This window comes from Strongylocentrotus purpuratus, unplaced genomic scaffold, assembly GCF_000002235.5.
Source record: "Strongylocentrotus purpuratus isolate Spur 01 unplaced genomic scaffold, Spur_5.0 spur5_scaffold_5, whole genome shotgun sequence".
Classification (NCBI taxonomy): Eukaryota; Metazoa; Echinodermata; class Echinoidea; order Camarodonta; family Strongylocentrotidae; genus Strongylocentrotus; species Strongylocentrotus purpuratus.
In genome coordinates this window covers 30,500,141-30,626,012 of record NW_022145611.1, presented here as the reverse complement: position 1 = coordinate 30,626,012, position 125,872 = coordinate 30,500,141, and the positions used below count along the sequence as shown (strand labels likewise).

The 125,872-nt window shown below is 35.7% G+C and overlaps 7 protein-coding genes across 8 annotated transcripts; 3 read left to right on the top strand and 4 right to left on the bottom strand.

Moving 5' to 3' along the window:
• Positions 1-6,588: 6,588 nt before the first annotated feature.
• Positions 6,589-14,611, bottom strand: LOC763847 (E3 ubiquitin-protein ligase BRE1). The gene is made up of 12 exons (XM_030999166.1): positions 14,541-14,611; positions 13,121-13,286; positions 12,116-12,815; positions 11,544-11,692; positions 10,998-11,274; positions 10,475-10,601; positions 9,743-9,999; positions 9,215-9,349; positions 8,762-8,919; positions 7,941-8,129; positions 7,174-7,430; positions 6,589-6,720 (listed from the first exon to the last, which is right to left on the bottom strand). The coding sequence occupies exons 2-12, from the start codon at positions 13,257-13,259 to the stop codon at positions 6,589-6,591; spliced, it is 2,520 nt and encodes an 839-aa protein (XP_030855026.1). The 5' UTR covers positions 13,260-13,286; positions 14,541-14,611.
• A 199-nt stretch (positions 14,612-14,810) lies between these two features.
• Positions 14,811-29,291, top strand: LOC593200 (DNA helicase MCM8). Its single transcript, XM_030999596.1, has 23 exons — positions 14,811-14,903; positions 15,991-16,298; positions 16,823-16,951; positions 17,400-17,482; positions 17,904-18,053; positions 18,608-18,726; positions 19,332-19,387; positions 19,592-19,692; positions 20,213-20,254; positions 20,767-20,935; positions 21,217-21,285; positions 21,667-21,865; positions 22,336-22,429; positions 22,865-22,933; positions 23,585-23,735; positions 24,160-24,224; positions 24,643-24,773; positions 25,285-25,404; positions 26,076-26,307; positions 26,981-27,150; positions 27,638-27,722; positions 28,239-28,328; positions 28,958-29,291. Exons 2-23 carry the CDS (start codon positions 16,031-16,033, stop codon positions 29,069-29,071), a joined length of 2,706 nt encoding a protein of 901 aa, XP_030855456.1. The 5' UTR covers positions 14,811-14,903; positions 15,991-16,030; the 3' UTR covers positions 29,072-29,291.
• Positions 29,292-32,925: 3,634 nt separating this feature from the next.
• LOC100891747 (cyclin-A3-1) lies at positions 32,926-40,481 on the bottom strand. Its single transcript, XM_030999680.1, has 8 exons — positions 40,184-40,481; positions 39,426-39,851; positions 38,597-38,736; positions 37,849-37,947; positions 37,092-37,247; positions 36,404-36,565; positions 35,549-35,845; positions 32,926-34,280 (listed from the first exon to the last, which is right to left on the bottom strand). Exons 2-8 carry the CDS (start codon positions 39,787-39,789, stop codon positions 34,149-34,151), a joined length of 1,350 nt encoding a protein of 449 aa, XP_030855540.1. The 5' UTR covers positions 39,790-39,851; positions 40,184-40,481; the 3' UTR covers positions 32,926-34,148.
• Positions 40,482-44,579: 4,098 nt separating this feature from the next.
• Positions 44,580-84,196, top strand: LOC582026 (adenylosuccinate synthetase isozyme 1 A). Its single transcript, XM_011683328.2, has 12 exons — positions 44,580-44,876; positions 57,174-57,276; positions 57,802-57,915; positions 58,788-58,851; positions 75,870-75,977; positions 76,315-76,396; positions 76,753-76,879; positions 78,088-78,242; positions 79,228-79,352; positions 79,858-79,955; positions 80,557-80,706; positions 81,251-84,196. Exons 1-12 carry the CDS (start codon positions 44,694-44,696, stop codon positions 81,301-81,303), a joined length of 1,362 nt encoding a protein of 453 aa, XP_011681630.2. The 5' UTR covers positions 44,580-44,693; the 3' UTR covers positions 81,304-84,196.
• A 2,523-nt stretch (positions 84,197-86,719) lies between these two features.
• LOC586399 (nuclear RNA export factor 1) lies at positions 86,720-106,754 on the bottom strand. Its single transcript, XM_786183.5, has 19 exons — positions 106,633-106,754; positions 105,356-105,854; positions 103,926-104,088; positions 102,036-102,119; positions 101,453-101,557; positions 100,905-101,049; positions 100,096-100,181; positions 98,955-99,062; positions 98,491-98,600; positions 95,517-95,553; positions 94,929-95,053; positions 94,460-94,520; positions 93,942-94,056; positions 93,429-93,544; positions 92,826-92,868; positions 92,423-92,553; positions 91,783-91,946; positions 90,506-90,566; positions 86,720-89,937 (listed from the first exon to the last, which is right to left on the bottom strand). Exons 1-19 carry the CDS (start codon positions 106,703-106,705, stop codon positions 89,896-89,898), a joined length of 2,268 nt encoding a protein of 755 aa, XP_791276.4. The 5' UTR covers positions 106,706-106,754; the 3' UTR covers positions 86,720-89,895.
• An 857-nt stretch (positions 106,755-107,611) lies between these two features.
• LOC586375 (histone H3.3) lies at positions 107,612-114,082 on the bottom strand. The gene is made up of 4 exons (XM_786159.5): positions 113,955-114,082; positions 113,193-113,350; positions 112,011-112,159; positions 107,612-109,655 (listed from the first exon to the last, which is right to left on the bottom strand). The coding sequence occupies exons 2-4, from the start codon at positions 113,323-113,325 to the stop codon at positions 109,527-109,529; spliced, it is 411 nt and encodes a 136-aa protein (XP_791252.1). The 5' UTR covers positions 113,326-113,350; positions 113,955-114,082; the 3' UTR covers positions 107,612-109,526.
• A 2,055-nt stretch (positions 114,083-116,137) lies between these two features.
• On the top strand, positions 116,138-121,070 carry LOC584259 (multiple coagulation factor deficiency protein 2 homolog). 2 transcript variants are annotated; one of them, XM_030999484.1, is made up of 3 exons: positions 116,138-116,230; positions 117,493-117,666; positions 120,715-121,070. In XM_030999484.1, exons 2-3 carry the CDS (start codon positions 117,503-117,505, stop codon positions 121,013-121,015), a joined length of 465 nt encoding a protein of 154 aa, XP_030855344.1. In that variant the 5' UTR covers positions 116,138-116,230; positions 117,493-117,502; the 3' UTR covers positions 121,016-121,070. The 2 variants fall into 2 exon arrangements, with proteins under 2 accessions (XP_030855344.1, XP_030855342.1); XM_030999482.1 differs by lacking the exon at positions 120,715-121,070 and adding an exon at positions 119,302-120,708.
• The last annotated feature ends 4,802 nt before the right edge of the window (positions 121,071-125,872 follow it).

Sequence of the window (125,872 nt, the reverse complement as noted above, 5' to 3'; positions counted from 1 at the left end):
TATTATACATAGATTTAGTGTTGCTATTTAACCTTATTTATTGTGTACTTTATCTGTAAAGTGGATATTATTATTTGATATGTACGTTGAAGCCATTGTTAACCTTCATGAGTCTTGTATGTGTGTCATGTACTGTTCAATTATTGTATATTCAATATCAGTATTTGAATCTATTCGAATGCTGTGGCATTTTATTCCATATTATATCATGTACATGTACTATTATTTGATCCCTTCTACTGTGTCTTGGGATACCGTATGTACTACCAAATATTTGATCTATCAGTACGATTATGTCGCCTTACATTCTCACTAGCTTTACTTGTTAATCTGATATTTTTTCTTCTATTTCAGAGTTATGATATGTCATCGATCATGCTCACTATATTTTGTTCAATTGTCAGTAGTGAAGACTGTTTGATTATTACAATTGAAGGATAAGTTGTTTCTTATATGTATGTATACCAACACTCGTTTTAAAATCAATCTATGCACCGCACTTTTGTTTACCTGCATCTATCATGTTTCTTTTTCTGTCTTTTTCTGTCTTTTTCCTAAATGCCATACACTTAAATATATCTTAATCACAAGTCATACTTAAATATTTCTGTCAATATAATCAAGGAGTTGAATCGTATATGTTGGTACATTTTGATTGCGTTTTTGTATATAAATGAACTGTAATTATGTGCTGCTGATTGTATTCTAATCATTCTGTATTCTGTGTGCTTGCATAGCCGTTATACTGTACTCATATTCTGCTTCACGGCGCAGTCTGTCTGTGGTACTTCATTCATTGTATTCTCTAGTATCTTGTATTCTATTTGCTCTCATCAAAGTACTGTTGCCAAGCCAAACTACTTCAAGCTGTTTTGAAAGTTCAATAGCACCCCTGTGTTCCTTCACCAAAGTATTCACAATTAAAATAAATAATATATCAAGGTGGTATTTAACATACCGATATTCCCAGCACAATAAATTGCTGTTTTTGTGTCAGTGTATCCCAGTATTCATGACTAAAATGATCAATGAAATTCAGCTAACTTTATTAAATAGTTTTGTAACGAATATTCAGTATAACAGAGAAATACTTTTCATATTGTTTGTTGATAGGACTGTATGAATACATCTCACTGCATTTCAAACAGGCTAAAGTTGTGCAAATCCCTGTGGAATAAATTTTTTAATAGCACAAGTTCTGAATTGAATTTGAGCTATTGTTCCAAAATGTTCTGAAAATTTCAATCAAATATCTTACTTAATGATCCCGCGTGAAGATACAGTGACATGCTTGCCTTATGTAATCTACTGTATTCAGTTAAAGGAAATTGTATATTTTATGTCATTGTTCATGTAATTCCTATCCAGAAGTAGCTGATAAATGGTCATTGATGAAAATTACCAAGAGGGGATATTTTCTTGGCTTGTTTTTAAAATGTTCATGGATATACCAGGTAATCATTTTTAAAGGGGAAAAATAGAATGGTCCAGTGTGTTGGATGTTTTCAGTGCATACAGAAATGAAGCATGAAGAGAAAAGTGTTTTCCAAATGAATTTTCATGCATTTTTGCTGTAAGTTGTTTCTATGCAAACAAAAATAAATCTAGTTCAGTTTAAGGTTTTGTAATGGACTTCTAATATTATTAATACAAAATTGTGATCCTGGTATAATTCAAATTTAATATTAGTACAAGAATATATGTACTGGTTCATCAATGAATTATATAGCAAGAGAGTATTTTGAGGTAATATCTCCTTCCGCTCTCAGCCCTACCCATAATTTTCAATGCATCAGCTGGATACAGAGTAATTATGACTAATTAAGTTATTTCAAATGAACTAAATCTCTGTTTTCTACTATTTGTATACAAAGACACCAGGTATCCCCTAATGAGTTATACAACATAAAAATCTGTATTTTGACATGTTAATGTACATAGACTTTCTGTACTAACTAAATCCTAGCTCTTTGAGATGGGCAGTGTTTAAATTGTTTTTTATACTCTAATGAATTCTACGCGTTATGAAAGATGAGTCGTGGCACAATACGTATACAGATAATATTTAGAATTATCCATTTGGCATGAAGACTTGCAGAGCAGAAGGGTAAACAGGGAACAATCTTTGTTTGAAGTCTACTGAAGTGGATATTGGATATTGTAGTGTTTCTCATCCATCTAATATGATATGCTGTTCAGTTATCCTGCCAGATAAGCTCAGAATTCAATGTGTATTCTAATATGATATTCATCCCAGTTTTTTTATTAGTAAATTTATCACAATTTAGAGCTATTAAAAGATTTTTAAAAAGCATCTTTTCTGTGTCGAGTAATTATTTGCGGTACTTCTAGAATATTTCATGCGACAGTGAAGATATTGATAGCAAGTTTGAGTGAATGAAAGATTGTGTAAAGTCGGAGAAATGATACATGTAAGAAAATTGTGGAGTAATATAAAACATGGCATTGTGCTCGAGATTAAGATTGGTCTCGATCAGATGCAACTCAATTTTACGGCAGCCCTTCACTACACCACCTCCATTTGAAATTTCACCATGAGTATTTTGATGGATCACCTACAAAGTGCCAAGTAATGTCGATTTTCTAGCTTATTTCAGTAATATAACCGAATTATGGTTTTGCTTCTTTTCACATTTTATTTTTTTCAAAGCATATATTCCTTCTTTATTTTTTCTTTCACTCTTTCAAATAAACTTATAAGTTATTAAGGTATCATTTTTTAATCTTACATACCAGTATGCAAAGTTTGCCTGATTTTTCAACACTGTACTAGGTGTTTGAATTCTTTGATTTCATATCATACATTATCCCTGATCACTAATCTGACCAGTGGCGTACCTGGGGTACTCCGTCAGGGGGGGCAAGCGACCGAAACAAACAAAAAAGGCGATGCTAATTTTCACTTCTGGCGAGCGAGCGAGCGAGCAAAAAAAAATCTTTAAGTAACGTTTGGTATATAAACTGGTATTGTTGCAAGTTGGGGGTGGGAACATTCACTTGTTAGCGACGTTAATTTCATTTTTTTGCAAACTAGTGTAGCGAGCAAGAAAAAAATCACTTCTTTTTTAATAATTGCCACTTAAACTTGGTTCAATTGTCCCATGCAGGGCGCGGGAACAATATTGTGTTTAGGGTGATTTTATACCCATTTTAGCTAGCGAGCGAAAATACATCTTTCTCTCAATGAATTGCTATATAAAATTTGTTTCATTGTTGCAGGTAGGGGGCGGGCACAATCGTGTTTAAGGCAATGTCAATCCCATTTTGGCGGGCAGGCAACCCCCTACATTTCTCTTGTTAATGATATTGTAGCAGGTTAGTGGTGGGCACATAATTCCACGAGCTAGCGAGCGTAGCGAGCGAAAAAAAAAAATCACTTTTCTTTTATAGGGAAAATATGGTACATAAAACTTGGGTTCATTGTTCCATGTCAGGGACGTGATTATTAAAAGCGGTGTTAATTCTATTTTGGCGAGCGAGCAAAAAAAAATCACTTCTCTTTATAGGGAAAATATGGTATATAAACTTGGTTTAATTGTTCCATGTCAGGGACGTGATTATTAAAAGCGGTGTTATTTCTATTTTGGCGAGCGAGCGAGCAAAATTTTTGTAATGATAATTGGTTCATAAATTTCAGATTTTTTTGTTGCAGGGCAGGGCTTACACAATCATGTCTAAGGTGATGTTAATTCCGTTTTGGCGAGCACGAGCACACCAAAACTTCTTTGAATAACGTTTCGTACATAATTATTAACTGGTTGTTGCAGGTTGGGGCGGGCACGTTAGCGGTGTCAATTCCATTTTGGCGAGCGAGCATAGCGAGCAAGCAAAAAAAAAATTCTCTTTTAATAGAAATTAATAAATAAACTTGTTTTTATTGGTGCAGGTCAGGATGGATGCAATCGCGTTTAACGCGATTCAATTCCTTTTTGGCGAGAGGGCGAAAAAACTCTTCCATTTTTAATGATATTGTTGCAGGTCAAGGGTGGGCACAATTGTTTCCAAAGCAATGTCTATTCATTTTATTCGCGAGCGAGTGTAGCGAGCGAGAAAAATGAATTAGTCTCTTTTAGTAACATTTGGTACATATATTGTGTGTTATTGTTGCCATGGTTGCAGGTCGGGGCCCGTCGGGGCAGGCACAATATTGTATTCTAGGCAATACTAATCCTTTTCTTTTTTCAGGGGGACGAGGAAGTGAAAACATTTAATACAAAATAGGCTAGCAAGCAGTTCGCGCCAGCGAAGAGTTTCAAATTTGTTATATCACTTATATTTTCCTATTTTCATTTGTTTTAATTTTTCAGGGCCGTATGCAGAATATTTTTCTGATGGGGGAAGGGGGAAAGATGCGTTAAAAGTTTTCGAAGAATCTCAAAAGCAAAAGGAGTGAAGGGAGTTCGAGTGACCGAACTGGTCATGAGGGTACTTTTGCATTTTCAAAAGTAGAATTGAAGGATTTGGTATAGGCCTACACTACATTTTCAGGAAAAAAACTGTACGATTTCAAAATATCTGGGGTCAACTGCCCCCCCCCCCCCCCTCTGGTGCTTACGGCCATGTTCTTTATTTTTTTCCCCCATTTTTATTCCTTTCCTTTTCTTTTCCCTTTTTCTTCCTTTTCTCTTCTTCTTCCTTTTTTCTTTCCTTTTTTCCCTTTTTTCTCTTTCTTTCCTTTTTTCTTTCCTTTTCCTTTTTTCTTTTTCTTTCCTTTCCCTTTCTTTTCTTTTCTTTCCCCTTTTTCTTTTTTTTTCCCCTGGAGCCCGTCAGGGGGGGCACTCTGCCCCCCTGCCCCCCCCATAGGTACGCCCGTGAATCTGACTCTATAATACAGATTTATTAGGCAATTCTAACTTGTATATAATACACTGAAACAACACACCATAACAATCTCACAATTTTTCATTATATTCTTTTATTACATTTGATAACCTTTGGGATCTATTCAATCAGTATTTCATATGGCAAAAGAGGACAAATAGGAGAAGGATGAGGACAGGATAACAGATGGAAATTAAATAATGTAACCACGCATATAAAATGAATCTCATTCTACAAGTTTGTTAAACTAAGAATTAAGTCTTGCCCTTAAATATAAAAGACAAGGCAAGAATTCAAAATAAACTAGATGCAAAGTTGCAAACTGCCATACTTTTATCCTGCCAAAAGATTGTCTGCTGAGAGCAAATATGATTGTATTTGAAACGTACACAAAAACATTGTTTCTGATTTGCTAATAGACAAAGTTCGTCAAAAGTTCAAAGCGATTTGCTGCAATGTCAAGAGTAGGATGAATAATTGTTTCCTATCACATTGAAAAAGAAGACAGACTTCAAATAATGTCAGTTTTAATGTAACTGTCATTGTGTGTTTGCACTCAGCTATGTAAGACAAAGATACTTTAATATGATTTGGACTGTAATTTAAGTAGCACATCAAATTTTTAGCACTGAGATGTTTCACTGCAAGGGTATAGGGCTGCAAAATACCTGCTACCTTGAAACTAGAGAATTTAATTGGGATTATTTTTGTATTGAGCTCTTATGTATAAATAGCCAAATATAGAAAAATTATCGACCAGCTGACCATTAATGAGCCATATGTTTCCCTGATTTACTCTTCTGGGTATTTAGTATACTATGTCTTGCAAATCAATATAATCCAAGTGCATAGGAAGTGAAAACAAGACAACCAAACATGAATCAACAGTTTTTACTCCCTCTCAATTGAAGAAAAACAAAAGATATGTCTCCCTGTGTATACCTGCATCGCATACATAAACATAACATTCCTGACTGATTTATAGTCTGGGAATGTTCTTTATAACAATTAAATTGCACCATAACATTGCACATCAAACTTATCTGGGACACAGGGTATTGCTTTGTCATATTTTTCACTACATCACACTTTGTTGACACAAAAGGGGTCCGGAGTTGATATTTTCATTCCAGGCTTCCTCAGAAGATTTTTCCGCTGTCATCTTGCATCCGTTTCCTGATTTTGAAGACTTTCGATCCTCTCCTGTATATGCTGTGATAACTCTAGTCAAGGATGAAGACAAGAATATGTTCTGACAGTACTAGAGAAGAAGAGGAATATAGCAAGGGTATCAATTTTTTTCTTTTTCTTTTTAATTTTCATGTACTTCACACAGTAAATCCAGAAAACTCTGTGAAGGAGCTAAAATATGTTGTTTATGAAGAAGCTCAACTGCTTGTAATATTATTACCTAATACTAATGCCGGTATGCACATTCTAATACTAGTATCAATGGAAGTAGAAGTTAAAATGGGAGTAGTAGCAGTAGCAGCAGAAGCAATAATTTTTCATTGAAAAAAGAAAGTAATGGTAATATTAGTAGGAGACAAATCAGCAGAATTAGAAGATATGTCAGCAAATTTGAAATGAGTTGATCAGTAGAAGAAAGTGCTGTGGCTTCAATACCACCAACAAAAAAGCAGTAATACTATTAGTTTAAACAATAGCCGTGGTAGTTAAAGTCAGTAATAATGGTAATTATTACACAGAAATAGTGTAAAAGTATAGAGAACAACGAAACTATCATCACACATGAATGCAAAGGATATCTGCTGCATCAAAATCTTCAGCCTCTATTGCCTTCTGAAGGTTCTCTTCTAATTCCTGTAGTTCTCTCTGGACTTCACAGCTTTTGTCATCCATTGCATTTGTTGGTGTCTGTAAAAAAACGTCCAGAGCAATAGAAGTTAGTACAGCTGATTGATGTGACTTAAGTGCATTGACAAAGTGCTTTTATGACTAAAAACTTTCACCAAGGCAGCAAAAATACTTTAAAAAACTTTCTTGATATATTTACAGGTGATTCAAAGTGTTGTGTAAGATGCATTTTTATTAATCAAGAATAAATACAATGTTGCAGCATGTTTCATGCAGTGTAAGAATATCCTTATCTGATTATACATGTTCATCATCAAGGTCATGATAGCTTCCTAACCTTTTATTCCATTTTATATTGGAGTAGTATCATCCCAAAATCAGGATTTCTTTATATTTACTCTCCTCTTGGACAACTTCAACATCACATCATCATTTGAATGTGAACTTTAATATCATCTAACATCAATACAGTTTATATCGATGGTACATGTAATTAATGGTAAAATTTATTACCTTTGACTGATGACCATCTTCCACATCATCTCCTAAGCCCATCCCTTCATGATCCTTAAACTCCTCTAACATGGCCGCAACCTCAGGCAGCATCTGCAGCCCATGACGTCCACACAACCAACCCACCAGCAGGGCACAGGCTTGCTTCTCTATCTCCAGCTTGCGGGCGGACAGGGTAGAATTCATGGACTCTTTGTCTTCAAGTCTGGTGGTGATCACAGCCATCGTTGTTTTGGCCCTCTCACAAAGTTGAAGCTCTGCAGAATAGATAAGAATTGAATAAACTTGCTTCAGGAATTATACAATCCACAGGAAGTACATTATAAGGAGTCCACAAGCAAATGACTGTCTGAATTAAAAATGACCCTCAAAATTAAAGAAATTATATATGAAGAGATTAAATACACCCCTCATTTTCACAAATTGACAGAAAATGCAAGAGATGAAAGTTACAATATTTGTTTATTACAAAAATAATACTACATGAAGACCAATAGCTAGTCAATGCAGTTCATAAAATCAAGATTTTGCCCTATATAGTTCAAAATTTAATAAAGGTTTTAAAATGAAGACATTTCCTAAATTGAGCTTTAAAAAAATGACAAACATGAGCTCTGTAAATAACTAGCAGCTCTCTGAAAACCTGTGACATATATTTTCATCAGGATGTTAAGATCAACATGCAAATGAATTGAAAACTCATTCCTTATGGCTAGAGGAAAAATTAAATCTTTAATTACTCCACAATGCAAGGTTAATATACTCACCCCACTTCTTTTCTTCCTTAGCAAGTTCTATCTTCAATTTGACCACTTGTTCCTGCTGACCGTTCAGTGTTGTTTGTTGCTTCTTGAGTTCCTCAGAGACAGCTTCAACCTCTGCCTGGTGCGACTGACCCTCTCCCATCTTGCTCTTGATCTCTTCGGTCAAACGTTTGGCCTCACCAAATTTCCTCACTGAGAATGTAACATTAAATGGAATAGTTGTTTTTCATTATACTATGCACAATGAAAGCAATACTCAGATTTCTTGTTTTCAAGAAAAGTATAGTTTTAAAGAGAGTAACATTTCTCAGGTTTATTATCAGGAGATTGATGAATGATATGCAAATAAAGCACTTCAATTTGTTCTTATATCCATAATGAGTCTTCTGTTGCATGTAATACTGTATGATTTTATTATCTTGCTCATTTCAATTGCTTTGCTTCATTTCTTTATTTATTTTAATTGAAATATATTTAATCAGGATAACAAGAATCAGATAAATATTTTAGATACATAACCTGTTTTACATTCTGGTCCTGAACAGAATACAAATTGAATACACAGAAATATAAATAATAATATAAATAATTTCTTAGTAAAAGAAACATAGATTTGAGCATTCCTCACATTGCCACTTCTTCATATTTTTGGTGGTGCCTTCCATGATTGTTAAGTTGTTCAAAAACACATAATGGAAGAGGAATAAATTAAGTCTTCAAAGGGGAATGTATTTTGTAGGTTGTATTGCATCAAATCACCTAGCATACATGTATATATATATATATATATACTGCATTATTCTACACAGTCATGAAATACCTACTTGATACAGCAAATTGCTTTGCTTCCTGTAGCGTCACAATGTGATCTTCAGTATCAGTGACCTTCTTCTTCAAGGTCGCTAGCCTGGCTTTGTTGGATATAATCTGGGTGCTCGTAAACTGCATCTCCTCTGTAGTACTTAGTACTTTCTCTCGTAAACTGTGGATCATAAACATGAGATAAATGATTCTTTTTTAACTTTAATATGCTATCATACTATCTGACTGCTTTTTTATAGTGAAAACTATACATTCAAAAGTGATAGAACAAAATAAAATCATCATATTGCATTTTTCCTTTAATACATACATGTATTTATACATCGCAGTAGGCATACTATTTAGTAAGTTTTTATATGCACAAGTAGTATCTACAAATCCTAGTATAAAATTTACAGAGTCTACTTCTGTCCTCCAAAAAAATATTAATTTAAAAAGAGGATAACTTTACTAACCCTGTGATGTCAGAGCTGGGTTCAAGATCTATAGACCACTCGGCTTTGCAGTCATCGTCTCCTTCCTCCTGATCTGGGTTCAATGAACTAATGGTGTCTTGAGATGATGAAATTCTTGACATCAGATCTTCTTCCCTGAAAGAACAATATTATGGCAAATCATTAAAAAACAGGTAACGTAAACATTACATATATCATGAAATTATTTCAAATAGACAGAGGTAAGTTTGTATGAATTCTAAAATGTGGTATGGCAATTTGCATTTTAGACAGAGAGGGCACAATGCACACTAAAATAATCAACTGATAAAGACCTACTGACATTTGCAAGGAATTCCACACATGAGGAGAACTGACAGAGCATGTTGAATATGAGTTAGAATTTGGCATCGAATCTCAAATATCACACTTGACAATGGTAACAAGACCATGACAAAAATGATAAAAAAGGTGACTCCAACAAAAGGGGGAAAGAGAGCAAATCCAAATAGAGGGGGGTCAAAAAGAAGGGAAAAAGATTTTTCGTACCTGGCTAGAGCTTCTTCAAATGCTAGCACCTCAGCAGTCAGAGCCTTCTCATCCTCATCTAGCATCAACTTATCTTTGGTCAGTCTATCCTCACGTTCCTTCACATTGCTCTCCTCCTCTTCTATGATTGAGATTTCTTCTGAGAATTCAGCCTTGACTTCATCTATGGCGTTCTCTTGTTCACCAATCTCACTGCTCAGTCTCTCTTCTTCCGATCTCAACCTCCGTAATTGTTCTTCTAGTGCAGCTATTTCATCCTGTAAAAAATATCACAGCCTGGATAATCCTTCATTCAACATTTGTAGAAAATAGACAGAGGAAAATTCTATGATGAAAACTGAAAACATAAATTGTCTCTAGAATGAATTTCTAAACTGAAAAACATACAACAATACCTTTCAAAAAAGTAAAATGGATCAAAATTTTCAAGGGTCAACTGGTCATCATAAGACCTGCCTTTTAAATAAAATATCATATCATAATTTTAAATCAATAAAATAGCTTTGTTTAAATTTATTTCTGTAGAGCAAGAGATACCCACTAGAAATTCTTGTCTTTTATTCTGTCGTAAAAATTAAAATCAAATAGACCAAACTAACCCAAGTCCCAGAATTTACTCTCATTTAAAGAATAATGTCATTAGAAACTGTGCTTCTGACCTCTCTATTAGCTCATTGCCCAGTTAAACAAGATAAGAATTACATTGTATGATAATTATGGAAAACTCCCTACCTGCACTTTGCCTTTCTGGACAGCCAGTTTGTCCCTGCTTTCCCTAAGATCAGCTGTCTTTTCATCAATCCTGGCCCAGAGTTGTGCCTCTCTCTTTTCAACATGGTTCTTATCCAACAAAACATGGCTGCATAAAAACGATATGCACCATACAAAGTTAGTATGTTCCAAACTTACAGTGGAATGTGCAGTCAGGCACTAAATTTTTATGATCATCTTCTGTTTCAGGGATACAGATTGACTTCTTATTTCATAACAAAATTTCATACAAAAGCACTGGTATATATATTCAATAGTGGTATAGACCTAATTTTATCAATCCCTCCCTTGAAATAAACACAAACATACATTCCAACTTCTGATTAAGAAACACAATACACTTTAACCAATGTATCTTTCAACATTTTCTTCTTTAACTTTGAACCTCTAAAATCAACAAAGTTGCAGTAATTTCATTACTACTGAAAGCTTCTGAAATATTTTACACGTCTACAACTAACTTAATTCCTGCCGTCCATCTTACCCCATTGCACGGTCCAGTTCTGTCTTCTGCGTGTCCAGTTTCAGTTTCTGTCCCTCAGGGTCTCCACTCCGTCCCTCCCTCATCTTGCTGATGACATCCTCTTGTTGATTCTGCAGATCTTGGAGGGCCAGGATCCACTCTGATCTCTGTCTCTTCCTCTTCTCGTGGATGATGGTCCTGGAGCTGAAGATATCACCCACACCATCGTCCAAGGTCACTCGAGGTATGCATTGGAGGTCTTCCTCCAGAGAGTTGCATTCTGTGGTCAGAATTTCAGCTGTAAAATAACAAGAATTGTTGATAATATAGTGTATGATTCTATTTTGATGACAAATAAATAATATATACCTTCACTCAGAATATTTAGACAGGGCATTACACTTCAAAAACAATCATTACATTGAAACATACAATTCAGTTCAATTTTACAATCAAGATAATTTATCTCATGTTTCATAATTACATCAATAATTTCAGCAGTGATGAGCTATCAACCAGACAATGTATCTGTTATATATTTCACTATCTTCCACAAGTACCACTTACCCTGTTCATAATTCTCTTCATTAATAGCCTGAGACTGTGCAGTTTGCAATTCATCCAGTTTTTTCTGTTTTCTGATCATGCTGTACATTAATTTTAGTCTCTCCTTTCCCAGAGATTCCAGCTCTTCACTTAATGCTTCTTCAGCAAGCCTGTGGAAGAGGTAATAATTTAAAGTAGATTAGTCAATGCCATTCTATTTCAATCTAAATTCAAATATACATCCAAGGATTTATTTACAAAATCTCCACACATTGATAACAAAAATACATATTGACAACAAATTATCCCTTCTCTCTCCCGCTATCAGAATTCTTATTCAATATTCAGAAAGACTACGCTCTCTCATTCTACAGCACTTGTCTACAGTTATTTGTATCAGGCTGGTCTTCTTTGTAAAGAGGTACATGTTAAGAAAAATTATTTTCATTTTCTGGAATCATATTGTAATACTCTATGACACTTGCATGAGGTATAGATTAGTACATTACAGCTTATCATTAAACATTTCTAATTGTATTTTCCATGTGTAACAAATGAGTCAATCTATTCTTTATCTTTCTTCCTATTTTCACCTGAGCTGGTGTTCACTTGCTGCATGGGATTCCAAAAGAACATCCAATGTATCCTGGACATCCAATTCAATATCATAAAGCGAGCTTGCTCCATCATCTGGATTCTTTGTCCTTAATGAAATGGAAGAAACATCATCTATAGTCCTGGACGAGCACTCCGTTGGTATCTGGTTATCGTCTCCATCACTGTCACTGATGAATCCAAACTTGCTTTCACTTGAAACAGCGGTATGTCCTTTGTGTTCATCATCAATATTTAATTCCTTCTCTTCCTTTCCTTTAGGTTCACTAGATGACATTTCCATATCAAGGTTATCTCTGCCCTTTTGATCACGTTCTCTCTCCAACTCTGCTCTAGCATCTTCAAACTTATCTTCCTTGTTTGCAGGAGCATCAGTCTTCACATTGATGTTACACTCTTCTAACAGAGCATCAAGGTCTACATCTTTGGAGAAATCAATTCCTTCAAGATCTGTTCCTTGTGTCACTTGCCCCGTATCCTGTTTTAGACCTGGTCTAAGTGGATCAAGCTCAAAGTCCAGGTCCAGATCTATATCAAAATTGACACCAGGAGTGGTGCGTTTAGAACGAGTCTGTGGGCAAGGAGCAGGATCATCTACTTGAGTCTGAGATGGTGCTCTTGTCTCTATTGTTGCAGATGAGCTGGCTAAAGTTGGGTCTCCTGCTGTTGATGAGCTCTCTGAATAAATATACAAAAGTGATTTCTTACATTTGCTGTACTTCTTGATGAATTTCAAAGATAAGAGAAGATAAGTGTCCAAAGATATAATATGGTTTACAAAGCTTAAATGAAGAAAAAAATGTTGCAAACAATACTTGTAGTTCTTTTATTTGGTACAGATGATAGCAATTTCTATTTTTATATTTGTTAACATTTCTTCATATTGACCTAGGACTGCTAAGAGGCCTATATCTGTAAACAATTTCCATATTCAATAGCATTAAACCCCTCATCCATTGTTGCATTTTTTTCAAGATACTTACTTGGTGTATCTCTGATAAATCCAAAGGCAGAGACTGCAGGTTTCTCAGTGCTGTCTTCCTGCCCCGTTCTTGATGCTGAATCATCTTTACTCTTCTCTCCTTTCCCTCCGCTGATCTTCATACCACTAAAGAGTGACATGATAATTTCCAATCTCACTGGATATACCTAGGATAATGAAATCAAATTGAATAGCTGTAAAAAAAAAATCACAGTTCTGACTTAAAATAGATTTAACAATAGTAACAGTCATTGACTGACAGCTAGATATGATTCTCACTGAATGAATAATAAAAAAAAAAAAATTTAACCTTAAATATGCACAAATTTTGACAAAAAATTAGTGCCTCCCGTAAAAGCCTAGCCCTTGGCCATTCCAATCTCAATTAGGACTTCATGGGAATTAAACCTCACCCCAAAGAATAAGTTTAGGCATGCTGAAAGATGAGATGTATTCCTGCCTTTTGATGTACAATAATCCTTATGAAAGTGTACAAGAGATACAAAACATAAGATATTCTTGGCATGATGAAATGCCTTTTTATTTTGCATGACAGGGCGCAGCCGTTTTCTTGATAATGTGACGTACAAATGTACCAGGCAAACTTGTACATGTATCATGCACCAAGCTTTAGTTGAAGATTTGTTAATCAAATAATAAAACCTCTACTTTTCAAAGAGGGAAAATAATAGCTGAGATGGTAATAATTATATTTGGTGAAAAATATATAACAGGGGAACAATTTTAACCTCTTTATTCAAAACTACTAAAATATAGCAGTTGATGAATCTATTCAATTATGCACACCCCAGGCAGAAGAGCAAAAACTTATTTTTCTGACAATTTACATTCTGACAAGTGTAGTACAATTAGGGTTAAATGGCAGGTTAATGAAATACTTCATCACCACAAATACCTGGGAAGGAAGCATCCACAAAATTGAAACCATTTATTTGAACATAAACGACTTACGGTATACTTTCTAGTAAAGTACGTCATGTTATCACGAAAATGGTGATGCCCTTGCCATGTCGTGCTGAGCTGAGAAACTGTACATTATGCTAAGAATATTTTGCTTACTAATACTATACCTCTCTCGACTCTCATGCTCATACTAGTACGTAGATCTAATCTGTATCCGTATTGTTAGGTCAGCAAAATGTCTGTTCAGGACACATACACGCTAACTAATAGTTACACTTTGTACACTCTTGTAGATTAATTGGCAACAATACAGGAAATCTCTCAGAAAAACTACAGTTATTTCTTGGGGTGAGGTTTCCATCAAGTTTAAATGGAGAATCAAAGACATTGATTATGATCATGTCAATTGTCACGATGTCACTTAATCGATTCACTACACTGTTGGTCACTAATTTGAATTATAATTGGAGTCCATGCTATTTTTTCTAGAAACATACCTAATAACCATTGGGGATGACGGACTAGCAAGGAGTATAGGAACAAGATTTCCTCAAAATCAAGCAAACATGTCACTGCACTTGCAGCATAATAACATCAACATTTGTGTTGCATTGGTTAGTCTTATCCCAAATGTCCAGCTAATTTATTTTTCTCTTTTTTATATTCTAAATATATGAATTAAGCTGCACTATACTGAATTATAATATCTCATCAAATCGCATTTTTACTCAATGATTATTTAGGTATTGACAAACTTTGTAAGGAAGAGGATAGTCATGGTTTTGTTCATTCCCACCACGGTTCATCTTGCGTGCCTTTACCGAGACTAGTTTAGAGATCAATGGAGCTCAGTCGGAGTGGTAAGAATCTTTTTGCGCGATTTTTGAAACGTTAATTTTACCTTGAAATTGCAAACAAATACATCAGTACTTTTCCAGTTACTATGTCCATGTCATTGGCACATTGCTAACCTTTTGTCTGCAGTCACTTCTCTACCAGACAACTAACTCAGCCGGGCTGGAAATATAATTAAACTGTTATTTGTTATGGAATCGGAGCTCTGCCTCGGCCGCGGCTTGGGCGGGGTATCTGTGCATGCAGTGCCTGGCCTGGATGCAGCTGATGTGTGATGGACTCCCTGGCATGCCTGATCCTAATGATGATATTGATGAGCCACCATCACGCTCGTGGAGTAAAAATTAATTGCATATTTGCAATTTGCAAAATAAGCAATCTTGTTAACAATTTGTGAATGTTTCTTCATGTACATTACATTAATTGGCGCTAGTAGTGTAGTTCCGTATCCATTTTTTTAGCAGTTTCATATCCATTCTTAGCAAAGGAATTTTAGCCCAATTTTTTACTAATTTTAATCATAATCATATATTGCATTTTCCACCTGAATTTGGATCACATCCGACATCGGGAATCCTCCGTTTAGAGCTTCGATGTTGACGTCGTCGCTCAGTACCGTCTCCGCGCTATAGCTTTGCAACTCAAACTGAAGCTATCAGTCTTAAATTATGCAAGCTTCTCGTATAGTTTATGGTATCGTGCATGTGCGTAATACCATAAAGCATACGCTAAGTTTGCATAATTTTAGACTGATAGCTTCACTTTGAGGTGCAGAGCTATAGCATGGAGACGGTACTGAGCGACGACGTCGACATCGAAGCCCTAAACGGAGGCTTCCCGATGTCAGATGTAATCGAAATTCAGGTGGAAAATGCAATTGACCCTAGATGTCTATATGATTATGATTAAAATTAGTAAAAAATTGGGCTAAAATTCCTTTGCTAAGAATTGATATTAAACTGTTAAAAAAAACTGCTTAAAAAAATGGATACGGAACTACACTAGCGCCCATCAATTTAGTGCATGCTCATGCTGAGCCTGTCTTTTTTTATTGCTAAAAACAATATATTATTTTCTTTTTACTTGTACTAGAAACCAATGCAGAAGATGTGATATCTTAAGTCATATAAGCATGAGTCAAAGTCAGGGATCCTCATCAACCTGGAGGGGAGGAGGAGGAGGAGGAGGAGGAGGAGGAGCAAGGGGAAGAGGAGCAGGAAGAGGCACAGGATGGAGGGGACGGGGCAACAATAGAGGAAACTATTTCAGCACATACCAGAGTAATGGAAGAGGTGGAGGAGGAGGAGGGTGGAGAGGCCAAGAAGGAGGTAACAGAGGTAGAGGTGGATGGAGAGGAAGAGGAGGAGGAGGCAGGGGCTCATGGAATAACAGAGGAAGAGGTAACTTGTTTGAAATATATATTTAAATATTCTAACTAACCATTTTCAAATTTATGGTTAAGGTAGGCCTATGTGACCTTGAAGTTGATATACATTCAAATGTAAAATAATTTTTTCCATAAAAGGTTAGTGTGACCCTGGGTCAATTTCTTATTTAGTTTCCCAAATGTTATGGCTAGATTAATTAGACCACTTGGTCTACTTTAAGGTTTCATCAGACCAATTGGACATCAGTTATACCTTTGAATATGTACAGCCATTATTATCTTAATCTCTGGTTGTAGTATGTTCTTACCAAAGATGTTTTTTTAATTGATTTTACCAAAACTGCAAGTATAAAATTAAGGAAAGATGATTACTTTGCTTCCAAAACTATAACCTTTTTACCTTTGTGTTTCATATTTGGACCAACTATTTTCCATTTGAATTACCACAAGTATTACTTCTCAGTGACTTTGATGCCATGCAGGTAAACCACATATATGATGTGATTAGTTGAGTTTGTATTTTTATCTGATTTGTAGGTGGTGGCTTTGGGAATAATGTCTCAAGTAATGCTACTACTGTTTCCAGCACTCGTCATATTGAGATGGAAAACATTGCCAATAGCCTTATCCCTTATAAAGGATGGAGACTCTACTTTACAGACGAGAGTAAGAAATTATCCATTTATCCATTTTGTTTCTTGTTCTGTTCTTTTGTTCTTCTTTGTTTTTTTCCTGAATGTGTATGTTTTACAGGTAGGCTTTCATATAAGGAATCCCTCCTTTCTGCCTATCCCAAATGCTCTCATAAATTGCCATTGTTATTTGTTATCACTATCTTGTTTTTTATCATACCATTCTGTATTTGTATGTTTTAAATTTTTTTTATGAAGAGTGTTGAATAAACTTTGAATTTAAATTTCAATTTATTTGAATCATTGATGAGTTGGAGTAAATTTCAGTTTTTGTTATTGTTTGATTGTTGTGAAATTTGATAATTCACAGTACCGGTATAACAGAATATTAATTGTACAAATAAAATGATCTCACTTTCCATTTTTTCTTAATACACAAGAAGCAAATTTTAAATATTTGCTTTTTTTCTCTTGTGACCTAGCATACAGCTCAGATTCCCCTACAGTGACCAAGATTGAAACCTTTGAGATGTTGTTCAGACCAAGGCTACCAAAATATGATAAGGTAACTGTTGACATCAGTGGATCAGTATGTTAAAGCAGAAGTATCAAGTATAGATAAACAAAAATTTAAAAACTTACATTAAAATAAACCCTTACATTTTATTTATGGATTTTGACCCATTGGAGGGTCAAATATTTCTGATTGGGATTATGAAGGAGTGCCCAAAATTTGTGTTAACAAGTGATATTATTCTAATACACTTTACATGGATGTTCGCCCAAACTGAAAAAATAATTAACTGAAAACTAGAAACCCTCTGAGTCCTGGGCCGTTTTACTACAAATGTATTATGATCTTAGTAATTTTATGATCTATTTGTACCACTGTCTATTTTAATTATGAAATAAATACTTATTTATATATATGAATTCAGAAACAATATACTATACATCATATATGATGTTTTTGTTGTTGATTCCAGACTGAGATTGATCAACGAGGAAGCATTTTGGTGGACTGTAAGGAACTCCTGGAGGATGAGACGGTAAAGAGTGTTCTACCAACACTCAAAGCTGACATCAGGGATATGCCTCAGAGAATCATCAATTGTCTAGGAGTAGCTTTCCATCAGGTAAATTGATTTTGGCTCAACTGGGACCCGTTTTACAAAGCCTTTTTTCAATGACAAATTACAAAAATCAGTGACAAATCTGTTGTTAACCAATCAGAAGCAAGGATTTCAGTAGCTTATAACACAAACCGTCATTTGTCACTGATGACAATTTTTGTGAAATGCCCCCCCCCCCCCCCTGGTCTTTTTAGGTGACTTATTTATAAAAGGACGCAGACATATGGAGCAAGCACTTTGTATTAAACTGCAAAGAAATGGTGTAGTATGAAATACCCTTGATTTTGTTTAGCCTGGATGGACGGCACAGAGCTCTTCATATCAAAAGAAACCCTTACAAAGGGATAGCCTTGAGTAGCATTATTTCTCAAGAATATTTTCAGTAGAAACATTTCATAAAATATATATATTAGACTAATGAATGTGTTTTCTGGATAGAATTGTGTCAACAATTTTATATGAAAGAATGTCCCTTTCTTCAATTAATTTCAGATTTTGAAGTTCAATGCAAAATTCAGGAGAAATCACTTCCAAATCTAAACCTCTTTCTTTGTCAGGTTTGGACCAAAGATCTCGAACAGCAGGCAGCAGTTCTACAAGAGCAGGAAAACTCTGAGTCTCAAGGGTCTGTTGAAATCCCTCCGATGTTAGTTCAGGTTCCTCTGATTCATGCAAGGTAAATAAATATATATTTTGTAATGGTTTTTTTTCTTAAATTTGTTCTATATATCCCTCTTGCATTCGTCTAGTTCCTTTTAACATCATGCCTCATCAATATAACAGAAACTCCTGGGAGATGGTGAGGTAACAAACAAAAAAGGCTGTCTCAATATGGAAATTGTTCTCTCTTTAAGCAAAATTCCAGTGTCAATATTTAGATGAAAATATGTAGATGTCCAAAGAACTTTTGTCATCTAATATGCCATGATCTATTTTAAGGAGTTTTAAAATAAATCTAAGTGGCACTAAGTGAAAGAAGATGTTTATTTTCTTTTAGATGTAAAGCATGTTCTATTAAGTATACATGTACATATCAAGTGATGTTCTGCAGTTGATCATGTCTATATTCTATGCAATGTCTCGGTTCAACAATACAAATGAGCTGATAAGATGGCTTTATAAGAAAAGAAGAACAATGTTTAGTCTACTGTATCACAATTTTCTTCTCAGCTTGTATCTAACTCAAACTGATGTCTGAAATCCCCCTAATTGTTGATCATCATCAAGGTAAGGTATTCAGGTGTTAAATATGTTGTTCTTTCATTTTTTACTTTTCTCTAGAATACTCAACTATGAACCAACCACAGCCTTCAAAAATTTGAAAGCCAATTGCTATGGTGAGTGTAAACAGACTTAGTGTGTGCATTAAGTGCACTTCAGTTCATTGACCATATTTTATATATAATTATGACACCTAGACACCAGCAGACTTAACAAAATGTTTCAGTGTATTTCATTGAATTAAATATGCTCTGAGGAATTTATGGAAGAAAACTTTATAATTAATAAATACAGTAATACTTGTTTTCATTGTATTTCAGGCAAGTTTGTATCTGTGAAGGGTACTGTAGTAAGAGTTAGCAACATTAGGCCTCTGTGCACCAAGATGGCCTTCCAGTGCAATACCTGTGGAGATATCCAGGTAAATTATTCTATATCTAATGAATAGTATTGATGAGGGCCCCAAGTAACAAATAGTTGTGATTGACTCAGATTGATCGCAAGTTGATATCAATCACAACTCTGTACTAAAAATATATATGAGTTTACAAGTTTGTGATTGATTACAGATCTTGCAATCAATCTAGAACAATAGTATGTAAGACAAGTCCGGGATCTGCTATTGGAGGAGTAAAGTTAAATCAAAATTTAGATATTTGCATAGTTCTCTTTCAAAAGAAAGAAACATCAATCCCTTTCCTTATGTGAATAATATTGAAAATAAAGGGTTCAAGGTTAAATCTATTTCTTATTTTAGTGTTAATACCAGAAAGCACATTCAAAATGCAAACAAGCTGCAAAATAGAATAGCAATGCAAACATATGTATTTGACATGTACTGACAAATTAATTAATGCTGTAAATCTGTTTGAATATTGTGTACTTGCTGTTTTGCCAAAAATAAATGACTGTCTTTCAAATTTTCTTTTCTCTCTATACAGATTGTTCATCTTCCTAATGGGAAATACATTCTACCTACCAAGGTTTGAAACTGAACTTGTTGGATTTTTGTTTGTTTGGCTTGTTCATAGCACCATTTTTATTGGTTGTACCTTAGAAGAAAAGATCTGTCCAAACATCTCCTCTCATAATATAATATAATATTTATGTATTTTAATTTCACATAGTACTAGAAGATTTTTTGTACCTCAGGAATAAGATAGACTTCAGAATTATGTGAATTATCAACCTCAGTTTAGTGGCTTTTAGAAATCCAATTCACCTAAAACATAGCATAGGATAAGATGAAAGTTTTATTTTGTGATACCTCTATAATTGACAGCAAAATATTTTAATTGTATAGATAATATTTTTTTAAAGGAATGCCCTTTTCATGGATGACTTTGTGTAAAAATTGTTATATATACCCATACGTATATCCATGGGTATATATAACAATTTTTACTTGACAAGTATAAAGGATAAATCTTGTTGATATAGACGTTGTACTATTGATTGAAAGTATGATTTTCATATTTTGTTGTTTTCTTCATAGTGTCTTGCACCAGAGTGCAGAGGGCGCTCTTTTGTACCCAAACAAAAATCTCCTCTTACGGAGACGGCTGATTGGCAAACTATCAAGCTTCAAGAGATAGTCATGGATGAGCAGAGAGAGGCAGGACGTATACCAAGAACAGTAGAGTGTGAACTCATGCATGACCTGGGTGAGTTACCATGGTAACACCTTTTTTGCTATCAGTATGTATCCTAGGGTTCTGGAGGGGTATATACTCTTGATAGATTTTTTTCTATTTTTATGAATAATATTTTCTGTTTGTAATCCAGTGCTCAATGATTTATTACCTCTTAATTTCAGTAGTTGAAAGTATATCAATATTCACATGGTTTTTTACATAGTTTGTTGAAACTCTTTGCTTTTATAGCCAAGTAGTGGCAAGTTTGAAACATTACTGATATTAGTTTCTTCTCTTTTTTTTCTTCTCAGTGGACAATTGCGTACCAGGAGATACAGTTACAGTGAGTGGCATTGTCAAGGTCTCTAATGTTGATGAAGGTAAGAAAAAAATGTTCAGTTCTATGCCTTAGTTTTTAACCGCTGAGTTTTTAAAAGTGGAAATCGTTTTAGGCTATGAAATCAATGGATACTAAAACATCTATAAATAAATCAGTATTGTTATTCATGAAAAAAATGCTTTGTTTCTGTCCTTTGAAGTGAACTTATAAAACCTCCAAAGAGTGGCACTCTGTCACAAGTCTGTCTATTTGCTTTGTTTACAACATCTCCTGTTTTTCTTTTAATTTTTAATGTTTGGTGCTAATATCTTTATTGGGATCTTTGTCAGATAATTTTGAAAATGAAAGCCTACATGATTTCAAACAATTTTTTTCCCTCTTCAAACAAATTGTGGCTACCATTATAATTCTTTGAACGTAGGGAAAGGGCGAAACAAGGATAAATGCATGTTCCTGCTGTACATCCATGCCAACTCACTGTCCAACCTGAAGAAGAGTAAGAAGGGTAGTGATGTCAGCGGTGGGATAGGTGCAGGTGCTGCAGTGGACTTCAGTATCAAGGAACTCTATGCCATCCAGGAGATACAGAGCCAAGAAAACCTGTTCAAACTCATTATAGGGTGAGCATTGTAGCTAGTTTATTCTGTTGAAACAACTGTAGTAATTGCTGTCACAGATCTGACATACATGCACTGCACATATAATTTATATTCAAATTACTAGATTGGTAAACTGAAAAGTCTATGAAGTCACTAATATTTTATGGTTCGTTACCTGGTTTCTATGCTTTCAAGACTGTAAGTCCAGGATATAATTGATTGCCAAGCTAATTGAAGAAGAAAAAGACAGATATCACTGTTCTTCTGTCACCCTTTAACTCTCTAATTTTCCTTGATGCTAGAAGGTCTCAGATGCACAAGTAGCTCAAGCACTTTGGTGTCATGTATGGTTCATAGTTAGCTCAAGCACTTTGGTGTCATGTATGGTTCATAGTTAGCTCAAGCACTTTGGTGTCATGTATGGTGCATAGTTATGATGATGTATCTGTTATACATTCACCATTTGCATACATTGTGATATTTCTTATCAGATCGCTGTGTCCTACCATCTATGGTCATGAGTTAGTCAAAGCAGGACTCATTCTGGGACTGTTAGGAGGCACACACAAGTACACCAATGATAAGGTGAGTTCACATCCGACTGTTAAACCCTGTTCATACACCATTCTAAAAAAAAAATTCTTTGTTTCTTTAAAGAATATTTTCTGTAAAATTGTAATCATCATGACCATGTATTTTAGATAGTTAGAAGCAGATTTGTAATCATTCAATGGCATTTCAATTTCCTATTGTCTCATTTTTATTTTTTACATTGGAACAAATTTCAGTTTATGTGATCTCTAGCTGTAATATACTTGTACATCAATATGTTAGATGTAAATTTAGTAGTTGAAAAATTGGGCGATTAACAAAAATTCAAACTCTTTTAATGAAGAGAAAAATCATGTGATTTTTAAAACGTTATTGTTTGTAAAATTGTTGGACACTATATGGAGTGTAATATTGTATTTCACAATAAAGCTGTACATTCTTGATGCATATTTTTTTATTTTTCCTCAGAATCGAATCCCAGTACGAGGGGATCCACATATCCTTGTTGTTGGTGATCCTGGTTTGGGGAAAAGTCAGGTATTTCATTCTAAGTTCATTTGATTGTATGGTGATAATAAAGACAAATATGTAGTCAGATTATTCCCATTAACTACAAATGCTCATTGATAAGAATATAGTTTACAAATTCTGTGGTGGGTGTGAACCCTCTTTCTGCCAACATACGTCAACATACATTTATGATGGGAGCACATTTGGAAACCTGATGTATTAATTTTATCTTTAAACAATATCTTGGCTAATCAAGTGATGAATACTTATTTACCCATTTCACCATTATTCATTGTATTTTTTCATTGTAAACTCTAGAACATAATATTTTACAGAATTATATGGTGGTCATGTCAATGCTAAAATCTTGCCTCAAAGTACCTTACTAGTCTGAGTAAAGGGTTCTTCAGGGCCCTGTCTTACAAAGAGTTGCGATTGATCCAAATCAATCACAACTTTGCAGTCTCCTATCTCTTATAGTTTTGATTGATATCAATCACAAATAAGCTGCGATTGATATCAACTCTTTGTAAGAGAGGTCCCAGAACTACCATGTCATGTGTAATGACAGAAGAACAGCAGTGACGAAGCACAGTCCCGTCAGTCTAGCAAAGTTATAGGACTTATTCTTTTGATAATTAACAATTTGAGTAGTAAACCTTTTCTACTTATTTGCAGATGTTGCAGGCTGCTTCTAATGTGGCTCCTAGAGGTGTGTACGTGTGTGGCAACACAACGACTACCTCAGGGTTGACCGTGACTCTGACCAAGGATGGATCTTCAGGAGATTACTCCTTAGAGGCAGGAGCACTGGTTCTAGGTGACCAAGGTGAGTGGTGACCTCTGACCCTCAGCATCAACATCCTAATGATATATATGCATTTATTAGTTAGTGACTGTGACTGTCGTGATACATATATTAGTACATATTTAATGATATGTTTGCCTGTAATAATTATGACGGCTACATTTCCATTGCAGACATAGTCATTCGAGGGGATGCACAAAGCACATACAAACCACTAATATTACCCTGGCTTTAGCCAAGCTTCCCAAAGGCACTGTAAATTTGAAAATTTAATTTATGTCAAGCATCTCAAAAATTTAATCAGTAAAAATTAGATAATGTTTACCTCAATTATAGACATAAAATAATATATTTCTTGATTTTCTGATTTGCTGCTTTCACAACTCAAATAGAGTGGCTTTACATTGATATGTACTTGTCAACTTCTCTGCTTCATTTATTTCAGGTTGTTGCTGTATAGATGAGTTTGACAAGATGGGTTCACAGCATCAAGCTCTCCTGGAGGCCATGGTAAGCCTGACTTCATTGTTTCAACTATTTCTCTTCATTATCAGTAATAAAAGCTTTGAGTGCTATATTCAGGTTAACAAACATTCTCATCAGAATACTACAACGTTGATATATTGTTTTACTGATCCGTATTTGTGATTTCCTTCCTCAATTAGGGAAACTACCCAAAATTCATTAGTCAGTTGTTGATTGATATTACCCCTACTATTTGTGATAGTTCTCCAGATGGTAATTGTGTTAAGGGCTGCAACCTGTCTGCAGGCTAGTTGTTGGGAGAGGTAGTTGTCTTAGTACGAGTGTACATTTTTATGCATGGTTTTCTTTACATCAAATTAACTTTAACCAGAAATCTACTTTACATGACACTCAAATGAGTGTGTCCCTTTTATGTAATTTCCAATATGTTTGCCACATATAGGAGCAGCAAAGCATAAGTATTGCCAAGGCTGGTGTGGTGTGTAGTCTTCCAGCCAGGACCTCTATCCTGGCAGCTGCTAACCCTGTAGGAGGTCACTATAATAAAGCTAAGACTGTCTCAGAAAATCTCAAGTAAGTACTGATATTAACATCTAATAACAGTTAGGATTTAAACATTGGTTTATAAAGCTAAGACTGTCTCTGACAATCTCAAGTAAGTACTGATGTTAACATCTAATAAAGGTTAGAATTGGTACATTGGTATATTAAAGTAATTTGTCACAAATATCTTATCAGGAACAAGGTTTAGGTGTTCTTTTTATTAAAAATGTCAATCTGAAATCAGCACTTTGCAGTTTTCATGGTGCGATCTTTTGATCAGCGACAGGCTTAATGTGGTCCACGAGTTTTATATTGGACATGATGATTTTACTATGCATGCAACATTGGTTGAGAAATGTGAGATCAAGTTCAACATAAACATGATGTATTGAAAGGTAACATTTATTTCCTCATTTAATAATTTGATGTGCCCGAGATTAGGGGATTACTGCACATGTATTTGTAGTTCTTCATCTGAGTAGATAAACCTGACTACAGACTGATGTAGTAGTATATTGATTCTTTATTAATCTTTTCACAGAATGAGTGGCCCTCTGTTGTCTAGGTTTGATCTAGTCTTCATCTTACTAGACAAGCCTGATGAGGAAATGGATTCTTTGCTCTCTGAACATGTGATGGCTCTACATGCTGGCAAGCAAAAGTAGGAAATTAATATTATTGTATAATAGTTAAACATTTATTAAAGATACAAGTATTGAAGATTCCACTTTTTTGCGGCAATGTTATAGTTTCTTGTAAGTACCGGTAGTTAACAAAATGTTGAAAATCAATATGCACACAATGGAGTACTTATAACTTTCTGTGAAAGGATACTAGTGATACAAATTTGGACACAAGGTCTGCTAGATATATGAAGACATTCTAACAACAGACTGCAACTTAAACACAGGCTTGAATTGCCGATTTCTGGTTGTGAACATGTCCATGATTCCAAGAAAGTGTAACTATACACTTTGATATCCTATTGTATCACTTCATGTATCATTAAAATAAAGCAGTAAAGTAAAGCGTCCTACTGCACCAGCCGAAAATATGCCTTACAACTAAACATTAACATACTTAAAGCCTATCTGCACTAGTTTGGCCAGGAGGAATTAGACCTCCCTGCGTGGTCACTGAAAGGTGGTTATCTCATCAAATCGGCTCTCAATTAACATAAGAAAGAGGGGACCATGGGGGACCAACAGGTACCGATTAGGCATTGTTTGCTGTAAAGAGGGCGCGAGTAGCTACAAGTAGTGCAGTCCTGCTTTAACAACTTTGAAAACACACAAGAAATTATGTAACTTGTAATAACTGTTTTTGCTGCAGAGCTATGAGTGGTGTTCGAGTGACGAGGCATCCCTCGGGGTCCATCACCACATCAGAGGACGAGGATGCTAGACGTCTCTGGGAATCCGAACGACCCCTTTCTGAGAGACTCAAGGTAGGGCGGGGTGAAGCCTTTGACCCCATCCCATCCCAGCTGCTGAGGAAGTACATCGCTTATGCCAGGAAGTATGTCTACCCCAAACTCATGCCAGAGGCTGCAACTGTGTTACAGGTAAGGGATCTATCCATGCACTGCAATGTGAGGAAACAAAAAATGCCATTATATTTTTTGTCTACATCTTCAATATATCCAACATACTTTGCGAATAGTGCATTTTATGTACTCTTGTGAAAAATAGTAGCTCTGCACTTATCGGTTCAGTATTTTATGCACAACATATTTCATTCCATTACAAGATGCTAAAAACTAGATTTTAGACACATTGTACTTGTTTTGTGTAGGGGGCCTGTTGTCTGTACATGTTTCAGCGCTAATCTGGCTCTCAGTAGATGACTTTAAAGAAGGTCTAGATCAAGCTCATTTTTAGTTAGGAGTAGTAAATTAGATTGACTTTTGCAATCTGCACCTCATCCCCTGAAGCATAATTCTACCTGGAGCTCCTCCATCAGCACAAGGGTCAAGGTAGCACCTCATATACATTAAGTGGGGCAAGGAACAGGTGTAGTAGAGTGTAGGAACATGAAGTTATCAGGAACTCCTCTTTCTGTCCCTCTTGCTGAACAGAAGTTCTACGGAGAGCTCTGTCGGCAGTACCGGGATCCAGATAGCACCCCTATCACTACCAGGCAGCTAGAATTGATAAGATTGTAAAAAGCAAGGGATGAATGTCAAAAACATCAAATATCATGTTGTTTTTGCTTTTTCTCTTCTTCTTGACGAGCAGAATTTCTACTTGGAGCTGCGTCGTCAGCACCAGGGTATGGACAGCACCCCGATCACCACCAGGCAGCTAGAATCCTTGATGCGATTGACCGAAGCAAGGGCCAGGTTAGAGCTCAGGGAACAGGCTACACTAGCAGATGCTGAAGATGTGGTGGAGCTTATGAAGTTCAGGTAAGAGACTAGGTTAATAGTTATAAAACATTACTATTGTGGGTATGGCCTAAGTCCATATATGCTTTATTATATACTAAGTTGACAAAGATCCCTAGCAGATTGTTTTGAATGTACACCAGTGATGATGCTGTTGTTTGTGTATATGGTACATCCATGTTATTTCAACTACAATACAATTCAATCCACATATGCTTGTTAAAAATGCAGACCAAACTGGCTTTCTATCATAATCTCCTTCCAAATGTGAGGAAGGTAAGGGTAAGGGATGGTTTATGTATTTAGCCAGGAAGAGGGTTTGAGAGAAGTCAGTAGACAATGAGTTGAGACATGTTTCTCCTTGTGTAATGGATGTGAAATTTGATTTCCTTTCAGCCACCTAAAGAAATCTTTGTTTTTGTTGTTGATGGCATGGGATAGATTTCGAAGCATTATGGATCCGTATTCTTGGATTTACAATTCATATCTTGTCTTCTCTTTTTGACAGCATGATAGATACCTACTCAGATCAGTTTGGCTTTCTAGATTTCCAGAGGTCTCAACACGGATCCGGCATGAGCAGTAAATCTTTAGTAAGTCATTGTGATATCATCACTGAGCTTTCTTTTACAAGTTGTGCATGAGCTAGTATCAAATTAATGCCTGGAAGTATTCAGATTGAAGATTGTAATCATTTCACTACTGTATTGCAAATGGGACGATATTGGATTATAGAAGATATGAGCTGGTTATAAGATTAAAACAAATAATCATATCCTTTTCCATTGCTGAAAGCTATGAGATAAGGATTGAACATTTGATGAGGCCTTTGTCCTTGTCCTTTGGAATCAAAGTCATTTACCATTGTTACAAAGGAGTTGAATCACTTACCTGACATAAATGTGATTATTATTCGCATAATATGAAGCATTAGCCCTCAAATGTTTGTTTATCAGGATAACTAACAATGCTCTTCAATATTGCATAGTGATGGTTGGTGTAGATAATGACATTTTAAAGACTATTTCATTATCACCAGGAAAAAGACAAAATTTTGATGGATTGCTTTATGAAGTATACCCTCAGTCATTATTACTCTCATTATTCAGGCAAAGAGGTTTGTTGCTGTTCTAAATAAAGTTGCTGAGAGGACATATAACAACATCTTCACGATGCAGCATCTAAGAGAACTTGCACAGGTACAATATTTTTAACCAGTCTTCCTAACAGAATATTTTTTTTAACTGGGATGTAAAAAGCTGAACTATGTGATATTTTCAGCTGGAAATACATGTCATTATGTATTTCTTTGATGAGTCTTGTGTTCTTACATCAAAAATCACAGTTTTTTTGCTTAGAATTTGAATTTCAGAGATGACATTAAGGAAAAATTAAATGACAATTAGGAGCAATTCATTTATATAGATTTTTTTATTTCATTAATATTTTATATGTGTGTTAATTTAGTTACATATAGTAATTTACATGGGTTCAATATAATTCCTTACATGCTTAAGTCAGGAAGCTGTGTTTGTAAGGCAGGATATAATTACAGATTTCTTACTACAGCGAACACAAGGATACATCATGGATGCTCTGTGTGTGTGCGTGTTCTGTTAAGGCTATTATACTGATCATATTTTTGAGATATCTATTACCAATATATCAGATGTTAATGAAGGCAAACACAAAATTTTACGGATTTATCTCCAGGAAAAACCCTATATCTCCATCCCATCGTGTATTCAAAGTTTCATTATTAGATCTCTACAGAATATACCATTTTAAGGTGAAGTATATTTTCTATTCCCACTACATTTACTGACAGGAAGCGAACATCCAAGTTCCTGACTTTGATGGTTTCATAGCATCCCTAAACAATCAGAACTATCTGCTCAAGAAAGGACCAAGAGTCTTCCAACTCCAAACAGCATCCTTCTGAGTACCGATGAACTATCTGCTCAAGAAAGGACCAAGAGACTTCCAACTCCAAACAGCATCCTTCTGAGTACCAATCAATTGTCTGCTATAAAGTATTAGGGAGTGGAATGTACTCTGTCATCAAGAGTAGACTTCCAGTCTTTAGTACTGTTTCATTGAGAGTATTAGAGAGTGGTCTTTACTATTCCCTCAAGATTGGAGCAGGTGTCTTCCTGAAAATTCATTTTATTATGCCTCCGTTACGAAGTAGCCGGAGGCATTATGTTTTCGGGTTGTCCGTCCGTACGTACGTACGTACGTCTGTACGTCTGTACGTACGTACGTCCCGTTCTTGTGATCGCGTTATCTGAAGAACCGATTGATGGATTCCTGCCAAACTTTGGTCATGTATGTATCTTGCAGAGCCGATGAACTGATTAGATTTTGGGGTCGCGAGGTCAAAGGTCAAAGGTCACAGGGCTCATTAGGTATGTAAAAACAGATCGTGATCGCGTTATCTAAAGAACCGATTGATGGATTCCTGCCAACCTTTGGTTATGTATGTATATTGCAGAGCCAATGAACTGATTAGATTTTGGGGTCACGAGGTTAAAGGTCAAAGGTCACAGGGCTCATTATGTATGCAAAAACAGCTCGTGATCGCATTATCTCAAGAACTGATTGATGGATTGCTGCCAAACGTAGGTCATGTATGTTACTTGCAGAGCCAATGAACTGATTAGATTTTGGGGTCACGAGGTCAACGGCCACAGTGCACATTATGTATGCAAAAACAGCTTGTGATCGCGTTATCTCAAGAACCGATTGATGGATTCCCACCAAACTTAGGTCACGTATGTTACTTGCAGAGCCAATGAACTGATTAGATTTAGGAGTCATGAGGTCAAAGGTCAAAGGCCACAGCGCACATTATGTATGCAAAAACAGCTCGTGATCCCGTTATCTCAAGAACTGATTGATGGAATCCTGCCAAAATTAGGTCATGTATGTTACATGCAGAGCCAATGAACTGAGTAGATTCTTGGTTCATAAGGTCAAAGGTCAAGGGCTTATTCTGTATATGAGAAATTGCTTGTTATCACGATATTCTGAGAACCTGTCAATGGATTACAATTGAAATTGAATTCGAAAAATTTCTTCTGTTTTGGTTTGTAAAATTGCTCTATGACGGAGGCATCATTTTCGACTGCGCGCAGTCGAATTCCATCTAGTATTTTTCTGAATCTGTTTAAGGTATTTATTACAGAGCATTAGGAGGACTGGCTATTGTATCAAGAGAGGATGAATGGTCTTCTAGCTCCGAATAGCTTTCTGAGAAGTGAATACCTATAAACTGTCTGGTATATGAGAGCACTGAGAGGTACTGTCCTCTTCCGAAGGTTTTGGACCAAGACACTTGTGAACACCTATGAACTTTCTCTTGTTTAGTGAGTTGACTGTACTCTCCTCAAGAAAATATCTCTAGTGTTCTAGCTCCAAACACTCTCTTTCTGGGTACCCATTAAATGTTATCTATTTGAAAGCATAAGGAATACTGTACCATCTCCTCATAAAATCACCTGCAAGTCTTTAAGTTCCAAATATTATTTTCTGAATATGTATGGACTGTCTCTTATGATAGAGTATTGAGAGGACTGTACTAGACTTGACTATAGTCTTCTCAAGAAAGACCCGAGACTCTTTGTTCTAGACAAGCATACTTTTGAGTATCTAAAGACAAAATCACACTGTAATTCTATTTGATGATTATACATTGTAATTTGATGCAATATTTATACATGCAATGTGTGCACAAAGTTTAGATTTGTATTTTGTACTTGGAATGGAATGGCATGGAGGGTAAAGTTTGAAATGCCAGATTTACATGAAGATAAATATGATCGTGACAGAACTACATTACTTTGGAACTACAGAGAAACGTGTACAGGATGTCCAATGATAAGCATTGTACAAGAGAATATTTTTTTTATTTTCATAGGTGATCTCTCTATATAACTTGTAAATCAAGTTACACTGTACATGTACTATTAAGCTTCAGCTGAACGGTTAATGGAATTTAATAGCAAACAACAATTGTTTTCCCATAACTATATTGGCAACCATTTTATATATGGTGCATGTCACAATACAGCCTAGTTCATCAGGGTATGCATTTTGGAGAGTATATCTTTGACCCATACTGTACAGGTTTAACTTTAGTTCATCCTAAGACTTTATCTTTTGTTAAACTCAACTTTAGACCGAGCATAAACCCAATATCAGGTTCAAATTTAGTAGAATATGGGTAATTGTGTTTGCCCCCGACCTTGAGCAATTGTTTTATATTTAGCCTTTCTTTTCAAAGGTGTATTTCTACTTGTACATAAGATGTAAGTTATTTATATAAATTGTGCCGCTTGTACAAAGCTACTAATAAATGTAACATTTCTATCAATTCATAAATTTCTGTATTGTATTGCTGTCAGTCATTTGAAAATGCTGCTAAAATTTGCCATTTGATAGGGATTTTGCAATCTTTTTTTCTTCAGTTGGGCATTGAAAATACTTGGTATTCTGAAGAATTCATAAAAAACAAAATATATCAAACAGTGTCAGTCAGGTGACCAAGAAAACAACATTAAGTGAAATATTTCTCATGAATATTCAGTGTGTGGTGTAGATGTTTATAGGCTTTGAAGAAGAGCAGAACAAATCAGAGAAGCAGATGATGGGAATATACCTTTTTTAAATTTGAGATCACAGTATATATGTTAATTGTCAAAGTCATTGAGATATGTCATCAAAACTCCGCCAGTTGCTCCTACCCAATATTAACCTTGATATCCTTTCTTACAACTTCCTTCACATATTGTCAGTAGCATATGACATCCATAATCGGTGTCGAGTGCAGTATTGACAGAAAGCATTTTACTTGGTTAATGCATTTTCTATTATCAGATTTACATTAAGTGTATATTGTTCTCATGTTTCATCAACAACTTTATTTGTCCGGCATCAAACCGTCACCAACTCGTTTCTCTGATTATCTTTTTATGTGTGAGAAAGGTAGTACTACCCTCTGTTCCCCAGATGAAAAGTGCATTTCAATGTAAAGAAAATTCTAGTAGGTTTGAAATTTTCCTGTTTACTCTTTCAAAATGAAGCACAAAAAAAAAGACAAATCAAATGATAGTTCCAGCTACCAGAAGAAAATGTGCCAGAAAATTTTGATCTACCTTTTTTTTCTTTTATTATTATCTCCCTCCCCTCCAAATAACTTGATTACTACATTGTTTTATTAAAGAATTGGGAATTCATGGTCATAAGAGTCAAAATCCAAAAACTATACAAATAGACGATATATTTCTTGTACAAGAATATTTATTGCAGCTACGTATACTATTCTACCAAAAACAAAACGTGAACAAAACAAATTGTGAGTGATTTCTTAAATGAATGATGCCATCACCAAATGAAAAAAATAAAGAATAGTGAACAGTAGAAAGGCAACATTAACAACACGTGCAGTAAACAAACAATTTTTCATTTTACATGAAAGAATATACATGATGTAACCTTATACAATTGTTGATAGAATCATCAAACAATAACAGATTGAAAAGAATATTTTACAAACAAAACAAAATATGAATATAACATGAAATTCCTTAAACTTATTTTGCTACAACGGAATGTCATTGATGTACATGTATCTTGATGACTCAACAAACTCTTTAAGTGACCAAGAAACAAAATCATTAAAGGAAATATGTACAGAAAACAAAACTAGAAAAAATATAAAATGGAAGACAAGAGATATAACATCTAAAATTAATAATTTGTGGCTAATTACAATATGTTCATATATATATATATAGTTTAAATAGAGATTTTTAAAAATGTGCCCTAACTTTCTAGATTGTATTCTTAAAACAAATGGGAAGGAAAAAAATCACTCTGCTAGGGTTTAGTAAAAACGTTTAATCTGGGCATTCGTTTTCCAAAAACACTCGTTTTCCAAAGGGAAATATGCAGAAAAAACATGAAATGTAGATATAACAATGGCTGGACAATGGTCTATTTCTTTCTTATATTGGCAGAATTTTTTTTTTTGGAAGGGGGGCTTCAAGGAGCTGAATTAAGAAGGTCAGCAAAGGTTAGAATCATTAGGACCTTAATACATTAGTTTTGTGCTAGACCATTATCTTGCTTTGTGAGGTTATCTGTAGACGGAACACTCTAAAACTTCTAATTTTTGAAAAATTATAATAGACTGCTTATTTGATTGCCGAAACTAGTCTTAGCAAGACCCATCAAAATATTGGAAAACATATTTGACATTATTAATACCTTTCAGGGTCAGTGTATACGGTCTAGCATTACCCCATAAAACACTTTTCAACTAGAACACATATTTTTCACGTTGTTTACTTGTTAAAGTTGTTTTTACATTAAAATTAGATCAGATTCACCCTGATGATATTCAGCCGAAACACTTTGTTTTCATTCTACACTTGTACTTCTAATATTGCATTTAACAATTCACATCATTACCATGAAAATACCATGACATAAGTAGCAGAAATCACATTACAATGAACATAGACAATACATTAAATTTCATAGAATAAATATAAATATAGATATAAATATAGTAAATATATACATCACTTTTAAATATAATCTTTGCTCTGGCAAGACGCTTCAGTTTTCAAACATTTTTTATTTTATTTTCTCAAATTTTTAGCTGTCATAGGGCAGTGAGATGGGTGGAGAGGGCTAACATGTTTGAAGCTGATGTCAATTTCATTTAACTTTCATCTCCCTGCATTCACAGTTATAACCCTGTTTCCACCCAATTATAGAGACCTAGAAATGCACGCCATTTTAAGGAGGCCCTACTTAATATGTTGGTGATTGCAGAAGGCCTTTCTCGCGCATTCAAGGAGCACTATTATCCGTTCAGCAGAGGCCGTGTACAGAGTCTGTAGCTCACGCGTTCAAGGGGTACTAGTCTCCGTTCATTAGAGACAGAGCACGTAATGTTGGTGATCCATGTCCATCTCACGCGGTCAAGGAATACGAGTGCCAGTATCCGTTCAGTAGAGCTCAGCTATTTGACCAAGAGGCACGAGGTCGTGGGCGGCTAAGTGTACGGGGGCAGAGCACCATTTGGCTAGCTCTTCACTGATGAACTGGAAACCCTCGATGTTGTATTTCCGATACGGTGCCTGTGATGTCGGGTTTGAAAGGTAAACCGAAATGAGAAGAATAGATTTTTTCCCCCTGTGATTAGTCCTAACCAATTGAATCATGAGCTAATCAAAACATTTCGAAAAGCGGATACATAAATAAGTTTACATCTACTGAAGATGCTGATGTGAACTGATTAAATCTCCTTGGTTATTTATATACAGTGCGTCCCAGATAAAACGAAACCGATAATTTTTTATGTTTTATCATATCAACTTAATCACAATTATAATTGATAAATAACACATATTTGGAAAGCTTAGATCCTCCTCTTTCATTTGATGCCACTCATAATAATGCATATTTCACGCATGAGTGATTAAAATCAATTTGAAGAGAGGAAAATAAAAAGTCATTTGGCGGACGATATCTGAATTTCTAACAGAAAGTCACATTTCTAAAAAGTTGAGTTTCTGCCCTCTCATATGACACCTCAATCAGGAAAAATGAGCTAGGAATAACAACGTTCTGTTTGTTTAAAGTGGTGCTTGCATTTCCATAATTTGATTAAACGAATTCGTTTTCACTGGCTGCCTGCCGTATCAACAAACGAAAATAACAAAAAACTTAACTCCGTTTCGTTGACAATCAGCCGTAGACGAAAGACTTCATGCATGGCTAATATTGTCAACGAAACGGAGTTAAGTCTTTTGTCAATTCTGCTTTTTGCTACGGCAGGCAGTCAGTGAAAACGAATTTGTTTGCTAAAATTATGAAAATGTAAGGGCTACTTTAAACAAACAGAACTTTGTCATTCCTTGCTCATTTTTTCCTGATTGAGGTGTCATATGAAAGGGCAAAAACCCAACTTTCTTTGAAATTCAGATACCGCCCGCCAACCGACTTTTCGGTTTCCTCTCTTCAAATTGATTTTAATCAATCATGCGTGAACTATGCATCATAATGAGTTGCATCAAAATAATGAAAGAGGATCTAAGCTTTCCAAATATTCGTCGCTGTTTTCACGAAGTGACGGTAGTGAAAAAAATTATGTGTCATTTATTAGTTATAGACTATAGTTTTTAGTGGAGATATTAATAATCATGCATTATATTCTCAGGAGTTGCGCCAAAAAGGAATTCTTAGGTTTTTGTTTCCTTAATAGAGTGTTGTTTGCTCTGAAAATTGCTAAGAATGAAAGAGGGCACAGGGACTGATAAAAGGCAATCGCCCTCTGCCTCCCTATACGGTCTCTCTTAACATTAACTTTATAAAACTACACTATTGTGAAGAAAATACACTTTACCTTATACTTGGCAACTTTAGTTGCATGCACTTTCTCCACCAGCGCTTTGGCCAGCTCAGTCAGGTAGAACTCACTGTACCCTGTCATCGTCTGTAGTTTTAAACCCCACACCGTGTCATCGGGATCGTCCACTCGATCCTTTAGGAGATCGCTGTTGTCAGATTTGTGACGGGTTTCCGATTTTCGGATTGTAAGAGCCAAGAAAATCGCGGCAGCCGCCCAAATCGACGGGCAGGAGTTCTCGGAATGGGAAATCGATAAGGTGAGATCAACCAGATAGTTGCACATGAAAACCAGCTATAATTTGAGAAGAAAATAAGAGATTTTATATTATTCAATGTAAAGCTTTCATTTCATCTACATCAACTTGAAACTATGTTCAATGATATTCGACTAATATTGTGTTTCATTTTATCTGAACAAACAAATGAAACTATTATTGTTTATCATGCTTTCAAAGAAAGTAACAGCACTTTTCAAGCTTAGTTTCCATTCAGTAATGTTGTGTGTGTCAACTTAGAGTCTGTGTTATACATCTTTCCCTCGTGAACTGACAATTTGGGTCGATGCTTCATAGATTTAAGACAAAACAAAATCCTATTGCGTATTAGGAAAGAAATAGTTACCAAAATTTGTCAAATAAGCAAAAAGAGATCGCTGTTGTGACCCTACTTTTTAAGCAACTACGTCGCAATAAGATTGTTTTAATATGTTAACATATGGAATTGAAGCGGGAAAATAATAAGTACGCGAAAACTAAAAGTAAAGAAGAATTAACCGTCAAGCGGCTGGCCAAATTAAATCAAGAGAGGTGAAGGTAAAATCTTGATGCAAAAGTTTAAAATAAATTATTACCCGTTCATCGTCAACTTCAGATGGGGCAAGAAACAGAGTCAAAAAATCGACAGTTGTTGGGAAAAACAGATTGAAATCCAAGGCACGAAGGATCCGTCGTTCCATTATCAAAAATTCTTCCTCTTTGTAGCATTCGGCACACAGCATAGAAAGAATATCCAACTATGAAAACGAAATACATAGAAATGATATCAAATAGAATTAACAGATCGCAAAGACTTTCGGGAAAAATCAACCAAGGCAATTTCCCGGGGCAATTTCAATACCTTTGTCTATCACCCATTGAAACATGCGAACATGAAAATTAAGTAATCCGAACATGATGTCATGAGATAAACAAGATGATTTTGAAATTCTCGAAATCTGTGCAATCATCGATCTGCATATTTTTGCTTCTATATTAAAAAAAAAATCGTGTATGATCGGAATAATATAAGCAAATATAACTTCAATTTACCCTTCTGTTCAAAGACCAAGAGACAGCCTTCCAGGATTGCTATATCCCAGAACCATTTTGTTGTTGTTGCTCCCTTATCGGCAAATTAAAGTAAATACCTCTATTTCTGTGTTGAAAATTTTGAGGGAAAACTTGTCAGCAATTTCCGTCCTGCACGCCGTCCCGTCAACCTCCTCCCCCCTCCCCCCCCAAAAAAAAAATAGTTTGACGCCCCTAGATAGGAATACTAACATTTGGAACGTAGACCTCCTCATACTTTGAGGCGATAAAGAGACAGGTAAGTCCTAAAAGCTGAAGATAGTGCAAGGAGATAGACCGCTTCAGCAGGTAGGCATCAACCATGGCGACGGCTAAATGCAAAGTTGCGTTCTCAAGGGTGAGATGAACCTGAAATTGAAATAAAGATTACAAATTAAATGGTATTTAGAACTCCGGTTAGATCTCTATCACAACTCTATGCATCTGCCAAACTGACATAAATACTGCAAATTAATGTTTCTATATAGAAATATGCTGTTTTTGCATTTAGTTCATAGTTCATATGCCATTTCTCGTTCCCCTCAAATTAAAGTAAATGCAATGTGCAACAATCTTTTTTTTAATGACTTACTTTAATTAAATGCTTTAATATTCAATGCAAAAATATGTTGATATGTTTCTATTTCTCGTTATCTTCGATCTTATTCGATAATTGAGCAAGTTCAAGCTATTTTGTCCCGACTCTTCCGACCTGCACATATAACATTTAATATTCATTATATCTGATTATTGTATGAAGTTAATAGCAACACTGGAGCTTAGATCAGACAAATATTATTATAATGCTTATAAAGTTAATATTATGAACTTTGGTATTCTCGAACATGAACTCCAACTGACAAAAATCCTGGACTTGCCAACATGGCGAGATCTTCTAATAAAAACCTGAACATAACTTTTTTTAAATAGCAACTATGAACCAGTTAAATGACATTCGCAATATGCTTACTTGTACATCTATAAGCCAGTCGACCAGTATTTCACGATGTAATGGATCCACAGTAGGTGGGATCGATGCACTCCTCGAAGCAACAACACTTTCTCTTTCCTGGAATATTTGGTTCAGACGAAAAATAGAGAAAAAAAATTCAATTTCACAAAGTAACAATTTTCCTCTTTGAAATTCAGATACCGTCCGCCAAATGACTTTTTGGTTTTCAAATTCATTTTCGTCACTCATGCGTGAAATATGCATTATTATGAGTTGCATCAAAATAATGAAAGAGGATCTAAACTTTCCGAATAATTATGTGTCATTCATCAATCATAATTGTGATTAAGTTTTGATAAAACATCGATAATTCTCGGTTTCGTTTTTTCTGGGACGCACTGTATACATCAATGGATAATTACGGATGTCACGCGATTGGTCAAATGTATTTTTCAACAGGACCTAGAACATTGTGTAGCAATAATTATGATCACAATTTATAATCATCATCTGTAAATAATCATTCCATTATAATAATCTTGCATTCTTTAATCATGAAAGTGTTTGAACATCATTCTCATGTATCACTTTTTATACGCTTTTCGAAATTGCAATCTTTTAATTTTAAGTGACCCCCCCCCCTTCCACCGTTGATATTTTTACTTTGAAGAACAAAAATTTGGTTATCGAGGGCACTGGATATTTGTGGGGGCACCTGCCTCATCGCACCCGCCCTTGACTACGACCCTTGCTTCTTGCTTCTAACCTTCAGATAAGACAGAATATCACCCTTGTATCCATCATGGGAGATCAAAGATGACTCAGTTTCCATGGATACGTCAAAGAAATCGTTGAAGGTGACCTTTCGCATCAGGAATATCATGTCGTCCTCTGAGATTTGACATGCTTAAAAAGTGTAAATTAAAAATCTTATGGATATTATTTGTGTTACTTTAAAAAAAATACAGAATAAGAAGTGCTTGGCCATTGCAATTCATACAAAATGTAGATTGATATTTGTGTTTTCTTTATATAGCTTTGATTATGTTATGTAACTATAATAATAAGTCTCGTCCCATCCCCCTCCTTTGATGCCAGAAGTTCTTAATTTCATTTATGTCTTCGGGGGACGGAAAATATTTCTCAAATGACTCGAATTACTTTTGCCCTAGGGCTAGCCTCAAGGGCAACCAAATTTGTTGTCCATTTTTTTTCTCTTAATCTCCAGAATCTGTTATGATACGGGCTTCCTCGCCATGGGCAATGTTTTTACATCCTTTTTTTTTTAACTCTTCGCTAATTAAAATACAAATTCATGGAAGCCATTTCTTGAACTTTACCTCCCAGATTAGATAAATGTGAAGACTTTACATTTTACAGAGTTAAAATACAGAATCATTCAATGGTTTCTACTATTATACTGACTTACAAAATAAGTGGGTCACTTGTCTGTAATCCCTCCACATAAGCGTTATTTTTCATGGTGATTATAAAGAGAAGTTGATTCCCGTATTATGGCATTGAACACATATGAAAACATCACAATAGAAGTGTATTCTTGTTAGAAAGTATTGTAATTGGATATCATGCCATACCTGACGGTGCTCCCTCCTCTGTGGGCGTATTGGTGGGTACCTTCAGGGGAAGTTCATCCTCTGATGGAGATGCAGCCAAATTCTGTATCTTCACAACATTCTTGCATTTTCCGACTATAGCCAGCCGTCGACCTCTTGACCTAGTCTTGAAGATAGGAATCTTCGACCCATCTCTTCTGCCGATGTGCCCACGAGGACCCTCATCGACAGAGTGTCTGCGATGTAAGGTAGACAGTGTTCTTGTACTGCAGGATTTGTTGGTCACCACGCCTTTCCTCAAAGCTACCCGTCTTCCTCGGTTCTCCTTGTCCTGCTCACTCCTACCAAGTCCACGTGACCGCCTCACAGCTCTTGTGGCATCCATTATGTTAAGCCAACCTCTCTCTCTCTCTCTTGTTCTCTTAACGTTCGAAGTTCACTGGTGATCTGGCAAACAGTACAATCATTAAATAATTATGTTTTGTAGCAACATTGTAGCAATTAAAGAAAACTCTATGTAGATTATACACATGAATCATTAAGAAATGAATTCCAACATCATCCTGCAGCCGGTCAACGTTGGATACTCAGGAAATAATTGATCTTTTAGCTGCAGGCTTACCGTTAACATGAAAGGGGGGTAGAAATAACATTAAAAGACTTGAAGTATTTCCTCAAAATTTGAGTACAAATATGAACAAAACATCTACTCTTTATTATACGCTTGACATTTTATTTGGAGACCGATCCTTAAAGCGGTACATGTTCCTGAAACTCACCGAATAGAAGTCTTGAAGATCATCAAGAGCGCCAACAATCTAAGCCGCGTTGAATCTCTAGAATGAATATGGGTTGCAAAAGACACACCCGCTGGTGTCAGCCACAGGTGACATTGAACGCACGGTGATTGGCTAACGAGGTGGTACCACGTGACGTCATCTTTATGTGCGTATCGCGGAGTGTTTGCATAATTCATTCACGTACAAAAAAGAATGCTTGGAACCCGGTGCTTAACTGAGGATGACCCAGCAAAGCAGTATCGTTATTACATTACTCAAGCTGCATTTTTTGGTAGAATAACTAGAATGCGAAAGAATAATGCCAGTTTATAAATCTATTTACAATAACAGGAGCTACTTTCAACGTGCTGATGATTAATGGTATTCACCTGTTATGTCCTTTTCTATTCAATAGTTAGAATGCGGGTTACATAGAAATTGTTATGTAGGGCTAGCGGCGAAAAAGCTTTTATATCCATTGGTGAAGTGATTATTGTAGACATTTAATTAGTGAATACATCGTGGTCGATTGGAATCTTGATATCAATCAGAGTAGACAAATCTAGTAAGTTATTCAACTTGCATGCATTTTATCACGCTGACCCGCACGCTTGTCGGAGGTTTGCCCGATTCATCAACAACTTGTGTTTGTAAAGTGGATTCCTTCCAATATAGAAATCTTATCCGACAATAGAGGGGGAATGTAAATAGTAATTTGTGTGTGTCCGAAGGTCATTTATTTGGTAAAAAATGTGATTATTTTGTATGTCTAGAAAACTCTAGGGCCCGAATTCACTATGGAGGTAAGTAGACAATCCTAGGTTTGAAACACGTCAAAACGCGTCATTAAAGGGATCCGGTAACTTTGTCTCAGATTATGAAACAAAATTCTGGATTTAGCTCATGATGCAATGATAATCATAAAACTTTAGGTCAGTCAGGATCCCCATGACTTTTACAAGCCGATCGCCTGTCTGATTATCAAGATATTTATGATTGGAATTACAAATTTTGAAAACCGTTCGCCTGACGGTTTTCATAACACTACAGTCTATTGGGGAAAACGAATATGGTAACACCGGTCACTCAAAGAGTTTTACTTTGTTGAGGCACTTCTTGATCATTTTGAAGCGCAATTTTTTTAGGGCTTCAATAGTACACCATATCACAGACACTGATAACACGTAGGGCGGTGTATCTCAGATTTATTATTGTTAAACGATCCCTTTAAGACGCACATAACCCTAGATTATTTTGTCTACAAACCCCCTTTGTGAATTCGGGCCCTATGTTCGAAAAACGAATCTTCTTCAGAATTCGTCATATTTAGTTTAAATCATGTAGAATTTAAAAGGATGACATTAATCGTAGATATCTGTCCAGTTGTTCTTTCCTATTAAACTGATATTCTATAGAAGCATATGAATTCTGAACTTACCGGAGATGAAAAGAGGCACTTATAAGAATAAAAAGGGGGCACATGCAGTACAATAGAAAAGAGGCACTTGTCAAATTATAAGGGTCACCTCTCAGATTTTAAAAGAGGCATTAATTTTATCAGAGGTGTGAGAAGGGGGAAGGGGGAATTTATTAATCTTTACTTTCTTCAATTGCTACTGAAATAAATCCCAAGTTGCCTTATGAAATTACATACATGTAGTTAAATATTTATAAACTGTTTTTCATGAAGATTATGTTACACAGGTGCATTATTTATTTAAACATATTTGTGGCTTACACCCAGTAAATAAGATCGATTGATCGATCTGTATTGAAAAACAAGTCAGAAAAAATCTTGGAACTAGCGGGACTTAAACCTAAAAGGTGTATTATTATTACAAATCAACATAAAACATATTTCTGTTTAAATAGAAAATACCAGGTACATAGTGTACAACACAATAATCTTTAGTTAAGTTGAATTAAATTATTTGGTTTGAATGTTTACATGTCGAATATGTTTGATCGTGAGTGGGTAGATTCCACCGACGCAATGTACAATGGCGAATTACGAACTTTCTTAGTAGACTATAGACGGCAGAGATCGCAGTTGGAAGCCGATGGAGCTTGGAGAAGACGAGTGTTGGGATAAATCTCCATCGAAAAAAGGCTAAAATAAGTAAAATTTACAACAAAGAATGTTGTGAAATTTATTTCAATAAGGCCAACAAAAAAAATCATTTGGTTGTCCTCGATTGCTTTTCTGGATTAGGGGCGGGCGGGCGGATTTTTTTTTTTTTTTTTTTTTTTTTTTATAAATATTTTTCCATGAAAAAAATAAAAAATAATTGGGATGTCAAGCATTTAAAATGGTAATGGTAAAAGACTAGTTTAATGTACAATGAATATCAAGACCAACACAGAAAGCATTTTTGGCTTTGAAATACAGCACCTTTTAAATCCACACTGTAGGCCTACTACTTAAAGCTACGTGTGCCCTCTATAAAGCAAACAATGCCTAATCGATAACCATTGGTCCCCCATGATCCTCTTTATCATTTGTTAACTGAGAGCTGATTTGATGAGATAACCACCTGTCCAGTGACCTTGCAGGATGGTCTAATCCCTCCTGTAAACTAGTACAGATGGGCTTTAAAATGAGTTTAAGAATGCTCAGAACCTGATTTGAATGAACGGCATTTTGACATAGAAAAATAAAAATGGCAAGTTTAATTAATACAGATTGCGTACTGAAAAGACCAAACTGGTAACGGGATGCATTTTGATCCTTGCATAAAATGGTATGCTTGGCATTTAAGATTGCTCCCCCCCCCCCCCCCAAAAAAAAAAAAAAAAAAAAAACGAGCGGCCCGAAAATGACGAGCGGGCGGTCGAGGAAAAACAAATGTATTTGTTGGGGGGTTGGGGGGGGGGGGGGGGGTGGGCCTAAGCCTCGACTAACCAATATACCATATACGAAACAAACATTGAGAGATGTTTGATTTGATGTGATTTTGTTGGTCAGTGCGATTTGAGCATGAATGATGACCGGCAATAGCGATCGCAATATTACTTACATAATTGTGTTAATTTATATTGATTCTTTCATCTCTTCATTTCGTCAGTTTTATGTTATAAGCAACATTACCCTTTTCTTCTGTTTTAGTTTATCTAATTCAAAGAACATAATCGGCATGGAATTCAAAACATGCAACAAACTATACCAAAAGCCATAGACTCCATGTAGTGGTAATATTTTTTGTATGTTAAGGGGACATGCTACTATCGCCTAAGTCACATTGTTTTGGGCGTTTCATTGGGTTTTTGGGGGGAGAAAATGAATGATGAAATATATATATATTTTTTTTTTAACGATTTAAAAAAATCTAATATAATGTTTTCCAAATTCCTGAGGTCAAAAGATTTCCATTGACATAATTATAGTAATATAATTTTTAGAATGTCTGCTTTAACGACCCAGGTGTTTCTAACGGCGCTATTCCCTCTAAAAATATGATGGATACAGCCTGGAAGATTGACCCTTCCATAAAAAAAGGTGGTAGAGAGAAAGGGCTGATGGAAATTGAAACGTCGCGGTCGTTCACAAGATACAGACCTCGGAAACTTCTACCACATTTGACAATCTTAGAATAGTTGTTCATAGTACATAGGCCTAATGTGCATTGCTATAATCTGCATTGCAGTGGTTAAGGTTATTTGTTATGTTCTTATTGTCATTTTTATTAAATTGTAGAAAGTTTATACTTCCACTGACCGGTACCACTAAATCTGACCCAACCTCATTGGGAGTATATGCAAATTCGTTTTCGGGCAATGTATATAATAGGCATTCAAATTGGAATCGTGACAACCGGGTATAAACTGAGTTTTTTTTTTCATCAGCCACGTCGATCAGGAGAAAAAAAAGGAAAATTCAAGTGAAGTTCGCGTTGTCCTGGTTGTGGGGTTAGGATGCGCTACCTATCATGATTTGAAATTATTACAATAATAAAAATTATAAAAAAGTAATTAAATCTTGCTGAAAGTCACATGCACTTCATGTGGCGCTTGTGTTATGATGAATGTGTGGTACAAACCTCGTGTTTTAAAATTATGATACTGCAGTATCATAATTTTTTAGGCCTACTATTTCGAAGTGAGGGCATGCAGTGAAGAGCAATCCTATATTCAGAGGATTTTCTGCTCTGATATTCTTCCAAATGAACAGGTCTTAAAGCGAGTTAAAAATCACATATTTGTGATTTGTTTTGACATAATGTAGACTACATCATTTTCGACAAAATAGGTGATGAAATGAATCGTGTACGTAAATTATTTACGACCACACCTCCAGAATACACCAATCACTGATGTTGTCTCAGGACTGCGCGCGCTGCTTGATCGTACCCGCGCAAAACACATGTAACGTAGAGGACTCAGTACCCTGTCTGATCTCGAAATCGCGCGCGATCTCTCTTTATTTACGTTGCATTCAGTACAGTGAATCGACGTGCATGCTCTCGCTTTCCTGAGTGTTTTTAGACATAGCAGGAAAACCCCAACTCTCGACATGAACAGCCACGAAAACAGCCACGAAAATAACTCGAATTCTATAAGTACAAATTCAAAGAAGATGCGACTAGAGCCAGTCAATAAAGTCAATGTGGTCTTGGGAGCACAGTGGGGCGATGAAGGAAAAGGGAAACTGGTCGACTTGCTGGCGACAGAGGCCGATGTTGTATGTAGATGTGCGGTAAGTCCAAACAAAAAAGATTTTATTTGTAACTGTAGGCCAGCCCTTGATCTAGTGTCAGTGTTGGTAGACTAGTAGGCCTAGACCTCTACTAGTCTATTTTTGTTAAATGTGGTTAGACCCTCTATAGTTCTTTTGTTTAGTAAGCTAGATAATAATGATGTAATGGTAATCTGTCAACTTTGGGGAACTGTAACCGTATGCAATTTTTGTTGGCCCAACCATTAACCAGGGGGGGGGGGGGGGGTAGTGAGCACTCAACACCCCCCCCCCCCCCGTGGCAGGAGTCTCCTGCTACGAGCTGGTGGCGTGAGACTCCCTCCAAATTAGACAGAAATAACCGTCTGATATGGGTCATTTCTTTAATAAAACTGACATTTGTTGACATTCCCCATATGCCGAAACGAACCATTTATTCCACTAGGTACGACATAGGCCGTACTTCAGTCTATGTATAGTCTAGAGGCGGTCAGTGGAGCCAGATGTAATCTCAGCGGAACCACCGTCGATATCAGAGACTGAAGCTTTCGGTCTACCTCCAAATGCGAGAGGGTTGGCTGCGCTGTGTTAATATACTAAGCCCAAATAAAAAAAAAAAAACATGTTTAGGTCTAGCGTCCTGTTTTTCGAAAAATAGGTCTAGGAAGGAGGAGGCCCTTTTTTTCTTTTTTTTTTCTTTCTAAATGGCCGCTCAAAATGGCAATATCTACATTTCTGATCATGAAGCTTGTTTTAATAAGATTGCAATTGACACAATTCAGTAACAAAACCTGTAATATAATTAATGCAAATCATATATTATGTCACAGTTTTGTCTTTCTTCCTCGAGAGATAGCTATGATCAAGAAATCAAACTTCAACTGTAAGGCAATACTAACAGACCAATGGAGGATCTAAATATGAACAACAAATTACACTCATACTGCTTTCTAACTGGCTTCTATCGGAGTCACACCGATGAAAATACCGATTGAATTTTCCTTAGGCCAAATAAAAAAACAAACATGTTTAGCGTCCTGTTTTTTCAATTTTTTTTTTCTTTTCAAAATGGCCGCTCAAAATGGACGCTTGGTATATTTTCCCTGACATTCGGGCTATTTTTTAAGATGGCGGCCGACAATTTAAAAAAAAAAAAAAAAAATCATAAATAGATCCATTTTAGCAGTGTTTTTCATGTTTTTTTTCTTCAAAAAAAAAAAAAATCAAAAAAAAATTCAAAAAAGCCACTCAAAAGCTATTTGGGCTTTTTTAGCTTGTTGGCTCTCATTTCAGTGTTCAAAAATACTTTCATTTTATTACGAGGCACAGTTGAAGTGCTTGTGAACTAAGTTAGACCTAGTAACAATGTTGTTTTTAAAACTAAAGATGACAGGGGGGGGGGGGGGGGGGTAAGAGGACACTTTTTTTTTTTTGGTCTCGAAATTTGAAAATTTGACATTATGTTTCGTTGGGGGGGGGTAAGGTTTCACAAAAAACACCAAAAAAAAAACTCAAGGGGGGGGTTTAACCCCCAACCCCCCCCCCCCCCCCCCCCCTGCGTACGCGCCTGGAGCTGCATGATACAGGTGAGTGAGCTGAAGACACGGGAGAGCTTGGGCCGGCAAAAAAAAAATCTCTTCCCTTCAAATTAGGAACGTAGTTAAACTGCAAATAGTAGATCCTATACTTTATTTCCATTATGTGATTCATGAGACACAGAGATTTTCGAAAACCACTAAAAAGTAGCATTTTGAGGACTGAAAATATTCTGTACCTGTGTATAAGACGCAACCCCGACTTATGATTTTTGCCGACGGAAAAAAAGTGCGCCTTATACACAGAGATTTACGGTAGTTACAAACTGTCTAAGACTGGAAAGGGAGGGATGTAGTATCCCTACTGTCATGCTGCCAACTAGTGGCAAGACGAGGATCTTGGCATTATTCCATGTATGGAATGCTACACTACAAATAAAAATGATGTATCCAGCAATTCCAATCCATCTCTTATCTTGTGTACTCAAGGCTACACTACAGTTCCCTATCTTTCATGTACATATTTGCGATTGATATCAACTCTTTAATTTTAAGACGGGTCCCAGGTCTATCTTGTCACATGGTACATTAGGGTCGCAAACTTCACGCACCTGTGCGGCTGCCCATCAACACGCGACTGTATAACGAGATATGCACTTGTATTGTGCAGTGATTTGCAGTGAAACCTGTGAGAAATTGTATATTATAATATCTTTGTTTTTAGAAAAATTCTCCCCCCCCCCAAAAAAAAAAAGAAGAAAAAAGATAAGAAAATTGACACAAAACAGGTTAGAAAGATAATGATTTTGAAATAATTACCAATATTTGAACAATCATTGAAGATTTAGTTGATATTTGGTATGTCATAGTAGGGTACTACTCTCCACGCGCAAGTCACAGGTCCAATGTATGGGCACACTTGTGAACTAGAGCCCAAAGTTGTCTGCAAGGTTATCCTGGATCTACTAGTAGATTTACTGTCCCGCCATGACTGCTGCATCTCCTACAATGTCCTACAAAATACAAACAAGCATTTAAAATAGATGGTCTGTCATCTACGCAAGTGTGTTTGTGAGTTTCTTTTAAAACTCCTGTTTTAAAGGCATGTTTAACAATGTTAAATCTGAGTTACACGGCACTACGTGTTATCAGTGTCTGTGATTATTGGGGTAATATTGAAGCCTTAACAAAAATTGCACTTCAAAATGATCAAGAAGTGCCTCAAAAAAGTAACAATCTTTGAGTGACCGGTTTTACCACTCGTTTTCCCCAATAGACTGTAGTGTTATGAAAACCGTTTGGCAAAGCAAAATTTAGTTTAGATTTCCAATCATAAATATCTTAATAATCAGATAGGCGATCGGCTTGTAACATTCATGGGGTTCCTGACTGACTGACTGACCTAAAGGTTTATAATTATCATTGCAGCATGAGCTAAATCAAGGATTTTATTTCAGAATCTGAGACAAAGTTACCGGATCCCTTTAAAGTTTTAGGAGAGCAAAATTGCTAACTACATGTACATGTACCATTGTACAGAAACAGCATGTAAATGCAAAATTGTTCCACCTAATTAAGTTCCAATTGCTGGAAGAATATTGAACTTAAAGTTATTGCCCAGCATTGATTGTAAAAGGCACGTTTGTTGCTGTGGAGTTTTTTATATTATTTTGGCATAATTACATTTGCTACTTAAAGAGAAGGTTGAGTTCTGGGAAGAGGTGAAAAATAATTTGTGAGCATTACTCATTCTTATTATGCAAGTGTGGAAGAACATCAGATAAGAGATGTTCCCTGAAAAGTATGGCTCTTCAAATGCCTTCATATTCTAAATATGCATGTAACATCGTAAAAATCGGGGGCCGGCTTTTTACGCCACGTGTTCGTGTAGTCCCATATACATCTTTCTATGTACGGTGTTTGTAACTTTACCAAGACTTGGCCAAATTTCTTATCATTTTGATGATTCCAGAACCTTGCAATACACACAAATTCTTATATGCTAGATGATCAACCTTTTCTGGTCGGTTCCACACCGTTATTTTCACAATGCAATCGCATGACCAGAACTCAACTTCATCTTTAAGGAATAAGATTTTGTATCAATCTACGTTGTAAAAGGCAAATTATTTTTTATCTGAAATTTGCTGATTTTACATTTTGCCTTTCTGGTACAGTCGGCTCTGCAAGTGAGAAGTAGAATGCTACCTGTCGTCATTTGCACAATCTTCTACATAGATGGTTGCATGAGTGGATTATATTAAAGGTAATACAAAGTTTTGAAAATTGGCTGGATATTGATTCCTTACAATTTTGATATATTTGGATGCCCCTGCAGATGTATTATAAGCACTAAAAAAATTAGCCCGTAAAACACTTCTGATTTTGAGATATAACGAATATCAAAATTTACCGGTGCTCCCGGTAAATTTTGATAAATTTCAAACAGCGCCTATGGCCGTACAATGATAGCTGCGACCATGATAATCTCAGAATTTCAGTTGATAATTTCCAAACGGGGATAGTAAAATCGGACGATTTTAGTCAAGAAACATTGTTTTATAACTATATCAATATCTTGACCTTGAGAGGGAGCTATACAACATAAAGAGCTTATTATTTAAATTTTCATCACTTTAGACTCGATTTCAACCGCGACAACGATCACTGAATATTGTAGGATCACATATGCTTTCAATATGTTAATTTGAACCAAATTCATGACCCTATACCAAAACTTTGTATTACCTTTAATCTGTCATTGTTAATTTTTATTTTTATGTATAATATTAAACATTGACATGAGTTGAGTCCTTTAAAAATAATAATGAGGATCATATAAACTGTAATTAAATTTTGATACACAAAACCTGTAGTAGCCAATTCTAATGCACTGAAGGCTACATGCCCTGGAAGTCCGTTATAAGTTTATATATCACTGTGATGCTGATATTTACTTTCATGGGTGAATGAATTTGAGGCCACTTCAAGGACACTTTTAGAGGGTCTAGTTGAATGTCTGAAATAAATGTGTTGAAAATACACCTGCTCATACTCCACCAAATTCAAATCAATATTGCAAGATCCACATGCACCACTGGAATTATGGTTTTAGTCAAGCAATTCTCATTGTATGTTACTTGGACTTACAGCATGATTGTGTGCAAGGAGTCAAGGACCTGCACGTCATATTCTTTCTTGTGTGGAATACATGCAAAAAGCCAAATTAAAATACATGTTTTGAAAATTGTATACATCAATTTTGGTCATCATCTACTGTTTCTCAGGGTGAAACAGAGTTTTATTTTGTACATTAATGAAGTAGGCCTACATGTACATGTAGATGTGAAGCCTTTGTAGAAACACAAACACTGTAGACTTTGAGAGAAAATAAAGTATTGATTATGCTCAAAGACCTGGATGACCATGTAAATAACACTTTAATCATCTTTGAATAGTATGTATGGTGAAACATTATCACATGAAGCCCCCCACCAAGGACCACACAAAAACATTGTCCATGAATGCTTAATTAAATGTAGGTCATTTGAACAATATGATATTGATTTTGTTGCCTTTTTGCACACTATTAGTCCCTTGGAGGTAAGCTACAGTAGAGAGTGAAGGAGATCTGTTGTGTACTCTTGGGAGCATTGTGCATTCATTCTTGCCTTGTTGTGTCAATGTGTGAATAGAGATTAGTGAGGAACCTACCACACTGACTTGAAAAGATCGAGGGCCAGAGTGAAGAACTCCAGAGATGTATATGTGTACAGTACACTGCTCTATACATGCATAGTACCATGCCAAATTTGTAATATATTACCAATACCATTGCATTTTATATTGTCCTTTCACTTTTGTTTTGCCCAGGAAAGATGAAAAATGGCTTCCTCTAGTTTCTTATAAAAGGAATTGTGTGAGGTACCAGTAGGGCAGCCATCCCGGCCATCCCCCCTTATTTCCTAGAGAACTTTGAAATGCCAACATTCAGACAGTGAGGTGCCCAAAAAGGCCTGAAAATAGTAGTTCAGTTCAGTTCAGTTCAGTTCATTTTATTCAAAACCATACAAAGCATGATATAATCTGTTACATAAAAAAGAGACTGGTAATAGTACATCAATCAACATATTCTAACTTGATTACATATTTGGATGTCAGAATAATTATTTTTGGTGGTAATGTGTCTTTCTCACCCGATATGTCCCCTCACCCCCCCCCCCCCCCCCCACGGCAAAAATATGCAACTATGGGTGCGTTCAATCGAATTTTCGAAGCTAGAATCACAAACATGAATCACAATTCAAAACGCCGTTACAAAAAGCAAGGTCACTGCGGTTTGCGTTCAAGCGATTTTTCATCAACGCTGATTCTAGCTCATTGCGAGCCAAACCACTGCGCATCACACTGCGCAGTATGGCCCAGGAACTTCGGCGCGCGCTTTCTGGAATTGTTTACGGCCGACTGTCGACTGCTGTTTTGAGCATAGATCGCAATAATAAGACAAAGAATGAGAAGGTGATAGAAGGAAGAAACAAAGAATAACATAAGGAAAGACAGAAAGATAAAGTCGATAGAATAATTAAAACAAAGAATAACATAAGAGAAGGTGAAAGAAGGAAGAATCGAAGAATAACATAAGGAAAGACAGAAAGACAGAAAGAGAGAGTGATAGAATATGCTTAAAACAAAGAATTACATAAAAGGTGATAGAAGGAAAAAACAAAGCATAACATAAGAATAGAAGGAAGAAACAAAAAATAACAAAAAAGAAGGTAATAGAAGGAAAAAACAAAGAATAACATAAAAATAGAAGGAAGAAACAAAGAATAACATAAGGAAAGACAGAAAGAGAATGTGAAAAAGGAAGGAACAAAGAATGACATAAGGAAGAACAGAAAGAGAAAGTGATAGAATGATTAAAACAAAGAATAACATAAGGGAAGGTGAAAGAAGGAAGAATCAAAGAATAACATAAGGAAAAATAGAAAGAGAAAGTAACAGAATGATTAAAACAAAGAATAACATAAGAGAAAGTGATAGAATTATAAAAACAAAGAATAACATAAGAGAAGATGATAGAAGGAAGAAACAAAGAATAACATAAGGAAAGACAGAAAGAGAAATTGATAGAATGCTTAAAACAAAGAATTACATAAGAAAAGGTGATAGAAGGAAAAAACAAAGAATAACATAAGGAAAGACAGAAAGAGAAAATGATAGAATGATAAAAACAAAGAATTACATAAGTATAGAAGGAAGAAACAAAGAATAACATAAGGAAAGACAGAAAGAGCAAATGATAGAATGATAAAAACAAAGAATTACATAAGAAAAGGTGATAGAAGGAAAAAACAAAGAATAACATAAGTATAGAAGGAAGAAACAAAGAATAACATAAGGAAAGACAGAAAGAGCAAATGATAGAATGATAAAAACAAAGAATTACATAAGAAAAGGTGATAGAAGGAAAAAACAAAGAATAACATAAGTATAGAAGGAAGAAACAAAGAATAACATAAGGAAAGACAGAAAGAGCAAATGATAGAATGATAAAAACAAAGAATAACATAAGAAAAGGGGATAGAAGGAAAAAAAACAAAGAATAACATAAGAATGGAAGGAAGAAACAAAGAATAACATAAGGAAAGAAAGAAAGAGAAAATGATAGAAGGAAAAACAATGAATAACATAACGGAACAGGCCACGATGGTATAGTGAACGCAAATTGCATGCAAAGCGGGCGCGCGGTTTTTCCCAAACCGGAAGAGGATTCGTGTTACAATCATGATTGAGAACTCCGTCCGTTCAATCGAATTTTAGCGACCGTGATTCTTTTGAATCATGATACAAAACGCATCTTTTTCAGCGTTTCATGTTTGTGTTTTCAAACACGTTTATTTTTACGACCGACGAAAAAATCGCTTGAACGCATTGCGTTTTAAACTAAACGTCTTTAGAAACCGTGATTCTAGGGTGAAAAAGTGTCGATTAAACGCACCCTATGTCTGCATGTGTACATGTTTATTAATCCATAGAATGTTTCTAATAACCCAATTAAAGCCAATGAAAACTGGAGAACAATACACATTTACCTGTTCAACACAGATGTAATAAATCAAAAGTTTTGTATCAAATAACTCTTCTCTGAAAGATTTTTCATCATGTTTTTTTTAATGCAAATATTAACTGAGGGAAGACTTTAGGTACTGGAATACAGTGGAACAAGATGATCAAGATAAGAAGAGCATTAGAGAAAAGATGATCTTTGTCAGCACTAAGAAGCCTCTTATCACTGCAATCAAACTTACTCTGTTGAAATCCAGTAGCATTCAATCTGTGATTGCTGGAGTTGCTTAAATGTCAGCTGTCAGTCATACTCAATGTACATTATACATTGCCCTTTTACCGCAGGAGGTCTTATGATAGGGACTGAGAGAAGCGTGTTGTTCATATTTAGATCCTCTGTTGGTCTGTTATTATTGCCTTACAGTTGAAGTTTGATTTCTTGATAGAAGCTATAGAGGAAGAAAGACAAAGCAAGATATCATTTGCAATAATTATATTATTGGTTTTATTACTGAATTGTGTCTTATAAAAACAGATTTAATTTAATAATTTCATGATCAGATATATGTAGATATTGTCACATTACCTGTATTTTTATGCCTCCACTACAAAGTAGCCGGAGGCATTATGTTTTCTGGTTGTCCGTCCGTCCGTATGTACGTACATCAGTACGTCCGTCCGTCCCGTTCTCGTGATCGCGTTATCTCAAGAACCAATTGATGTATTCCCTCCAAACTTGGATCAAGTATGTATCTCATACATATAACATCTATATCTACGAGCGAGCGTAGCGAGCGAGCTTTGGGGGAAATTGCTTTTAGTCGCTTGAAATTAGGGGCACGTTTAATGATGTGAGGAACAGGGGACACTTATCGAAAGGGTTAAGACACTTATTAGAAAAGAAAAGGAGCACGGGACAAAGTACAAAGGCTAATTATCAGAGGTTAAAATGGGGCACTTCTTACACCTAAAAAAAAAGAGGCATGCACCAGGGATGAAAAGGAAATGGGCATTTGTCGACAGAAAAGAGGCACCCATCAGATTTTGATGGGGCATTTATGAAAAGAGGGATAGGTTCTTTATTAGAAAGTAAATTGGGCACATATCATTGTTCAAAGGGTAATGAGAAGGGGAAGTGACTCTTATTAAAAAGAAAAAGAAACAGGGCACTTATCAAACACGAAAAGTGGTAATTATGAGAAGGGGAAAGGGCACTTATAAGGAAAAAGGGTATTATTAGGAAGGAAAAGGGGCAGTGTTAAAATAACGGGCATTTATAAAAGATGAAAAGAGCAATTATATAAGAATATAACTAAGCTGTAAGCGTTTTCAGATCCAGTGTTGAATTGTCGTCAAGCTGAGGCGTATTGAGGTGGTGGGGGCTTCATCAGATCTGATTAAAAAAGGGTAATGAATTATAAAAAAAAACTTACTTGGTGAAGTCCGGGGAGATAAAGACGTGCCTGTCATGATCTTACTCCAATGGCAATGCAAAGCAAGGCTGGTGTGCAGTACGTGTGTTGAGACAATACTGGTTGTTGACAAAGGAGCCCCCCTCAATCAATCTTCCAAAATTCATAAACTCTTGAGCAGTTTTAATAATAATTTGAATAATAAGTCGATCAGTAGATTATAGAAACGCATGAAGCTTCCAGCCCAGAACATAAGTGTGCAAATATATTTGGGGAGGGCGGGGTCAATGATAGCCTATCCGAGCCTGAACAAAATATTAGGGGGGGGGGGGGGCTCATGATAACCGAGCCCAGCCAAAATATTGGTGGGGGGGGGGGCTCAATGATATCTGAGCCCCTCACAAATATCGGGGGCTCCGTGACATTATCCTAGCCTTACCAAATATAATTGGGGGTCTGATGATATCTGAGCCCCATCAAAATATGGGGGGGGGGGGGGCGGTGCTCAATGATATCAGAGTCCCGCCAAAATATTTGGGGGTCTCAATGATATCTGAGATCCACGAAATATATTTTTTTGGTCAATGATATGCGAGTTCCGATGTCTGAGCCCCCCCCCCCTACCTCCCCAAATAAATATTTATAAAATGTTTACATGTATATTTGAATTGTCAAAGGCCACAGGGCTCATGTATGCACAAATAGCTTGTGATCGCATTATCATGAGAACCAATAGACAGATTAATATCAAACTCAAGACATGTATAGATGTATCTTGCAGAGCCAATGAACTGATTAATTTTAGGGTCATCAGGTCAAAGGCCATGGGGCTCATTATGTACATGTATGCCTATAAATAGCTTGTGAGTGCATTATCATTAAAACCGACAGATGGATTACAATCAAACTTGAATTTTTAAAATTGCTTTATGGCGGAGGCATCATTTTCGACTGCACGCAGTCAAAATTCCATCTAGTTTAAACTCCGAACTAGACTTAAATTTAAAGGTGTCTTTGACATTTGGGGGAATGATGGTTTAAAGAAAATGTTATAAGTCAAAATTGCAAACACAAATATCTAGCAAAAAGTGAAATAATTTTCTGACAATGTCACAGTGAAACTGTAGGTACTGGTAATTGTCGCAAAGGCATTCTATTCACAATTTAAAGGGGCAAGCAGGTAACATAATTCTTTATAATGTATATAATTTTTTCAAACTACCAGTACTTTCATAGTTGCATCTAATGAACACCTGAAGTAGTGAATGTTTATACTATCAAGAAATGATAATGGAGGAGATACCTTTTGGATTTCAGCAGATGATAACAATTTAGGAATAAGATTTCCATCCTTACTCACTATTTTTTCAGTAAATTACTTACTATTAGAACAAATTAGGAAAAAAAAAGTTATTGTATTGTAAAAAGCTTATAGCTCGTACATACAGTATATGTAACTTGATGGTTCACACTTAAACCACCCACAGTATGTACATGACCCTTTTTCCTCAGCCCTGTGGCATTGTATTATCCTTAATGTTATACTGAATAAATAAACCATTTTCACAAGTTCAAGTTCTGCATGGTTGAAGATGAATATCAGCCTTTTGTTATGATTTCAATCTGGGCGTTCCCACCACCCTTTGTCATATGAATACTTCATTTTTTTTCTTCCTGATGTCCCATTCCTATAACAACAAAGATTCTTTCAGGATTTTGTTGATAATAAAATGGGGGACGGTTTTGTAGGATATATTGGGCATTCAGACTTGGTCAGTCCTGGCAGTGTTACTCAAGAGTAGGCTGCATCCTTGTACTAGATTACCTAACCTTCCATGCCATTCTCTCTCGGACGGACGGACGTCATACAATGAATCTGTAAACAGGCATTTTTTATTGATGCTAACGAGAACGTACCAATGGCTAATTGGAGATGCCCACCCAACTTTGCAGTGATTTCACCTAGATCCGAGAACCCATCCCCCGCACTCCCCCGACATCCAACGACACCCACGTGCGCCTGACAGATCAAACAACGTCTTCATTCATTGAGTGATGTTTAATGATTCCCCCTCCTCGTGTGAGATGCGCTTTCAGCAGCGCATCCATTTGGGATTAATGAGGAGTGCATTTGGCTAAAGTCACCGGAAATTGGCTGCCAGTGGATCTGAGATAAGTGGTAGGAGAGGAGAGGGCCTGAATTACGTCTCATTAATCTGTTGATGGGTAGAAGGGGTGGGATGACAAACACTGATTGCGTGGTCCACGTCATTCTTTAGTCTTTGATTGAGTATACCGGTAATGTTGGTCATTCTGAATTTTCACTGGGAAGCAGAGACCCAAAATAGATAAATATCTCATAACATTTCACTTCCTCTCTACCTGTCCTGCTACTGTGCGCTTTTCTGTCAAATGCATGTAATTATCCAACTATTAAATTTTCACAATATTAAATCCAGCTATCAATATGTATTGTGATGGCTGTGATACCAGAACCAGATTGTAGACAGATATATCTATGACATGTATGCTCAGCCTTATCCCCAGAAGAGAGCTTTTTGATGCTGCATACACTTTGTATGTATTTTGAAAGATAATAATGTAAAGGGGAAATGGTTGAGAACATATTGTATATAACTTATTCCTGTTGCAACAAGTGCATTTTCATACAAAAAGCAAGTGCATTTTCATTCAAAAAGCAAGTACATGAAAAATATCTGTTACATGCATACAAGTAGAATATGATTGTCCTACTGGCAAAGACCCTGCTGTATAACTGCTCTTGAAAAGTGAAAATGATAAGGGGTTTTTTTTTAGGGGGGAGGGGATAAATCGCATGCTCACTGCATAAATAGACTCTAATGCCATGTACTGTCAACCATTAACTGTAACACCATTTAAAGCTTATCTGCCGTAGTTTACAGGAGGGATTAGAGCGCCCTGCAAGGTGACTGGACAGGTGGTTATCTCATCAACTCAGCTCTCAGTTAACATAAGAAAAAGAGGATCATGGGGGACCAACGGTCACCGATTAGGCATTGTTTGGTATATAGAGGGCGCAAGTAGCTACAAGTAGTGCAGTGGGCCTTTAAGCAGTGAGGCAACAAAACATGATCCATGTAAATTACCTTGATTTGTGTTGTTGCATTTCTCTCTTTCCAATTCTCTACATATCTTCTTGTTTGGTGTTATCTATTCAAATCAATCCTGTTATCTCTTGATTCTATGTCTCGTGCAAATTCATCCATGATTACATTATCTTTTCTTTCTTTCTTCTCTTTGCATCATCTTATCTTGTGCAGGGAGGAAACAATGCCGGGCACACGGTTGTCGTGGGTGACAAGGAATATGACTTCCATCTTCTACCAAGCGGTATCATCCACCAAGGCTGTACATCAGTCATAGGTAAGTGACTATTATCACATTTCTATACTTTCAATTTAATTGAAGAAAAACATTTTTAAAGAGATAATAGTTTATTGCGATCACATGGATTTTGTTATACTGTAGACATTTCATGAACAGAGGTCCATTATTTGTTAAATATAATGATATTTTTTCCACCATATTAAAAAAAAAAATTGACTTTAACTTGCAAGAATTTTAAGGAATGATAGGAAAATTAATTTCTATCACACAGTAGATGGTTGAACTGATCAATAATAAACTCACAAAAATATAAAAAAATGGATGAGTGACTTCACTTATCTGTGAATATGTAAATTTCTTAGTACACTAAATAAATATCTAGAGCACTTAGTAGTTTGTTGTAGGTTTCTCCTTAGTCTTCTCCCCCCTCTTTCTCCCCCCCCCCCCTTCCCCCGTCTCTCTCTCTCTCTCTCTCTCTCTCTCTCTATCTCTATCTATGAAGTATTTTCCATTCATGTATTTCATCATCCAACTTACTTGATTTACATGGGAATCTTGCAGGTAATGGTCTGGTGGTTCACATACCAGGGCTCTTTGAGGAAGCGGAGAAGGCCAAATCAAAAGGACTAGAGGACTGGAGCGAGAGGCTACGCATCTCAGATAGAGCACATTTAGGTGTGTAGACACATCTTTTATCTTTTATGAGTATAATAATCCATAAAAATGTACAAATTTGCATGTTATAATAACTTGCACATGGTATTGTATTTGATGTTGAATAGTAGGACAAGCAATTAAACAGTTTCAATAAAAACATTTAAAACAAAAGATTTTTGCTGAAACAGGTATTATCTTTTATTTCTTACATCTGTATTGTCATACATTCACATTTACACAAAGTTATGGACTGTTAAAAATTTTGATTCCAGAATGTTAATTATTCTGTGGAACACTGCTCCCAAGGTACCAGTAATATATTTAATAAAACCATAAAACAATCCAACCACAAACCAAATATCAGTTACACGAATATCTGAATGCTGCATACATTAAGTGGACTTAAAGGTACTATGTCCTGTTTGCAGGCCAAAAAATGAAATGGTTAAATTCCAAGGGCATTTGAAAGATAACAACCATTATTTGTTGGATCAAATTTAGCTTTCACGGGTATTAATGAAATAGTCTGATTTTCAGACCCTTGTACCAAATGGTTGTACGCTTTGTGCTGCACAAAGATTCAATCAGTTTAATTTTGGCCTTTACAAGAAGTGGGTTATTGATGTAGACAAATGCTCATGTACCTTTACAGTCATTTTATGTATGTTATACCAAAGAAAAAAAAGAAGTCAGTCAGTCACTCAATAGTGTCTGACAGTGAAGTCTAGAAAGTAAACAGGTTTCCTTGTATAATTTGAATAGTATGACACTGCTAACTTTAAATTTCACAGATAGGACATGCGTGACATATTCATTATTCCTACAAAGTTCTACATAATTTGATGTTAGCTGCAAAAGGGATAAACTACCTTTAATATTTCCTTTTGCAGTTTTTGACTTGCATCAACAAGTCGATGGCTTACAAGAGTTGGAAAAGTCCAAGAACAAGTCGAGGTGAGTTCCTTTTTTCTTTTTGGGGGTTAACTAATAAGATAATCTTGAATGTGAATAAAGTGGTTCTTCTTCTTCTCCAGTAACCTTTGGTTGGTATGGACTTTTTTTACTGAACTACTGGTATGACTTTGTGGCAATTCTTAGTACTGAAAATGAGCATACAAACAATTACCGGTATATCAATGTTTACTGCTTTTAGTCCGGCAGCCACATGCAGATTATTGGCCTAACCTTGTTTTAGGGTCTATAGTTTTTTTTTCAATGGATTTTGATTGCCTAGACCTTCTATTTCAAGAATCCGATTGCTGACACCAACCAAAAAATTACTTTTTTTTTTACGAGGGCTCTTTTCAGATTTTCCCTTAAAAAAATAGCCCCCCTTAATTATTTTGCGGTGGCTATTTTGGAGCTCAGGGGGGCTTTTTTTTTTTAAGGTTGTATTTTTTTTAAACACGGTTTTACCTAATTAAATTCCAAGCAAAGGCAAATATAGATACAATTGTAGCGTACATATGTCATGTAGAGTATTGCAGACATTCAGATACCCAGGATTTATTCACTTTGTGTTAAACGTGTGGCTTTATGATTTACATATACATGTAACTAAAACTTGTCAAAAGGAGTGTTTTGTTTAACTGTTCGTTTTTCATATCCTAAGAAAATATTATCACTGACACGCGGGCTAGGAATTAATTTTTTTATGGGGGCTACTTTTCCCCATTGCCTAAAAAAAACCAAGGGGCTACTTCCTTAAGTTAAAGCCATATTGTAAGCTGTAACAATAAGTTGTGTTTTTCCTTAGCCATCATACTACTAGCAACCAAATTGGTAGGTAATATGTTATTTAGTCTTTTTTTCTGTCCCAAATTTAGTTGTTATCATGGACAATGCAATCCCATCCCATTAAAAAAAAATGTAGACTAACTCCCTTTAAAATTGTGTTATTTATAACATTTATAACCATTAAATGTGAGTAAATATTTTTACTGTTGTCCCACATACCGATGTATTTGTTATGCCGAAACATGCAAAATCATGGCCTTATTTTTTTTTTATAGACTCTAATTCTAAAGGCCAAGCCAAAGCTAGCTTCTTTTCGTAGACAGAAATTGATGTCATCACTCATGACAATTGGCCTGGCATCGATCGTATATAAATAATTTAATTTAATTAAACAGTTGTAAGAAAAATTCTGAGGAGTAGGAACATCCTTTATATATTTATTTACGGTTTTTTTATAACAAAATTCAATTTCTGTGTACGAAACTTGCTTTATACCGATTTTACAGGAAAAAATCCGGCATTGATTTTGCACGTTTCGTGATAACAAAAATATCAGTATGTGGGACAACAGTAAAAATATACTCGCATTTAATGGTTTTAACTTATAAATAACACAATTTTAGACGGAATAACATTTTTTTTAATGGGATTGCATTGTCCATGATACAAATTAGGGCCAGAAAAAAGACTAAATAAACATATTACGTACCAATTTGGTCGCTAGCAGTTCAGCTCTCGTCACTCGCAAATACTGATTTGCTTCATACTAGGAGCGTGCGGGCGCGCGCTGGAGCTGAGCTAGTACGTTTTCTGTGTATTGTGAATGTGTGCGAACTGCGTATGCATTCATGCTGTGCACGAAACTACATCGGGGCCGGTGGCCTGTCCGGCCGCCGGGAGCTTAGGCGCAGGCAGGCGGATACCGCCGTAGATCTAGCTACAGTAGGTACGACCGCCGATCCGCTGCAACTCACAAAACTTTTAAAATGTCGATGGAAGTTTCTAGTTTTGGAGTTGGTAGTTGGAACGGAGATTTCACTCAGACACATCAATAAATTGATTTATTAATTCCTAGGGAATATCAATTTATGGCGGGGGCGATTTTTCAAGATATATTGATTTTTTTTCGCCCTCGTCTTGATTTTTACCGTGGCGATTTCAGAGGTTTAGGGGGCGAATCGCCCGTCGCCACCGTGTATTTTTTTTAGGCCTGAGTCATGTCGGGATTTTCATAAACCGGGTCCCGACGGCCTTGCACCGGTCGGGACCCGGTGTCCCGAAATCAGCTCGCAGGATTTGTCACTTGCCTCTATAAAAAGCGCATATCATCAGTATGTCCCTTAAAAGTGACATTTTTATCAGTCAAATAAATCAACACACGCATACCTCGGCACAGATTGGTATATTCTTCCATTTGACATTATATTCATCCATGATTGGCGATGTTTAGTGCCATTATCGTGCCTCTAAAAGTAAAAAAACTCGAGCAAAAATATAAAGACTACAATCGAGCCGCCATTTTGATTTATGCAGGTTGAATAAATCTGGTCAAAAAATATGAATGTTAGAATAATAAAACGGCTTTCTAAAAATTCTTCTGTACAATATACCGATCATATAATATTTTAAAGACAAAAATAAATATTTATCTCTTATTTTAAACATCGCATGCTTTTTTTTTAAAAGCTGAAAATTACTTGGTAATCACAAGAAGTTTCGATACGAATAGCTGTTGCAAGGCAAGTTCAGACTAGTCTCGGAAAAATGCGCAGTGCTCCTCGTTATCTGTAATGCGTGCCAGAACGAACCCAAACAAAGACGTAATCGTAACGAGAAAAAACACATTAAAAACTACGAGAGCACAATTGGAAAGATATATACTGCTCAAAATTACCATAATCAGATACTTAACTTGGACAAAGAATTCAATAATCGCCCAAGAAATGCCACAGAAATTGTGATAATCGAGGAGTTACTGGGTACATTTTTATCGCAAGGGGCCTGCTAGCTGCAAATACTCGAATCCTTTGTTATACTGCTTTTTACCGTAGAGGGCGGTATTTGCCTCGTGTTCAATTTAAACACGTTTAGATATATTGCAGCATGCAGGCCCTTCCGATAATGATTGTACCTATAGTAACTCATTAAATATCACTATTTATGTGGCTTTTCTTGGACAACTATTGTATTCTTCCTCCAAGTTATGTATCTGCTTACGATAATTTTGAGTAGTTGTCTTTCCAATTGTGCTCTCGTAGTTTTTAATGATTTTTTTCTCGTTACGATCACGTCTTTGTTTGGGTTCGTTCTGGCACGCATTATAGCTAACAAGGAGCACTGCGCATTTTCCGAGACTAGTCTCAACTTGCATTGCAACAGCTATCCGTATCGAAACTTCTTGTGATTACCAAGTCATTTTCAGCTTTTAAAAGAAGCATGCGGTGTTCAAAATCAAAGAAAAAATATATATTTTGTCTTTTAAAAATTATTCGATCGGTATGTTGTAAAGAAGTACTTTTTAGAAAGTCGTTTTATTATTCAAACATTAATGTTTCTTTCAACCTGATTTATTAATACTGCCGAGAGACCCGGCCAGTACAGTAGCTAGCTAGCAGCTGGCAACAACAACCCAATGGGGCGAACTGCTTTGCAACCCATATTTATATCAGCAGTTCGGATTGATTCTGGATGAGCTAGAATACGATTGGTAACAATTAAATACTTAAGTTTTAGGGTGGATTGATTTTAGTGGTGTGCAAAACTGCAATTTCTTACATATTTCATTATTTTTTTCGGAGCGCCGGTTCTCAAAAAACGAAACCGGGACCCGACGGCAACGGTCGGGTCCCGGTGTGATCGACCGTACCGACTCAATTTTTTTTCGTTGGCTGACACTCTGTCAGCCTTGAGCAATTTAAGATATATGACGTCATACAAAATAGCCGCCAAAGTACATGATTTTCCTTTAAAAATGAATAATAAATATATAATAAGGATTTTTTCTAAAATTTTTGGCTGCCAAATGTCTGTATCTCTCTAGGACCATCACTAACAAAATGTTTTGTGATGTTGCTTGGCCATAGATGACCAGCTTATTTGCATATTTTGAAATAGCGCCCTCTATAAACATATTAATTTGAATAAAATATATGTGCCAGCCAAATGCCAATTTCTTAAATCTATGTCACGTTGAAATCATATTAAATGCTTTTTGGGGGCAACAATTGCAGTTGTGCTGCATAATCTTTCATCGTGTTTGGTACAAATTTAGATAGGGTAGGTGTGGGGAATGGAAGACCCTTAAGCACATTTGCATAATTTACATAAACATGAACAATGTTACACATACAGACATTTTTGTATTCCCTTTAGTATTTTTTCTCTTTATTTTGTAACAAAATTGTGGTCATGATGTAACTGATTAATAAGATAACAATGATTAATGACGTCATCACCAAAGGTCTCTCATTACCTACATGTGTAGGTAATAAGGGACAGTTACAAATCAAGACATTTTAAATACAATTTGAATGAAAATGGGATTGTTATAGTTAGTTCAAACATTTTTTGAAAGAGATATATGGAGCCAATGAACTTACTGAAATTTGGAAACGATTTTAAAACAATGTGGCCCAAAATATTTCTGTAGTTTTTGTTTACAGTAATAAAGGTGTTCTCAATTATGTTAAAATACTTTCAGAATAATGTTCTGGCAATATGACTTTTACATTGATCAAACTCACAGCATAGAAACAACTTCTTAAAATTGAATGCATTCAAATTAGAATGGTGACACGTACGATCAAATATGTTTCATGATAGTGCCTTTCAACATGAAATGGACAACTGGGGAGAATTAGGCCCCCATCTTGGACCTGGTGTCCCCAATTACCTACACACATTTCTGATCAGACACCATTCATAATGTGAATTGCAACACCCATTCACAACATACAATGGCCATAAGCTTTCTGTGATGGTTGGCACATTTCATAAACTTCCTTTTAAAACTTATTTTTAAGAGCCACCCCTAAATATCTGCCTATACATTTGTTTGTAATTGATTAATATTATATAATGTATCTGAAATAATGATACCGCATTTTGCATTTAATTACATCACTTATAATTGTTTAATAGGCCCTAATTACTTTTCAACTTTGAAGGTAACCCAAGGCTAAACTTCTTATTTCTGTTTTATGTAAATCATCCATTGGAATTGGGACAGGAGGCTTTATGCCACAGTAATTTAGTTAACTTTTTCTGTCCCTGGCGTTCCAATGGTTGATAACTATGTCTTATTTTGTATTGTGTACACTGATATGTAATGTTTTCCTTTGCCGAATAAATAATAATAATAATAATAATACACCACAACATTCAGTGAAAATTGTGTTTTTATATCAGAGCAAATTTTTACGATCAAAATTGCTAATATCTTGGTCAATTTTGCCAATTTTCTCGGAGAGAGAACGCATTGTAGTCTTCGAAATGAATTGGATATATGCAGAAGTGTTGTTTAAGACCACATATGTCGCTATATCAATATTGGAGCCAACACGGACAGACAGTGATGGGTTCAAGCTTGGTGGTCTCCAATTCCCTACACCTACCCTACATATGTCAAGAAAAAAAAATGGCTATGAAAGAATTCATTTTCATCAAATCGGTGAGAAGTGGTTTTACGGCACACATTATTATTCAATTGATAGGCTTTATTTAGACCAGCATTGCTCCAACGTCAGTGAATGTGGATAAAGCAGTTGACATCTATACTAGACAGATGCATGAATTTCAAAAGATATTACCTGGTGGATTCTATGACACAATTTCCAAGAAAGTTCAAACCATGGCTGCCATGAAGAAGTCAATGTTGGGATACGAAAATCTATGAAAAGTTGATCTACTTCAGAGTAATAGGACTGCAGACAAGTTCAAGAGAGGTCAATATCAAGGACATTTTGTCATAAGAGCTTTCACCAGTCCAACAGCACTTTTTGATGATTCTGGAAACGAGCACTCCCATGTCAAAGACGGACTTATAGAATTTGACAAAAGTTGAGATGTCAGCCAGGCATGAGACACTGGAACAACCTTGTACAGTCATTGATGGTTGTGCTCTGCTGTGGATGAAAATCTGATGATTTTTGCTTGGTGTTTGACAGATCCGAGAGTATCTAGAGGTCATAACGGGCCGAGGGTCTTCCAACTGAGTCCCGCGTCACTGCTGCCCTCCAAGAAACTATCTCTTACTATTCGTCGTCGTCGTCGTTGTCATATAGATCATGGCTCACCATTGTGACCCGTTTGATGAGACCTTTTGATCGGCATCTGTCTCCTGCAATCCGGTAGAGTGTCTTTAGTATTTAGAGGGTGGCTAGTGATTTCCCGAAGGTCGTCAGTCCATCTGAGCTTGAGTCTTCCTTTGTTACGTGTTCCTTCAAAGGTACCTTGAATGATAATTTGTCAAGGTTGTCTCCTGATCTTCTGCTAACGTGACCAAACTATTGTAGCTTGTACCGTCAATCCTGGTAGCAAGTGGCGGTTGATCTCCGATGATGGACATTAATTGTGTCCATTGGTGTTGTAATCTCTTCATGATATCCCAAGTAGCTTCCTCCAACACCACATTTCAAAGGCAGATATTGCCGAGCTTCCACCCTCCTTGACAATCATTGACCCAAGAACATTATATAAACTTGTCCACTTGATCAACTTCTTCTCCATCAACCACCATGCTCTGTTGCATGTAGTTAATTTCCACCAATCATGATCTAGGTCTTTTTCCCATTGAGGTAGGGTCCAAATTATTCACTTGCATCCTTCACTCTTTTTTAAAGAGTTCTAGTAGTTCTTCTGATGTTCTTGTTATAAGTGTTGTCAGTGGCATACTGAGCAAAAACACTTAGAGGGGCAGAAAAACAATCTGCATCACCACCACTCATACATGTTACATGCAGGCCCCGCAGAACTTTTTTAAAATCGGGGTGGGGGGGGGGGGGTGAAGTATTTACGATCAGGAAGAGAGGAGCGCAAATTGGCGTGGTGTTCAAGGGGCACAGCCCCTGGAAGCTCAAGGGTTTCAGGCATTTATTAACTGTAAGATGAACATATTTTGATACCTCATTTCACCTCGGGTCACTTTCTTTCTTTCTTTCTAGTTCTCTTCAACATACTTTATACAAAAAGTGAGGGGGCTCGAGTCCCCTGAGCCCCGCTGTTCTGCGGACCCTGACATGTAGGCTTTTAAATAAGCATATTTTTTGCTTGACTGTGAATTTAGGATTTGTCATTTTCCAACATACGCTTAACAAATAATAATTTACTAAAAAGTGAGAAAAAAACCCAGGAAAATCATGTCATTTCAGCAACATTTGTAAATCACTGGTATCGAATATATAGAAAAAACAGTTTGAATTTTGTTTGGGGGTTTAACTGTCCCCAACCCCCCCCCCCCCCAACCCTTCCCGATCAATACGCCAGAGAGTGTTGTATTGTCGGCGTATCTTAGGTTGGTGATCGTTCGTCCACCAACAGAAACTTGACCATAAAATGCCTTTCTCATAATGAATACAGCATAGATGGCGATAGGATGCAGCCTTGACGGACAACTTGACCAATAGTGAACCTTTCGGTGTAGCCATTCTCTGTTCTTACTGTTGCTTCTAGGTATTGGTAGAGCGACTGGATGAGTTGAATTATATATGCTGGAAAGCCCATCCAGCTCATAATCTTCCATAGGCGTTTATGTTGTACGCAGTCAAAAGCTTTGGAAAGATCAATAAAGCTAGGGAGAGAAGTTGTTGAAACGTGTCTCTAGTGTTGCTAACTTCACTATCTTTTCATGACAACAAACTACAGTTGATCGACATCGTAATTATATGCGCGAGTCTGCAGGATGATTGGGTGCTCAGAAATAGGCAAAAGCACAAGCAGGCCTTTACCGTCAAGATGAGGTTCCTGTTGAAGTGATTCCAGGCAGTGATGTCATGGCAAGGAAAGGTCTGTCCACAACATAGTTATGATGAAGCAGGCAACATCGAAGTACAGCAAGCGATTTGAATTGATGCTAATGAGAAGATGTATGTTAGGGTCCTAGTGGATGACACAGACGTCTACGTACTACTTTTGCATCGATCATTATATACATGACGGACTTATAAAACGCCAATGACCATGGAGACGCCCCTTCACAAATTGAACTGTTATTGATGTTCCTGCTAATGTAGACAAGTTAGGAGATATCATTCCATCGATGTTGGCAGGACATGCGTTGACGGGATGCGACACTCTTGGGGCATACTTTGGCATTGGATAGGGTACAATGCTGAAAGTGATGAAGCAGAAGATTCGACTCCCTTAGGACTCAGTTGGCAATGTTGATGCAGCATGGTCATAATGTCATCACTCAACCTACTCAATGCTTTGCTTCATGTTATGGACAGTCAACAACCAACTGAATGTCAGAGGCTCGTATCAACGTGTGGCTATCAAGGGTCCGAAGACTAGGAGCTCCAAATACCCCCAAACCTTGCCTCACTACCTCAAACTACCTCAAGCGTTTGTAGAAAATGTTATTAAAAGAGAGCTCATTTGCGAACATGCGTGTGGAAGCACGCATTACAGTCACGACCTCACTTTGCAGAATTAAGTGTTAAATGACACCCTCTTCCGCATGGAATATTTTAGGGCTCCCAACACTTTAGAGGGCTTTTAAACAAATTTCAAGATTTTGAAGCAAACTTACAAACGGATATAGTCCTGTATCGTATCGGTAGTTCGTAATTTGTAGGTTAATTTAAAAGAATCTAGTACCTTAGAATACAAATCTAGTTTCTTAACGCTGTCACTGAAAATGGGCATTTATCACCATATGCCACCTCATATCTATGGGACAGAGAGCATAAAATTCAACCATGTTTTCTTCGAGTATAAAATTACAAAATAAAAATAAATGTGCAGCACAATTTTTACTCACTGTATCCAGTGCATCTGACTCATGACATATGATAATCTCATGTTAGAAATTGGTATTTGGCCATCAATTATGCAAATTTGCATATCATTTGTGATCATACAGCATCGCAATTTTTATTTAGTGATGATTCTAGAAAAAAATTAAGATATTTGACTGCCATTTAATGTAGTAAAATGCTGTTAAAACTTTTTATATCATTAATTTTGGTTAAAAAGGGGATTTTGGCGGCCATTTTGTATGACGTCACATATCTCAAATTGCTCAATGCTGACAGAGTGTCAGCAATCGAATTCTTCAAATTGATGGTCTAAGGAACTATAATCTGAAGAAAAAAAAACTATAGACCCTAAAACAAGGTATATCGAGATGGCTGCCGGACTATTTGTAGAAGAAAAAGAAAAAAAAAAAATTGAATACACTATTCCTTACATATCTTCCGCAGTTCTAGTTAGCTCGGACATATACATGTATGATAACAGGGGAAATGTAAACACAATTATGGTGACTTGAGATTACAAATAGATTGCTGATTGACTCACATTTTGGCAGTTAGCTGTTTGAAAACAAATTTCCAATACCACATCACTGTATGTTGTTTTTAATCATTTGGTAAAAATGTCTGTGAATGATTAATAAAAAACCTAGGTGGAGAGGAAGTGTGATTGATTTAATTTAAAAAAAAACAAGAATTATGTACTTACCAAATCTACCACATTTACCACATCCATTCCAAGCATAGCAACATGCATACATCATAGAGTCAACTGGTGCAATCTAGGCTTTCAAAATGAATAGGAGGCTGCATGCCATATGTACATGAATGAAGACAGTGCCCCAGAGAATGCTTGCTTTTAACATTGTAACACTAATTTAACATTCTTGAGGGATGGAAAAATTTCCAGACACTTGTACATGTCACAACTTGTCTTATTCTTTTTCTTCCATTGATCTGTGTATGAACTCTTTTCTTGATTAATGATTGATAAAGATTATTTACACAAATAATAAAATGAATGTACAGATGTGTAAATATTAATCACGTGCAGGACTTGACACTGACACACAGATGGCCAGAACCCCTAGAAGGGGAAGAGGAGGAGGGGGGGGGGGGGGGGTTATAGCCTATAGTGTACTCTGACCCCAATAATGTTTGTGACTTGTTTTTTGAAAAGTTGACTTGATTAGGGCTCAATCCCCCACACTTTCTCTATTTTTTCCTTTTTTTTTTCATGTGTGATAAAGGTAGAATTGCAAATACCATGTACTTATAGGAAAAAATGATATTTTACACATTACACGTTACACATTAAGATTTCTTGTTAAAGGTACTCAGGTATGAAACTTACCACCAGCAAACAAACAAAAAGTAATTATAAAAATGTCACAAACCTCAATCATTTAAAGAAAACTATTCATCGGACAGTGCCCATACATGTATGCCCATAAATATATGTTGTGTACATTCAGAAGTGCATTGTAAACATTGCAGTGGTAGTAGGAAGGTGAGATCAAAACATGATCAAGTTTCTGGGATAGTGAAAGGTCACTCTTCATAGAGCTCATTTACCCAATCAATCAGGACCCATACAAACACATGGTGAAGGTGATCGGCCATGTTTATCATCATAAGCGATGTGTTAACTACACGGTACAGGCTTGGTTTACCAGCCTCGGCTGTTTTAAAGAGAAGGTTCAGACGTCAGGGTTGGTAAAAGTGAAAATGAATTTGTGAGCTTTCTCATCCATGTTAAGCCCATGGGGAAGAATATCATTGCAGAAATGTCCCTTTAAAAAGGATAGTGTTTGATGTACTCTCACATTTCAATTTCATATAGAACTGAGACAAATTAAGTCACAACTTTTGAGCAAACTCTGATGCTACATGTATGTGAATGCAAGGTCCCTTGTACCCATATCTGTGTCCATACCTGTGTCCATATCTTATAGTGCTTTTCAGCAAGATTGAGTAAATGTGTTATAAATTTGATAATTCTGAAATCTCATAATACCCAACTTATTTTCAAATTCTGTCACACTTTTATCAACCATATTGAATGAATGTCCAGACATATTTATTCTCGATGCAAGCTTACAGCCACACTCTACACCTCTTTAAGTGCCATTTAGTGCATGCGCCTGCCTGACTTCACTTGCTTAGTGATTCCTGAGTAGGAATATGACGTCAAGCAGTTATTTAGATATTAATGCTTATCTCCTTTATGGAATCTGCCTTGATAATAATTGAAGTGGTAAACATGGTTAAGCATAAAACCAGGCTGATCAAACTTGCTAAGAAATACAGTGTAGTGACTAGTGAGTATTTACTTTAAAAATAGGGGGAGGAAGGAAGGAACGAAAGTGAAGAAATATTTAGGAGAGATAAGATAGATATGATGGTGAGTGAGTGAGTGAGAGAGAGAGAAGGAAGGAGGGAGAGAGAATGCAGAGGGTGAGGGTTGTAACAGAGATACATGTACATGTAAAGGGAAAGGATACTTTTTTAAATCTTACATTTATCTTGTCTTGAATATAAAATTCTTCACATTTCTCTGTATTAATTTTCTTTGAAAGTGCACATGTTGTTACTTATTATAACCGCAATATTTGTAGACACATCCCATCTACTTATGTTGATATTTAGATGTTTTGTCTTCTGCACAATCAATCGTACTGCTTATAAATTTATAAAGCTTATAATACAAAATTACAAATGAATCCTTATCTCTGGTATTAAGCTGTCCACCCTTTACCCTTAAATGTTTGATACTGTAATTTCATTATATTACACATTGAGGTAACAACAACAACCACAGGTAATTCTGTTTAGCCAATAATGAAATTCAACTCTTGTTATGGTACACTGGACTATCCTATCCAGTTCAATGGCGTATAATTAGGAGCTCTGATGTGTTCTGCAGATGGCTTTCCAATAGTTGCGTGGCCATCTTTGTTGAAGGTTGAATACATGTCTGGTGCCTGGTACGAAAGGAACTTATGCAACCAGCTCAAACTGATTTTAAAAAAGAAAACGATATTGTGTTTGCTTGGAAACCAAAATTAAAACACACAAGTCGTTGATCTTGTTTTCGTCAGAGATGTAATAAGAGAAATGTGATATTTTGAGTGCTATTGATTACAGTGCATTTAATTACACCTGTGATGGCTGGCCTCATTTCTAATAATAAAAGCAGGTGCGTTCTAGTATGAAATCAATAGCCTACAGAATTGTATACGGCGGCAACATGTCATAAACCCGAGTTACGATGTAGTACTGAAGAAGGCTAATGGATGAGGAACCATTTATTACTTTTACCGCTTTAGATATTAAATATTATATTGTAGATATTAGGAACTTGCAGCTGTGAATTGGGCCATATAATTGCTAGTTGGTTGCCATTGCCTATTTTCCTATTGGCTGCATTGTTCGTTCAACTCAGAGGTTACAATTTTTCGTTTAAGCCTTTATTAGCAAAGTGAAATAAAATATTGAAGACTATATCAGACCTTTTATCTTTTATAAAAGAAATAAAAATAAAAAAGATAATTCTAAAATTTGCTCCATGTTCAAATTTTATATTACCTCAAACTATCTCATAATTTGCATGTGGTTTTGGTATTGACTAGCATTGCTTATTTGAATGATTATATATATTATAAGTATTGAACCTTGTCTGACCTTTCACTTTGCTAGGCACCAAACCTGTCTGAAGGAGATAAACAAGTCATAGGCTATGTTCATACTGAGACTTACATAGCAAGGAAATATTTGTTTCTCTTCCTTTTTTATTTTGGATAAACATATTTGCTGTGTATATATGTTGCAGATCCACTGATCAATATTACAAATATAAAGTTTTCATTCTAAGAGTGTTGATGCAGGGTTGTAAGCCTTTCACAACCCAACTTTTTTTTTGTATAGTTTTTTTTCATTGGATGTTTTTTTGCCCCAATTTAAATGACACTTTGTTGTCCATACTACAATGTATGTGACATGTTATTTAGACATCTTGACGAGCTATAAAATGAGACCTCCCATTGTGAGGCAACTAAATGGGATTAACATGAGAATTAGCCTAATGAGAATTAGAATAATTCTTGACTCAATGTTATAAAAGGCTGTAAAAATTCCCTAAAACTAAATAACTTCACTACTGGTATGTGGAAAGAGGCCTACTCCTCCACAGTACATGTTCAATATATTTTTTACCTTGTGGAGACAAAGGCTTGTATTTTACTAATTCATTTAAACCTGACCCTAGATCTATGGTTAGTTTTTACAAAGGAAAACTTGACCTCAGACTAATTTCCTTATACCTGAAGAAGAAAAAAAAACTTAAACCTAGCATCAGGTCGAAATCATAGTAGAATTTGATTTTTGTATGATACACATTTTAAATTGGATTTCTCCTATTAGGGCTAAAGTATCTCACGCTTCTGTTCCCTTTCAACAGGGTAATTCATGTGTGACAAACAAGATCAAAACAAAAGTCACGACCTCAATTCGTAGACACTGATATAACCCACATCCTTAGTTTGGGAGATGTTTGTCCTGTATTGGACACATTACATGTAGAGCTATCATCATTTGCTGAACTAGATCAGTAAATCCAAGGTGGATATAGGTTTCCCCAGGTCTCTTTTTATTGATCTGACTCAGACCACACTTGTTTAAATGATATCATCTCACCTTGCTTCGTATTGAAGCTCAGTTTACAGCCACGTTCTCTATATTCCTTGCAAGGGATGATTCTGTCTTCCCCCCCCCCCCCCTCCTTCCTCTTTCAGAGAAAAGTATACTGGTCCAAAATTTTCAAAAGATAAAATATTGTTAAAGTGAGTCTAGAAATAGAAAAGTGCTAAAAGTCCAAGTGCTAATCTTGATAGTTGCAGGCTCAAACCAATGCATTTTGAAAAGTGAGAAAAAACCATATCTTGTCTTTGTTACAGACCGAATTCAACACTTTTTTGTTGGGGGGGGGGGTAGAGTCGCCTTAGCATCAACACCATGATACAGTACATTGATAGGCAAAGACTTTCTGTGTGGATGGGTTATTACAATATGATATATGATTATATAATGAACATCCAGTCACCAATCAACATAAAAGTGAGTAGACCTATGAAATAAATCAGTTTGATTCAACCATAGAGTGTGTTGCATCAACTATTTAGATTTAATCTAAATGCACTGTTATTTTGAACAATCCAAAGACAGATATACGTCATGAGTGACAAATGGGACTTTCATTTCCTTACAAATTTGTACTGCTGTGAATTGAGAGTAGGTTTTTATTGATAATTTGTGTCATTCACATAGCTGTCACATGGTACATGTATGTTCTTAATTAGTCTTTTTCTTGTGGTTTTGATACTATGATAGTACTGGTACAGTACATGAAGTCTGAAGTCAGCAAGTTATATTCATCATAAAGTGGTGACAATGTTGTTTCCATCAAGGCTTCTCTCTCTCTCTCTCTCCCCCCTCCCCTTTCCCCCTTTAAAAAGGGCATACTGGTCCACAATGTTCAAAAGATAAAATATTATTAAAGTGAATCTAGAAATAGAAAAGAGCTAATCTTGATAGTTCCAGGCTCAAACCAATACATATCACAAATAGAAGGAGGAAAAGTGAGGAAAAAACCAACATATTTTGTCTTTGTTACAGACTGAATTCAACATTCTTTTGGAGGGGGGGGGGGGTAGAGTCGCCTTAGCATCAAGACCACCACCTAAGGGCAGAGGCTTTGAAACACCATACAGTACATTGATAGGCAAAGACTATTTAGATTTAATCTAAATGCACTGTTTTTTAAACGATCCAAAGACAGATACACGTCATGAGTGACAAATGGGACTTTCACTTCCTTACAAATTTGTACTGCTGTGAATTGAAAGTAGCTTTTTATTGTTAATTTGTGTCGTTCACATGGCTGTCACATGGTACGTGTATGTTCTTAATTAGTCTTTTGCTTGTGGTTTTGATATACAGGTACATGAAGTCTGAAGTCAGCAAGTTATATTCATCATAAAGTGGTGACAATATTGTTTCCATCAAGGCTTCTCTCTCTCTCTCTCTCTCTCTCCCTTTCTTCCATTCTTCCATTCTCCCAGACAGACGCACATAATAGGAAGAGAGACAGTGGGAGATGTTGAGAGAACAGGAGATTGTAATAGAAGGGAGAGAAAAGATGAATTATTCATACCCCTTGTAAATATAATGTTTTTTATGGGTTTTTATTTTGTGTGTGTGCTAAAGCTGGGGTAATAACTGTGGAGCGCTAGGAGTGTCAAGTCTGACAGACATGAGCACTTCACAAGAACCCACTACTATTATTTATTGAAGAGAAATGTCAATGAGCAGAAAAACATGGGAGTATTGTAATCCGCATAACCTTGGAAAGACACCCATTACATAAAATGAGAGATATGTCAATTCGCTTGCTGAAAAGTGAGAAGATTAAAATGATAACGATTCATAAGTAGAGACTGATGTGCTTGACCTTTTATAGAATTTTATAAGAATGAAATCTTCTGAGATGGATCAGGGACAGTATCTTTATTTTCTCTGAGCTTGTTCTTAATGATCAAGTCACTGTCTGGAGGACACAAGTTTAGGTTCTATAAGAGGAGATGTCGAGCTCCAAAAGGTTACATTCTTTCAGTCAAAGGGTAATTAATTTTTGGAATGACCTTTCTGCTGACATTATTAAAGGCGTCATTAAAAAATTTAAATCTGAGATGCACGGCCCTACGTGTTATCAGTGTCTGTAATATGGTATAATATTGAAGCCCTACAAAAAAAAAAATTGCGCTTCAAAATGATCAAGAAGTGCCTCAAAAAGTAAAAATCTTTGAGTGACCAGTTTTACCATACTTGTTTTCCCCAATAAACTGTAGTGCTATGAAAACCGTTTGGCAAGCACACAATTTGGTTTCGATTTCCAATCATCAATATCTTGATAATCAGACAGGCGATTGGCTTGTAAAAGTCATGGGGTTCCTGACTGACCTAAAGATCGGAGGGGATATACATGCTACCGTCCGTCTGTGCGTCGTACCGTGCATCCGTCCGTAACAAATTTGGATTCCGATCGATTACTTCAGTAATGTTTGCCGGATTTTAATGAAATTTGATATGAAGGTACATGGTATCAAAATACATGTACAGCCTAAGTTCGATATCTGAGTATGTAGGTCAAAGGTGAAAGGTCATAGCTCATTAACTATGTAAAAAACACCTAATTATATATTTGAAAAAGTGGTTAACTTCCTTGCCTAGTAATATGATAGTATAGTCCAATGGAGGTAACTTGTTCTGGCATATATAGGCCATTTGTACCCTACGAGGGGATGCTACGCTTTGCGTTGACTTGTTATCATTGCAGCATGAGCTAAATCCAGGATTTTGTTTCAGAATCTGAGACAAATTTACCGGATCCCTTTCAAGGTACTATGTCCCTTTTGCAGCCAACCTCAAATTCTGTAGAACGTTGCAGGAATTATGAATATGTCATGTATGTCCTATCTGTGAAATTTAAATGTTAGCAGTGTCCTCATATTCAAATTATGCAAGGAAACCTGTTCACTTGCTAGACTTCACTGTCAGACACTATTGAGTGACTGACTGGCTTTTTTTCTTCTTTGGTAATAACATACATGAAAAGAGTTGTAAAGGGTACATGAGCATTTGTCTACATCAATAACCCACTTCTTGTGATGGCCAAGATTAAACTGATTGAATCTTTGCGCAGCATAAAACGTATGACCATTCGGTACAATTGTCTGAAAATCAAGACTATTACTTTTGGGCTCTATAGCCCTAAAGTCGATTTGACAACTAATAGTCATTATTTTCCCACTTGAAGACATTTTCAAGCCCCACCTTTTTTAGGGAAGTTCTAAATAAGTATTATCTTTCAAATGCAGTTGGAATTTAACTTATTCATTTTTTTTGCTGCAAATGGGACATAGTACCTTTAAGGCATCATCAGTCAATGAATGTTTTGAAGTCCAAACTCAATAACCTAAATGAACTGAATGGTGACCCTGTGTGAGGCTTGATTTTCGTTCATTTTGTAAATGGTGTATGTCTGTTCTGTACCCTATTACTTAATTCAATTTAGAATATTCCATGTTAACTTACCATTCTGTTGCCCAATCTTTATATACAAGGTTTCATTCAAATCAATTGAGTGAATTTGTGTTTACTAAGCAATATCAAACAATTTTTCCATGTTTTTCTACTTTTCATCTGCAGTCTTGGCACAACGAAGAAGGGAATTGGTCCAACTTATTCCTCAAAAGCCAGCAGGACTGGCATTCGTGTCTGTGACCTCATGGGGGACTTCACAGTTTTTGAAGAAAAGTAAGTCAATTAGTTTATTACACCTCTACAACTATCTTTGACAAGCCTTATTTATGTCCATTATTTTAAAAAATATTAAAAATTGATGAAATACATTTATATGTTTGAATAACAAAATAGGAGTTATATGCAGCCTTGTACATCAACGGGAATCAATTTATATTTGGATGCCACCCTACCTTTTATAAGCAAGTTGTAGCATAGGAAAAGTAGTAAAAAGATGTAGTTTAAAGAGTTGAACCAACAATTGTCTTATTTTTAAGGTTTGGGCAGTACTTTCAAGGCTACATGTATGAGTATATGAATTGAAAGCATAAATGTGTATTTCTTCTTGCAGGTTTCGAGCACTGGTCAACATCCATCAGAAACTGTTCCCTCAACTTGTAGTCGATGTTGAGTCCGAGCTACAGAGATATCAGGTAAAACTCTTACAAGATTTTGAAAAATTGAAATAGTTTAAATATATACATGATACTGAAAGAGGAACACTGTTTTTGAAGGTCACTGGTTAGTAAAATGCTTTAAATATGAAAGAGACCATTTATGAAAGAGAAAAAAAGTTCCACTTTGCACATTTAGAGCTCCATGCATGTGTTCTACCTTCAAAATATCAACTTAAAATCTTACTTTTTGAATTTGATATGGCAAGTTTAAATGCTGGAATAACGCTTGAAAGAGTGACTCGTGAATCGACTATTCAGCGTACTTGAATTCAATTCAACATGAAGACGATAAAAATTTAATTGCATTACGTTTCTGAATCATTACATTGCAGAAATATGCCAAGCAGATCAGGCCTATGGTTTGTGACACAGTCTATCTCCTGGATTCGCTGCTCAAAGAACCTGAAAAACGCATCCTGGTAGAGGGCGCCAATGCTACCATGCTCGACATCGACTTCGGTGAGAACTTGTTTATTATGTCAGTAGTGTTTTGCCAAGAGTGTTTGTTTCTACCTCTTCCCTAAAGATGTGTTCTAAAGCTGATTAATATCAGTTATTGTACTTGAACTATAGCAAGCTCGTCCACTGGCTAGCAAGATAAGAAAGATGAAACCATACAATTCACTTGACATTAAGCGGATCATTCAGGGGACCATTATTTTACATTTCAGGGTTTGTTTGTTTTTCAATAAAAGGGTGTTGTGTACCAAAAAGAACCAAATTTGATTTCCGAATGTATCTTATGTGAGCTGTTAAGAGAAAATCAATTTACTTTTCTGTTTTTAATGAAAAGGTCTTGTGTGTCAATGGACAAGATTTGATTTTAATAGAATGTTTCTTTCCAAAAGTTGTTGAAATAGAATGTATACAGTTAACTAAATTATTCATACCCTTACCAAGTTCTGTAATTTTTTAAGTGCGTGAAAAATGTAATTGTCCTGATTTGCATTTCGTAAGAATGTGACATATTAAAGCTTAGATCTGAATTATTGAACAAAGGCTCTAATTCAACCAATGACTTTTATTCTTGAGTTATTAAGAAAAAAATTAATTAAATCTTCAAGGGTTATGGAAAATGTAGTTGTTAACTGTTCATGTATATGTTCACTTTGCACTTACAACAGTGTTGACACATACTGCTTTCCTCCATTGTTTAAAGTTATCATAATGTGATGATAATTCAGACCTGCCAACCCGTACGATTTAGTCATATTTAGTACAATTTTTAGAAGCAAATACGACAGTACGATTTTCCTCAATAAAATACGATTTTCAACAACCAAAAAAAACACTTTTTTGGGGGAATTTAAAAAAAAAAAATTTCGGTGGTATTTTGTGTGTGTGTGCCATTTTCAATGGCAAAATGCCCATTCTGTCCTATGAAGTATCCTACAAGCATCTCACATCGGCAATTTGGGGATGTTCATTGGTTCATCGAACACACCAGTCGTGACGAAATCATGCATATTCAACCAACGATCCTTTAAAAAATTTCTTCCTGTATGTAGGAACTGTAAGAGGCATCGATCCGCGTAACAGTCCGTGTTTATTTTTAAGAATACAACTTTTGTCAGTAAAATACAACTTTGGGGATTAAAGAATACAGTTTTTGAACTCCAGGGGTTGGCAGGTCTGATAATTTTCCTTGTTATTGTTCTGTTTTCCAGGGACATATCCATACGTCACGTCGTCCAACTGCTCAATAGGTGGTGTTTGTACAGGGTTGGGAATTCCACCTAGGAGTATTGGTGAAGTGTACGGTGTAGTCAAAGCTTACACAACCAGGGTAGGAGATGGTGCCTTTCCAACTGAGCAGCTGAATGTAAGTACAGGTCTACGGATGATCATATGTATGTTGGAGAAGCATGTTGTTGTTGTTTGATTTTTTTTGGTGTGTTTTCCATCGTCGTTGGATGATTTTCGCCACATGATCTTGAGTACATATGTTATCATTTACATTTCTTTCTTTTACAATATTGCCCATAAAGTTGGAATAATTTGTATTGATCTCTCTTCACGAAATGATTGTTACAATATGATTTATTCTTGATAAATGTTTATATATATATTGATCAATCTAAAGAGTCAGCGACATTGATCAATAACACTCTGAGAAGATATAAACTTTATGTATCAAGAATAGATCATATTTTATTAGAAGAGGTAAAGAAAAATTATCTGAATATTATGGGAAATATTATATTCTACTAGTATTTCTTCCCTGTTCTTTCCTGTTTCAAATTTTGATTGTGTAAATTTTTCAGCTTCTTACAGTTGACTTCTTTATATGTATTTATAAGGAAAGACACTGTAAGAGAAGGAGAAATACCTTATACCATTTCAGTGATTTATCTACACGACGACACAATTACAGAGTGATATCATGATGCTCTATTCTCTATACATTCAAAATTACCTCTGAAGATTGAATTCTTGTCGAGAGGGATCTTGCAGTGGTTAAACGGTATTAATGTTAAAGAAAAATAGTGGGCTGGGGCTGAGGACCTGCTTGACAAGAAGAAGTGGAGGAAGGGAGTGTCATCATCATAGGGCAAAAGTCTGTGGAAAATGTTAACTTTAATAAATAATGATGATGGAGTTAGGATTTGTGAGAGTGAAATCAGTGATTTCTGCCAGCTTCAGTTTAATCTTTAATCACAAACTTGTATAGCCACAGTGATGATCAGGAACTGAAACACTCACCTTTTAGTTTAATACCCAGATCTTTTGATCTTAGTCCGAATTCTTTTGCCAATGAAAGGCAGTATGAACTGATCTTACTTTCCTTATTGCTATTGTCTTGATAGGAGCTTGGTGACCTTTTACAGAGCACAGGTCAAGAGTTTGGTGTGACGACCAAGAGAAGACGACGATGTGGTTGGTTAGATGTGGTCCTTCTCAAATACGTTCACATGATCAACGGGTTCAGTGCGTAAGTACAAACAAACAAATAGATTTAGCTTGGTACCTTGTCCAGTTTTACTGGTTTTAATGACTATATGCATGCTTTTAAAATGGGGAAGAGGGGTTGGAAATTCATTTGAGAGAATTTTTGTCTGGTAATTAACCAGTTATGCTAAAATAAAGACTGTTTTAATAGCTACTTTAATCTGGATCATATTAAACAACAGAAATGTCTCAAAACAGAACACAAGCAAATTTATCTGTTCCGACTGCTATCCCTAAACAGCAACCCCTGGACAGCTACCCCCTCAGACAAGTACCCTGTAGGAATATTCACAATTCCCCACATCCACCCTCCCTTTGGACATCAACTCCTATTAAAATTATATTAGTATGTGGGGGGTGGTAATTAATTACCCTATGGTGTCTGTGAAGGGTAGTCTGAGGTTGGTCATCCTAGAATCGGATGTAATCATTATGCCTAATGTAATTATACTGAATAACCTTGAACACATTTTTTTTACCCTGGACAGGCTTGCTATGACCAAGCTGGATATCCTGGATATCTTTGATGAGATTAAGATTGGAGTCAAGTACCTGATCGATGGAGAACCTCTTCCTTCATTCCCAGGTAAGAAAACACAATACTTTTCTCTGTAATTCAGCTATTACATCTTATCTGGCAGGAATTAATTCCTTGAAATGCTGGAGCGCTGTAATGGCAACTAGGCTAAAGCGGGGGTAATAATACATCCGCCTCGGAATAGAATTTGTAGATAGATGGCGCTATAGAAATGCCTATTATTATTATTATTATTATTATTATTATTATTATAGTTAATAAAATTCACTGCCAACTTTGTGACACTTTAGATAGTGTCAATCTTGGACACATATACAGTAATGACATCAGGTTCTCATTCATAGCATTTAAAGACTAGCTACATTTTTTCACTGGACACTGCCAAGAGCTTGAAGTCTGGTTCTGCATCAGGTAATTCAAAGTTTAGGTATTATCACAAGAGTTTTTTGTTCAAGTATTTTGTATTTATGGATACTCTGACATTTCTCTTATGAAATCTCTTTTTCTCAACTTTCTTTTAAAATCTTTTGAATGCCCAAGAAGAGGGTGAATTCAAAGGTCTACCAACACAAAACAATTTAAAGGGATCGGTAACGTATCATATCTTAGAGCTAATTGATGACAATTTTTTTTCTTCTTTTTTCTGCAGCCCATCAAGATGTGTTGAAGGAAGTGGAAGTTGAGTATGTGACGATGCCTGGGTGGAACACGAGTACAACTGACTGTAGGAAGTTTGAAGATCTCCCAGTAAATGCCCAGAAGTATGTCCGCAAGGCAGAGGAACTTATTGGCATCCCAAGTAAGTATTTGTGCACATTGAATCTTACATTATTACTTCAATATGTTGCCAGGACATTTTAGGAACTTAATGATCAAAAGCACAAGCTTGACAACACTCCTTTCAAAAGTGTCTGAATTCTAAGACATATCTTTCAATGGGATGCTGATGAAATTTTACTTGATGATGGTTTTGTGAGTGTATCAAGTCTTTTTTCCCCTTCATGAGCCATTTCTTGTCCAATGACATTCTCTTTCATTCTTTCCTTCAAATTTAAATTTATCTGTAGATTACCAGCTGATTTCCAGTATTCAGTGGTTTTCATTTAAAAGCACATGATTTCATATTTCATTTAATAAAATAGTATTAATCCCTTAATTATATTACTCTTCTATGGATAGTTGTCGATAGAAAATAGATATAAGAATTCTTGTAGGATTGCATTCGATGGTATATTTTGAGAAGAAAATAACCTCACTTAACCTGAAGACCTGGGTATAATCTTGTAGGATTGCATTTGATGAGTATAATCCATTGTTCTCTTTTATTCCTTTTTCTATCACAGTTAAGTGGGTTGGAATCGGTAAGAGCAGAGATTCTATCATCCAGCTTTTCTAGTTTCCAACCAGAGAATTCCATGGATTTTAACATAGTGCTCATCTATAATATGCCTGAAGTTCAAGGAGTTGGCCCTGCTCTGCAAACACTGATCAGGAACGTCCATAGTTGCATCCTTGTAGGGGGGGGGGGGGTCATGAATATAGTCAATGATGCTGTAAACAAAAGCTTTAAATATTCTGCAACCTCTGTGAGTGTTCAGATACATTCATATCTCAAATAATACAATTATGAGTGTATCCCGATGTCGTATGACTTTAATTTGGTAAGAAGGCACTTTCATAGAAGAGCATTCTCTTGCTGGTAGATTTCAATTTTAGTACATACAATCTTTAACAATTCTCAACAAATATGAAGTCTGTATATATTATTTTTATGACATCATTTTGACTCACCTGTGTAGCCTAGCTGTGATTTGAGTTGATGACAATTGCTCAGGAGTGATTTCATGTTTCATTTCCTCTCTCCCCAGTGTGTACAGTACAGTGTGTATATGTGGTATTTTTTGCACTCTGATATATCAGCGTAATTGAGACGATACTGAATTTTTTTGTCAAGACTTAATTGTGCAGTCGACCATCTCCAACACAAGAAACAGGTCTCAATCAATATTTCTGTGAGTTTGGTCAGAGGTTTTTTGCCAGAAGATATACCATATACACAGTAAACGAAAGAGATGTTAAAGATTTCTTCCTGGTTTTTGTTCACTATCATTGCTCTTTCCATCCCTCTCTCCTTACTACCGTTATTGCTACCTCTTTGAGTTCAGTATCATTGAATCATTCATGTTTCTAAATGTTGTGAAGGCTGCTCTCAAGTGTTTGTATACCGTACATCATTCAAGTTTTAAGCACAATCACACACACATTTTGTCCCAGGCCGATGGTAGAATTACCTTGATTTTGTAAAAGATTTGTTGCTCTTTAGTTGCTTAACCCAGGGGTGTAGATGTATTGATTTAGCAGGTGCCCCTCCCTACTCCCTCTCAAGGTTATAGATATCTCTTTTGGAACATCATTGGTACCTCATGTTTGGATGCCCATGAATCTATATATGATGTGCTGTTATATTGGTGCTTTCTAGTTGAATGCCTAAAGTAAAAGATTTGAGTTCTGGTAATAGGGTGAAATTACCTTAAAGAACTATTTTATTTAGAACCATAATGCACAAAATTTGAAAACATTTGTATTCAAAATGCTACTCATGAGGTTTTTTTTCATTTAACACTTTACTATAGTATATTTGTTGTTTGGTTATAACTTATTATTTTGCTTTCATTATATTGAATAGAGGTTGCTGTTGTTATTAGATGTAATAGTTGTTTTCCTGAAATGTTTTTTATATTATTTTATGTTAATTTAAATTGGGTAGTCCATCATTACTCCATTTTGTACTCCTGTAATACTCTAACGTTAAAATACTAACATCTATTATTTGTATGCATATATTAGTATAAGATAACTTTAAAAGTGGTCCACTCATATGAAATGAATTACAAAAGCAAATCAAATGGAAATTTACAAGCAAAATTGTTACATTTCTATTTCACCTTAAAAAAAGAATAAAGTGAAGTCCTTTAACTTCCCCATGTGCAGTGCCAGAGAAATTGCATATCTTGAAGCATTTGATTGGAATTGTTTTAACAGATCAATGTAATTATTAATATGATATTTTTTACGAAAGTCCATGGCTCCTTCTATCAAAATTAATAATTACAAGAAAAAATTTCAATGTTGCTGTATTGTGTGGTTAGAAAAAGGAATTGTGAGAAATTTGTATCATAGCCTTTTGCCGAAATGAATATTTCTTTTTATCAAATGTACGCAATCACTTATTGTATATATAATGTCAAACAATAGTGTATAAAAAAAGATTTTAAGAAAATCAAATATTTTTTAGGCAGACTGAACTAGTTTTTTGCTAAGGATTTGGGTTACTGGTATGGGAAACGGATTCGCAAATGTGTTTCAATCAAAATGTACCTGGTTTACCTGGTTTTCATTATTTCTACACTCTGAACCTTTAACAAAATGTTATTTAAGGAAACTTTGTGTTTTGCTTTATTCAAAAATAGGAATGGTATAAAAAAAACATGCGCACATGAAACTCACCTTGCATATTTAGAAATGTGAAAGACACAATATTATTTAAAAGACAGAAAATCTTGAACTGGTTCAAGAAGGAGAAATTCAATGAAAATGGGAAAAAAAATTCTCCTGTTGTGTTTAAGCATACAAAATACAATGTATTCTGTTTTTGATCTGAGAGAATCTTAATTTTTGTTACAGAAGGTTGGCAGCTATGCATTTGAATTATTCATGGTAACCTAGTACTCTGGTCTAGCCAAACTGTTACTGGTTGTTAAAAAATTGCCATGGCATTACGAGCTAATCTTTAATATGTTGTCATCTGTCAGGTATAATTAAGGTTGCGTCTATGCTTTATTGCTAGATTCTTAGGTAAGCAGTGGAAAAAGTTAATTATTGTGCTAAACAGCAGCTTTTTATCAAGAAATTCATGTTTGTAAACATTTCAGTCTCTCAAAACAAATAGAAAATATTACATAGAGAAATTATCAAATTGCACGATGAAAAAAGTGAGATTAAAATCACACAAGAAATCACACTTTCAATACTCGTATTATCACAGGAAGATTAGAACCTTCAACTAGGTTTCAATGTCGTCTTCCTTCATAATTTTATTGTCTAAAATTGGGTGTGTGATTTTTAAACTGTATGATTGAAAACTATATATATATGCTGAGAGATAAATCGAGATGAAAAGGAGTTTCTTGCTCTCCATTGTAATTAATCATCGGATTGTATAGCTTTAAAAAAAAATCTGATGTGAGCTGTTTCAAATAAAATATGGGATGTGGTGAAGAATAAAACTAGTTTGAGTGTGTTGATATTTATTTATAGTTGTATTTGTTGTTAAAGACAGGCTTTACTACTTCAGCCAGAAGGGATTAGACCACCCAGCGAGCTAGCGAGGTCACTGTGACAGGTGGCTATCTCATTAACTCGGCTCTCATTTAACATAAGAAAAAGAGGATCATGGGGGACCAACAGGCACCGATTGGGGAAGTTTTCTATATAGAGGGAGCGAGTAGCTACGAGTAGGACAGTGTGCTTTTAAGGCGATCTCTTCCACTGTAAATTGATGTTTCAGATCATAAATATTCCTTTTTTTAATGTCTTTTGGTTTTTGTTGTTTTTTTCTAGTCTTTACGCTAGTCTTTACGCTTGCCCCCATTCACATCTCTCTGCTTATCCCTCCTTTTCTCTCCCTGCCCCCTCTCTCTCATTCCTTCACCCTCCTTTCAATCTTCAATTCTCTTTATTCTGCTCCCTTTACATCTCTTCCATGGCTGCTCATATCACTGTGTCCTACTAGTAAATGAGAAAACACAAATTAATTTTGTTATTGGCAAGGTGTTAAGTAAAATTTAATCATTTCTATTTTTCCACTGTACTCAAAACAAATTTAAAATCGATGGTATAGCATAAAACTTTGGTGCTTCACGCTTATTTTTTTCCCTCCACTGTTGAGGCCCATTATTGCTTAATTCTAATAGATGTGGAGTGTTAACTTTGGTGGAAATAATATTCACTCTTTCCACATTTAAACAAAATTGTTGGTCATTTATAACTTTACCTGTAGTAATAATGTCATTTGTATAAAACACACAAATCATAACATTCCCTTAAAGCACTGCATATAATTGACAGTCTGTCTTCATAGTAGTAGAAAATTTACATTCATAAAAGGCTTAAAAGCCTACTTGACCCATTCATTTCAAATTTAATCAACATCTGAACACAAAATACAAATAAATTAAAGAGTACTGCCTCTAATTTGGATTCACATATCATTTTTTCTTCTAATGCTCAACACCAAAAGTGACATACAACATTTCATAACAGAATCATTGAGAAAAAAAATTTCTATAAAAATTTGCTCTTACCTAAATTAAATGGTTAAAAAACATACACTTTATGAATTGGTGTCCCATTTGTTGCATCTTATATTTGTAAATGCTTACTTCTTAAGGACAGCTCACGCAATACTTCACATCAACAAACCATTTGAATTTGTTTTGGTATAGCCCCCAAGAAGCTAAAACTACATTTGTACATATTAAAACATGCACCTACGGATTTAATAGAAGATTCCTATTTTTTGCATGTTCTCTTAAAAACATTTGCACCATTTAGCACAGTAAACAGCTATTTGTTATATAACACTATTTACACACTCATTGTTCATGTTCTAAAGCACGATCAATTGATGCTATTACATTTAGTTATTAGCTGGTTAAAATCATCTCGAAAATAAGAACACTTCGCAGCCTTTTTTTAAACATCAAAATGATAACCTCCATCCTCAAAACAAAAGAAAAGATATATATACATGTACAAAATAGAAAAAGAGTGATTGCAACAACAAAAATTGTCCATTACTAAACTTTGTGTTACTAATTATCTAAGATACATGAACACATGGAAAAAAACAATATGAATAGGAGAGAGAGAGAGAGAGAGCTACAAGAGCCCATCAATTTTAAAGAAGGTGCTTACATGACAGACTGTCCTTTAAACTTTTCAATAAAAAGCGATTAAAAAGGCAGGAGATTAAGGATACGTAGAAAAGAAGAAAGAGGGGACTCGCTTGAGTGTGAAAGGAGATGTTACATAATGCTGAGAAAGAAATTAAATCTTCCTCAGACAGAATGTATGCAAGACTGGGTTTACTGAGAAAGAGAGTAATTACCCAAAGGGGTGGACAAAATACCACACCCCCTGGAGTGGACAAACTGAAATTCCTCCAGTAGTATATTTAAGAACCCACAAAAGAGACAAAACACTTGAGCAGACCAACCGAAATTTCCTTCAAACGGTGCAGGTGTACGAGTCAAACTACCTTAAAGGTAAAGACCAGTATTGGAAACGCCTCAATTTCAAAAATGAAATGGAAGCTCTTATTACCAATCATGTGAAAGATTATGTTTTGAATAATACATGATGATAACAATTTGCCGGGAAACTGCCTACTAGTTGATATATTTGGTTAATTAGTTTATCTATTTTGACCTGATAGATATAACGCACGTGTCCCGCACATGTGGCAAGTCCCTTATACATCTTTCTGTGTACAGTGCTTGTAACTTTATGAAGACTGGGCCAAATTTCTTATCATTTTGATGATTCCAGAACCTTGCAGTACATCTATGCTAGATGATCAGCCTTTTCTGATCGATTCCACAACGTTTCTTTCACAATGCAATCGCATGGCCATAACTGGTCTTTATCTTTAAAGGTATGGGGTAAACTGAAACTACCTCAAGTCTAGGGATACCATCCCAAAGACAAGTTAAACCACCTTGATGGATCAGTGGAAACTACAATATGTTGTGCAGATGACAATCTTCCATCAGGCAAAGTTACAGAGTTAAAAACCCACTCCAGTAGAGTCAGAGAAAACTCCCTTTGTGGCTCATACAGGTATGAGATGGTAACCTGCCACAAAAATATGCCACATTTTTTAACTGTGTAAATGAATGGCAACTGGGCACAACAAACACACACTTTCACAGCACTCTGTATTATAAGATACAAAAATGTAAAGCATATTACACTTACATTGTTAAATCAAGAAAATAAAATGCAGCAGTTCAGCATGTATGAACGAGTCTACTAGAACCACCTTGGTAGGTAGAACATATACCCCCCCCCCCCCTTCCAAGAAGTGCACCAATTAAAGCCCCCTCCATGGGCTGATAGCAGAGTTATACCAATCAAAAGTATATCACTGTGCAAACTTCTCTTCGTGTCCTGAAACGACCAGATGCAAATGAGAAGAGGCACGATATGGTAGTCTGAACTTCTAGACACGTTTCTCCATATATATATACTTGGAAGCACAACCATAGTGCAATTTTTTAATGAGACGAGGAATGCAGAATTAGTTCTTAACTGAGAAATGCAGATCAGGACAAATATACAAGTGTATTCGATCCAGCAAAGCTTTGTCACTGTAATAGTGCATAGTAATACAGCACTTTGACTTAGCTTGGAGGCATTGATAGTGGTGTGTTTTAGAGGCTGGTATCAAATCACAGATCCTGATGTTACTTTCCACGATCTGGTCCTGAATTTTTTTATACAGCAGATTAAGTCTGGTCAATTTACCAACCATGTAGAATGGAAGTAAACAAGATCCAACTGTGTTTATGCCAATGGAGATACATGATACATGATTGGTACCACAAATGGAAGTGGGTTCCATTTAACTCTTCATCAGAAAATAAGAAGTTTGCACAAAGCTCTGAATTAGAAAGTGCCCTCAGAGAATTCAAATGAATAGAGCTAAGAAATAAACATCATAGTTCATGCTGGTCTCAATAAGCTTTCGTTAAAGACAGCCTTGAATACCAGCATAGAATCATACTAAGTGACTAGCACAAGTATAGTGCAGTCAGAGCATGATACGCTGTTTGAAGAAACAAGCAAACTTGAGCCAAGAAAGGTACTAACATCATAGTGATGAATTTCAAAAGAAATGATTGAAAAACAATCAGCTTAACTGTCTATGTATTGATTAAACAACATATCTCAGACAGCACATCAATCTAAACCCTATACATGTGAGGTGCCAAACATGGAATACACCACCTCACTAAGCTCTCTGCAATGGTAGCAGTGAAAACCTAGTATACGACAGTAAGCTTATATAGTACCTCAATAACTAATGTATAAAAAACACTTCTGTATGTCATCTGCGAGGTACATTTAATACAATATACACTGACCAGAATAAAGCATGTGACTTGGAGGACCTCCAAATAAGATCAGGTGACAGCAGGTGCATTATCTATGTGCAGGTATTCAAAGTGAAAGTAGAACTACATGAGTTGACTTCCAGCTTTCCATTACAGTCACATGACCAATGCAATGCCTACAACATTGAGGGATCTTAGCAAGCTTCCTCCAATGCCATCATACTTTATATCAATTTCACCTGCTCTAGCTAGCCAACAACAGTGTGGGGGACCACCTGAATATCAAGATCGCATGTCGTTTCAACTACGGTACACAGTTTCTCAAAGACGATACTACCATAGGAACCTGTACAGAAAAGACCACCTGCCTACTGAATCTGTATATGAATAAGACCTGGACAAAAAATACCAAATTATTGCCTCTCTTGAGGTTTTCCTACAATGTGTACCGGTTTGACTGTATTTCCATCAGAGGCATTTTAGCTTGATGTTGTAAAGAAGCTGTCTCCAGACCAAATCTGAACATCAGACTGATCAGTTCCTCCAGTCAAGCAACGTTCAATTTCTTACTCCACCACAAACAAGATGAGTAACATGAGGAGGGGAAGGAAAAGGGGGGAAGTTTCAGAGAAGATAGGGGACCATGATTTTTGTTGTATTTTAGAGTATGCTGAATCAATGACATTAGAAAAAGAAACTGGAAAGTTATCTATTAAATTTGTCAATCACAACATACATGGCAACTGCACAAAAAATTGTTCATGTCACGTGTCTTCTAGTGACAAAAACACTATTATATAGCTAATTCACGCTGCTTTATATCACTACCAATTCGTGATTGAAAATGAATTTGATAAATGTCTGCAAACTGCAACTTTGATTTTGATATACATGTACCTTAATACATTTGATGTAAAATTGTAGTTCTCTTTGATTTCTTCTATATACAGAAACACAATGAAACAACCTATACATGAGATTGTCATTTCAAATCATATACCGGTAAGCACTTGCCATCAAGCCACAAAATATCATAGAATATCTAAAATCATCTAAACTAAAACTTTGAAATGTTTTTTGGGGTTAAATCATTATTCTTTAACAAAATGTGATCTGATGCAATTTGAATATCAAATATTTCATTTTTGATTGTAAATAAACCTAAGATTTAAAATCAAACCCTTTGCTTTAATGTAATATACCTTCCTGAGATTTAAAATACATATGCTCCAGTCATTTATAAGAACAATACATAATTGAGAGATCATATATATCCTTTGAATTTTACATATTTCATAACTGATGTTATGTAAACAAACAACAAATAAACAATCATATTAAAAAACAGTACCCTAAAAAGTATGAAACATGCCTGTATGAATAGCATTTATAGGTATTCATTTTCTGTTCTAATACTTCCTGACACGCAGCCTTTGTCCATTTCGATTTTACTGTGTATCATAAGAGATATAATCCCAGGTATTGCATCCATCAAAGTTCACAAATTTAACATATTTTTTTCCCTTTCATATTTGTTCTATATGCCATGAAAAGTAACATAATTTACCAATTTCAGTATCTGCTCAGTAATAAACACAGCTTTTACATCAGACTAAGCTCAAATATAATCACACATAAATCATATCCAGATAAATAGTGAAGGCATATGTCCCTTCCACACATAAATATTTGATTTAATGATGTTTGGAGGCGTGTCAACACAGGAATTCAACCATTCTACAGTATCATAAAAAGTTAAAAACACAACAGATCACATTTCAAACATTGGTTATTTTACAAGACTGTATTCATCAAGCTTGCTTGAATGCTTCTGGTGGAATTTTCCCTTCGCTCTGAAATACAAAAGGAAAAAAAAGAGGAGTTAAAAATGGGTAAGAAACCAACAACAACAACAAATGTAATAGTTGTAAAAAATACACATATAACTAAGCCATTTATTTGGTATATAACCAATTCTGAAAGTGTAGGCAATATTTTATAAAAATACATTATACTAGAAAGTGATTCTATTTTGCAAAATACTGTTTGCTAGGAACTTACATTACCTTCTAAATTAAATTAGATAATCAAAATTATATTTTGACTGGATTTGTCATGTTTTTGTAAAACCCTCGATGGGTATTGGTGAGGGTGAGTACTTTATATTTTGCATATGGTCAAACAATGAAACTGAAATTTTATATGAAAGAGCAATGTCTCAACTATATTGATCAATGCATGAAAAATCAAAAGACCAATAAATTGGGGTAAAGTCGCTATTCATTAATACATTCTTAACGATACCGTACACACTGAACCAAGTAAATAATTTAATAGTGCAAGGAGGATCTTGTCTCATGAAAGGAAACAATCTTATGGATGGGTTGTAACAATCATTAACAACAGCAAAGGATGAATTACCTTTAGACTAGTGAAGACCTTCCCTGAATTTTCATAGTTCCAGTTATTCTCTACTAGACATCTGTGTAAAACAATAATTGGTAAAAATAATTGAAAAATAAATAAATAAACAGAGGCTATGCACAGTGCTCCTGTTCGATAAATTTAAACAATATTCAATTTGACACCTTATTTTTATAACACACACATAAATTGATCTTAATTAAATTGAATTTAACAGCTGCGATGGGTAGTCGAATGCTCGAGTACCTGCACGGTTGACAACTACTCGGGTACGAATTCTCGTACCCGAATATTCGGCCGCAAAAAAAAAAAAAAAAAAAAACTGTCGAGGCCCACGCTTACCCGTGCCAGGGAGAGCGGCGGCCGCTGGCATGGTACCGTTGCTAAAAATGTTTCCTAACTCAAGCACTGTCAAACTCACCACTCAGAAACTGGGACCAAATGTCCGGATTTCTGTTTGGACTTGGAGGACAATGGATTATTCTGCCATCTTTGGTTTTTTAAACAGCATTGTTTACTGTTATTATTATTATTAAATCGGCGCTTTCAACTGCAACTCAAAGTGAAGTTGCATGCGTTTTCGGCGATACTGGGATACTGCACCAGTGGTATGGTGGTGGCAAAAAAGAAAAAAAATCCAAAAATCCAAAAAAATTCAAAAAAATTATTAAAAAACATGGCGTCCGAATATTCGAGTATTCGCTTGTAAGCCTGGGAGTGTACTCGGGTACCTCATTACACTGTTGTGCACAGCCTTACTGTATTCAAAACAGTTCATATCTTGTATGCCATTTCACACCATAATAGGGCGATTGCAAAGGCGTATACAGCAATTCAAAAATATTGTACAGTTTCTTTCTGATCACATAAAAAATAAGCACTTAGAGGGACTCTCCAGTTTATTATGCATCATAAAAATTCATCTTCATTAATATTTCAGTACACCAGTCATTTAATGGCCCTACTAGAGTGTGAATCATACCAAGTATCAAGGAGAATCATACTTTGAATGATACATTATATTCATTTATTATTGAATTGCTGATATTTGGAAAACAAAATGAATCTTGCTCTGTAAACAACAGGGACCCGTTTCACAAAGCCTTTTTTCAATGACAGAAGACAAAAATCAGTGACAACTCTGCTGATAACCAATCAAAAGGAAGGGTTTCAGTAGCTTATAACAAAAACTGTCATGTGTCACTGACAAGTTCTGTGAAACGCCCCCCAGGACTGGCCCATGCCCCAACCCTCACCACAAACTTTGCACTTACTTCATAGACCAATCTGCATTCATCCCAGACACTCTCATGAACTCAGCTAGCATCGTCTGGTGTGCTGGGCTGAGTCCCTGTGGTGCCTGCATCGGTGCAGGCATTGATGTAGGAACATTGACAGGGCTGGTGGATGGTGTGGGACCAGGACTAGCAAATGAGCTCTGTAAGACAGTGGGAGAGGAAGATTAGCGCATGAGATATAGTCTTGGAATCAGAATTCAAAAATGTTGAGAAAAATTAGTCGGTAATCAAACCAGAATTTAACTAATGTATTAATTGCTCAGAAATAAGAATAGCGTAATAAATTCAATAGTCAGACTGTGTTACATATATCACAAAATATTTCTCAGCAGAGGTAAAATATATGCTTAGTTTGTATTACACAATTAAAATTTTCTTGATGGAAAACCATAAGAGCAAATATAATAAAACAATTCAGATTAAGCATTGACCCTATTGCAGTTACTTCAGATAATCTGACTTCCTAGGGATTGTCTCTAAAAGGAAATTTTTCTTAGAAAAGGCTTTTTTCTTCTTTTTTCAATCAAATACTATAAACAAAGTAGCACAGCTTCATTGAACTAGATAGTCTGGTTCTTTGTAAATTGGATGTAAGATCTGCAGTGTATACACCTACCTTCTGCTGGCTTGTAGCTGGTCTAAGGCAGAGTTGATCGTTGATGATACACAGGCCAGTATTAGGATGATGTGTAGCTAGAAACACCCTACTGAAGGCTATCACTACATCATCATTGGACTTGCCTGAAACTGAAGACAAAATAATTATTTAAATAATATAAAGTGGGTATAACTTATTACTCTGTTCTTGGATATATCCAGCAAACATGTAGATGATATCACATTGTAATTTGAAAATCATACTAAAGGTACTACGACCTCAAATTCATGAATTAAATGTAAATTAACTACAGAATGCACAGCCATTAAGTAATTTACAACAAGTTTTAACACCATGAAAAAATAATATTTCTTAGCACAAACATAACATTTAAGAAAGATATAGTTGAGCATTATCTTACCTTCTTTGAAAGTACCACTGACTGTGAAACACAGTAGATTTCCCTGTAAATAAGGAAATAAGAGAATAGAACATTACCACATCATCAATGTCTTATATTGCTCATTTTGTTGTATTAAATAGCATGCATACATTCTTTAAAATTACAGCTGACCTGAAAAAAAATTAAGTAGCATTTACAACTAAATTACTATGAAAGACAGAGGTCTCTAAATTTGCTCATGGTAACATGAATATATCGTCTAGTCCCAATATTTATAACATTTTTACAATAACTTCAAATGAAATTTCTTTCTAATTAAGTTTATGCCTTGTCCAATGGAATTTCTTGTATCATCCACTACTACTACTACTTCTATTTCATGCACCATTTTCCCTTGGCAGGGGTTGGTTGCCGGAATCCTTCGTCTCCACACTCTCCTCTGTTCCCTGTTTGAGCCACTGTCTCTTTTAATGTTATCCTTCCAACATCCAAAATTTCTTCTGACATAAAAATTATTAATCTTTCTGATTAAACAGGAACTCTGATAGCTTGTGAAACGGGGTAAGAAGTAATAATATCCAAAATTAAAGAGAGTACACAGAATCTATAAGATTACTATACCTGTGCCATAGAAACATCCATCCTGAGGGAGTTCATATCATGTTGAGTGGCTGGTAGGTCATGGAGGTAGGCTATGATGGGTACTTTCTTCTGCTTTATCAACTTGTTCCGTTGAGCTGAATAGGAATTAAAGAGAGGATGAGGTGATTACAACTTTCATCCACTGCTCTTGGTAAACTAAAGATGGAATACTATTATAGGAACCCTGATTTAATACAGAAAATGCAAGCTTTTACATAAGCAGGGGTTGATTGTCAGGAATTTAGATTTCATTTATCTTTTCAAGAGATGCTGGCCAAGGGTTCAGTGATCTGAACAGATATAGGTAATAAATATTCACACCCTGATAGAGTAATCATCATCAATAGTGATCTGTCAGTTTATGACAGGTTCAGTGAATTCAACCAGAATTTAACCAATCAGAATTCTTCATCTAGTGTCTCTCCAAGTAACATACAAAAGATTGTAAGTGGTATGCTCCATCACTGGAACACATAATTTGTTCACATTCACCTGGGTCCTTTGCGATGAGTAGATTGCGGCTTTGATGATCTCTCAAGTAGCGGCTGAGGCGTGTCTTCCCTTGGCCAGGCTCCAGGTTCAAAGGTATAGATAATGAGAAGCTTCCCTGTACAGTAAGAGATGATAGAGAGCACATTACAATGAAAGAAACTCAGATGTATAAACACAAGCAAAATATGTGTCCACTTTAATTGCATGTTGCATGATAAACTGAATGTATAAATTCTATTGTTGGAAGTGTATACTGTAAACACGGCCAATGTAAGTCGTACTTGTCTCTTTGTAGCAGTTGTAGTACTATAACCCAAACTACTATTACTGCTACTCTTAATAGTAATGTGGATTCCATGAAAGTCAAATCTGCAATTTCAAAATGCTATATTAATGTTTCAAACTACTTATATCACTGGCCACATGATCACTAGGAGTAAATAACTTATATGAACAACCATTTAATGGCAAGTCTCTCAATGCATAAAATTGGTGATTTAAAAAAAAAGATCTTTTACCTGATCATGGTAGACTTCAAGTAGTGGTTGTCTATCTCGGGAATCATACACTTTGAAGAACCTGTGAGAGATGTTAAAAGAGATAGTAATTCATATAATGTATTGGTCTACTTGTTGCTAAACTGTCAAAGTTTGCGTTCATTCGCTATCAAGATAAGTTGCATTTACTGCTATCAATACATATGGACCAATAAATTGCACAATGAAGCAATTGTGAATAGTGGGACAAGTACAACAAAAATCCCTTCAATGTACCTCAGGATACTAATAGTATTACTCTTAGAGACCTCAGACAGACAAAATGCTCTAAAGAATGATATGGCTTTAATCAGCAAATAGTTACATTGTATCTCAACAAGATGTGAATGTTCAAAATAAATCGATTGCAAAAATCTCCGAATATTTCATTATATCAAATCTACTTGTATTATTTGCATTTTAGAATCTGCAAGGGAGACAAATTGCTTACTTTTCCATGAAAGGTACAAGGATTGCTTGGATTTGATCCCCAGCAAAGAAGTTTGGTAGGATGGAGGGCAGTGGAGCAGTATCTTCCAGGTCAAAGTTGATGGGAGGGGGTAGTGTACTTGCATCCTGTTTTCAAGGAGGAAGGAAATGGAAACAATGAAAAATCTCTTTGAACATTTTTATGTGATATTGCATACACACATTGGCACTTAAACAATATTTTTTTTTTTTGGCAGAAAAAAACACATACATATCACCATTTTATAACATAATCATGTCTAAACCCCTGGTCTATGATTGTAAGATTGGATTATAATTCACAATATTCATGTAGTTTCATTTGGTAAGCTCCATATGTGTTGACCTAAAACAGAAATTATTTATCTTGCTTTGATTTGCCTTATTTCAACTTAGTACATCAATATCCAGTCATTCAAGAAGCTTTAATGAGTTTGCAAGCCTCTATTTCCCTATGGATTTCACCACTATTAATCCTAGAGGTCAACAAAAATATATGCAAGATTTTTTACTTGCTTCAGTGAATCGTGCAAAACTAAACAAGCTGTATTGAAGGTAATGCTCTACTCACCAAGATCTCAACCTTAGGGAATCTCGACCGAATAGCGCTGAAAAAGAAGCACATTAGGGATCAGCTTCTCAAACCAGTGATTTACCTACAAGGTGATATTCCATACTACATGTACCTTGTGCAAATATAAGTCATTTGAATAATATTACCAAACAACAAAGGCAGTCGTAGGCATGTTTCTGAAAACTGGGATGGGGGGGGGGGGATACTTGAATGAATTAGGGAAATACCCCCGGACCTTTGTTTATAAAGAGCCTTTCACACGTATTGTGATATTCAAATAGTGAATAGATCTTATGAGGCGAAGGCAGAATAAATACATGAAGCTGAAAATCCCACTGTTATAATATATCACATAACTGGCAGACTGAAAGAAGGGGATATGATCAATATTTGTAGACATGTAACGGTATGATCAGGACAAAACAGTCCAGCATGGTGACTGAGTGACACGATGAACCAGTATCAGAAACCTTTAGAAAGATGCAGAATGATATCAAACAGTGTGATGTTCACAAGTCAAGATTCTGAATTAATTTTCTTCAAAAAGTATTCTAAAACTTCCTCAAATCTGTCTCCACAAAACTACAGTCATGAGGACTCTGTATATTGACTCATAAACTTGAAAGCAAAACCACATAAACAGTGCTGACTGATGGTAGACATCTAGGGACCAAAAACTCTCAACATCAAAAAAAAAAATCTCTTCCAAAACCACATAAACAGTGCTGACTGATGGTAGACATCTAGGGACCAAAAACTCTCAACATCAAAAAAAAAAAACTCTCTCCCATACTCACCAAAATTTTCTGGATAACAAAATCTTCTGTCACTAAGATTTTATACTTAATTTTAATTGCCTGTCTAATTCTTATGTTCAGTGTTAATACGTAATTTAGCTTTACTCATACTAGCCCTTTTGAATGCCTAACAGATTTAATGTTTGATCCTACACTATGACAACCATCCCATTTACACTTAAGATACAATGGAAACACACAGAAACTAACAGAGGTGAATAGAATAGATAGGAAAGGGGTGAGGAAAGCAGACATAAACGCATAGCAGGTGTCAATGAGGTGAACACAATAAATACCAGTAAAATTGAAATTAATCAAAATAATGTTGTGGGTACTATTTCATATCTTTCTCTTTGGAATAAAAAGCACACTTAGTAGAACAATGCCAAAGATGCACTCCATATGAAGCTTCATATGTCTGAATATCATATGTCAAGAATAATCAGAACCATTTTGGGCTCATCAAACCAGTAGGTCTGTATTCTTTACGCTGTAGGCAATTCTCATATTGCAAGTACGGTGTTGGAGGTGGGATGTTGTGTTCATCCAAGGCAGGCCATGATATGATCGAGGTACTCCTGTAATAACTAGAAGAGGTGTGTGTACTGCTGGCAGGCAGGTCCCCGTTTGAGCGTCTGTCTTAGGTTGCCCTCTTGCACTGAGGATCTTACCCGTCATGGACACTCTAAACCGTCAGGACCTGCAGTGACCACTGTCACAGGACCAAGGATGGTCACGTCTTAATCTGTTGTTCTCTCCAGGAGCTTATAGTGAGGCCCTTCTGTGCATTTCAAGGATCTTGAAGATACTGGTGGAGTGGCTTTGGATGTATTTACTTCACACTCATTTTCCCAATTGTTGAACTGGCTGATTTGTCAGCAAAGTTGTGTCAACTTGTACAAGAGTAAATGGAGAAAGGCATCCATTGCATAGATGGGTAACCAACCCATTGGATGTGGTTATGACTGAAAGCGCTGGCTATTTCTCTTTCCATTCATTCAACTTATTTTAGCTGAATTGTGTCTTCTTTTTCTGTATCTTGACAGGAGACATAATGTCTCTCTGAACAATGACGACCGACTCTCATTCGGCAAAGATCATGAATTCAAGGACTATGAGCATATGTTTGGCAATGCATACTAAGTGGCCAGTATGTTCCTAGTCAATTTTCTTTTTTCAAATTAGGATTTTTTCATGAACTGGTGTTTGAAAGTGTTCACTCCATTCTCAAAAAAAAAATTACAAAGGATTTGGAAAGAAGAAAGAGATAGGATAACGACAAGAAGAATGAGACACCGCACTACACATGCCACAAAATGGAATGGTCTTATTATTTTTTGGAGAAAAAAAAATGTCTTTCCAAAATCAACCCGCAACCAGTTTTAAAGGGATTTTTCATCTTGTATATGATTTTTATGTTTTACAATTACGATCTTAACTTCTTCAAATCTTGAAACTTTGGGTGTTCTTCAACAAATTATGAAAATATCTAAATTCTCTGCCTCTCAAAATTATTTTAATCATTCTAAAAAATTGAGGAAAAAGAAGCTACACATATAATTCAAACAAAAATTCATCAAAGCGTTAGCTTTTTCAATGGAAAGTTGAGTTTTAGTGGAGGTAATGTAGAGATAATTGGCAGTATCAAATGATTCAATTTGTTTAAATCTCTATACGAAGGGGTGAAAATGAATAGCAAGATTGAGGTCTAGTAGAAGTCAGCAATATTTTTCAGCATATTTAGAGAAACACAAGAATTGAACACTATCACACTGATGACAGCATGCAAGCGCTATATTTTCTCGACAACTCAAAGCAAGCAGTGTACGTACTGTAGAATTGACAAGACGTGCCAGTATTTGGTTTACTAGAGCGGACAAATATATCAAGGATTACAGAAATCCAAGAGTTTTGTATCAACAGCGCTACAAAAGTAAAAGGGGCTCAAAACTAATATACCATAAACATAATCATCCTTTTCTTTCATTATTATGCTCCATCTCTTTAGCCCCCAAGCCCTGGCTTGGTGCCTGGGTCTTGCCTCATCAGGCAACCCTCTTGACACCACCATCAATGCACATCAGGACCAGATGCCATCTTGTTGCTTGGTAACAAGATGCTATCCTCCTGGAACAAACCTCCAGCTTGGACCCTCTGGAATCGTTCAGCCATACCTGATGTACGTTGACTGTTCCCTGAAGTTATCACAGAGAGGGTTACCATCGAGTGTCAGTTCCCTCAACTTGAGTCCCTTTAAGTTGTTCAGCTCTGCTTCAGATCTCAGCTACAGAGAAAACAACCGAACACTTCCATTATAGGCATACATACAGTTATAACTCTTCCATTCTCTATGCGTCTTTCACTTTCAATGTTTTCATTTTCCCTGGTTCTTTCTGTCTCTCCTCTCTTCTGTGCCCTCGTTTACTCTTATATGAGTATAAGAAACGTCTCCTACATTTTGTCCTGCCGAATTGCTATATCAATACATGCCATGATCAAGAATAAGATATTCCAAAATTCATCAGCAAAGAGCACATAAATTTGTTTTCATAATAACCAATTCTTGACATTCACTCCAAGATAAATGTTCCCTTTGCTCTCTCAATATAAACTTTCTCTTCATACGATGTTCACTTACATTGTTACGTGCTAGACTGAGTGTTGTGATGTTGGGCATCTTTAGCGGTAAATCCGACATGCTCTTCAGGTTGTACAGTTTGTTGGCATCAAGTTGAAGCGTTGTCATCTAGAAAATAGAAATATGTTCCTTCTTTCAATAATATGAACTCTTTAAAAGGTATTATCATGGAATCTACCGTCAACATAACCTACATCCATCTAATGTCAATTTACTCCTAGTGGCTAAACTGATAAGAGTAAGTTAGAAATGTTGAGACTTGAAATAGTGCATTATTGTTAGTGCATAGAGGTGTTGTGGTCCGGTGGATAAGTCGCCAGACTGTGAACCACATGGTACGGGTTCAAATCCCTGTAGTAGCACTAATGTCCTTTGGTAAGACATTAATCCACAATTGCCACAGTCAACCCAGTTGATGTAAATGGGTACCGAGCAGGAATTAATTCCTTTATGTGCTTGAGCGCTGTGATGGCAGCTGTGCTAAAGCCAGGGTTATAATAATGGAGTGCCAGGAGTGACAATGTGCCAGACATGAGTGCTATACAGGACTCCACTATCATAATTATTATTATCCTTATTGCAGCCATTCTACCATTTCTTGTCACCTATTGCCAAGTTGTTTTTTTGGTCAAACAACCTAATGCTACAGAGCATAAACAGGGCACTATGATATCACTTTTGTAAGGGGAGAAACATCACCTTTAAATAAAAACTTACTTTCCTGATCTTCAGGGAAAGAAATCAAACAAAAGATTTCTATCCATAAGTCATTAGATATGTTCTTATAACTGATACCCAGAAATCCTACTACTTCAAGTACGCATAAGAAGCATTGAAACAGCAAAGTAAATATACCAACAGAAACACAGACAAGATACAGGGGTGATAGTGAGCACTAAAAAAAGAAGAGTATTCGGAGGGGAATGGCATCTAACAACATCCCCCCCCCCCTCTTTGAGTAAGAAAATTGGGACAAAATAGGGGAAAATAGGGAAGAATAGAGAAAATAAGGGAAGAATCAGGAAAATGTGGATAAAATTTGGGGGAAAACAAATTTAATCTGGAAAAAAAAAAAAAAATAGGGAAACCAATTTAAATTGAGTAATTATCAGGCCTGAAGATATGTCTTTATTAAGTTTACCTCTGGAATGTTTTCAGTGATTATTTTGAGGATTGCAGCAAAGTGGGCAGGTCTTTCTACAATCATGTACAGCTTTCCTTTCAAATCTGCAAGAAATCATATAATACATGTGAATGAGAGAGGACCATGATTAAGTACATTCATCTTCCAAACATAAGTCGCAAGGCATTGAACAAAGAAATTATAAAGCGTTGAATGCTGTAATGGACTAACATATCTCCTCTCTTCTCCATTACATTAGATTAATCATCCAAACATGAATTCATTGCCTTCATACAAAGAATTTGAAAAGAGGATTTAGTCCCAAGATTAGAGTGTATTTTTATATTACATCTTCTTGTTGATAACAAATGGAATCCTAGACCATTCAAATGCAAAGCCTGTGAAGCTGTGACTCTCAATATAAATTTATATATTCCCATACAAAACTGAACAACCAAAACACATACATTTACAAGAAACAAGAAAACAAACCTCAAACAAAATTTAACATTTATAGTGGACTAGTGGTATAAACATACTAATGACTTGGATATGTGATTTCCACTCTCAAGCTTTGTTCAGACATGGCATTTTTAAACCGCCTCAAAATCAGCCGCAGGAAAATTGATTGATACAGGCATAATGTGCGTAGCACATCTGCATATCATAAAATATAGATCACAGTATCCACACAAGAGCCTTGTTGTGCACAATTTTCTTTATTTTTGTTACCCCTTGCCCTTTATATACACTTAAAATGGTTATTATTTTTAAAAGCGGTTTATTGCATCATGTCTGAATGGGGCTTTACTACCATCATTACTAACCAGCATCATTTGTCAGGTTTCCGAGATCTAGGGACTTGGCGGAGGGGTCGTAGCGTCTGCTCATCACTTGTTTAAGCAGTCCTAGATCTTTATCATTAAAGACAGTTTTCACGGGCGGTCTGCACGGCCGACTCTGAATTATGATCTGTAATAAAGTACACAGGAAATTACAAAATGGAAATAGTTTCACTTTCAGTTTTGTTCCTTCTTTCATCGTTTGAAAAATGTAAAATGACTTGAGTGCTTACAACACAAACATTTCTTCCAACGAGAAACAAAAATTATATATATCTATAGACTTTCTTCCTTCTCCTTTGCAAAACTCAACTCAAATACAAATAGATTGAATTCAACTTTGATCCATGTGTTGCTAGCCAGTTATCACAAATCAAACTTGAGATCGAAAGAGAGAGAGAGACAGACAGACAGACAGACAGAGACGGGGAGAGAGAGAGAGAGAAAGAGATGGACAGGCAGAAACAAAGAGAGAGAGAGCGACAAACACACATGGAGAACAAATTACAGACACATCTTGTTCTATAGATTACCTTGTGTCCGCTTGGTGTTGTTATTCTACTGCTAACATCTTTCAATGCATCACCAGCTGCTAAATCATCCACATAGAATATAGCAGTCTGATTGTCATATGAAAACTGCAAAGGCAAATAAAATAGAGATAAAATAAAGTTTTAAATAATATAATACATCTTTGTTGTATATAAAAAGAACACAAATACAGTCAGTGTGTATCAATGCAGACAGATATACTGTGTGAGTAGAATTTACTTTTACATTATGGTAGTAAGGTTATTCTCTAACATTTGTCTACTACTTATGATTGTTTAATTTTCTTCATGTGCAAATTAATTACGATACAAGTACGTTGTTATGACAATGATTAGAAAGCAGTAAGGTTAGTATAAATGAGTAGGATGCTCGAGACAAGAAAGTTGGAGGGAAGAAGTGGAGGGTGGGAGTGTCATTGTGGCATGAAAGTCAGTAACCTCTTGTAGAAAAGGGAAAATGTTGACTTTAATAAATGATGATGAAGGAAAAGAAAATGAGTGAAACATGAAAGGCTATCATATGTTATATTTCTTCATTATATTCATGATTGTTGATTGACATTACCTCTTGTGGTATAAAAGGTTCTTTACAGGCACCTTGGATAGTTTTGATGAGCCATTCCTTCTCACTTTTCTTCCCATATGGAATCTGATAAAAGAAGAAAGACAAGAAGAAAGACAAGGATGATTTAGATAAAGTGTAAAAATCACACCAAAAACATTTTGTTCTGCTTGTTCTGCTTGTTATGGGTGCAGTGTCTTTATTAAGAATTGGAGCTTCAAAGATATATTGCAACTTTCTACTAAAAAAAAACAAAACTTGTTAGTAGAATACTTGCACTCCCACATAATAAGACACCTGAAGGGAAGCCAAGTTAGACTTAGGTTCCATGTGTGTGGTTTCATGGTATTCTTTATTTCCTCATACTACTCCATTAGCCCATAGAGTATGAAAGAATGTTTTTTAAAGATTTCTTTTATACATTCTTTGATACACTTTAGACCGCAGAAATCTTAAAGATAAACTCCAGTACTGGTAAAAAAAAAAAAATAATTCTCACAGAATCAAACGAAACTTACACTGAATGTTCAAGATTACAAATAAATGACATGTGCCAAACAATTTTGGAAGTAGAGGTGTCGTGGACGAGTGGATATGTCATCGGACTGTGGATCACAAGGTTCGCGGTTCAAGTCCCACCGCGGCACTAATGTCCTTTGGCAAGACATTGATCTACATTTGCCACTCTCCACCCAGGTGTTAAATGGGTACCCGGTAGGATGCGAAAGCTAATGTGGTTTGATTAGCAAGTGGCGCTTGTAAAATGGCGACTGGCTGGAATGCTCCCCAGGGAGTGGAGATTGTGCACACATTGTGTGCGGGTAAGCACTGAATCCAATGACCGGGGTAATAATATATTTGTAAAGCGCTTAGAGACATTTGTATTAAGCGCTATATAAAAATTAAATATTATTATTTTTTTATTATAAGAAAATGTATACTGGCTGAGTAATGAGCATAGAAAGACAAGGAAATCAAGGTAGTACTAGCCCCGACACCATGTGTGTTGTCCCATATATAGCTTTCTATGTGAGTGCTTGTTACTTTACCAAGACTCGGTCAAATTTATTATGATTTTGATGACTCCAGAACCTTGCAGTGCACACCAATACTTACATGCTACATGATCAACTGTTTCTGATCCTTTCCACACCTTTTCTTTCACAATGCAATCGCATTACCAGTACTAAAGTTTATCTTTAACTTTTTATAGCTATTACTATAAATAATGCTTAGAAAAGCTTGACGTTTAAAAGCTTCTGTTTTATTGTGTGCTACTTAATTAAATTTTCTAAATTGTTGCTACAATTGTAGACATACATGTACACTGTATGATTCGTTGGAATCAATCACAACTTAAAGGGATCCGGTAACTTTGTCTTAGATCCTTAAAAAAATCCTCATGCTGCAATGATAATTATAAACCTTAAGGATAGTCAGGAACTCCATGACCTTTACAAGCCGATCGCCCGTCTGATTATCAAGACATTTATGATTGAAAATCGAAATTAGATTTTGCGTTTGCCAAACAGGTTTTCGTAACTGTACAGTCTATTGGGGAAAACGAGTATGGAAAACTGGTTCACTCAAAGGTTTTTACTTTTTTGAGGCACTTCTTGATCACTTTGAAGCGCAATAGGGCTTCAATATAACACCATATCACAGACACTGATAATATGTAGGGCCATGCATCTCAGATTTAACATTGTTAAACGATGCCTTTAACTTCCAATCAATATTAATTGCAACTCCAGAGAGACGAAACATGAGATTACATGAGATTGTAAGTCCGCAACTGACCGAAAAACATAAGATTCATGCATGTCAACCATAAGTCTTTATAAGATAAGGTCCCCCATGCCACCAATAAAACAGCATGACAATCATACTCACAATGATCTTGCACCATGTTTCATCTTCCCTTCCACTATGCCTTGAGCCATCCTTGAAGGGTAGACCTAGTCTTGACATAGAGCTCTGCGCTGAACCTCCTCTCCGATCATTGTTCTGTTGTCTCCTTTGGTTGTGCCCAGATTTCCGGTTTCCATAAGGATTGCTGAAGGAGATCAAATCATAATTAAGAATCCAATTTTTTTTTTCTTGCTAACAGAATAATTATTGAACTTTTCACAACTAGGCAGATAATTAATCATGTTTTACTTGGATATTTATTCAGACTTTCAGAGAAATATATTATTTTTTAAAGCAATAATGGGAATTAATTTACTACAAGTAAATCGAAAGCAAGAAAACAAGACAAGACAAAACACTTACAAGAGGCCTTTGGATTCCTGTCAATGATATTACCAATATACATGTATGTGTATTAATCCTATCAGTTTACAGTTAAAAGTAATACATACATGTATAGTGACTAATAACTTTCTCTCCCAAAGATGCTCACACTTTACAGACAACTCACACTAAATTGTCAGTTTAACACTACTAACTATACTACAACAATAATAAGCTATAGTAAAATATCAAGTGAAATAATGGAAGGAAAAAAAAAAGAAAAAAAAAAAACGCTAACAATTTTATGGCTCCACACTATACCTTAAACCACGGTCTAGATTGCAATTTATGGGTTCATGTGCAATGGGACTCCTATTCACGTAGTAATTAGGGAAGTCCAGAGTGTATTTGGAAGGTCCATGTCGAGTATCATGCCCTGGCTTATGGAACGAGTATGACAAATATAACATCTTGTCCATGCGAATCAATAAATAATAACATTTAAAGGAAACCAAAACCTTCATACTAAGTTACTTTTATTGTAAAGTTTAAAAGATTTGAATAAAATCAGTGAAAATTTGAACAAAATCGGGCAAGGAATAAGGAAGTAAGAGCTTTTTGAAATGACTAGTCACTAGAGGGCAGTATTCAATTTGATGACATCATCTGTGAACAACTCTCCATGCCTTTTGTACATAAAATTTCACATTTTTTTGGTTTTCTTTGTATTTATTTTTGTTCTTGATCCGACTTCATAACATGTGAAGTAGAATATCATTTTGCATTCTATATCTTGCTCTCGGGAGAGTACATTATCTCAATCACAAGAAAGAAGGAAAAACATGAAATTTGATGTACAAAAGGCATGGAGATTTGTTCACAGATGATGTCATCAAATTGAATACCGCCCTCTAGTGACTAGTCATTTCAAAAAGCTCTTACTTCCTTATTCCTTGCCGGATTTTGTTCAAATTGTCACTGATATTTTTCAAATATCTTAAACTTTACAATAAAAGTAACTTAGTATGAAGGTTTTGGTTTCCTTTAAGACATGAACAAGAGACTTCCCTCTTTAGGATTAAACTTACAATCTTGAATTTGCCTTTGAATTATCTCCATCTTCCATCGACACATCATCATCTTCTAATCTTGACCTTGGGTTGACCTGTTCTGAATCTCTATCATTCATTCCTCCTCCTCCACCTCTACTGCTACCTCCACTGCCACCGCCACGACGACCTCCTCCTCTCCTTTTATCTCTTCTACCACCTCCACGATTTCCTCTCCATTTCCCTCCAGATCCTCCTCCCCCTCCTCCTCCTCCTCCACTGTTACCACTCCCTTCCCCACCACCCCTACCCCTTCCCCTTCCTCTATAACCACCATCTCTGTCACTGTATCTGTCATAGTTGTCATTGCGACCTTGTCCTCTGAAGTTATCATTTGAATCCGGTTGATCCCAATCAACTCTGTTTCCTCTTCCTCTACTTCCACCACCACCTCTTCCTCCTCCTCGTCCTCCTCCTCCTCCTCCTCTTCCTCCTCGCCAGTTCCCACTTGGTACTTCTCGAGAGCGATCATCATGTTCTGCATGTTTCCATGTAAGATGACGGAATAAAAAAAGACAGATAGATCAAAATTACATTCAAACTATGACGCATTTAACATTGTCTTATGAAATCTGAAACTTTCATTAACAAAAAGTAAGGTAGACTCTAGAGCCCTCAGAAATTTAGTCAAATTCAAATGCAGGCCTGATACTGATAGTGATATGTTCAAAGTTCATGCAAAATGTGCCAGAGGGTCTAATACTCAAAAGAATTGGAAAAATATGTCTGCTGGTCCGAGAATAAGGAGGATCGAGGACCGTCTTCGTCAAGGTGGACAGACGCGTCCTCATAAATAAGGATCGTCCGCATTTTTTGCAGACAATTATTTTTCTGATCCACGCGTTGATGATCCTTATTTTTAGGACATGATTTGTCCACGTTTACGAGGATATCCTCATCTTTGCGGACGATCCTTATTTATATGAGGACATGTCCGTCCACGTTAACGAAGACGGTCCTTGATTCTCATTATTCTCGGACCAGAGCCCCTACTGTCTATTTTTAATTAGACCCTAAAAGGTTACTCATTCACATTCACAAATTAATTCACCATGTTCTTCTAACTTGTTAGATCTACAATCCATCTATTATTCGTCTACTACTAGCAATGGTCATCATCAACGAAAGGTTACAGTGCAGTGACAATCATGAAAACGTCAATGGGCGACACCGTTTTGTGTGTGCCGATGACCCATTATTCTCATTAAAAAGCTCTTTCCCCGACTAAACCTACTCTAAAGAACTCTTATATTTACCGTAGTAATTTCTACCGCCTCCTTTAGAAGATTTTGTAATTGTGAAATCCCCCTGACGGTTATAATTCGACATGATAGTTGAGACTTCGTTTTGCCTTAGTTGAGGTTCCTCTAGCAATCAATGCCTAGATATATTGTGTATGCATAGCGCATACGATATGCGTATACTCAACGTAATATGCGCGTGTACCGTAGTACCGGTTCTCGCTCTAGTGCTGGTACCGTTTATCCAACGACCCACTTTCATTCTGGTCTTGCGCCATCTTGCGACTGATGTGTGTAGCATCCCTTCTGTCCAGCTCCCTCCACCCAACTCTCTCCCTTTCTCTCCCCCCCCCCTCCCCCCACACCCTACAAGTCTAGGTTATCTATTTTCTATTTGTCCCAAATATTACTCTCTTTCCTTTTCTCTATATTGTTCTATGTCTGAGACACATTGATTATTTCATTTTGTACAACTCACTCCTAGATCCTAATCAAATGATTGGTCATGCCCAATCACATGTGATTCATTTACTGAGACTATTGCATGTTTTATCATGAAAAAGTACAATAGTTTGCAGTACTATTGCACACTTTTTTTTTAGTGAGTGTACATGATGCGCAGTAGTGCATGTAGAGGTTTGGGCGCTTATACTGCATGTAGGCCTATTCTGGCTTATTTATGTGTGTGCACTAAATTAAGCCTACGGTATTAAACTTGAGATTTATTTGTCAGCCATACTGTCGCAAAACAATCTTGATGAAATCTTTTTACATCAAATAACAATGATCTAGGAGTTTTGTTGTATGCAAATGCATGTATGCATCATTTGTATAATAAACAATCATCGTCAAAGAAATGGGCAACCAAAATACATTAAGAAATGTAGTTTTTATCCCCCCCCCCCCACCAAAAAAAAAAAGTAGAACATTCCCTATGCAGCACATAGATAAAAGGAAATCAACAGAATAAAATAAGTTCAGAAGATACAAAATATTCACAACGTTTTTTAATTTATTGTAAAACTACCACAAAAGCACTACTTGTACATAAAGATTGATAGGCCAGCTGATTAACAGGTTATTCATATCTTACAGTTTGAATGAAAATCTTTTGTTTGTATTGTGGTTTAGCACATTATGTTGAAACATACTTGTGGATGATATGTGTGAAATGTTTGAAAGACTATACTTTCTAGATATAATGTTATTATTGTAATGCAGCAGAGAAGTTAGCAGAGGTAGTCCTGAGAGTGAAGTGGATAGTGTTTCACCCCTAAACCAATAAACACACATTAAGAAAATACTGAATATGACTTGACCAAACTTGCATATATAGGAATGGTACAAACTTTAAAATCAGAATCCTTTGGTCCTTTGTGAGTGCATTTCATCTGGAATCAGTTTTACATGAAGTACCAAGGGATCTTACATACAATACATTAGTAAAAGCTTACAAACAATTAACTATTCACCCACTAGCAGCCCACACAATGAATAATACTTAAAATTAAAAAAAAAAAAAACTGATATGACATGAATTACTAAAACACATGATACATGTACATGTATCTCCATGGCAAATGTTAGGGGCAAGAGCAAATCAAAAGTTTAAAAATCTGGGACAGAGTTTTCCTCTCTCAACTTTTTTTTAATAGAATGTCAAGTGTCCTCGCTGAATTACATCAGAATGCAAAAAAATATGTATCTCCTTGGAAACTAATTAAACGTTTGGTTTTACAAACAAGATGATCATTATCAAGACAGTATGCCCTTACTAATTTTTTGTTGGAGGTTTGTAAAATTAATCACTACCTTGAATGATATAACATAAAACATGGATTCAGGTATAATTATTAATATTAAGGATTGCGACTACATGTACATGTATTTATGCAACAGTTACTTGAATAACCAATCCTGTCATGAATAAATGAGAAGCATATTAAACTTATTGGATATCGATGGTGTTAAATAAACTCTACTCATGTAATGAACGAGCACCAATAGCATACTCGGAGTATATAAACAAAACAACAATGTAAAAAAAAAGCCTCAACAAAGACGTTAAATTTCAAACAAAATCTCATGGCTTCAGCTTATAAAAGAAATGTTGTATTTTATCACAGCACCCATCATTCTGTTAATTTACATTCTTTTTTGATAACACATGTAATACACTGTCTACTATGTTACGATCTGATCTAGGATAAACAGTCAAACGGATTCACAAGAATACTATTCTAAAACTTGAAAGATAACTTATGTACAATACATTCAATCCTTCCTGACATATAATTTTCCTTGCCTTTTCCTGTTATTAGAACAGTGATATTGTATGGAAATTCACATTATGGATAAATATGGTGGTGTCTCAAAATCTTCATTACAACAAAGATACTGTATTTCATTTTGTGGTGATTGGGCCATGTAAGTATCCTGTAATAAAAATCTATTCACATTGAATTCCCAGTCTGCCAGTAATTTTGAGCACTCCAATTAGCTGTTTTCATCTCCATTTGATAACTATGACATATAGACATATAGATCGTCTGGCTCTGAAAATTTGGAGTTTATTTCCCATTTTTTAATAAAAGTGTATGGTCATTTTTAGACATACAGAGAGAAAGGTAAAAATACTCGCTAAATATTAAAAGGATGAAATTGCATATTTCCTACTCATTTTTGGGAACATGTGTGTTTGTGTGTATATAAATGCTATACCAAAAACTCAGTGGATGGTAAAAATCTCCTTTGACCAATCATAATAACCATATCCAATCTAAAATATTGCCAGGAAAGAATGTTTTCTAAAAAAAGTCAACAAGTGCAAACAAGGTGAAGATGAAGAAATTTAAAGTGCAAACAATGATTTTGAAGAATGACAGCAAGATTGATGATGGAGGTTGCGTCTAAGCACGTTCTCCACGGATGCGACGAGCCAGCTGGATGTCCTTGGGCATGATGGTGACACGCTTGGCATGGATGGCGCACAGGTTGGTGTCCTCAAAGAGACCAACTAGGTAAGCTTCGCTCGCCTCCTATAAACAGAGAGATCAAGAGAAAAACAAAGCTTTATTGTTTATAATTGCTGCACTGAAGGTGTGAATGAATAATATTCACAATAAGAGCAATTTCTCTTTTATTTTTATTTTTAACAAATTATTAGACAAAAAAACTCTGCTCTTCAAGCGGTATTTCAGATAGACATGATTTATGTTGAAAATTTATAATGAAAACTAATTTTTCAACATAATTTTGCTAAAGTGTGGTCTGGAACAAAGCAATGAAACTGATTTTCAGAGGAACAGCATAATGCAAGCAAATGTCCAAACTTTCTCTTTCTACATTCCAACCATATACCTACATATATAGTCAATTTCAAAGAGCGATATCACATTTCCATTAATTAGGATGATTCTTAGAGCATTCGTAAGAGAAAGTGGATACAAAGTGAATAGTATATTTATCCTTCCCTCCTCTCTCATTCTAAACAGCAATTTATGACAAATTAAATAAAAATTATTTGGTAGATAATACAGAAAACTAGATGGAATTCGACTGCGCGCAGTCGAAAATGATGCCTCCGTTATAGAGCAATTTTACAAACCAAAACAGAAAAAAAAAATTGAATTCACGTTCAATGGTAATCCATTGACAGGTTCTCAGAATATTGTGATTACAAGCAATTTCTCATATACATATATGACCCTTTGATCTTTGACCTCATGACCATAAAATCTACTCAGTTCATTGGCTCTGCAAGATGTTCTGAGTTAAATAGTAATCCATCTGTCAGTTCTAATGAAAATGCGTTCACAAGCTATTTTTGCATACATAATGGGCCCATGACCTTTGACCTTTGACCTTATGAACCAAGAATCTACTCAGTTCATTGGCTCTGCAAGTAACAAACATGACCTAATTTTGGCATGAATCCATCAATCGGTTCTTGAGATAACGCGATCACAAGCTGTTTTTGCATTCATAATGTGCGCTGTGGCCTTTGACCTTTGACCTACGTGCTCCAAAATCTAATCAGATTGTCTTCCTATGGTGATACACACTATCATTAAGTTTGAAGTTTTTACATCTCCAGTGGTTCTTGAGATATCATGATAACAATCTCAATGTATGGAATTTCATAAGTTGACCTCTGTGACCCTTGACCTTTGACCTACGTGCTCCAAAATCTAATCAGATTGTTTTCCTATAGTGATACACACTATCACTAAGTTTGAAGTTTAAATCTCCAGTGGTTCTTGAGATATCATGATAACAATCTCAATGTATGGAATTTCATAAGTTGACCTCTGTGACCCTTGACCTTTGACATACGTGCTCCAAAATCTAATCAGATTGTTTTCCTATAGTGATACACACTATCACTAAGTTTGAAGTTTAAATCTCCAGTGGTTCTTGAGATATCATGATAACAATCTCAATGTATGGAATTTCATAAGTTGACCTCTGTGACCCTTGACCTTTGACATACGTGCTCCAAAATCTAATCAGATCGTCTTCCTATGGTGATACATACTATCCTTAAGTTTGAAGTTTAAATCTCAAATGGTTCTTGAGATATCGCGCTAACAAACTCAATACAAGGAATTTCATAAGTTGACCTCTGTGACCTGTGACCTTTGACCTACGTACTCCAAAATCTAATCAGATCGTCTTCCTATGGTGATAAATACTATTCCCGAGTCTTAAGTTTAAATCTTAAATGGTTCTTGAGATATTGTGATAACGGTCAAACGGGACGGACGTACGGACGGACGGACGGACGGACGGACGTACGGACGGACGGACGTACGGACGGACAACCCGAAAACATGATGCCTCCGGCACCACCTTCGGTGGCGGAGGCATAAAAAACTCTTTGTTGAATCTATAAAAAGAGCAATAACAGTCAATACTTTAAGCTGATAACTCTGAAAGGTAAAAACTTGCCAAAGAGATTTATAAAATGCATAAGCCATGTATGAGGCATTTTTTAAAACATGATCACAGAAGCAGAGAAGGGATTCATTTACATTACAGAAACTTAAATTACTTAGCAGGTTAAAATATGTTATCTTCTTTCTAAATTACTTGCCTAGCCTACCTATTGTAAGAAAAGGAAAACTGTGCAATATCCAATCTCTTACAATATTACTTCTTAACATTATTAGAGTTATAAAATTCTGTTAACACGTCTGTTCATTCCCTTATTCTAAACAGGAATTTGTTTACCCCTTGGTCCATACTGAGGAAAAAGGAGGCCTTGCAGAGGGAGATTTATGATTAACAAACCAAATATGTAGGTTCAAGTGCTTATTGGTGTATTTAATTTGCCCTCAGTATTCCATTTTTCCTGAACCAATAAATGCTCGAGCAAGAACCCCTTTACGTACCTGCAGAGCACCAATAGCAGCACTTTGAAACCTCAACTCAGTCTTGAAATCCTGAGCAATCTCACGGACCAGACGCTGGAATGGCAGCTTGCGGATGAGCAGCTCAGTACTCTTCTGGTAGCGACGGATCTCTCGAAGGGCAACAGTACCTGCAACATGATCGTGTAATCAAACAATTCAAAATGATAAACCTTTTTATGCATTATCCCTCCTCTCAGTGCTAATGTTGATTAAACCCCTCCATTACTTCTTTTCTATAAAAAAAAAATATGTTCAACATAACCTGTAACACTTAAAACAGCAAATTTTGTATGTCCCTGAAAAAAATTGGTACAATAAACAATCATTTCAGAAACAGGCTTTGAAGTCAAAATTCAATGGTAAAAATTAATTCCATGTTAAAGTGGGGACATTTGAACATTTGTAGTTAGTAATTATGGGTAATACTCTTGATAGCATTAGCAATGAAGTGTATTTATGTTTTAACTGTGATTACATTTTTGTTTCTTTTCCTGTTGATTCAAATTTTTTTTAGTTGGATAACTAGCATTGTAGGGTGTAGACCGAATTTTCTGTCTCTTTCGTTCGTTAGCCTCTTATTGGGGTAGGGTCGGCCGGCTCTCTCTTTAGAGACGGAAGCCGTTTATACACATGTCCTTGCTAACGCCACGGCCAGTCCTGGTCGTAGCGTTTTGCCCCCCAAATCCCCCAAAATGTCATTTTACCTCGAGCATGTTATATTGTAAATTAGGCCTAGGCTATAATAAATCAGTTCCACTTACCAACTTGACTGAAATAATCAGTTTAATAGTCCCTTTTTAGGAAATTATGGGTCAAAATCGGAATCCATGTTGAAAAAGATTTTCAAAATGGATTTCGATTTTGACCCATAATTTCCTAAAAAGGGACTATTAAACTGATTATTTCAGTCAAGTTGGTAAGTGGAACTGATTTATTATAGCCTAGGCCTAATTTACAATATAACATGCTCGAGGTAAAATGACATTTTGGGGGATTTTGGGGGCAAAACGCTACGACCAGGACTGGCCGTGGCGTTAGCAAGGACATGTGTATAAACGGCTTCCGTCTCTAAAGAGAGAGCCGGCCGACCCTACCCCAATAAGAGGCTAACGAACGAAAGAGACGGAAAATTCGGTCTATGTAGGGTGGTGTTAATATTACCTGGCCTGTAACGATGAGGTTTCTTGACTCCACCTGTAGAGGGGGCACTCTTACGGGCTGCCTTGGTAGCAAGCTGCTTACGAGGGGCTTTCCCTCCAGTAGACTTTCGAGCTGTCTGCTTGGTACGAGCCATGGTTTATGTAATCTGTTAGCCTTGTCTATGAATCATAAAGACGATAGAGAAATCATGCAAATATACGTCTTGATCATGTACATCTAGATTAACCATGTTTTATTTAGGCTTAAAAACAAACTAGACCTATAAATAAAGCCCGAGACTAAAGGAAACATCGAAACCTCACCTCAAAGAATTACTTATTCCGAGAGATTTATTATAATCTTGCCCGTTTATCTACAAGATTCCCCAGTGTCCCAAGCATCCTAAGCAACGGAGCTCTTCAGACAACTGGGGACATTTACTCCCCAGCAGCAATTGCAGCTCCAAGCTAGCTAAAGCAAGGCCTCAGCCTCAGGCTCAAGCTCGCCAGGCCAGCAGAGTCTCCCCGCGCCGCCGGAGCGGAGCACACTGCCACTGGCTGAAGCGAAGGGCTGCTGGATCGCGCTCACAATCAACGCACTCAGCTCAGTCGCTGAAGCTGAGCTAGCGATTGTGTTTGGAGCAATTTTTATACGAATATTTCTATAACTTCAGTTTAACAAATATTCTTATAAGCCCGACAAGCTCTTATATTAAATGCTAGATCAACAACACATACAATTCTATCACTAATGACTGTCCTGTAAACGTAAAATGTCACTTACCTAGCTTAGTTCAGGAAATTTATAGAGCCGTTTTTTTGACAACAACAGAAATAGAGTGTAATTAATTATAGTATTGAGTCAACTCGCCCTTTGTTATTACAGCTAAATCTATCGTTTCAAATTTGTGACTACTCTGGCAACCAATTTATTTAGTGGCATTCTGGACCTTGGCTTCGGGGGGGGGGGGGGGGGGGGGGGGTTCACTCCTTCCAAATCCATATTGCTCCTGTTATGTTTAGCAGGGGCCTCAAGGGAAGACCACCATTATTGGTGATAATGATCAAGTCACCCTGTCTAAATATCAGGTAAACTAATAAATAAATAAATCCATCACTTCGTAAGATAATTTTCCAACTGATATTGTTACATGTATTTTTAAAAAAAATCTGTCTTGCATTCATCTATTCACAATTTTTCAGTGAGTACCAGTAATTGACGAATGTAAAGAAACGTTATTTAAAAAAAATGAAGTACATACCGGTGATTTACATTGAATTATGATTATTAAATATTTCTCACGATCGGACGCGAATCCAAATTCCAAGTTATTCAAGAGTGCTAATGTCCGATTATCACAAATGACATATTATCCAGTCGATTCAGATTCTGGTGAGTTGTAAAACGAACCATTCGGACACTTTTTTTTTTTTGGGGGGGGGGGGGGGGGGGAGTCCAAAAAAAATCGCAACGACTCAGCCAGCCAAAAAGTCGCTCAGTGGGGGGGGGGGGGAAGAGAACACTTTTTTTTTTTTTGGTCTCGTTTTTTTTAATTTTTTTTTTTTTTAAATAATTAAAAAAAAAAAAAAAAAAAAAAAAAAATCCAAAGGGGGGGGGGGGGGTTTTAGGGATTTTTTAGGGTGGTTTACACACATAAAAATACCAAAGGGGGGGTTTAACCCCCCAAACACCCCCCTGCGTATGCGCCTGATGGACATAATGTCATTCGTTTCAATTTCTTCCTTCCCGCATACGGTATATGAAGAAAAATGAAAGGGAATTTGTTTTCATTGAAGATTGGCTGGTAAGCCCCTTCCCCTCCCCACCCCTTTTCGCCTAATTTATTCATAGTATTTATCTCCGATCTATTTATTGGTCTATAAGACTTAAACTGACCACCAGCCCAGGCTGAAACGGGTCAGTTTATATTTAGAATAATGAAATGATAAAAATAGAATATACAAAAGAAATGTTACATAAACAAACTGAAAAATACAAAGAATTATACATTGCATCAGCATTTTATTAATGCAGGCCTACTCAAGTGATATCAAATAGATAATGAAGGAGATATAGGAGAGATTATAGGGGTAGCTGATGAGAGGGAAAGAGAGAGAGAGAGAGAGAGAGAGAGAGAGAGAGCATGGGAGAGAGAGAGAGAGAGAGAGAGAGAGAGAGAGAGAGAGGGGGGGGGGGGGGGAGAGGGGGAGGAACAAGAGGAAAAAAGGGGGTAGATAGAAGTGAATATTATCACGAGGGGAAGATAAAGGGTGTTGAGAAATGGAGCTGAGATCAAGTGAGAAAGAGAGAAACTAGTTGAAATAGTGTATATTCATGGACCTACTACGAATGGTATATTATGTATCTTCAACCGAAATTACCATGCAATGAGCCGTATCAAGTAAAATCAAGTGATGGTTGGGAGAGATGATAGGTAGAGGGCGAAGGGGTTGGTGTGATGGTGGCGATTTTTTTGCGGGGTGAGGCATTTTTATCGAGTAAGCTTTATAGTCTAAAATTACAGGCACCGCTAACCTTAATGTTGAAGAAAAGTTTTGACTTGGGAGACTAAAATTCGTTTATATGAATAAAATTTATAATTGGGGATAATTTGGTATTTTTTCCAAATCATTTTGAATAGTTTCATTAGCTTTTAATAGTTACTAGAATGAGTATCTAGAATTCAAGTTTCAAATGATCTCATAGAGACTGTGTAACTAGAATAATCAAAATAAATGAAAATTGTCAACTATATTAGACGCATCCCTAAAAGCTGAAGATTGGGTTGCCGTTTTTATGATTATGTTATTAAATATTTCAAAATTATATGTTATTTTTTAAATAATTACCTTAAAAAACATCAAATCAAATTATATTTTTAAAAATTAATTTACAAATTTAAAATGAATGAATGAACAAAAACAAATATATTAATATCCTTAATTCATATAAATTTGTTCTTCCGCAGTATCCAACCATGAGTTACTATCCCGTAATTTCTGCCATCATACGTGTCCTACATAAACAACAAAATTACCATTGGCAAAGACAGCACCAAGGTAATTTCCTTTTATATCTTGTAGGCCTAGTCCTATATAATACATGATGCATCAAATATTTTGAAATGTGAAATTGTTGTGTTGTGTGTTGGTTCCCGGTAGCCACGTCGCGTTCGGGCCGCAGCGGCACTTGCCAACTTTGGTATTTTGGGAGCTAGAGCTCGAGGTTCAGCCTCAGACTCGGTCTCAGCACCGCGCGTCCCTGGCCCTGCCCGCGGGGCCGGGGCTGGCCCCTGGGACGAGGGCATGCAAGGCATAGCTGTTGCAGTTGTCTTATTCATTGGGTGCTAGTTCAGAATCATATCCAGACTTTGACCCCTAACTCCGGCGTACGGCGTGGAGATACCCTACTAAAACATACTAGATCTAGTCTAGATCTAAATGATCTTCATCAATTGTTCAAATAATCATGATTTAAAAGTTGTTAATGGTCGTTAGATATTTATAGGTCTAAGTAAGTGAGAGTTAGAGTTGGAGTTAGATATGATAAATATTACTGGTCATGCTGGGCTGCGTCTCACGAAATCGTCATAAGTATGGTACAAGTTCAGCGACAACATCCCATTGAAACGCGTGTTAAACTTAATACACGCATTTTAATGGGATGTCGCTGAACTTGTTCTTATGATGACAGTTTCGTGAGACGCAGCCCTGGTTGACAGGCTAACTAGAGTCTAGACAAGGATATGAGCACTCTCTGGGAAAATGGCAGAAGACTTAAAAATGTATAATTTAATTCATGGCTTGCATTATAAAAAGATTGAAACACCAAAACAATAATTTCAAGTGATTTGTGAGTTTTGTAGTTGTGTTTTTTTTTTCTTTTGCCTCATCAGAGGATTTATTAGATATTTATTAGATATACATGGTTTACATTCAAAGATACACTGATACAAATGAAACTTACATCATCACAAAAGCATCATTATTGGCATATTAAACAAAGAATTGTTATTTAGTTTTTTTTGCAAAAAAAAATTGTAGTTGTGTTGGACTGTTGGTAGTGTTCAGATGCTGAAATTGTACCAAATATAGTCCAAGTAATGGCAAATTCAGCTTTTTGGATGAGTAGACTAGGGCTTTGTGATTTAAAGCTATCAATTTCATAAATCATCAAGCCTTTATGGTTAGAGTGGATACTTTCTTTTCCCATTTACAAAAATAGCTACAATGTATGTAGACAGTTAATGTTATCCTTTTGTTTAATCTGTGAGACCTTTTTCCTCCCTTTTTTTTCTTCTTCTTTTTTCTTCTTTCTACAGAATATCAACAATGATGAGGTCTCCCCAAGCAGCATTACACAGTCTCTTTCTTGCCATCGTCATGGTGAAGTCAATCCAAGTTGCAGCTGCTGAAGATGGACGAGAGGAACATCATATCAAAGTTGGTCCACCCGCCAGCCTCATGAGGGACAGGTCTCACATTCAAGACATACAGTAAGTAACAATAGGCAGATTAGTTATTAAATAAAGTCTACTTCTTGACCAAGTAAAAGTTGTCTTGATTTCCCTTGGTCTCAATAAGAATACCTACATGTAAAGCTATCCTCAAAAGGTTGTCTGAGTTTTTTTTGTTTTGTTAATGTGATTGTGGTCAAATTTTAAACACCAAGACACCATTCTAACTTTTTCACTTTTTCACAATTTTATGGCAATGTTTGAAAACCTGAAATTGCTAATGTTATGGATTACATGTACTCAATAGTCATATTTTTATTCTTAATTAACAAATAGGGAAATGATATTTACTTTTTTGAAACAATATTCATGAATCGTAGATTACTTTTTTTTCAGGTAATGCAACAAAGATTGTAATAGAAATTTTAGAGTGTTAACTTTTGCTATGCTTGCTGTTCTTTCAGATTTGCAAAGCTTTTTGCCATTGTGTGTGTTATTTGCATGATCCCTAAAGTTTTAAAGGATATGAGAGATACTTCCTTTTTTGCTCAATGTATAATAACTTAAGACTAACAATCATATGCCATAGTCAAATAAGATACAATGTAGTTTATATTGCATCAGTATTATCAGGAGTGCTCTCTGCTTATTTGGGATGACTGCTTTGTAATTTTACCTTCCTTATATATCATCCAGAATTTTGAACATATTGATAAAGCTTTTATAGTGTGTAATGATATATATATTTAATAATTTGAATGAGAAGTGAAGTGGTGAAATACTCTATTCTGTAAAAAAATACCTCATATTATGCATCTACTTATCAAAACTATATACAATTACAAACTACGATATATATCTTTTTGTATGATCTTTAACATAATTTAACAAAATCATTGCCTGTAAATCATCCATGAAAGCTCTATAGCAATGCAAGTTATTTTACAAGAAGATCCTATTCATCATGTTTTTGTCTGAATTACTGTTTGTCAGATTGCATGTGATTGAGGACAGTTGGCTCTAATATATGTACAGTATGTATACTGTATATTTAAGTATTATTCAGTAGGGCCTTAAAGTATTGCAAATAAGAATTACGGTACTGTAAATGTTTTTTGTTTGTTTTTAAATTGTGGAGAATGAATGAACATTTTGAATACGGTGTAAGAAAAAGGAAGAGAACTAGATTAATCATCAAATATGCAGAAACAAGCTGATTACCATGTGTAAATGCACCCCACAACAGGGTTTTTATATCTTGTCTGTTATACTAGAATTGATATTGCGAGGTTGTTAACGACTTTATTTCATGTAAGATTGACCCATTTAGGGAAGTCAATATAGGACAATCTCCAAATAAACACAGCATGGACCTGTGAAGGAAGATTTAGCATATTTTCTCTGGTTTTGACGACAGTCAGCTAAATTTAGGTTTTCTTTTTGTTGACTCAAAATCTCAATCCATGTTGATATGTAGTTTGATGTGGTTAAGAGCACGTGATTTAAAGCAACTAACGTTTAGTAAAAGGAATGCTTTTCGGTGAGGCATTAAGCTAATACATGAATACTGAGCAGATGTCTTCATTTAAATGTGAGAGCTAGCATGAGTTGAGCACTTGGATCTTGCAGTATGAGTGACTGAGGAATCCTTTCTTTCATCACTCCACCATACAGTCACATCAGATCCCATCTCCAAGATACAGTGGATGTTGATGCCATTGACCTGTCTCCTCAAAGGATGCAGTTCCATTACTTCCACTCCCATGACATGGACCGCAACAAGAAACTAGACGGACTGGAACTGATGCAGTCCATTCTCCATGTGGATGAGGGATGGGATACAGAAGGAGGGCATCATGGTGGAGTGATGTCGGAGGAGAAGATCATTGAGATAGTGGATGTGATCTTGGAGGATGATGATATCGACCGGGATGGTTATGTGGATTATGTGGAGTTTTCCAGAGGACTTGATGATCGATCAACAGACGAAGAGGAGGATGATTATGATGAGGATGAGGAGGACGACTATGATGATGAGGATGAAGATTAATACAATTATGGTGAAGATGACTGAAGATGACTGAATGGTTTTGAAGGAGATCCTGTATGAGCTTTTATACAAGGAGAACTAAAAAGGAGGAGATCATGTAATAATGGTTATGACTAGCAAGGTTCAAAGGATCATACAAGAAACATTGCTACGATACTGGTTTGGCAGTGGTCTACAGCTGTGTGAATGTTGTATGATTCAATGCTGGATGAAGACTGGAGATGAAATGGGCCAGATTTTTAAATCATTTTAAATGTTATTCTACCTGTTTTTCAAAAAGATTTCTAGATATCATGTATGCAAAAGCCTATGCAAAATTTACTAGAAATATTGTGCTTCTGAGTTCCGACTGTACTTGCAACTATTATTAAAGTTCTTGTTTTCTAGTGAGTGTGTATTTACTTTGTAAATGTAACTTATTGAATGAACAACCAATGTGTTTCAACTTCTAGGGAATACGTCTAAGCTGCCTGTTAAACCAGTACTTTTGTTTTTACATGTGAGCATGTTGTAAAGTTATTTTAAGCTACAATACATGTTACAAACTAAAGAGTTTTGAAGTTAGGAATATTTTGCCAATTTTATTTTAGCACATGTAGATTATGTAGGGTACCACACTTTTAATATTGCTAGCAGATTAACATTAAAAAGAAAGTGTTTTTTTGTATAAAAATGTACATGTATATATTATATTTACCTGTATTTATGCAAATATCACATATTTTGTAATTGATAGTTATAGGCAAAAGGTTATATATGGATACATGGACATGTATGTGTACATGTATGATTGTCTTTTATTTCTATTTTCCTATTGGGTATATAATTTCCCAATGGATTTATGTAAGATCCTTTGAAGTGTGAATTAGTAAAGATAGAGGAGTGGGAATTTATTGCCCTAGACTTGCCATCACACTATATCTGTATTTCCAATGATTGTTTTGTTTTCAATATTAGAGCCTTCAAGGTATGAATCATGAAAGCCTTATAGGCTATGATTGTATACATGTGATCTCTTTCTCTCCATCTCCTCCTAGGCACATACGAGAGCACCTTGATGGGATCATAGACATAGAGGGCATCCCAGAGAATGAGATGACCGAGAAACAGCTTCAGCTACACTACTTCAAACTCCATGACTACGATCATAACAACAGACTGGATGGACTGGAGCTCCTCAATGCGATGACCCATTATCACCATGACGGCGCCCCCAATGCTGAACCACTCAAAGAGGATGACCTTATGAACTTGATTGATCCTATTTTGAGGGATGATGACAAGAATCAAGATGGTTATATTGATTACCCGGAATATGCTGCTACGCAATCACTATAATATCTGTTAGCAGCAGAAATCCTAGGTGAAAAAATCATGTTCTTCTGTCCAAAAATACATCATTCCTCATAACTGCCGTACATTCTACAGGTAAACATTTTAAAGGTGCATATTAGTAAAGTTCCTAAGATAAGAAGCTCAAAAGGAGCGTTCTTATTTAGTGTAAGACCGTTTCAATTTACATGATCAAATACTTTATTAAGAAACTGTGAAATTTGTCATCTATAAGACTATAACCATACTTTTTCATATTTTCACACTTTTTTTCACTCTTTTACTTCATACTAAAAACTAATCGTGCTATCCAGAAGTGGTGGTAATTCAATCTTTTCAATGTGTTTTAACTTAACATGGCTATGGTCCACTATGGTTTCCCACTATGAGGGTAGATTGAAAGATAATTTAGAAGTGTAATTAAATGTTTATACCTCATTCACTTCATTGCCAAAAGCTATGGTACTAATTTATTTTGAGTGGCTCATCATCTTTTTTATTGTTTTAATTCCAAAAAGGTTTCTCCTTTTAATTAAAGTTTTAATACAATATGAATACATTCTTATCTCTCATTTTCACCTACATATTGCAAATGAAACATCTCTTGCATAATTTTTTTTGTCATAAATACAAAAAAAATTCTTGTGATTTTTATTTATTAAAACCATCAACTCATTTGTTTTTTGAAAGGGTCACATTGCATTAAATGATAATGAATATTGAATTCAACATATCCTATATTTCACAATGAAGTCATCATGACAATAAAGGATTATTTGTCTATGCTGCCCTTGAATGCTAATTTTCAAAATATGTTTACTAACGTTTTCTTCATTGAAAGATATACCCCCGGTACTTGTTTTTGATAGGAAACTATACCTACCATTATTTGAAAATCAAATAGGTGTTTTTTTTCTTTCTTAACAAGTCAGGTTTATTTTTGCTTCTATAACATCATATTGTGCCTCCAATAGTTTTTATGATTTAGAATTACAATGGACAACTTATATATTTTTTTATATTTTAAAGTTATATGTATCACTGGATCCTTGGTATGTTATTATGGGTCGCTATTTTTCGTTGATTCATGTTCTACCTGTTCAATATGTTACTTACCATACATATATTTATGAATGAGGTGCTCTGCTTGTTCAAACAGTGTTAAATCATAAGTAATGGTTGTTCTTCAAAATTCTGCACATGGCATCGCTAGAACATTTCATTAGGAAAAGAATAATTCAACAAGAAAATATGAATGGATCATTAGACTATTAAAATTTCTGGAGACAAGTTCTGAATTTGTCCCATCCCGCACATACAAGACAAGGATATCAGAGTTTGTATTTTCACAAGGTTAAAATGTGCTGTATTCTTTTTAATTTTTTTTATTGGGGTATCACACTCATTCCAACTAGCGACACCCCTGCTTGCTTAATATAACTGACTCTCTGATTGGACTATTTATGTATATGTTATAATTTGCTTAATTTCATATTTTTTCCATTGAAAGAATGATAATCTTAATTTTAAATAAAAATTGTACTTAACAGAGGAGACAAACAGTTACCACAGAAGAATATATTAAGCCGGTGCTATAACTTGTTAGAGTTTCCTTCCATATCAAAAGTGCCTTTTGGATACATAACTGTATCAGTGAGACTTGTGTTTGAGTAAGTCTCCTTGATTTCCTGTGTGTGAATCCCATATATGTTTCAAAGAACAATACTGAGGTATAGACACTGGCTATTTCTTTCATTTTATGTTTTGTTTAATGCTGAATTGTCTTGCCCAGTTGCAATCAATATGTAGCTGTAGTTCACATACAAAATATTTTTTCAACGTGATGTGACAAGAAAGTGAAACAAAATTCTTCCACAAATAAACAGGAGGAAATTATATATGGGTCATCTTTTGTTATTATTACCTTCTATATTGTTTGTGGTTATGAATGAGAATGAGTGAAACATTTCACCATGTATGAAAAGTAAAAAAATTACTAATATGGACTGTCCTATACATATTAATGGACTTCTCTTCCAAGAACTACCGACAATTAAAAAAAAAAAAATTACTCCATTTGAAGAGATGGTATATCCATTGGGAAATTTACAAGTCTTTTTTGAGAAACATCCACAGAATATAAAACCATTAACAAAGAGGTCTTATTTCATACAAGAAAGTTTGTGTGTTTATTGTAGGGTCTCGGCACTTCCCTGACCGATTTTGCTTGCACTGTCACTTTTCTGTTTAATTTTTCTGCATGTTTATGAAATGATAAATAAGGATCGAAAACCAAATCCATGCAATAATGAGCTCAGTAATCTGCACGTACTTTGCAAGAGCATCCAGCTGTAGGTCCCCAGTTTTTTTTTTATTACTTCAGCAAAACTACCTTCATGGCATAGCTGAAATCAAATTTATTTTGCTTGTTGGTAGTTTTTTTAAATTAAAAAAAAAGAAGTAACTCTTGACATCTCCAAGATACTTTAATTCCTAGTCTGTTTCAGAGCTAATGAACAAATTTACCACTTGCAGTCAACACTCAATAGCACAGTACAACAAATGACAACAAATTCAAACCATTTTGGCTGTTTTTTAATATGTTTATTTAACAAATAGTATTGATCTTTTATCATGATTATTTATACATGGTTTTATGTATTTACAAGTCATCACTAGCGAGTGTAAATGGAAAAAAAGGGAAGTCCATTAGAGTAAAGAAAATTAAAGAGAATACAATGATATGGAGAGAGAAATATATATATAGATATAGTTATGAATAGAGAGAAAAGGAGACATAAATCACTGTGTACTGGGAGAGGGGGTACTTAACATACAATAGTACATCAAAAAGAATGGGCACAGTCTATGTAGGTGTGTAAGCAAAGAGAGAAGCTGTGTATATACATGCTGTTTCAATAAAATGAATGGTGCTAATAATTCAATTTAAACATAAGAAAAAAGAGAACACAATGAAGTATAAATATAATCTATGAAAGTCACTGAATACAAATTCTATCCAGTTGCTCCTTGTGTGTGCGCTTGCCATTTAAAACTCATTTTAGGTTCTATTTAAACAAAGAAAAACAAATGTCACCATTCAAGTAAAATAAAAAAACAAAAGAGCTGTAAAGTTAAAACGAATACAAAAAGAATAAGCACATAGACCTATGTACACATGCTTATTCTTTCGCTTTTTTTCACTAATGAATACAACTTGTTGCTAGCGTGCCTTCCTTTAACATCTTTACGGCACACGTGGCGACAGATAGGTTCAACTCAAATCAACATCGACTACTTCCTCAAAGATGCACACAACTTTCTAGTACTTTTAATTCTGTCATATTTGTCTCTTTTTTTTAAAACAGTTGACATACATAAACCACAAACAACACTCATTAGATACTTATGACATCTGAGCAGCAAAGAGAAGTTCAAACACATTTAGAATGTGGTTTGTATGATCCCATAAAAAGAAGTATTCCACAGAAAAGAAACAACGTGGATATACTTACCCAATTAAAAATAGTTAAAGACATATATGTACATACTATACCTGTATATTAAGTATTTTTCTTCTTACATGTACTTATTTCAACCGTAATCAGTTTTATGTTTACAAAAAGGGTTGTATATTATTTCCTTTCCTCAACTTACCCATTCTATTTCCAGTGAAAAAATAAATGAGAGCTACATACAACTTGAAAGATGTTCATGTGTTGGTATATTCGTGAAGTTGGCTCTATATATCCACTCATGAGCAACTTTAACAATAGGAAAGCTCCAAAAGAGCTCTCCAAAAAATGAAAAACGACCCTTGGTAAAACCAATACAAAAGAATCACAGTATAGCTTTCTATCTTGTCAGATTCAACACTGTTCCGATGTCTTGATTACATTTTGGTAAAAATCAAATACATGTGTTTACCCCCAACCAACTGAATTAGTAATATTTCTTGTTCAAACCTCACTTCAATAAGTTCAATTACCTCACTGCAGAATATCAAAATGAATTCTGTTAGCTTACATACTGCATGCACAGTAGAGTAAGCCTGTTTTCAAATTTGCCAGCATTGATGGTTCCAAATTGTCTTTGTCTTATAAAGCAGTAAGACAATGCAGGAACATGAATCGTATAGCCCAAGACAAATTTCATATCAACATGGAAACTGATAGAATCATTTATCTAATTCCTTAATATTTTGATTGGTACACAAAATCTTTCAAGACATTTGACAGATCAACATGGACAATAAATGACACACTATGATCTCAACAGTATTTTTTTTAATATCATGTAACAACATAAGCTACATTATGCATTTGATTGAAAACTTGTCACATTATTACAGTAATTATTTTATGCATACAAATTCTGAATGAATACACATTGTCCTCGAAAACATATTCTTCACATAGTACTTCATAGAAAAACAGAAACTATAAAAGGTCCATTTACACTTGAAAGTTTTTGTTTATATAGCAATAGGTATCATTTTATAAACCGAGTTTCAATTGATGTGGTTTTCAGTAGTGATGAAGAACCAATGCAAGCAGTCTGAAAGTTGAATACAATTCCATTTGCATGCTAGGCTTGAGGAATACTCTCACCCAATGAGAAACATTAATTATCAAGAGGTACATCACAAAATGTTGGTCATTATTTCCTCCCTGACTGAAAGTTTTTCAAATGAACGGCACACTTCACACATCAACTGAAATTAAATGAAACCCAGTGCATCAAATCAAAGGACTGCTATATGTTAGCATTACAACATATATTATACATTCCCATGTTTCATAGTGAGTCTGTAGAAGTAAAAGAATATATATATATTATATATAAGAGGGTCATAAAATAAAA

What these genes read in the sequence shown, in the direction of transcription:
- LOC763847 (XM_030999166.1), bottom strand. Translation starts at nt 13,259, where the DNA reads ATGTCACTCTTTAGTGGTATGAAGATCAGCGGAGGGAAAGGAGAGAAG. An exon ending in CCCAGCTCTGACATCACAGG is followed by an intron (nt 8,920 to 9,214) that starts GTTAGTAAAGTT and finishes TATGATCCACAG; the next exon opens with TTTACGAGAGAAAGTACTAA. An exon ending in AAAGCAATTTGCTGTATCAA is followed by an intron (nt 8,130 to 8,761) that starts GTAGGTATTTCA and finishes TTACATTCTCAG; the next exon opens with TGAGGAAATTTGGTGAGGCC.
- LOC593200 (XM_030999596.1), top strand. Translation starts at nt 16,031, where the DNA reads ATGAGTCAAAGTCAGGGATCCTCATCAACCTGGAGGGGAGGAGGAGGA. An exon ending in TTTGAAAGCCAATTGCTATG is followed by an intron (nt 19,388 to 19,591) that starts GTGAGTGTAAAC and finishes ATTGTATTTCAG; the next exon opens with GCAAGTTTGTATCTGTGAAG. An exon ending in AGGCTGCAACTGTGTTACAG is followed by an intron (nt 26,308 to 26,980) that starts GTAAGGGATCTA and finishes CTTGACGAGCAG; the next exon opens with AATTTCTACTTGGAGCTGCG.
- LOC100891747 (XM_030999680.1), bottom strand. Translation starts at nt 39,789, where the DNA reads ATGGATGCCACAAGAGCTGTGAGGCGGTCACGTGGACTTGGTAGGAGT. An exon ending in AGAGGAGGGAGCACCGTCAG is followed by an intron (nt 38,737 to 39,425) that starts GTATGGCATGAT and finishes ACACTTTTTAAG; the next exon opens with CATGTCAAATCTCAGAGGAC. An exon ending in CTAAAGTTGCCAAGTATAAG is followed by an intron (nt 34,281 to 35,548) that starts GTAAAGTGTATT and finishes CCGACATCACAG; the next exon opens with GCACCGTATCGGAAATACAA.
- LOC582026 (XM_011683328.2), top strand. Translation starts at nt 44,694, where the DNA reads ATGAACAGCCACGAAAACAGCCACGAAAATAACTCGAATTCTATAAGT. An exon ending in ATGTTGTATGTAGATGTGCG is followed by an intron (nt 44,877 to 57,173) that starts GTAAGTCCAAAC and finishes TATCTTGTGCAG; the next exon opens with GGAGGAAACAATGCCGGGCA. An exon ending in CTCAGATAGAGCACATTTAG is followed by an intron (nt 57,916 to 58,787) that starts GTGTGTAGACAC and finishes TTCCTTTTGCAG; the next exon opens with TTTTTGACTTGCATCAACAA.
- LOC586399 (XM_786183.5), bottom strand. Translation starts at nt 106,705, where the DNA reads ATGTCGAATTATAACCGTCAGGGGGATTTCACAATTACAAAATCTTCT. An exon ending in AACCTTTTATACCACAAGAG is followed by an intron (nt 101,558 to 102,035) that starts GTAATGTCAATC and finishes TTGCCTTTGCAG; the next exon opens with TTTTCATATGACAATCAGAC. An exon ending in TCAGTCTAGCACGTAACAAT is followed by an intron (nt 98,601 to 98,954) that starts GTAAGTGAACAT and finishes TTTTCTCTGTAG; the next exon opens with CTGAGATCTGAAGCAGAGCT.
- LOC586375 (XM_786159.5), bottom strand. Translation starts at nt 113,325, where the DNA reads ATGGCTCGTACCAAGCAGACAGCTCGAAAGTCTACTGGAGGGAAAGCC. An exon ending in ACCTCATCGTTACAGGCCAG is followed by an intron (nt 112,160 to 113,192) that starts GTAATATTAACA and finishes ATCATGTTGCAG; the next exon opens with GTACTGTTGCCCTTCGAGAG. An exon ending in CTGCTATTGGTGCTCTGCAG is followed by an intron (nt 109,656 to 112,010) that starts GTACGTAAAGGG and finishes CTCTGTTTATAG; the next exon opens with GAGGCGAGCGAAGCTTACCT.
- LOC584259 (XM_030999482.1), top strand. Translation starts at nt 117,503, where the DNA reads ATGATGAGGTCTCCCCAAGCAGCATTACACAGTCTCTTTCTTGCCATC. An exon ending in TCTCACATTCAAGACATACA is followed by an intron (nt 117,667 to 119,301) that starts GTAAGTAACAAT and finishes TCCACCATACAG; the next exon opens with TCACATCAGATCCCATCTCC.